The sequence below is a fragment of the Notamacropus eugenii genome, chromosome 1 (genome assembly GCF_028372415.1).
Source record: "Notamacropus eugenii isolate mMacEug1 chromosome 1, mMacEug1.pri_v2, whole genome shotgun sequence".
NCBI classification, from domain to species: Eukaryota; Metazoa; Chordata; class Mammalia; order Diprotodontia; family Macropodidae; genus Notamacropus; species Notamacropus eugenii.
The window spans coordinates 195457383-195601561 of record NC_092872.1 but is presented as its reverse complement, the minus strand read 5'-3'; the positions used below and the strand labels follow the sequence as shown (position 1 = coordinate 195601561).

Here is a 144179-nt window from a genome sequence, read left to right as displayed (position 1 = left end):
AATGCAAGCCAAGAAATTATTAAATGCTTTGCTTTTGGCACAGAGAGAGCTCCAGCTGATGTTGAGATAATTGAAGTGCCTTTTCCCTACTGTGCTGTACCTCCATGCCAGGTCTGTGTCCTATTTCCCAAATTCTTCACCTATTTCCTTTATTCCCCTAGATGGTCTGTAGTGTTGTGAGAGGAGAATATTACTTCTCTTTCTGCCTGTGTTGTCTTTACCTAAGTGCTTCCCCCATCAGATTCCTGAATTTTCTCACATGAGTCTATCACCTTAATATACAACATTCTTCTATCTTCTTTTTTGCCTCTTCTTTTCCATTTTCACACCCTTCCAGAGCATATTCCAGTCATGGGTCCCATCCCATCAAGTCTCAGCAATACCTAGTATCCTAGTCCATAGTGGCAGCTTGAGGACTTCAAGAAGGTCTTAAGTCAGATCACTAATGGGCAAGCCATATGGCCTTATCATGACTCATTTTAAGTCATAAAAAGACAGTCACAGGGTCTAGGGTGAAGCACCTCAAAATCCAGGCATGAATGGGACAAGAGAAGACAGAGTTCAGACCAAAAGATATAACTGGGACACAACAGAGTATCAGCTCCTACAGGCCAAATTGCTGGTCCTTGGGTACAATAATCTTCTGGCCATATGTGGAGGGTAAAGGGAAGTGAAGAGAGATGCTTAGACTTGGCACATCTAAGTTCCCCTGAGCTCTTGTCAGTACTCTAAGTTAATGAATGTGCAGCACCTCCACATTTGAATACAGGGTTCTCTAGACTATGCTACTCCAGATTCAAGGTACTCTGTGGGTTTCATAATAAAAAAAAAATCGTAGTTCATTAGCCCTAACTCAGTAGAATCAAACTGCTCTTTGAGAAAGTTCCTATCACTATTGTCTTGCTTTTTTGTCCATTTTGGGATCTATATCTAATTAATTGTCATTCGTTTCCTCCATGTACTGTGTTATACAACCCCACAATAATAATAATTGTTTTGTTTTTCTTTCTTTTTTACTTACCAAAATACCCATCCTCTTGCATCATTCCTTAGGTTCAAATATTTCCATACACACATATCATCCTTTTGTTTTGTTTATTTGTTTGTTTAAGAGGGGAGGGAGTTATTGAGGCAAATGGGATCAAGTGACTTACCCAAATGACTGAGGCCAAATGTGAAGTCAGGTCCTCCTGACTTCAGCTGCTCTATCAACTGCACCACCTACCTGTCCCACTATATTATCATTTTGAAACACAGTATTAATGCACAATCCCTTCCAATAGATCCATTTGTTTTGAATAAAACACGCTCTTCCATTGTTATATTCAAGTCATAATTTCTATTCCATTCTTATTTGAGCATCTAGGTTGCAAAGTGGATAGAGCACTGGGTCTAGACTCAGGAAGACCTGAATCTCAAATCCGGGCTCAGACACTTACAAGTCATGTAATCCTGGGCAAGTCACTTAACCCTGTTTGCCTGAAGTTCCCTCATCTATAAAATGAGCTGGAGAAGAAAATGGCAAACCACTCCAGTATCTTCGCCAAGAAAACCCTGAATGGGGTCACTTCCTTCAGTGCCAGACATGACTAAATAATAACAAATATGAGATCATGTATACTTCCATGCATTTAAAATATCAAGGTCACTTTGTTTATCACATGATAGAATATAGACTTCTGATGTGATAAATATTCTTCCTAACCTTCTACTACACCTTATGCTTCTTTTGTGTCCCCTATAAAACTTGTCCAGTGGCAGGTACCTAATTGGAATTTAAAAAATACCTGTTTAATTTAAATATATTATTATAAGCACATCTAGTAGTTCTGTGGAAACTGTACATGAGCAAGTTCACTCAAGATTATTAAAGGCTTATTTATGGAGAGGAGTGAGTCAGTCGATGGCTTTCTGCCAATTAAATCAATTCTTTTAGAGATTTGTAGTCTGAAAAGAAACCTTGCATAACATGACATAGCTTTGACATTTCTCCTATACTTTAAAATGGAAATAGGTTAAATAAATTTGAACCCACAAAGTGAGATGTAGGACTTTTAGTTTTGGGTGGATAGAAGTTTTTGCCTCACTTAGAAGGGTCAATGGCTCCTTGAAAGTTTAACATTTTTTAGGGATGTTTCCAAATGAAGTCTTTGCCAAAAGAGGGAAAGTTCAATGACAATATGATCACACAAATTTGAATTTCAAAATATCAGTAGGTAAATTGTGACTTCATCTAACTCCAAGCAGGTGGGTAAGCTGCTGGAACCAACAATAAAAAGGAAAAATAGAGGCAAAGAGACAAGGGGAGAAGGGATGAGCAGATTAGAAAAATACATAAACCAAATATAGAAAGACAACAATAAGAAGAAAAATGCATAATAAGAAAAATGATTGTGAAAGATAAGTAATTTTGATACAAAAAACTGTTCCTGAAGGGCTACATTAACCTCTGTCTGCCCTGAAATTTGACGTTTTTGCAATGAAGCATAACCTGTTTTCATGGCAAGTCAGGTAATTGTTTCACTATAATCATGAATAAACAAAGTCAAATCTCATTAACATGGAAACTATTAAATTCAGAATTTGTAATAATACAATGTGGTCTGGGCAAAGTTTAGAATTCAGTTCAATTCTCAATTCAACAATTTTTCTACTTCTCCAAGCTGCCTTCCTAAGATGGAAATGTCTTCACTTCTGAGGGTTTCAGTGCTACAGTGTTTTCCAAACTTCATGAATTTTTTTTAATGAAAAAAAACCTTGTATCCATATACACTTCATTCTTTTTCATCTGTGAAAAGTTTTTCTTACTATAACATACAAATATGTTAAAAGGAATAAAATGTAATATACATTTATAAAAATTCTTCATATGTTTATTTTAGTAACTCATAAAATAATAACAATAATAAAAGTAACAAGGTGATTTTGGGGCCATAAATACTACTTGGAATGTTTTTTTTGTCAGCTTCATTCCCTTCTAGCTCTACCCTCAACTTCCGGACTTCAAAACCATGGGTCTATGACTTGTTCATCTCGAAACTTCCTTCAGTGCCTAGGATCTCCTGGCCAATTCTTTTCAATGCGTTCTTTCATCATTGACTTTTTGGACCCCTTTTATCATTTGGCCTAGTCTGTTTTTTAAGTTGTTATTTTCTTCAGAATTTTATTGTGTCTCCTTTACCAAGCTATTGACTCTTTTTTCATGATTTTCTTATCTCACTCTCATTTCTCTTCCCAACATTTCCTCTACTTCTCTTACTTAATTTTCAAAATCCTTTTTGAGCCTTTCCATGATCTGAGACCAATTTCATATTTTTCTTGGAGACTTTGGATGTGGGAGCTTTCTTTGCTATCTTCTGCTGAGTGTATGTTTTAATCCTCCTTTCCACCATAGTAACTTTCTATTGTCAGAATTTTTTTCTGTTGTTTCCTCATTTTTTCTATTACTTGGTTTTTAACTCTTTGTTAAAATAGGGCTCTGCTTCCAGGGTGGAGGGCCCACTGTCCCAAGCTTCAGGGTTTTGTGTAGCTATTTTCAGAGATACTTCTAGAGATCTGTTAGTTTTTAGTTCCTCCAAGATGATATGATTTAAGGAGATGTTTTTACCACTCTCTTGGCCTGTGCCCTGGTCTGTAAATCACCACAAGCACTCTTTTCTTCCCTAGAACTATAATGAAAGTTTCTACTCCAGTCTGGCCCAATAAGTCCTAGTGTGCTAGTGTTCCTTCTTGCCCTGGGACTGCCACCCAGGACTGTGACCCAAATCTGAGTATAGGCAAAGCAACAGAGTCCTGCCCTCAGTGCCAGAGATCCATATAATCTCCTTCTGATAAGTTGTTGGACCCCCTTACTCTCAGTGGACTGAGAGCTCTGGAAGCAGCCACTTCCACTGCAGAATCAGTGGCTTCCAAGGCCTACTCCTGTATTGCTGGAGCCCAGTATGTGCTGGGGCAGCCCAGGTCTGTGCTCCATTCTCATCCTGGTGTGATAGACCTTTCCTGCAGACCTTCTGAATGGAAATTGGCTGGAAATTATTTCACCTTGTCCTTTTGTGGGTTCTGTCACTCCAGAAATTGTTTCTTCAAAGGTGGTCAGATGGATTTTGGGAAGAGCTTAGGGGAATCACTGCCTTTTCTCTGACATCTTGGCTCTTCCTCATGAGAATCACTTTAGAAGGCAGGTCAAGTTATTGTTACTTTCTCATAGTTCATTTTCAAAGTAGGTCTTTAAAAGTTGGGGTCAGTATCAAAATTTATTTTGTAAATTTATTAACAAAGCTCTGACTTTTTTATGTATGCAATTACTTTGTCATTCTGGGAAAATGTGAATTTAAGGTCCATACAATGACTTATGTAGAGTAATAATTTTTTCAAATATTCACCAAATACACAAGTTTTAGGGGAAATTTATTAAATATAAAATTAAATTGATTCATCTTTATTATTATCACTAAAGTCAAACATCCTTGAAAATATCTTGGAACAAGTGTGCCATTGTCTCTTACAAAAGTACTCTATGTTTTGAGCCTATATCAACACATATTTTCAAAGAGTTTTTCTTTAAAACAACATAAAACCAGTGAATGGTTCTTGAAAAACTGTAAAAATTGAATATAGACCATTTTTGAAGGTGGAAAATTTTATTTTTAGCATTCACTTTTTAAAAAAAATTTAATTCTAAATTCTATTCATCCCTCCAGACCCTCCCCAACCATTGAACAGGCAAGCAATATGATACTCATTACGCATGTGAACTCATGCAAAACATTTTTATATTAGCCATGTTATAAAAGAAAGAAAAATAAAGAAGAGAAAAATAAAGTTTAAAAAGTATGTTTCAATTTGGACTCAGAGTTTATCAGTTCTCTCTCTGGAAATGGATAGCATTTTTTCATCATGGATCCTTTGGAATTGTCTTGGATCATTTTATTGGTCAGAGTAGTTCAGTCTTTCATGCAGCTACGTGGTACAGTACACAAAATGCCAGACCTGAAGTAAAGAAGACTCATCTTCCAGAGAATCAGATATGGCCTCCTCACTTACTAGCTGTATGGCCCTGGACACGTCACTTAAATCTGCTTGAGTTGCCTCATTTGTAAAATGAGCTAGAGAAAGAAATCATTGCTAAGAAACATGAAATAGAGTTATGAAGAGTCAGACAGAACAGCAACAATTGACTAAAAACAATAAGCTAAGTCATTCATAGGGATGTATGGTGTGTTCAGGGAAGACTAGCATCTCTGGTGTGATGACATGCTGAGCCTTTTTCAAAGCTGCTCATCCACCTTTGGTATCCACTTGGTACTCAATTCTCACCTATGGCTCTAAAAAGCTGTAGCATGTGCAGTGGCCACACCCTGATAAAAAACATTTTGGCAGATAGGTCAAACCAAGCTGAGGATAACCAACAGTTCTCAGACCAACTGGTGAGTTAGGGAAGCATTTACACCAAGCATGTGAAGACTTCCCCAACAGAGTGGGTGGATGAGAATAATATGTTCCAACAGCTATGAAGGTGGCTGAAACAGGCACTGTGAAGCACTTAGAGCTTGGCCAAACATCGAAGACACCAAAGTCATCCACTCCATTCTGAGCCAACACCAATTGTCTTGACTTTTGTCTTGCTATTGGACTTTGATGATTCTGAAAGAGAGAATGAGGATAATGACAATGCAACTCTGCCTCACTTAAATCCAATTCACATGCAAGTCAAGGCATCATCCCATGATGTCATCGGTCCTCTTCAAAAATGAAGGATGAATGAATCATTCAGAGCTGATCATCATACAATATTGCTGTTACTTCATACAATGCTCTCCTGGTTCTGCTCACTTCACTTTGGATCAGTTAGTATGTCTTCCCAGGTTTCTCTGAAGCCATACTGTCCATCATTTCTTATAGCACAATAGTATACTATCACAAAGGGCAGCTAGGTGGTGCAGTGGATAGAGCACCAGTGCAGGAGTCAGGAGGACCTGAGTTCAAATCTCACCACAAACACTTGACACTCACTAGCTGTGTGACCTTGGGCAAGTCACTTAACTCCAATGGCCTCATCCTGGGTCATGTCCAGCTATCCTGATGAATATCTGGTCACTGGATTCAGATGGCTCTGGAGGAGAAGTGAGGCTGGTGACCTACACAGCCCTCGCTCACTCAAAACAAGGTCAAGTGCAAGTCATGTCATTATTTCTCTGATGGCATGGTCTTCTTTGGCAATGAAGGACAAACACACACACACACAATATTATCACAATCATATACCACAACTTGTTCAGCCTTTCCTCATATGATAGGCATCTCCTCAGTTCCCAGTTGTTGTTTTTTTGCTGCAAAACAAGGTGCTTTGGTATTATATATTATAATATTATATATTATATTTTGGTACATATAAATCTTTTTCTTTAATCTATACAGAACTAGTATTGGTATTGCTGGGTCAAAACTTATGCATAAATTTGTAGCCCTTTGGGCATGGTTCCAATTTGTTCTCCAGAATGGTTGGACTAATTCACAACTCCACCAATAGTACATTAGTGTCCCTATTTTTCCACATCCCTTCCATCATTTGTTATTTTCTTTTTATGTGATAACAGACAATCTGATAGGTGTGAAGTGATACCTCAGTGTTGTTTTAATTTGCATTTCTCTAACCAACAGGGATTTAGAGCATTTTTTTTCAGGTGACTATAGATAGTTTTGACTTCTTCTTCTGCAAACTGCCTGTTAATATCCTTTGATCATTTATGAATTGGGCAATGGTTTCCTATATATTTGAGAAATGAGACCTTTATCAGAGAAACTGGTTGTACATTATTTTTCCAGTTTCATGCTTTTCAACCGATCTTGGCTGCATTAGTTTTGTTTGTGTCAAAAGTTTTTAATTTAATGTAATCAAAATTATCTATTTTTTTATGCCATAATACTCTCTGTCTTGTTTGGTCATGAATTCTTCCTTTATCTGTAGATTCTACAGGTCCAGTATTCCATGATTCCATAATATACTTAGGATATTGCCCTTTATTTCTAAATCATGTACCCCTTTTTACTTTTTATCTTGGTATACAATGTGAGATGTTCATCTGTACCTACTTTCTGCCAAAATGCTTTCCAGTTTTCCCAGCAATTTTTGTCAGGTAACTGATTTCTTATTTTCAAAACTTGGACCTTCTTGTTTATCAAACACTGGATTACTAAGGTCTTTTACTAAAATGCATCTTGTATGTAATCTAGTCCACTGACCCACCACTATGTTTCTCAGTCAGTACCAGATTCTTCTGATGATTACTGCTTTGTAAAACAGTTTGAGATCTGATACTAAGTAGGCCACCTTTCTTCACACTTTTTTTTTCATTTATTTTGATATTCTTGACCTTTTGTTCTTCCAGATGAAAAAATTTTAGTTCTATAAAATAATTTTTGATAGTTTGATTGGTATAACATTGAATAAGAAGATTAATTTAGGTAGAATTGTCATTCTTGTTATATTGGTTCAGCCTAACCATGAGCAATTGACATTTTTCCAATTATTTAATCTGACTTTATTTATGTGAAAAATGTTTTGTAGTTGTATTCATATAGTTCCTTAGTTTGTCTTGGTAGATAGACTTTTTATATTTTATATTATCTATAGTTATCTTAAATGGAATTTCTTGTTCTGTCGCTTGCTGCTGGACTTCAGCAGTAACATATAGAAATTCTGGCTTTTTATGTGGTGTTATTTTATATCTTGCAACTTTGCTAAAGTTATTAATTATTTCAATTAGTTTTTAGTTGGTTCTCTAGGGTTCTATCAGTGTACCCCTCCCCTTCTTTTATGCCCTTCTACTTCCCTGTTGGGTAAGACAGATTTCTATGGCCAACTAAGTGTGTACATTATTTCCTCTTTGAGCCAATTCTAATTAAAGTTCAAGCATTGCTCACTACCCCCATCTTGTTCTGTACTCTAAAAACTCTTCATATCTCTTTTATGTGAGATAATTTTCCCCATTCACTCCCCTCTTCTCCCAGTTGGGGCAGCTAGGTGGTGCAGTGGATAGAACACCAATACAGGAGTCAGGAGGACCTGAGTTCAAATCTCACCTCAGACACTTGACACTCACTAGCTATGTGACCTTGGGCAAGTCACTTAACCCCAATTGCCTCATCCTGGGTCATCTCCAGTTATCCTCATGAATATCTGGTCACTGGATTCAGATGGCTCTGGACGAGAAAGTAAGGTTGGCGACCTGCACAGCCCTCCCTCACTCAAAACAAAGTCAAGTGCAAGTCATGTCATTATTTCTCTGATGGCATGGATTTCTTTGGCAATGAAGGATGAACACACACACACACACACACACACACACACACACACACACACCTTCTCCCAGTGCATCCCTCTTTCTTACTCTTTAATTTTTTTAAAAATCACCCTTGCAAACTCAACTTACCTGTCCTCTGTCTATGGATATTCATTCTAACTGCCCTAATAATGACCAGGTTCTCAGGAGTTAGAAATATCTTCCCATATAGGAATGTAAACAGTTTAACTTTATTGAATCTTTCATGATTTCTCTTTCATGTTTACTTTCATATGCTTCTCTTGAATCTTGTATTTGAAAGCCAAATTTTCTACTCAGCTCTGGTTTCTTTCATCAGGAATGTTTGAAAGTCCTCTATTTCATTAAATACCCATTTTTCTTCTGAAGAATTATACTCAGTTTTCCTGGATAATTTATTCTTGGTTGTAATCTTAGCTCTTTTACCTCTGGAATATCATGTTCCAAGCCCTCTGATCTTTTAATGTTGAAGCTGTTAGATCTTGTGGTATCCTGACTGTGGTCCACAAATTTTTGTTTCTATCTGGATGTTTATAATATTTTCTCCTTGATTTGGGAGCTCTGGAATTTGAAGAGGAATTAGGGAGAGTTCAAGTGAGTTCCTGATACTTTACATGTTGGCCACACCTCTCCACCAAAGTGATTTTCCTAATATGAAGGTCTAAATGTTTCACCTCCACCCCCACTCTTCAATTCCAGTGGCTCCCCAACATCTTTAAGACCAAACGTAAAATTCTTTGGTATTCAAAGCTTGTTATAACCTACTCTCCTCTGACCTTTGCAGCCTTCTTATACCTATAACCTCTACATTCTCTTCAATCCAATGACACCACCCTCCTTGGTGCTCTTTGAACAAGACACTCCACCTCTCACCTGTAGCCATTTTCACTGGCTATCTCCTAGGCCTAGAATTCTCTTTTTCCTCATTTCTGCCTTTTGTCTTCCCTGTCTTCCTTCAAGTCCCAGCTAAAATCCCACTTCTACAAGTATCCCTCTTCATTCTACTGCCTTCTCTCCATTATTTCCTATTTATACTGTATGTAAATTATTTGCACATAGTTGTTTGTATATGTTGCCTGCCCCATTAGTCTGTGAGCTCAAGGGCCGAGTCATACTTTTGCTTTTCTTTGTATCCCAAGTGCTTACTTGGTTCAGCGTCTGGAGTACAAAGGCCTCTTAGTAAATCCTACCCTTACATAGTTAAAGGAAATACAGAAGTTTAGCCTGGAAAAGAAAGAAATAGCTATCCTCAAGTATTTGAAGGCCTGTCCCATGAAAGTGGAAGTAGCCATGTTCAGCTTGGCACTAGGAATTAAGAGGAAGAACCACTGGTAAAAGCTGTCACTCCCCACAATGCCCTCTCCCCCCGCAAAAAAAAAGAAGAAAAAAACTCCATGTAAGGAAAAAATGTCCCCAAAACTGTTGTTCAGTCACGTCTGACTCTTTGTGACCTCATTTGGGATTTTCTTGGCAAAGACACTAGAGCAGCTTGCCATTTCCTTCTCCAGCTTTTTACAGAGGAGAAAACTGAGGCAAGCAAGGTTAAGTGATTTGCTCAGGATCACAGTTATTAAATATCTGAAGCCACATTTGAACTCTGATCTTCCTGACTCCAAGTCCAGCATTCTATCCACTTTGCCACCTAGCTGCCCCATTCCAAAAATTACAGCTATCTAAAAGAAGACTGAGTTGCCCTAGAAGTAAGAGAATCTTCTCCCAATCTCCTTAATGGGCATTTTCAAGAAAAATCTAAACTACTATATTACAGAAGAGGTTGTTGATCAAATATCTCAAACAGTGTGGCATAACGGATCAAATCTAGGACTTTAAGTCAAGCAGACCTGGATTCAAATATTACCTTAAATATCAGTTGTATGATCTCCTGTTCCCTCATCTGTAAAATGGGGATGATGATAATAGCATATACTTCACAGGGATGTGAACATTAAATGACATAATACATATAAAACACTGGGCAAAATGTAAATGTGCTACATACATAAATGCCATCTGTTATTATTATTGTGGGTTAAACCAAGGGCTGCCAGGCCTAGAGGCCTGTGTGGGCTACCCGAGTCTTTCTTACCTCACCTCCGAGGTCTTCGGCTGGCCACGCCGGATGCACATATGAGAGAAAGGACGTTCCAGAGTCGAACAAGGGTTGAGCTTTATTTCAGGGTCTAGTTACAAGTGCAGGGGGGCCTAGCCTCCTTAGGGTATTGTTGCTCATAAGCAGTCATTTGCTCTCCGACCGCTCCCCATTTTTCTCTTGATATTCCTGCCTGCTTGAGCCAAGGAGAAACTTTCCAAATCCTTTTACAAAATTCTCGGAGGTCATCTAACTCTATTGTGACCCCCACCTTCCTGCATTCCCTGTGAAGTTTCTCAGCCCAGACCTCCTGTTCCTCTTGCTTTATTACTGGCAATAGATTCCCCATCTCTGCCCTTTTCCCATGGGTGTGGGAAGCTTCTCTCACTCTTTCTCTCCTTCCGAATCTAGGATTTGGGACTCGCTTCTTTCACAGCCCCTTCCGGGTGTTCCCCAAAAACACCCAGGATTATCTGCGCTCCCAGTCCCTGTTGGGGCGCCAACTGCCAGGCCTAGAGGCCTGTGTGGGCTACCCGAGTCTTCTTACCTCACCTCCGAGGTCTTCGGTTGGCCAAAACCGGATGCTCATATGAGAGAAAGGACGTTCCAGAGTCGAACAAGGGTTGAGCTTTATTTCAGGGTCTCGGTTACAAGTGCAGGGGGGTCTTTCTTAGGAGGAAGAGGGGGAGATTTCCTAAGGAGGCTAGGATCTTAAGGGATTGGAAGTAGAAGTACAAGCGGGGAGAGAGGGGGAGGGGAGAGAGGAAAGAAGAAAGCAGAGCCTACTGTCCTCTTGGCTCCTCACGTGCTAAGAGAGCTTTCAGGCTTCCTCAATCCTACTTAACCTTCAGCCACACAGTTTGCATCTCAATACCGTGCTGTTAGATAACAATAGTGTGCCCAGATCCGGGACGACCTCGAGGGCAGGGAGACTCCACCCATCACGTATGTCCCGGGGAGAGGCGGAAATACCCGAGCTAGCCGAGCTAGCTCAGTCTGACCTTCTCGAATCCCCGCTGTTCATGGAGGGCCTCGTAAGACTCTAAAATTTAGAAGTCCCACTTTTACCCGCCCGAGACCGTCCACACGGATTTGAACTTCCAATCCCAACAAAGGGCCTCTAAGGACCTTCCACTTCTGAGGTTTTCTGATTAACTGATGCTTTTGTGAAAAATATCAATTATAGGTTTTTCTTGATTGACAAAAACATTGGCTTATTTTTCCCATGATTCGTATTCGAATAAAAGCTATTACATGCAAATTGTTGTCATTGCCAGAGCTACAGAGAAGTTTTTACAACCTGAACATTCTAGGCAGGAAAACGTCATTGGAAAGAAATTCTTAGGAGATATAGGTTTTGATAAGAAGGGCTCAGTTATATTTCTCTGCAAGAAGCATACTTAAGAGCCAGTTTACTCTGTCCAAATAATTCTGAAATTTTGAAGTTAGCTTTGATTTATATTTGAAGAGTTCTTGATCCTCTACAGCACTTGTCATTTCATTTGAACAAATCAAATAAACTCATTTTGTTGACTGATTGGGGAGGAGGGAAGAAACATCATTTTTTCAAGTTTGGTTTTTTTTTTTGGACTTTATCTAAGTCTGTGAATTCCTTCATCCTATTCCTTGACCATCCATCACTAGGAAGAAAACAGTTTGCCTTTGGTTACTTTTGCTTGAGGTTGCTCACTTTGTCATTACACTCAAAAAATTAAAGAGCACTAAGGTAAATCTGGGAGTTGTCTAGGGCAGTCATCATTTAAAACTTGTGAAAAAGATAGTTTCGAAGCTTTCCCTAACAAAAAAGTCCCTGTGTTACTGCTTTCTTATGCGTAAAAAACTAAACTCAAGAGTGTTTAAGGTAAACACAGTAAAATCCTTATTATTTTATGGCGAATTGGATGAAACCTAGTAGTATCAATAGTAAAGACACAGTATCACAATAAAAGCAAAATTTCACAACAATGTTCCTCAGGCTTTCTGTTTTCTCAATATAGGAGGTTCATACGCATTTCAAGAGTTCCAGATGCAGCTGTATAAAGGCCAATACCCTTTGTTAATGGTTTCCAGCAGATAACCATGATCCCAAGTTGGATGACTTGATTACATCCTTCCATAGTTCTTTAGCTATCTTGCTTAATTTTGCATGAGAGGAGACCAGCAGATGGCACTAAAGCCTTTTTATAAATCCTCTGCTGAAGAATAACAGAATTGCTTGCATTTCGTATTTTGAAAAGCAAGAAGAAATAAATCATTGTCAGAAGCAAGCACCTTTCAATTTTTTTCTATTACAAGGTGGCAAAATGCTTTTAAGGTACTCTGATGCATATTTATGGCTTGTTAGCTTATTATTCTTACTGCCTATTCAAACTGGTTGAAAGTAACCATTCGAAACTATTACCTGCCAATCAGGGCTATGAAAAAAAGAAAATTGTAAATGATCATTAAGTGGCCCCCACTTAGGTGGCACAGTGGATGGAATTCTGGGCCAGGAGTCAGGAAGATCCAAATTTAAATCTGTCTTCAGACACTTACTAACTATGTGACCCTGAGTAAGCCATTTAACCTTGTTTGCCTCAGTTTCCTCATCTGTAAGATGAGCTGCAGAAGAAAATGGCAAAGCACTCTATTATCTCTGCCAAGAAAACCCCAAAAAGGGTCACAAAGAGTTAGACACGACTGAAAACTACTAAACAACAAACTTCTTACAAATATCACATGCTTCTTACATCTGCTGTTTTGATGATTATTTGCCTTTAATTTGTTTTCAAAGTTTTCACTAGAGACTCTGCAGAAGTAGCTTCTGAAATAAGTGTTACTACTATTGATTAGGCTGCTAGGTGGTATAGTATATAGAGTTCTGGACTTGGAATCAGAAGACCTAAGTCTAATTCTGTCCAGGGTACTTACTAGTCAGGGCAAGTCATTTAACCAATACCTGCCTCAGTTTTCTCAACTGTAAAAAAAAAGGATAATATAACCTCCCAGGTTGTTGTGTGCATCAAATGAGATGACAAATGTAAAGAGCTTTGCAACCCTTAAAGTGTTGCATAAATGCCAGCTATTATTCTCATATTTATTGTTATTATTACTAATTCCGCTACCAATTTCATCTTGCAATAAAGTAAGGCAGCATAGCAAAGGGCTAGAGTGAAAAATATCATATCCATTGACTGACATTCACAATTAATATGACATACAAAATATCAACTAACTGACAGAAACCCCTTTTCTGTTTTAAATCTAGATGAAAAACATTCTGTGGTTGATATTCTAGCCTGAGTACAGTGTAGTGAACCAACTGAATCTGTATTTGATGACTTAGGATTTCGAAATGCCTTCATGATGCAGAATATCACAACCATTGGGAAGGACTGACGATAGTCATAAAAGGTAATTAGCCTGAATGAGTAATGACAAAAAAGAAATGAAAAACAATATGTGCTAGAAGTTGGTATTTTTTACTCTTCTTACATGAACTTTTTTTGTGTGATTTGCTTCTTTCTTCTAAACACAGAATAAAATAATATTATCAGTTAATTTAAAACTTTTATTCAGTTGGTTCATGGTCAATCAATATTTTACTATGCTTCAAATTGCTGGGAAAGGTGACTTGTGCATTTTCCTTTTTATTTTATATCTTCAACTGTTTTCTTATAGTGTAAAGATATGTTACAAAGAGACTATCTAAAAGCTGACACAAGTTGTTATTTGTCCTTTGTGTTTTAAGAGGACCAGTGACATCCCTTGGTGATGTCTCCACTCAGGTATGAATTGGATTTAAGTTGGGCAGAGTTGCACAAAATGATCAGCCTTACTCTCTTTTCCAGAGTCATCAAAGTCCAGTGGCAAGAAAAAGTCAGGACTGGCAATGGCCCAGGATGCACTGGATGACCTTGTCATCTTTGATGTCTGACCAAACTCTAAGCACTCCATAGTGCCTTCTTCATATTCCTTCATTGCTCTCATCTGTCCATTCTGCCGGAGGAGGTCTTCACATGCTTGAGGTAGACATCCCCATAACTCTCCAAGAGGTTTGTGGGATGTTGGTTAACTTCAACCTGGTTGAGTCATCTGCCAAGATAACTTACCAAGGTGTGGCAACAGCACATGCTATAGCGTCTTGGAGCCACAGGTGAGAGTTGAGTGCCAGGTAGACACCAAAAGTAGATGAGCAGCTTTGAAAAGGGCCTGGCAAGGCCTAGCAAAGGAGGCACTAGTCTTCCCTGTCCACCTCCATATCCCTGACACATAGTAGGTACTTTATAAATCCTAATGAGTCTTCATTGATTTTTCTCTTACAAGTAGGATGAAGATGATGAACCAAAAACTGGAATGGAAAGCAGGAATCTGATTACTCACCCTGAGATCATGGGCAAGTTATTTTTTAGCAATCATTTTCAGTTAATGAACTGAAACAAACAGGTTTAAGTGACTTGTCCAGGGTCACAAAGCTATTAATTGTATGAGGCTGGATTTGAACTCAGTTGAGTCTTTCTGATTCCAAGCCCAGTGTTCTATCCAGTGTGCCACCCAACTATATGGCACATAGTGTGTATTGAATAAATGTTTATAAATTGATTCAGTGATTGTTTTCTTTTTTGGCTAATTAATTTTTAGTTTTCAACATTCACCTCCACAAAATTTTGAATTTCAAGTTTTCTCCCCATCTCCCCACTCTCCTCACCCCAGTAGAGTATGTATTCTGATTACCCTTTCTTCCAAACTGCCCGCACCCCTTATCTCCTTCCCTTCTATTTTCCTGTAGGGCAAGATAGATTTCTATACCCCACTGTCTATATATCTTATTTCCTACTTGCATGTAAAAACAATTTTTAACTTTCATTTTTAAAGCTTTGAGTTCTACATTCTTTCCCTTCCCTCCTTCCCACCCACCCTCATTTGAAGGCAAGTAATTCAAAATAGGTTATACATGTGTCATCATGCAAAACACTTTCATAACAGTCATGCTGTGGAAGACTAACTCTATTTTCCTCCATCCTGTCCTCCAGCTATTCTATTCTCTCCTTTGACCTATCCTTCTACCAAAATATTTGTTTCTGACTTCCCCTTCCCCCAATCTGCTGTCCATTCTATCATCCCCCTCTCTTATCCCCTTGCCCTCTGCTTTATTGTAAGGTAAGATAAACTTCCAAATCCAATTGAGTGTGTATGTTATTCCCTCCTAAAGCCAAAACCAAAGTAAGGCTTACTTATTCTCTCTCATCTTTCCCCTCTTCTACATTGTAAAAGCTCTTTCTTGCTTCTTTTATGTAAGATGATTTACTACATTCTACCTCTCCCTTTCTCTTTCTCCTAATACATTCCTCTCAATACTTAATTTTATTTTTTAGATATCATCTCTTCATATTCAGCTCACTGTGTCTTCTGTCTCTGTCTCTCTGTGTCTCTCTGTGTGTCTCTCTCTCTCTATGTATATGTATATGTATGAGGTAGACATATGTATATGTATACACACACACACACACACACACACACACACACACATATATATATTTTTACATATTCCCTCCAACTACCCAACTACCCTAATACTGAGAAAGGTCTCATGAGTTACCAATATCATCTTTCCATGTAGGAATGTAAACAATTCAATTTTAAGAAGTCCTTTATAGTTAGTTTCTCTTTCCTGTTTATCTTTTCATGCTTCTCTTGATTCTTATATTTGAAAGTCAAATTTTCTATTTAGCTCTGATCTTTTCAACAAGAATGCATGGAAGTCCTCTATTTCATTGAAATTCCATTTTTTCCCCTGAAGTATTATATTCAGTTTTGCTGGGTAGGTGATTCTTGGTTTTAATCTTAGGTTTTAATACTTGTTTTTAATTCTTGGTTTTAAGCTCCTCTGACCTCTGGAATATCATATTCCTTTGGTCCCTTAGTGTAGAAGCTGCTAAATCTTGTGTTATCCTGATTGAATTTCCACAATATTTGAATTATTTCTTTCTGACTGCTTGCAATATTTTCTCTTTGACCTGGGAACTCTGGAATTAGGTTACAATATTCCTAGGAGTTTTCCTTTTGGAAACCCTCTGGTTCTAGAATATCAGGGCAATTTTCCTTGATAATTTCTTGAGAGATTATGTCTAGGCTCTTTTTTTTAAATCATGGCTTTCAGGTAGCCAAACAGTTTTTAAATTATCTCTCCTAGATGCATTTTCCAGGCCAAATTTTTTTCAGTGAGATATTTCACATTGTGTTCTATCTTTTTTCATTCTTTTGGTTTTGTTTTATAATCTCCTGATTTCACATAAAGTCATTAGCTTCCATTAAATTATGCTTTTCAGTGAGCTTTTGGACCTCCTTTTCTATTTAGTCCATTCTGCTTTTTAAAGCATTCTTCTCTTCACTGGCTTTTTGGACCTCTTTTGCCATTTGGGTTAGTCTAATTTTAAAGGTGTTATCTTCTTCAGCATTCTTTGGGAGGTCTCCTTTAGCAAGCTGTTGATTCGTGTCTTGTGATTTTCTTGCATCACTCTCATTTGTCTTCCAAAGTTTTCCTCTACTTCTCTTATCTGATTTTCAAAATCCTTTTTCACCTCTTCCATGGCCTGAGACCAATTCCTGTTTTTCTTGGAGCCTTTGGATGCAGGAGCTTTGACTTTGTTGTCTTCTTCTGGTTGTATGTTTTGATCTTCCTCATCAGCAATGATGTAATAAAATATTTTTTCACCAAGAAATTAAGAATCTATAGTGGTTTTTTCCCATTTTTTCACTTTCCCAGCCAATTACTTGAATTTTGAGCTCTTTGTTAAGTGGAGGCTTCCAGTGCTACTGCCCTTGGGCTAGGACTGGGACTGAGCCTGGAGCTGGAATTGGACTACTCTTCTCTTTCAGCCAGGTGAGTGACACTTCCCATTGTGAAGGGCAGGAAGCTGTCTTTGGTGTTTGGAAACCGCAGCAACCCCCAGGGATTCAATCTCCTCAGGCCTCCTCTGTCCAGTCTGTGCCAGTGCAGCCCACCAGGAACTACACTGCACTCCCTGCCCATGCAATAGACCCTTCCTGTCGACCTTCCAGATTTTCTTGGGCTGAAAATTTGCTTCAGTCTGTCATTTTGAGGTTTCTGCTGCTCTAGAATTTGTATATAATCACGTTTTACAGGTTTTTTGAAGGGTTTTGGGGAAAAGCTCAAGCAGGTCCTTGCTTGTGCCATCTTGGCTCCACCCAGTGATTGTTTTCTAATTTAGTTCCAAAATTGCTGTATTTCATCACATAATCTTTGCCACTGCATAATTGTTATATCCTGATTTTTCAGTCCAAAAACTGATTCATAACCTTTCATTATGCAATTGTTGCATGGTATAATTTTGCTCGTCACACCACTTAAAAGGTGAATAGAGCAGCAATGTATTCACCAGTGGCATAAGCATACACATATCTCTTGTGCATTGTGAGCTGCAAGCCTAGAATTCTCAGCACATTGGCAGTATTCAATTTTAACGTAGATTTATGAGTATTCCTTGCCTCCTAATTTACACCAAAGATAGTTTGGTAATGAATGATTTTTAAGTCATTAAAGCTTTGCATAATGATCACATCCCACTTTTTTGCAAAAAAAATTGTCATAAAATCTGCAACAATTATGCAGTAAAATACAGTAATATCAAGTAAATTTACATTTGCTAAATGTAGTCAGGATGGTGAAGGGATGGGAGTCTACACTATATGAGTACTAAGTAAAAGACGAAGGGATTTTTAGCCTAGAGAAAATGAGGTTTATGGAAGGCAGCCCTAAGAGTTATTTTCAAGTATCTGAAGGGTTGGATCATGTGGAAAAGATACTAGATTTATTCTTCTTGGTTACAGAAAGCATATTTCTGCTTAGGGTCAATGGGTAGGAATTTCAGGAAATTAATGTTCAGCTTAATATAATGAAAGTGTTCTTAACAATTAGATTTATCAAATGTGATCTGTAAAATTGCAATAATAATAGTACTTCACAGGGCTATCATGAGGATCAAACAAGAAATATATATCTATATATTTCTATATAAAGTCCTTTGCAGTGCTTCACATTTATATAAATTCTAAATAACAACAAAAACAATAACAATACTGGGATCTAGTGAGTTTTTCATTACAGGAAGTGTTCAAGCAGAGAGCAGATGGCCATATTCATAGAGGATATTATAGTACAGGTAATCTATTCAATACATAGGGATTGAAGCAGAGGACTTCTGAGATCTCTTCTATTCTGAAAGTCAATGATTATCTTAATTTGTCAAGACTGCTTATCTAGTCTATAAATTCATGAATGTATCTGAATGCTTCTACTAAGGTATTCCCTCCTATCTCATCAAGCTCCAATAAGTTATTTCTTTTTCTCAAGGCTATGAGAACTGTCTCCAAAAATAAAATACATACCATTTAAGAAGTACTTGAATTTGCAAACATTTTCCCCTAGCAGCTACAAAGCAATATTCTGAGATATTCATTAATAATGATAGTTGTAGCTATTAAACACTGGTTAAGAGAACTTTTGTTTTAACAAGATGTTATTTTTCAATTAAGCAAAAGGAAAATTTATTATAATTGTTAAAACAACAATTAACTCTGAATACATAATATACTAAGGTTTTTTCAATTATAAAAATAATCATCATGTTTCTCTTCCTATATATACATTGATGGTACTACTTATATCCTTCATTCATATTAATTTACCAGTTTTACTTTTCATTTGGATAGACATCTGAATTCTGGTGTTGTGTCCTCCATAAAGGTCTTTCTGAGATAAGTTAGCTATGTATCAAAAGCAGTTGTTTAAATAAGCATTTCATTCTGACAGCTTTGCTCTTGATATCCTTCATAGCAACAGCTGGGGGAAGCTCCTTACCATCAGGCAAGGGTTTCCTTTGTCATGTTTCCTTTTCATTCTCCAATCAAAGTAAGCCTATCCTTCTACTAACCAGGCTTTGCTGTGGGAAATCTATCTACTGCATAATAACAGTTGTGGTTCTGATAACAAGACTGAAAACACTCCTAATTCACCTTATGAAAAGAAAGAAAGTAATAGATTAATTGTTTTTAGCACAAGGGTCAATATAGCCTTATCAAGTGTTATATGACTGGTAGAATAAGTAGTGGAAGTTTCTTAAATGGTACAAGTTGTCAAATAGGAAATCTCATTAGCCGACTAAATCAAAACCCCTTTTACTTGGAAACATAAATGCTAACAAGGCAGAGTTAATAGTAACCACACTTGCCTGCCCCCAAAACTTTCAAAAGTAAATCTATCTATGAATTTTCTTTTTTACTACCTATTTACAATAAGGGGGGGAAATCTACTGTTGACGCAAGATAAAAGGGCCACAGAACTCATGTCAATCTCTGCTTCAGGCTAATAGCAAAAATATTTTTCATATTTCGTTCACCTCTGTTGCAAGATTCCCTTGACAAAAATACTTCAGAACTAAATTTTACAGACGAGAAAAACCTTCTCTTCAGCTTGAGTGTGTGTGTGTGTGTGTGTGTGTGTGTGCGTGCACATATGCTTGCATTTAGGATACAAATTCAAGAAAAAGGATACCTAAGTATAAATTGAACCTAAAATATATTTGCTTCAAGAGTGGTGTTATTTTCAGTATACTGGAACAACTCATATTTTAAATATGTCCTATAAACCAATACATGAATTATATGACACCTTATAACAATGAACCCAATATAAAAATATCTTGAGATTCATTTCTAATGATGCCACTAAAAAGCTACTGTTATTTGGGCTTAAGATAAGTGATTTATTCAAATGATACCTTTCTATGTAAAATTGATTGGAATAAAACAGAAAAGGCCATTGTCCTAGGCTGAAACTTTAATAATAGCTAATAATTATATAGTGTGGAGTTTGTGTGTGTATGTGTGCAATCATCATCATGGAATGTAGTGAGTTCTCCTTTACTGCAAGTGTTCAAGCAAAGGGTGGATGGCCACCTTCATAGAGGATATTGTAGAGGTGATCTATTCATTTGTTAGGGATTGAAGCAGATTCTGAGACTCCTGAGACCTCCTCCATTCTGAAAGTCAATGATTTTCTTAATTTATTATTACCGCTGCTCTAGTCCACAAGTTCATGAACATATTTAGATGTTTCTACTAGAGTATTTCCTCCAATCTCATCCAGTTCCATTAAGCTATTTCTTTTCCCCAAAGCTATAAGAACCATCTCCAAAAATAAAAGCTATACCATTTAAGAAGCAGTTGAATTTGCAAACATTTCCCCAGCAACCACCAAGCAATATGCAGAAATATTCATCAATAATGGTGGCCCTGATAATAACAATATATACATATATATTCTATTATTCAATTTAGATCTCGCAACAACCTCGTGAGTTAGGTGTTATCTCCAATTTGCAGATGAAGAAACTAATGCTAAGAGTTTCAGTGACTTGCCCAGGATCACACAGTAGAGTATCTGAAGCAGGATTCAAACTCAGGTCTTCCTGATTCCAGTTCCACCACCCTATTCATTATGTCAACTGCACCTACCTGTTTTGACCACAATTTATCCATTCTGATAAAATTAAGAAAGAAAGAGGCCTATACCCAAGAAAACAAGGTAATCCAAAAATTTTCTAAATCTTCACTTTCCATCAAGATTTTCTTTCTCTTTTCTTTTTGTTTCTAATCTGATTATAAAACTAAAGAAAAGAAAGAGGAAAATGTTTTTTTTAGTTCAGAAGTCATTGCCTTTCCTATTTCTTCTCTTTTCCATTTTACTTCCATTCTTTCACCTTTAGAAATGAATCCTATTTGTTGTTCTTCTAAGTTCCCATCCAAGTAAGTTTTCCCCTGATGTCTCATCACTGTACAAGTGAAGCTGGGTTCCCAAAGACTATGCCAGCAGAATATAAACTAGCACATTCCTAAAAAGACCTGAAATCCAGTTCTAGTGAAGGACTTAGGTCTATCAGCCAAGAATCAGCCTACCTGATCTCTGAGAGGCTCATTATCAGAGGACTGCACATCAAGGAATGATTTGGTAGGACAGGAGGAGGACAAGAGGGGCAGAAAATTCACAAAAAATATCTATCTTCTGAAGAAGCAGCTAGACACACAGTGGATATGCTGGACTTAGAGTGAGAGGGATATGAGTTCAAAACCTCCATTAGTCAAATTACTAGCTATGACTGAGCAAATCACATAACTTTTCTTTGGTCTCAGTTTCTTCACCTGAAAAATGGATCTGATACTAGCATCTACCTCATAGGATTATTGTGAGAATCAAATGAGTTATCATGCGTAAACTTTAAAGATATATATATATATGTATATATACACATACAGACATATGCACACACACACATATATAGTATGTGTGTATATATACATACAAATGTACGTAGATAGAAAGATAGATAGATAGATAAATGCTATCACCATTATCATCCAAGCGTCTCCTTTCATCAGCTAGGAAAACACATAGTTAGCTACGTATTTATTCCAACATTATTTATCAATTACGAGGAACTTGGAAAGTATAAGGTGCTTCTGAGTAAGAATTTTATTTGTTTATGAGAGACCTTAAGCCCTATTAGGTGGTCAGTACTGGAGCCATCTTTGGCTTAAAATACAGCATTAAATATAATGCAAAGATATTTTTAGTCAAATTAGTTCAAGAACTAGTTGTTACTAATTTTATCTTTTTCTATCACTTAAGACTCATTTCCACTGAAAATAAAATAAACTGAGATGAGTTTTATCGGTAATTTCAGTGACTATTCTCCACTTAAAGTGGGCATTATAAATTCATAAATCTGACAACTGATTTAATCTGTCACTGGTACTTTATATGGAGGCTGCTATATGATTTTAGTACAATATAATTTATATTGATTGTTGTGTTTCTATTTGCTTAGGTGAACTTTTTGCTCACTTGATTACATTGATTCTAAAAGCACAAGCATTCTGATTGGTATGGCTAGTCGTGCTTTATATTCTACCATGAAACTGGTAAAATAATCATTCATTTGATGAACTGTTAGAAAATTAATCTAAACCTCAAGATGTGTAATCAGTCTTGAGCATTTTGAAATAGATTTAAAATAATGAAAATGAAAATACTGACCCTCGGTTCTTTTCTTAGGTTCAATTAGCTTTGCTCATCAGAAACCTCCAATTCAATTACCGTATTTTTAGTCTAGACATGAGAGAGAGGGCATGCACATGGCTTAATTAAAAAGCACCTTTACTGGTATGTTTTATTTATGTGGCCACAAGGTAGTGTAGTGGATAGGGTGCCAGATTTGGAGTCAGGAAGACTTGCTGAGTCCTGCCTCAGACTCTCCCTAGCTAGGTAACCTTGGGCATGTCACAGCAGCCTGGAACATCTAGACATCAAATACAATTCTAGGAAAGGATTTAGGTCTGTCCTCCAAAGGTCAGCCTCTGAGATGCTCATCACCAGGACAAGATCTTGGAGGGATGATCTTGGAGAAGAGGGATTAGGTACAGAAAACCTCAGAAACCTGTCTACTAAATTACAGCTCTTCTCTCAGCCTCAGTTTCCTCATCTGTAAAACAGTGATAATAATATCACCTACCTTATAGAGTTGTTGTAGGGATTAAATGAGGTATTTGTAAAGTGCTCTACAAACCTTAAAGAATTATATAAATCTTATAAATTTGCTGTTGTTATTGTTATGATGACACATTTATATGTTATAGGCAGATTTCCTGTTATGAATATTTAAGATCTAGAACTATCAAACATAAAAAAGAAATCATCTCAGTGAAACAGGCTTTACATACATGCAAACAGCTGGCCTACTATGCACAACAGACTTAATCATGATTAATAATATGGATGAGACGCACAGGAGAAGGAGGACCAATCTTGTAATCAGGAACAACTGGCTGAAATACTATGAAAAGTTACAGATAAGGTACATGTCTGCTTTCATAGAGTTTCTATCCTAGGAACTTCCTGAACTAATAAAAACATGGGCAAGTTCAGACTAAAAGAAAAAGTGGAGATAAATGGATTCATGTAATATGGTGGAACTGGGAATTTTGATTAATAACAATGATCATTTGCTATTATATATTTAAATACTTAGCACTGTTTATTTTTGCCTCAAGTCCAAAAGGATACTGTTAATTTAAATATAGAAATTTACAAGGATTACAATAAAATAAAAATGTCAGTCATCCCTACAGTATATATGTTGTTCATACTTTAAGACAATATAATTAATATCTGGTTCCTATACATCCAACAGCTATTTTGATCAGTGAGTCTCATTTTCCCAACCATATGGGGAAAAACATCAATAAATAAAGGGTTTTTTTCAAATTAAAGTTTCCTATTAAATTAAATTTCCTATTAAATTCCTATTAAATTAAAATTTCCTATTAAATTAAATTAAATTACATTACATTAATTCATGAGATCCTGGATTTGTAAATAGGTTGTGTCTAATGACAATCAAGAAATTCCCCCTTTAATAATGAAGCAAAACATAGCTTGAAAATAGAATCCAGAATATGAACATTTCCAAAAGTAAATTATGTGTTCTTCAAAACTGATTTACTGGCAGGACAACGGATATTTCTATCCATTTTCAGAAATCAGTGAATATCTTTCCTTTATAGAAATGTACTGTCTAACCAAATATAATATTGGAAAAAAACAGATACCAAAATTTCACTGATTGCTAAAAAACATAACCTGAAAACTTACAGGTAATGCTGTTTCTACTCCACTAAATGAAAATTCACTGAGGAAACTATTCCCTTTTAAAATGTTTTCAGTCACCACTATATATGAATTCTTGAGTTTGCACATCTCCCCCAAGTAAATTTTTTCCCTTTCTAGCCAATAAGATTAGAAAGAAAAAATATGCCAGTCAAAAATGGATGGAATACTGCAACAGGCATAAGGCCTTCACTCAGTGTTATAGGAAGGGGAAGAAAATTGGCTTTTGAAGTTCAGCATCCTCAGAGGTACTCTCTCAGTAGATATCTTTATTAGAAGAAGATTGAAATGAAAGTGGGAAACAACAATGGCAAAACTGGGTCAATAACCAAAGCACTTCTTCCTATGTATATTTCTGATGAACTCCAAGATCAACTGTAATAAGGAATGGAAAGCAGAGATTTATATATACTCTAAAATAGAAATGACAGATCAACAGCTAGAGGGGAAGGGTCTAAGGATACCACAAACCAATAATGTCATAAATAACTATAAATAAACGCTTCTTATTTTAAATTGTCAAGAAAACAATTCTTAGTATCACCAGGAACCTGGTTCAATGCTTTTCAAGAAGAATCTGCTATGATGGATATCTTCCATATCAGCATGAAAAATATTTAATTTAGTGATGTGTTGATCAATCCTCCACAAACTATTGTCTTGCTTGAAGACTTTTCTGTGACAATGTCTAAAGGAGAAAAATAAGAGTAATTAGAAGATTTTCAAATTGATCCAGGGGTGGGGAACCTGCAAACTTGAGGCCACATGTGGCCCTCTAGGTCCTCACATGCAGCCCTTTGATTGATCCAAACTTCACAGAACAAATCCCCTTAATAAAGGAATTTGTTGTGTAAAACTTGGACCCAGTCAAAAGACCACACCCAAGGACCTAGAAGGTCACATGTGGCCTTGAAGTCACCAGTTCCCTACCCCTAGGCCTGGACATTAGCTAACTATTTCTGAATTTTTTGTTTGTAGATTTTTACGAACAAATGCAAACCGTGTCTTCTGTGGTTATTGAAATAGTTTTTAAAAGAAAAAATTAGAAAAAACATACCTACAAAGGAAATATAATGAGTCAAATTAAATTTGTTAAAATTAATCAGAGTTAAGTGATATATAAAAATTCTGGGATGGCAAAAACTTCATTCATTTCACATCTGGCAAAAGTCAAAGGTTAAAAGCAATCCAAATATGTTCCCACATAACCTGAAGATAAAGAGTTTTCAAAAATAGAATCTACAACTTTCTGATATAATAAAAAAAAATTGTGCACTGTTTCAAGTTCGGATATCATAAAAGTATAATTTATGCCTATCAAAAACAAAAAGCTTTTAAGCATTATGATAGTTAAATGGTTTCAGCACATTAATCCTCTAATAACAGATCTTCAGTCAAAAAGAAATGTTGTGAGGTGAAACTTGAAGTTTAAAAAAACTAGTTTTTAAAGTGTGCTCTCTTCTCTCGTAATGGTACCTTGATTTACACAGCATCTAAATTCCACAGAGCTCAAAACATTTCACAGATTTACTCTGACCATAATTTTTTTTCCTAGTAGAAGCAGATCCAGATGTTTCAGTTAAATTTGCATCTGATAAAATTCAGGTTCTTTTGGTGAGGTAAAAAAAAAATCTAACATATCGAGATCCCAATTTACTTGTCTATTTACAGGACCTCAAAAGACGTATTTTCATCTCTAATGTAAATCCATTTGGGGAGAAACAATCTAGCTGCAGTGGGCTACATTTGGTAGAATACTGACCTTTCCAATTGCTCTTACCTTCTGAAAAACATCATTAGTTAATCAGAGGAAAAACTTCTGAGAATTTATAAGTGGGGGGAGAGTTGAGAATTAAATCCTCTCCTATCCTGTATGACGGGAGTGACCAGTAGAGAATATTTTCTTTACCAATGCAGCTTTTTAGAGTGTATTCTATACTCCCTTGAATGTCTGAAATTTTACAGAGAAAAAGTACACTTTTTATCCTTTTGACCTTGAATATATTTCATGTACCTTGTAAAGAAAATCTGTAGTAGCCCCAATAATCTGGTTTAGCTTAAAAGAGATTTTATCCACTTAAAAATCTCATGGCAAAAAATCATAGCTGGCATTTACAAAGATTTTAAGGTAGAGTTGTTAAGTCATTTCGGTTGTGTTTGATTCTTTGTGACCCCATTTGGGGTTTTCTTGGAAGAGATATTGGAATGGTTTGCCATTTCCTTCAGCTCATAAAACAAAGTCAAGTACAAGCCACGTCATTATTTCTCTGATGGCATGGCCTTCTTTGGCAACAAAGGACGAACACACATACAGATGAGGAACTGAGGTTAACAGGGGTAAGCGACTTGCCCAAGGACACACAGCTAGTAAGTGTCTGAGGTCAAATTTGAACTCACATCCTCTTGATTCCAGGCCCAGTGCTCTATCTACTGTGGCCACAAACCCCTTCATAAACATTATATTATTTGATCCTCATAATAGCTCTATGAGGCAGGGACTATAAGTATCAATGTTCTTTTAAATAATAATAATTATCATTTGTATAATAGCTACTCTGTGCTAGGCACTGTGTTTAAGTGCTTTTACAATTATTACCTCACTTGACCCTCACAACAACTCTGACAGGTAGGTACTATTATTATCATCCCCATTTTCCAGATGAGGAAACTGAGGCAGGCAGAAGTTAAGTGATGCAACTCAGAAATCTTCAGAGACACCATTCAACCCCAAGTCTCTCCTGGCTCTAAATTTTATATTCTTTCAACTATAACATAAGTCTCCAGGGTATTGCTATTAAATAATGATATGGAGAGAGCAGAGACATTTCTTTATACCCTAGCAAAATTTGTCAACTAACATATAGAAAGGACAATACAATTTACAAGGAAACCCAAGGCATGGATTCTAAAGACAGCATAGTGAGATTCAATTGTAATAATACTCAGTGAGTCATCAAGCATTTTTAAATCACCTACTATGTGCTAGCTAGGTACTGTGCTGAAGTAGAGAACACAAATATTATTGGTCTACATTTTTAAAAGAGGAATCTGAGGCTTAAAGACTGTAGAAAGTCACAAACCTATTAAGGATGGAAGGCAGAATTTGAATCCAGGTCTTTTGAAACCAAGATCTAATGCTCTTTCCATGACACCATGCTAGTTATAAACCTATTTAAATTCTGTTAGTTTCTCATTTCTCCCATGAAAATTTCCCTTGCCTTCCGGATTATTTATTAGCTGTCCCTCAAATTTAATATTCCTTCTCCTGTCTCTATGATATCTCACAAGTCATCCCTGGGTCTACAATCCTCTCCTTCCTGATTTCTGCCTTACAGAATCTTTATTCTTATTCAAGGCTTAACTTAATCACGGCCTCATGAAACCTTTGCCTTTTCTGCCCATTGCTGGTCTCTTCATCCTCCCTATACTGTGCTCTCCACCCCACAGGAGAATGTAAACACCTTGACATTGAACTTGGTTTTATTTTTATTTTTGTACTCTCAGAATCTGGCAAGGTACATATTAACTGTGTAATGAAAGTCTATTAAATGGAAGTGAATCTACAGACCCTACTCTAGGCCAAAATGAGCCCTCCTTTTAAACATGACACTTAGCATCACAGGCATTTGAGCTAGAAGGGACCTAAGATCATCTAGTCAGCTCCCTAATTTTATACTATCCACCTGCTAATTAAGCACATATTACCTTGTGACAACTTTAGTATTATTATTATTGAGCTCTTGTGCTGGTATTTTAACTTTCTGAGTATTAGTTACTTCTAATCTTTTCTAACTAGTTAGAATGTAAGCTCTTTGAGGGAAGGAATCGTGTCTTTATACTAGGCTATTTCTCCTTCCCCCATTACGATGACTGAGGGATCATGGATGACATGAAAGTATATGATCAGTGGCTTTCAGGATTCATGTTTCAGACTGCCCAAAGTTTAAAATTAAGGAGAAATTCTAAGAAATACCATATTTTAAAATATCACAGTGGCATATGGAAAGTAGCATGTACAATATGATGTGCAGAGCTCATAAGAAAAAAAGTTAGATTAACATACATATTTTAAAAATGCTCCTTAAATTTAAAGAAAACCCTATGTAGACACTCAAATAATTAACTCCTGTCTATAATTTCTTTTGTGGCATGATAATAAACCAGATTACCCTAAAGTTATTTTAGCTTGAAAAAGACGTGAGATGTATGTGAGAGGCGGTGTGTATGCGTGCATGTGTGTGTATGTGTGTGTGTGTGCAGTCATACGATTAGATCAAATAACACTAAACACAACTGAAATCACTAGTAAAATGGTTTACCATTTCCAAAAATTCTATTTCTGATCGGAGAGCTTCATAAACGCTTTCCATGTCTTCTTCCTTATAAAGTTCCAATTCTTTTTTAAGTCTGTTATAAAAGAAAAAATAAAACATCAGTATGGCACACGACATTTTTTGTTATATAACTATTTCTTAAACTGAGATAGATAGACTTGTAGTTCCTATAATCACAATTGTGACGTCAAGACTGGATGATCTGGAAAGAATATTAAGTGTTCAAAGGTCTGGGAGAAACATTTGATACTTGAATATAATATCTCTCTCTTAAGAAACCAAAAAGGGAATAAATAATAGATGCTTAATAATCCTAGAGTCATAAAGGAGAAAAGTATTACTAAAACTCAGTACTGAACTGAGTCAAGACACCTGGATTCTGTTACTACTAATAACTAGGGTTTATGCATAGTGCTTTCAGGTTCACAAAGCCCTTCCCTTACAATAACCCTGTGAAGGTGTACATATTCCCATTTTAAGGCTAAGTATACCAAGGCTAAAAGAGATGAACTCTGTTACTGTCATAATGATAAGGCAAGCTGACATTTGTATGATGTTAGAAAACTTTTAATTTCTTTTGGCCTTGGTGTCTTCCTTCATAAGAATGTTATATGGCAAACTCGCCACTGCCTAAAAAAAATTTTTTTAAGGAAAGGTTCCTATCAGTATTCAACTTCTCTAACTCAACTTAAAATTTCTGAAGACACTCCTACACATCTGGAGATATACTTGTCAAATAACACTTTAATTTCAATGAGACCAATTCATCTTAATCACATCTCTTTGCCCTGATTAAGTCTATCTTCCTCTCTGATTCCAATATTATTTTCTTATTTTCTCTATTAAAAAGTATGTGTTGTGTGTAATTTTAGCCCTGAAAAATAGTGACAAAAAACATCACATTTACAACAGGTAAGGGAGAAAATTACCCTCGCGTATCTGAAATGTATTGTGCTCTGAACCTGAAGTACTCTTGAAAAATAAATAGAAATTCTGAAGTAGAGCTCATAAGAAAAAGATATAAGAAGTTATTAATTTTGTGTAGCAGAAAGCTGCAATCAGGACTGTGGGATATATTTTAATGAATGAATGGGAAAACGAAATCAAAGGCAACCGAGCTTTACAAGTATGCTGGCAGATTCAGAAGGAAACACAAAGTAAATGCATTTTTTTACAATTTTGTCACAATGGAAGTTATAATATTTTTCTACTAAATAAAAATGCAAATATCTCTAATTTTAAGGTTTCAGTAAGAGAATTATCCCAAATTAGGTCTAATTATTTATTTATGAGTATTTTGTGTGGTTTAAAAAAAAAAACTCTTTAAAAAAGATCCTAAGAATAAGAATTAGTTTAGGCTGTATAAAGTAAGCGTCAATGTCATGCTGCCATACTTAGAGACTTTCATTGTGTTTCATTTTTATTTATTTTTAAGTAAAATGGAATCAATCCCCCACTTACTGTACCATTCACCACAGATACATTTTTCTGTAAGGTCTTTCTTGTCCCTCATAAAAGCAATGCTGATCAACCTTCCCCCACACTCCCAACTCCTTTCTAAAAGTTGGCTAATAATAACAAAACAAGAGGGCACCAAAATTAAGGAGGAGGATATTTAAAGCAAATTAAAGGAAATATTTTTTATACAGCATACAATCAAGACACAGAATTCATTCTCATGTTGAAAGGCCTGTTGTTAGATTTAAAAGAGGAAGCAATGTTAATGTTATAAATATTAATAACATTTGCAGCAAGAGAAAGCAGTATAATGTTAAGCAAACCTCATGCTTCAGTGCGTGGACTGATTGCCTGCAGTAGTCACCTCCTCCTCTCATTTCACAAAACCTAAATGCAGTTACCTACTGTGTGTAAGGCTCCATGATGGACACTGAGTATAAAGATTTAAAATAAAAAATATTTTTTTAAAAACCTCTCATTTTTGCAAAAAGTTTACAATCTAATAGAGAAGAAATCTAGTCTAACCTTCTAAATCATCAAATAACGGTCAATGCCTTGTTATATACTTGGCTTACGTTCGAAATTAATCTAGTAATTCCATGGTTTATTTTGTTTTGTTTTGTTTTTCCCTAATGACCATTCAAAATAGGATCAGTGACCTTTTCATGTCATAAAAAAGCTTCACTGAAAAGATACCTTTTCTCAAAATAATGTTGAGCAAAATGACTATTCTTAAAATGAAAAGTTTTATCCTACCCAAAGTGCACAAACATTTTAAAAATATTCTTTGAAATACCAAATGTAGTTTTCACAGTTTTCTAAAAGTTGGGCAACATTATTTCAGAGTTTGGAAGACAGGCTGGCAAAATCACTAACATTCATTACAAGCATAACTTTTGCAGTAATCAATTGATTCTCCTATCAGATTTTCCTTTCGTACCTATTTAGAAGCTCAGTAATTACAGTATGTGCCAAGAATATTACACTCCCAAAACAGGGGATGTCTGTTCGCTCAGAGGCTACACAATCAATGCTGTAAAGACGCCTCTGTTAGTGAATAAATGATGAACTTTTACCAGAAGGGATGCAGAGTCAACAGAAACATTCCACAAAATTCTGCAGCAAAGAATGAACCTGGAGTTGGAGAAGGAACTTTACATTTTACATTTGTCAAAACAGGAAGAACTATCTCATTTGGATAAAATCATATGATCAAAAATTTTTGGAAAAAAACTGTTTTGTAGAAAACCGAAGTACTTTCTTGTTAGATATATGTACCTTTTATTCTATTTCCTTTAATGTCAAGATGCAAAGTATAGACAGAATTTCTTAAAAGTAATTTGCTTTAACAATCCCCAGTTGGATAATGAGAAAGGTCCATGTTAAAATACATATCTGAAAGTAAGTAAATACCTACAAGAGGTCCTGGAGAGTTTGAAAGTATTTTGATATTATATAACACAAATTATATCAAATCATATATTATATTCTTTTGTATAAATCTAATGATTATCCAAGTTACTTCTATGACTATTTTAGATATATTTTTCACAAAAAATATGAAAGCAATAATTTACCATATTGTATAAATACATTGTCTATCACTGTGAAGTAGAGAAGGTGTCAGCCTACACTGGTGAAGTCCCCTCATCTTGAAGTAGTTTGCACAAGTGAAATTATAGGGCCTGTCTTTATGTCTATTCCACTGGAAAATACCAGCAAATTAAGTACCTTGCTCACTGAAAACATGGTATTGATCAAAACCCACTCTTTTCAAGGGTACAAAACAATTTTCCTTTTAAATTGCAAAATTTTGCAAAATCTTTCATTTGCCTTTATTAGGGTATCTTATTTATTCTCTCCCTCTTCCTTTCCCTCCTCTTCCTTCTCTCTCTCTCTCTCTCTCTCTCTCTCTCTCTCTCTCTCTCTCTCTCTCTCTCTCTCTCTCTCCTCCTCTCCCTCTTTCTCTCTCATGTTTTCCTTCATCTCTTTTCCCCCTCCCTCTGATCTCTCTCCTCTATTTATCTTCTTTCTCCCTATTTCCCCTCTTTTTTCTCCCTTCTCTCCCTTTCTTCTTCTTTCTCTCACATATTCTAGTCTCCCCCATTCCCATCTCATTAATAGGCAAATAAGTCCCTTTGCTCCTCTAAACCTCCCTTTTCTCAGCTTTATAATGGAGACAATATTGTTTATATTATCTACCTCACAGGCTTGTTATGAGAAAAATAGTCTCTAAGTTTTAAAGTGAATACATGTGAATTATTACTGAATGCTGCCCAAGGGCAGGGACTGTGTTGTTTTCCATCTCTGTATCTTCACTATCCATCACAGGTTGTTAACTAATTTATTGTTAAGTGGCTCAAAATCTGAAATTATCTTCAGAACTTGGGGGAAAGAATGGAAATAGTTAAAGTTGTCTCCCATACTGAGTATCCATTAGTTTCTTTTTTTGCCACAAATAAATGATTTTTCCCCAAAAGACTATAACGCAGAACACTTAGAATAAAAGGACCACCCCAGGAAAAGATAAATAGAATAAAGTTTGTCAAAGAGTTCAGAATTTTTTTAAAAATTGTATTTTTCATGAAAACTCAACCAGACATATCATTTACTTTCACGCTCTTATTTAAAAATCTCCTACTGTCATGGAGATTTAAAGTCTATAAAATGCTGACTATTCAATGAGTATATGTATTCACTATTTTGTGGTCTGAGATAGTCAAAATGCAGATACTTAGCTCCCATAGAAAAAATGGCTCAATCCTGGCTTAGCATCAGGAATGGGAAGTTCCCAAATCCTTGGGAGAAGAAGAAACTCACTTATCTATGAGAACCTGGGTTAGGCAACGTTTTGGAGATCCCATCATTATATGTAGGGCCACTAGGTAGTGTAGTGTATAGCTCCCCAGGACTAAAACCTGGAAGATTCATCTTCCAAAGCTTAATTCTGGCCTCAGACACTTAATGTCAATTAATTCTGGGCAAGTCAATTGATCCTGTGTGCCTCAGTTTCCTCATCTGTAAAATGAACTTTGCCAAGAAAAACCCAAATGGGGTCACAAAGAGATGGATACAACTGAAAACAACTGAACAATAACAATACTTATATTTAACTGACCTGATTTCTAGAGTATGGAATAAATTGACCCACTCAAGTGATAAACAACTACTATCCACCTGGTAAGTCCATTATTCCATAAGGTTTAATATGGGAATCTTTGGAAAAAGAAAAGTTTCAAAATACTATCTTAACATTTCCAAATACAGAACAAAAGAAAACATTCAGAGAGACCATCAAGTCTTCCTCCCTCCTCTTCAGACTTGTGATTTCATCAAGAACTTCTCAGCCCAGTACCTTCCTTGCAACTAAAAGTCTTACAGAGTTGCCTGGGGCATTGAGAAAGTTAAATGATTTGCCCAGGGTCCCACAGTCAAATTAGAGTCACAGGTCTGATTTGAATTCAGGTATTCCTGACTCTCTAGCCAATTTTCTCTCTACAAGGAATCCAATATAAATTACTGGCTATGTAAATGCACAGATGGCACAAAGTTTCAATAATTAACCTGAATAGTGATGAAAAACAAGGAAAAGCTACTAATTATAAGAGAATTTCAGTGATGGAACAAATTATAAATCAGTGTACTCTGATGATTACACACAAAGATAATCAGCCCAAAAGAAGAAATAAGATTGCAAATGTTCTTTGACAATGAAGATTTAAGTTCTTTTTTGCCCAAGTTTTAATAAGAGGATCAGTAATGATAAAAATAATGTATTACAATTTATTTTTAAAATCCTCACTGCCAAAATTTGAATTAAGAATACAACAAAATGCATATATAATACACTAAGATATTTTAACATATCATAAGAAGACATTTCTTCTAAAATGTTTAAGTTAAATTTATTTGGGCCCTCGTGTTTCAGTTTATTAAATACTGTCACATATGCTAGTTTGTCATCATCAGTCTCTAGTTACTACTGCACTAGCCATAAGATTGATGGCTTTCCCCTAAATCTTGATACACAATAGTAACTTGGCTCTTCACACTTGGGGTATCTTTTCTGAAACTGTCAGGGGAACTAAGTAAAGTTATACATAGGGAAGAATGCAAAGTGGGAATAGATAAGTACCAGAGCACTCCATTTGCAGAATGGAGCAGAGTGCATGGACCAATGATTCTTTCCATCCAAATTTCCTATGCTACCATTTGTTAGAAAACAAGTGCTCCCTAACAGACTATGTATGTTTAATTTTCGCCTAGAGCATATTTTTATGACTGAGTTATAAACCTCTGAAACTGGGGTTCATAATGGAAATCCTTACAATACTGACTGTAACGATGCTAGTGGGCACTGTCATAAAAAAAGTCTAAAACAATCAATGAGCAGATTGTCATTACAGAAACTCATTTTGCATCACACAGATCACTCAAGAGATTGATATTTTCTGCTTATAAAACTTAACATAAAATTAAATTGCAAATATTTTCTCAAAACCACCAGAATGATGGCCTAAGGCAATACACTGTTAATACGAAGCATTTGTTCAGCTCTGGTGGACATATTTCCTGTATGATTTATGTGAAAGAGGGCTTCATTTGCTTCTTCATGGTTTTAGTAATGAGGTTTCTTTTTCTCATAATATGAAACCCAAGAAGCAAAGCTGGGTTTTTTTAAATTAATCCAGCAAATAAAAACTGAATTATTAAATAATGCAAGTCAAATTAATACATTCGGGTTTTTTCCTAGAGCATATGACCATAAGAAATTTCAAACACATGCTATTCTTATGTAATAGGATTGGGCAAGAAGTGCATAAAAGTTCTTAACAGCAGAAACACTTTTTAATTCTTCATGCACATAGCAAAAAAGATCAATTTTTAATAAAGTGGTGGATTTGTTTAATTTTTTTCTGATTTTCTCCTGAAATGCAAGAATGGATAAGAAATTTTAGCTGTCTGGGGAATTTTTTTAAACCAAAAGTTAAAAGTAGCAGAAGATAGAATGAGGCAAATTTTATCACCTTTCATCGTTATCTTAAGTAAGAACTTAGAGGTCATCTAGTCTGACCTGACACCCTAATTTTTAGATAAGGAAATTGATGGCCAGATCTGGCAGAACTCAGTCCTTATTCTTAGTCAAACCTCTTCTTACTACTCTAAAGTGCTTCTCAAGTGAATAGCATTGAATACACAATGATTTTAAAGAGGAAAACATTACCTAGAGAAAAAATGTTTTTAAATATTAATAACATATGTTTGAGCAGGTGAAGAACTATGCTTTCACTGGAGTAAGGAACTCCAAGTTTGGAAATTCCTCCCACCGATACAATTTACCTTTTACAACTTTTAGTAGAAACAAAATGAGTTTGAGTGACTTGCCTAGTGTCACAAATAAAGAATGTTCAAAGAAGAAATGAAAATCAGGTCTTTCCATCTGGAAGACTAGCTGTCTCTCTAATATTCCACACAGTCTCTCAACAACAAAATAAACCGTTAAATTTACATGTAATATTTTTCAATTAGTTAAATATTAGAATATTATCCTGCTTGACACTTTTCTATCTGGAATTTAAACTTAGAATTTTGCTGAAATATGGTGGACAAAGTAAATATTTTATTTTAAGATGATGGTAACATTCCATTTGTAAACTGAAAAGGAGAAGATTCAAAAGATGCTATACCGAGAATCCACCAGTTAGTGACATTTTGGAACTAGGACTCCTGGGAATATTTTTATGACTATCTCTGGGAGGAAGATACTGGAAAGAAAAGAGTTGAGTGTTGTAGTTTAAGGTTCATCCTTCATCTTGAGGTCATGTGGACATGTGGGGTCAAGCACTGAGTTTATGCTCCCCTGCTTCTCCCACACACAGAAAGATTGAGACAAGGGCATTACTGTGCTAGAGAGGATGATGAGCGAGATAAGACATCTAGCACCTCAAAGACAGACAACTCCCATAAACTAAGTGCCTCCTCTGAGTTCTTGCCTCCCCAAGAAGGGAAGGGGTCTCAAGCAGTAAAAGTTGAGTCTGCTGCTGTTAAGGCCGTGATAAACCCTAACCCTAAATGTTCCCTTGTTCTCAGTTCCTTCCTCTTTCTACAAAGAAAAACTGGAGCCTTGTTTTCATGTTTAATGTGAATAGAGCTCTGATGTAGGTTTGGGGAAATAATATGAGTTTGTCGAGAAAGCAAGAAATGTCTCCAATTTCAGCTTCTGGTAAAGAGGAATGGAAAAGATAATAGCTTCTCACTGGGGAATCACGAACATATACTTCGGAGGTGCCTTTTGAAAACAGGCCACATACCTTGCTGGGTCTCCTGCAAGGGAAAAACAGGAGAACAGAAATGTAATCCAGTGCTAGACCCTAGAATATCCACATGGTCCCACTGAGGCAGGATAAAATCTCAACTCCAACTCTTTATTCCTTTCTTTCCAGCATCTTTCCCTAGAAATCTTCAGTAAGAATCTCTTAGAAGTCCCAGTTTCAAAGATGGATCAGGAATGGTTCAGCTGATGGGCTCCTGGAATGGGGATTGCCATGGTGCCACATCTCCATGGCAATGCAGAATATACAATTATAATAGGCCTTACCTTATACATTCAGGATCATTCTGAGGTTTTTCGGTGATTCTTATTTTTTCTTCCTCTAAAAATGCAGTGGTACATATGGCTTCATTTACATTCTTTTCAATAACTAAAAGATAAAAATGACATGGTCATGATTGGCTTCTCCTTGTGACTATCAGCTATGTGACCTTGGAAGTTGCTTCTCTGGGTCTGTTTCCTGGACTAGGAGATGAATGGATTGAAATACCCTTACAAGTCTAAGATTCTATGATTCTGTTCAATGTCACCTATATTCTCCTACCCTTAGAATACTCTAGTACTTTTTTATTTGAATTTACAAAATCATACAGTTGAGTTTTTTAAAAGCTCTACTTCAAGCTATTAACAAGATTTAATGCAAAAATAATTGAATTCTTTTTCCTTTCCACCACAGGAAACCCACACAAACCAAGTACACACATGCACACGTGCATGCGTGCACGCACACACACACACACACACACACACCTCTGAAAACCAATAATAATAACATCAAACACCAGATTATAAAACAAACCGTCTCTGGGTATCACAAAAAAACCCCACTATATCCCAGGTGGTTAATATAGCGTCTTCATTGTTCTTCAAAGAGTCTAAAGATTCTCTTTCAATGTGACTTTTCAAAAAAAAAAATCTCTAATGGAAAGGCACTATAATAAAATTGGTTTATATATACTTTTATCTTTCCTTTATAACCATATAGACATATAACCATTCCCATTAGAGTTTATTAGACCTAAAATTATTAAATATTGAGGCAATACCTTTAAGTTTTTTCTGAAGAATAAATAATTCTTGCATCAATTCATTCCTTTGTAGCTGAAGTTCATTTAGCTGGACACTCTTATGTTCCATTGACTTTATTTCTGAGAAAACATTTATTTAATATAGCAATTATCATTACAGTTCTCTGTTACAGTCAATATTAGATTATCAGTGTAGTAAATTTTTAGGCTTAAGCTGGTTTTACCCAGCTGTCCAATAGGCTCCTAGGCCACTTCAATCAGTCAGCCACATGTACATGCTGGCGTGTGCATCACAATTGCTAAAGTGGGAGTTCACATTTTTATAACCATTTTAAGATCTGCAAAATGCTCTACATATATGATCTCATTTGATTTTCTCAACAACCCTCCAAAATAGGTTTTTGAGTTATTATTATCCCATTTTAGAGATATGAAACAAATTGAAAGAAAGCGATTTGCTAATGGTGACTAACCGGAGGAATTTCTGCCTCCATTTCCCCAGGTCTGGCCATTGTTATGTAATAGGTATTAATTCCACCTAGTTCTAGTTAGAACTGGATGCTGAAACTCTTTCACAAGCTTGCTGTTGTGGACCACTTATAATCTGAATTCCCTCCATCTTGAGATTTTCTGTGCTCTATACCCACTGTTGAAGAGTTGGAATAGGCCATCCTGGTTGACAGTTAGAGACCTCTTTTGCTGTTGGTCCATTTTCCCTTATCTTATCACTCCACAAGCTAACAAGTTAAGTCCTTTGTCTAAACATCCAAGTAAATGTGAGCCCTCAGGTGCTGTGGGCCTTTGATCTAAGCACATACCTCACTACCCTTCAAGCCCCCACATGCTGCTCCATGGCTACAAGGGACAAGGGAGGCTTCTCACAACTCCATCCCTAACTAAATCATTGCCCCTTGGTTGTGAGCATCAATAAACCATTCTGATCCATTGTAGTGTGGATGCATGCTAGTCATCCAAATTCCACTCGAAATTTTATCATACCATGTTAGTTTTCCAATTAATTCATATGTACTAAATTTAAAATATTTTAAATGACAATCATGGGAAATATAATTAAAAGAAATCTGCTTTAAAAATCAATCACATGACAAATTTTAAAAGATTTCTGGATTTGGTATACTCCTGCTCTTATCCACTCAGGGAGATAACTTGTCCATTAAATGTAAGTATAATTACATGTTAATATCCAAAGGAGAGGGGCAGCTAAGTGTCACTATGGATAGAGCCAAGAAGACTCATTGAGTTCAAATCTGGCCTAAGGCACTTACTTAGCTGTGTGACCCCAAGCAAGTCACTTAACCCTGTCTGCCTGGGTTTCTCATCTGTAAAGTGAACGGGAAAAGGAAATGGCAAACCACTCCAGTATCTTCGCCAAGAAAATCCTAAATGGGGTCATTAGGAGTCAGACACGACTGAAACTACAATACAACAACGATCCAGAAGCGATACGTTTTCAGTTAACAATCACAGAAAGTTTAGGGCCAGAATAACCTTATAAACTTCAAAAGAAAAAAAAGTAGCAGAATAAATGAGACAGGGTTAACTGATGTAGAATATGTTTACACAAATGATCCATAGAAATTAAACATGACATGGATAGAAAGGCATTTGGACTTAAATTGTTAAACATTTCCAGAACACAGAATATATTTCATTTTTTTATTCCTAGCTATCAAGGATGGAAAGGAACAATTCTATCTCTGAAATGGAAAGTATGAGAATGAAAATGAGAGAGAGAAAGTGCAAAATTATAGCTATTCCTTAGGAAATATTGTGAGAGATCAAAAGATATACAAGAGGTCTTTCCCTCCATGAACTTAGAATCTAGTAATAAACAGACATACAAATAATAACATAAAAATAGCAAAGAGTACTTACTTAGTAGCATATAATAGGAGAAAGTCATTGATTCCAACTTTCTCACATTACAGTTGAGTAGCTTAAGGGGTTAAGAAACTTGACCAAGAGGGAATAACCATTATTTAGCAAGAACTATGTGACAAGCATCGAGCTAAGTGCTTTACAAATATAATCTTGTCTGATTCTCACAACAATCATGGGAGTTATGTGCTGTCATTATCTCCATTTTACAGACGGGGAAACTGAGACAAATTATGGTTAAGTGACTTGCCCAGAGTCACACAGCCAAAAGTATCTGAGGTCACATTTGAGTTCAAAATACAGATCTCTGTGCACTATGGCGCCATCTAACAGCCTTCAAGATTTCAGAGATATTAAGTAGTAGAACTAAGATGTGACCCCTAATCCATCACTCTTTCCATAGCACCATGTTTTTTCCCATTAGAGGTTATGATCTTTACCGGTGGAGGGAGTACCCACATTGATGAAATTATATCCTTCTTTAGATTAAAGTGTCCATATTTCTCAATGTTTTATTTTTGTATTTCAGTTTCTCCAGTTGCCCTCTGTCCTTGAAAATTGTTCACTCAGATCTGGATTTCCGAATTTCTTTTGGTAGTTTGAGGTAGTTTTTCCTTCTGATTGTGGTGTCGGAGTCTACAATTTGTCTAGGTATATTGAAACCTGGGTTCTTTCTTGTTGAAATTGTACAAATTCTTTCTAGTTATATTTTTGCTGCTTATTTTTTTTCCAGTACTGGGAATTTTTCTTTGATGATTTCCTAAAAGATACGGTTTAAAATTCCTCTCCAAACTTTTTTTTCTAGTATATCAGAAACTCTGACTGTTACATCATGATCTATCCTCTAAATTTGACATTTCAATCTGCATAGCTTTTCAGTGTTTGGATAGTACTATGGTTTTGTTATTTTATATTTGTTTACAGCTGTTCTGCAATGTGTGTGATTCAATTTCTGTTAAATAGCTAATTAATTAAATACATATGTAGTACTTTACTGAGATCATACTGAACCCTCAAATTTGGGAGTAAAAGTACCAAAAAGTTTAGAATTAGAATAGATCCTAGAGGTTATGTATTTGTGGTTATATCTATGGATATTTTTATTTTTCTAGATTTTTTTTCCTATTGACTATTTTCTTTATCATTTCTTTCTAATTATTTCCAGCATCTTTTAACTCTTGCATGAGTTCTTCCCAAGATTTCTTGCCATCTTTAAAAGATTTTCTTTTATTTGTTCTTGTAACTTTCCTTCCAATGTTAATTCTTGTTTAATTTCATTATCCATATGAGGATGTCTCTCAGGAGATCTTGCATGGTTTTTCTTTCCACTTGCATTGCTTCTGGTAATTTAGCTGATTCAGTTTCTCTAAAGTATTTTTTAAATTATATCAACCTCTTTTTTTCATTTTGCTCATTTTTACTTTTAATTGATTTAAATTTTTTTTCCTGAGTGATTCTCCAGCTTATTTTGTTCTCTCTAGTGTTTCCATTTATTGTTTTTAAAGTCAAGTTCCCTTAAATCCTCTCATTCTACCATCTTGACTGGAATATTAATAATTTTAGGACAAAAAAAATTGGAGAAAGATAAAACATAACTTTCTGAATAATTACCATAAGTCCTAAAGATGTGCAATGTGTCCCCAAAGTCTTGCTGTAGTTTTAAACTACTATAACTTTAAATTACACTAAGAATTTTAGGATATCTGTGTGTAAATCCCCAGAAGGATTCCAAGACCTCAGCATAAGGACTACTGTAATGGGAGGATCCTTCCCCATCAGATCCTAGGGTTTGGGGGAGTGGAAGTGGGAACCTGCGGAAGAGGCATTCATCAACTTTCAGCTATTTCTCACGATGCTATAAACTAAACTGTACTGCCAACTGGATCACTAGTTTCTCAAGAAAGGTACAAATGGATCTCATCTTTCTTTATATAGACCCTTTCTCTTCAGTCTTTCTCATTTACCAGCCCCCCTTTTCCCTATCACTACGAATATATTTATTTTTACCCAGTTAATCAAAGAGGAGAAAAAAGGGAAAATATTTTCAGTATTAGGTGACTAAAAGTCTCTGAATTATTTTTGGCACAGAAATAATAGCAAATAGGATTACAAAATCCCAGACTTAAATCTGGAATGTACTTTAAGAGGTCATGTGATCATAGGATCGGAAGAGTATAGATCTAGGGCTGTAAAGGATATCAGAAGACATCTACTCCAATTTTCTGCAGTGACAATGTGTGATATTCATAGCACCTACAGCAGCCATGAATATCCCAATGCAATTCTGAATCACAAAATACAACAGACAGAACCAAAACATTCATTCAGACACCAGAAAACCAAATCCATCATAGTAACAAAAATCTATACACAATAACAATGCAGAGGACAACACTAGCCCCAAGCTATCTCCCTGCTAGGCTTCCCACACACCAGCTCCCTTAAACCAATCACAAGCAGGCCTCCCTTAAACAAAATGCCCTTCTCATACTCACAGCCAGCTGCAGGCTTGCCTGTGTCCTTCAGCGATGACTGCTCTCTTGCCAATTTCCCCTCAAGTCTGCTCTAGCTCCACCTCTTCTTGTTCCACCCTTCTGGCAAGCTTCCCCCACCCCAGGCTCCATGTGACTCAGACTTCCATGTAATCTGGGCAGGTCACATGGACCTATTAATGAGTGGGAAAGATCTTCCCATTTAAATTACCATTACATTTCCTCATCCTTGAATGAGAAAACAGAAGACCAGAGAGGTTGTTTCTTGCCCAATTTTACACAGAGGAAGCAATGTATCTGGGATTCAAAACCCAGGTCCTCCAGCACCAAATTCAGCTGTTTCAGATGGTCTGAATAAAGCCAACAAGTCAAAAGATCAATAATAATAATAACAACAACAGTAGTAGTAGTAGTAGCAGTAATTATTATTGGTAATGGTGTTGGTGGTGGTAGTAATAGTAGCAGTAGTAGTAGTTGTAGCAATAGTTATAGTAGTAGCATGAGTAGTGGTAGTGGTAGTAGTAGTAGTAGTTGTAGTTGTAGTAGTAGTAGTAGTAGTAGTAGTAGTAGTAGTAGTAGTAGTAGTAGTAATAGTACTAGAAATAGCTGGCATTTATATAGTGCTTTCAGGTTTGCAAAGCACTTTACAAGTCCAGAAGGTAGAAGCTATTTTTTATCTTCATTTTATAAAGAAACTGAGACAGATGGAGGTTAAATGACCTGTCCAGGGTCACACAGTTAATAAATATCTGAGGCCACATTTGAACTGAGGGCTTCCTGACTGTAGTTTCAACACACTATCTGCTGTACCACCTAACCATCTTCTCTAATAAGAGTAAAGAAAATTTGACGGCAATTCACCTGAGAAAGGGATGTCTTGGTCTTTGATTCGATAACTAATTTTGCCAAAAAAAAACCATATTAAAATGTCTTGGAGGTCATGCAGCTGTACATTCTTTATGAGAAAGAAGTAAATACCTCCAAAGCAAGTTCATATGAAAGATTTTTTTTTTCTCAGAGAAATTAAGTTTCAGAGTGTGGTCCAAGGTCAGAATCTAATCAGGCCTATGTATTCTAACTGAGTATGAGATGATGTTCATAATATGATCCTGAGTCTTTAAGATAAGTTAAAAAAAAATCCTCCAAAGTCAGAGTCTCTTGACATTCAAGTGTTTCTCATAATGCTTCTACTCCAAATCATGCCTGATACAGTCAGTTTATTAAAGTAGAGGAGTATATAATACTTTTATGAAAGACTGATATTAAAAACAAATTACAAGTTGCAGTATGAAACGGTTAAACTTGAAATCTCTAAACATTTCGCTGATCAGAAATACCCAACTTCCTGATGACATCCAGAAAACATAGTATACCTACCACTTTTCAAAATATTTTCCTGGTTCTCTAAATCAGATATTTCAATCTTGACTTTTTCTTCAATCAAAAGTTGTCTTTTATTTATTAATCCATACTCATTATTGAAGTCTGTAATCTCCTTGGTAAATCTTTCTTCCTCTTCTTTTATTTTTTTCTCCATAGTCTCCTGAAATGTAGGAAAAAACCTCATAAATGGAAGCTAATCATTTTTCTTTCTTTAAGAATTTAAAGTACATTACAAATTAAAATAAAAATTTTAAAATAACTTTTCTCTGCCTTAAGTAATTTTTAAAAAGTTTTGCATCTAAATGTCTTTAATTGCATTATTAATAAATGATCTTAAAATTCTCTTGATTGATCATTTTAAATAACATTTTTACACTTAAAATTAAAGAAAATTGTATTTTCCAAAGTTCTGCCACTGAAGGATGACATTTATTTGTGCTTATAAAACCCCAAGCACAGACTTGGCTTCATAAGCTTGGGCAAGACCCTTAACTTCTCTGGGACTAGAAAATATTATCAAGCTTTATTGTTGGGTTGTTTCAGTTGTATTTGACTATTCATATGCTCATTTGGGGTTTTCTTAGCAAAGATACTAGAGTGGTTTGGCATTTCCTTCTCTAGCTCATTTTACAGATGAAGAAACTGAGGCAAACATGCTCACAAAGCTACTAGGTATCTGAAGCCTGATTTGAACTCATGAAGTTGAGTCTTCCTGTCTCCAGGCCTGACCCTCTATCCACTGTGCCACCTAGCTGCACAGGATGTTCCATTACATGATCACTTTTACACGATCTATTGCAAAGTCTCTTCCAGCTCTAAAATTCTGATCTGCCATTTTGTCACTATTCCAAAAGATACATAATAAAGTAGTAAAAACAACTGAAGATGATCAACCAGAAGCACACCTATCATACTGGTTCAATTATAGATTTTCTGAAAATATCACACCATTGAAATAAGATCTCTTTAGAAGGAAAAACATGTACATAGGTATACAAAGAAATATATGCAAAACTACATTACTCAAGATATGGGTATGTGAAAGTTTTCCATGTTTCTTTAAAATTTAATGAAGATTGTTTTATACATCTTCATCATCTTTTCATTCTTTAAGAATATAGTTACTCACTTCACCTAAGTCTGAGGAAAAAGTCAGGCCCTTCACAGAACTTGCTGGAGTTTCTACAAAAATTTAAAAAATTTTTAAAAGTAAAATTAAAAAAGGCTCCTAAATATATAAATAAAGCCATGATAAATTAGGCTTCAGTTTCCTCATCTATAAAACAGGACGTCTGGTTTGACTAGAGGTGATCTCTAATGTCTATACATCCTGGAGAGCTGAGTCTGAAGATGAGAACAGATCCTGTTTGCTCCCCTTGTTACCCATTTCAGCTCTCATAACTTCAGTTTTCTTATCTCACAGTTTTGAGTAACGTTATCTCTCTTGTCATTTCTAGTTCTAAATCCTTTGAAACCAAATACAACTCAATGTAATCGAGCAAACACTCATCCCATGCTCATTCTGTGCAGAGCACTGTGTTAGGTGCTGAGAATGCAAAGACAACAGCAACCCAAAAAAAGGCCCTTTCTCAAGGAGTTTATATTCTTTCATTGCAAATTCTTAGTTTCAAACAACACAGTTTAAATTCTACGAAATATCAACAGCTGATTTGTATTGGAAATTTGAATTTGAATAAAATATTAATCATGCTGGAGCCTAAACATTAATGTATTTCTGAAATGTATTTTAAGGAAAATAAAATATGGCCCGCTTGCAGAAACTTGCACATTCTCCCTATTGATTTAAAGCAAGTAAGGCTGTTGTTGGACCTTGTTTATAAAAGGTAATTCAATTCAACTAACTATTCCTGAAAAATGTGCAAGACAGTGTTTACATAATGGGAAATACAAGGATGAGAAACAACGCTGTTCCTACCCTCAAGAAGGTTATAATTTAATAAGTGATACATATGTATTCAAATAGGCATAATATGAGACAGAATATGATAAATGTAAGGAGAGTTGGAGAAACAGTTCTCTGACTTTTTGATGTATTCAAGTCAATTAATTTGAATGTTCTACCAAGTGCAAAGCACAGAGCTGATTTTAAGAGAAACAAAAAGATGAATAATAACTCTAATTTTCCTACCTCAAGAAGTAGGGAGCTGTGATTTTTACTTATTTTCTTCATTTATTTATTTGCGTAAGTATCCTTTCTACTCAAGTTCAAAATTCTAAAACCCAAAAGGCAGTCATTGAGAAGTTGCAGTGTCAGAAAACTGTAGCATTGGGAGTCCATCCAGCTGATGAATGTCTCCAAACTCAGCTAGACTGGTGCTGAGAAAAAACAACTTTTCACCAGATCCATAATTCCAGCTGAAATTTTAAACTAGTCTTCTTAAGATGCAGGTCTTTCACCCTCTCTCTTCAATAAACTCTACTGGTTTTCTTTTACTTTCAGGATCAAATATAAAGTCTTCTGTTTGACTTTCAAAGCCCTTCATAATCTGGTCCTTTCCCACCTTTCAGTTTTCTCACTTTCATATTGTCTATGATCCAATAACACAAGACTCCTTACTTCTCCTCACACCAGTCTCCATCTCCTGACTGATAATTTTCACTGGTTATTCCCTATGCCTGGAATTCTCTCTCTCCTTATCTCCCACTGCTGGTTTCCCTGACTTCTTTCAAGTCTTACCTATCGCACTGCTTCCTCTAAAGTCTGTCCTAATCTTCCTTAATCTTAATGCTTTTCCTCTGAGACTACCCTCAATATATCTTGTATATATTTCATTGGTGCATAGTTGTTTCCTTGATTAAACTGTGAGCTCCTTGAAAGTCAGGAAAGTTTTTTGCCTTTCTCTGTATCCATAGCCTGGCACATAATTTGTTGTGCAGTTATTTCAGTCATGTCTGACTCTTCATGAACCCATTTGGGGTTTTCTTGGCAAAGATACTGGAGTGGTTTGCCATTTTCTTCTCCAGTTCATTTTACAGATGAGGATACTGAAGTAAATAGGGTTAACTGACTTGCCCAAGGTCACACACAGCTAGTCAGCATCTGAGGCCAGATTTGAAGTCAGGAAGATGAATCTTTCTGATTCTTGGCCTAGCTCTCTATCTATTGTACCACTCAGCTACCCCCTCTAGCACATAATAGATATTTACATTTTTTCACATTTATTTTATTTTAAATTTATGGAATAAAACAGGCATTTCCATAACATAGTATAATAAAAAAAGATAACTGCATATGAAATTGCAAATCTATTATGTACAACTTGCTATTCCTTTTAAATATATAATAGTTATCATATAAATTTTCTTTTTTTTTTCTTTTTTGTCCCTTTTTTCTTTCCTCCTCTCTCCCTGCTCCACTCTAGTGATGGCTACCACTAGACACAAATATATATGTATATGTGCATATACACATATATATGTATATATATATATATATATATATATACATACTTTTTCTATGCTTCTATTTATCAGTACTTTCTCTGGATGCAAGATGCAGATAGCATCTTCCTTTGTAGTTAATTTGGTTATTTATAATCGACAAAATGACTTACACTGAATCTATTTCCAAATATAATAGGCACTTAATAAATGCAAGCTGATTGATTGACTAGTTCTTCCTGGCAGATCTTGTATTCTGTCACGGACATCAAGACTCAAGGATTCCATGCTACAGTGTGGTAAACAAGGACTTAAAAATACTTATTTTGTAGAAAAAGGAGGAAAGAAAGAATAAGGCACTTAGAGATGGTCTGACTGATGATAATGAAACATAGAAAGAGTGAAGGTTTACTCAATTCTGATTTTGCTTTTGCTTTTTCTCCCAGGGAGAATGGTTTTTGGTTTAGAAAAGAAAAAAAAAACAAAAATGTAGTAGGAATTTGATACCCAAGATAAGAAAGAAAGTACTATGAGAGCACATAACTGCACTTTATAAATTTAAATCACCACACCCAGATGAACTATATTGCAGGGCACTAGGATAGTCCCTAAAATAAAAAGCATAGGGCATATAAGACCACTGGAATATCACCATATTCTCTGAAAAATGGCAAATATGGAAAGTGTCATTGTACTAGAGAAGAACAGATATTGTCCAAATTTCCCCCAAAATAGGAGAATGTTATTCTCCAGTGACATTGACCTTAACTCCCAGAAAAATACTTCTTTAATATTTTGATGGATGGCTATTCTATCTAATAATGCAGATGGCAACCTACCTACACATTCTCATCCTAGCAAACCTTTTCCATATCCTCTAGTAAATCCTCCACAGGGAGTCTATCCACCATGCCATGGGCCTTCCCCTAGATCTTTTAACACTGAGTAGATGCCAGTGAAGTATAGGGATAGTCCATTGGTTATCCCTCCTTCTCACTACTTGGTTATGTCCTTTCTTGTTCATTCATATCTTTTTCTCATGCTGATTCTTCATTACTAAATTTATTTTAATCGCCTCATGCTCATAATGAGCGTCTCCTTTGAATGAGCCACACCTTTATTTCTGTGGAGGCAGTGGTATTCCATTACTTGCAAACATGCAGTATAATCATAGAAATGATGGTGTAAGAAAAATCAACCTTTATTTCAAGGAGAAGGCTGGGGGTCATTAAAGGTCCTAAACAATTTACCAAAAGCAGTAAATTCACTCAACTTCTCATATTCCATCCTGCGCTCTGTTCACTGTGCAGGAATGTTGTCTGTCCAACACATAAGTACTGATGAATGAGCTACATAAGTCGTTCATTCAATCATATACTATGGACAGCAGAAAATCTTCATTCCCTTGTTTCTTTCTTTTTTCTATGTGGATAGTTGGTAAAAACTCTTTCAAGTTATTATGGATCTCATTTTGTAAGCTCCTCAGTGTTTAAGAACTAAATATAATTATTACAATGTCATGTACAAACTACCCACCATCCTTGAAATGTTCTCCCTCTTCTCCATCACCTCCTGGCTTCCCTGAAGATTTAACTCAAATCTCACCTCCCAACTCTCTACACAGGGTCTAGAGGTATAGGGTTTCTCTACAATTTAAAAGGTCTTCTCTCTCATTTCTAATACCTGAACCTTTCCAACATTTTTATGTTGGAATTCCTCACACCCACCTTTGCATTCAAGTCACCAAGTATTAAAAGATATTGTGATTTCATCTGAAGATCTCATCAAATTCTTTGTAGAATTAGTTTTTCTACCTCCTTCTTTGCAACAGATGTTGGTACATATACTGAATTATCTTTATGATCTTCTTGCAAATGCTTATCATGAGCACTGTAATACAAAATCACCAACTGTGCCATGGAATTATTATTTTTTGTTGCCTGCGGATGCACACTAAAACTAATTCCACAAACTCCTCTATTTGCCTCTCCAGAGACATAATATGAGTCATCCTCATATTTAGATACACCATTTTTTGTCTTCTGGTTTCATTTATAGTAAAAATGTCAAGATTTATATGATTTTATTGTATTTTAAAGTATATGATTTTAAAATGTATCCACTCACTAGATAAGGTTCTTGCATTTAGATCACCAAAAACTAAGTTAATGTTTATTTATGTGTGCTAATTACAGTGTGTAAGTATTAGTATCCGCTATTTAAGACACACTGTCTTTAAAAGAATAGAAATCCACAAAGGTTCTATTTTTCTTTCTTCCATAGGTTACCATTACCAAGCAGCCAGCCTACTAGTAGCAGGCCTTCCTATACTTAAGCAGGCTGGTCCCTGGAAAGCATAGTCTTTTCTTTCAACCTTTCCAGCATGGTAGAACCTGCAAGTGATTAGACTGAATTTTGTAACATCTAAAAAGGGAAGTCGTGATAACTAGAGAGTCAGTATGGCTCAATCAAGAGCAAGTCATACCAATTTAACCTCATTTCTTTTCTCTCTATTTTTTTTTAAATTTAATCTCTAGACTGGTAAATCAGAAAGAATATTTGTAGACACAAGCTGCCTAAATTTCAACAAAACATTTCATGAAGTTTCTCATATTATCTTTGTAGAGAAAATAGAGTGGTATGAACTAGACAAAAATATAAGGAAGCTGATATAAAACTAGTTGTCTCAAAAAGCAGTCAAGTGGTCAATAACAAGTCCATGACCACGTGGTAAAAGGTTCCTAGGGTAGTGCCACAAGGGTCTTTCCTCAACCTTATACTGTTCATATTTTTCCAAAAACTTAAATGAATATGTAAATAGCATGCTTACTAAATTTGGAAATGACATGCAGAAGAGTTAAGCAAGATAGTTAATAGCTGTATTACACAAAAATATCTCTGAATGTCAGAATAAAGGACTGAACTGAATAAATAAAATCACATAGCAATAAATTCAAAGTCAGACACAAGTTAAAAAATGCACAAAACAATTTAATTTAACAAATATCAGATAAAAATACCTCATCTAGAAAACCCTTCACATTAAAAAAATGGGGATTTTTAATTTATAATACAAAATGAAAACCAAAAAATGCTAAGGCTATCTTAGGATATATCAGGAGAGGCAACGTGTCTAGAATGAAGGAGGTGATAGCTCTACTGTACTCTGTCCTCATCAACCCCAACTGGATTATTACATTAAGTTCTTGGTAACACATTTTCTACATTACATCAATAAACTATGACAGTTTCCAGGGGAGGGAAAGCAGGATATTGAAAGGTCTCAAAATGCCACATGAGGATCAACTGAAGGAACTGGGGATGCTCTGAAGGAAGACAACTTAACATGATAGCTGTCTTAAATACTAAAAGTCTACCCTGTGGAAAAGAAAATATATTTGCTCTGTTTGGTCCCGAGGGTAGAAATCAAAGCAAGTCGCAGAGAGACGGATTTGAGGTGCCTAACATTTTTAACTATTGGCCTGCTTTGGTGGAATGGATTTCTTCCTCAACTTCTTTTATCAAATAGTGGCTTAACTTGTTGGGGATGTCAAAGAAGGAATTCCTATTCAGGTATGGGCTGGACTAAATGGCCTGAGGTACTGCACAGTTCTAAGTACATGCAGGACCTAAAATGTGCCAAGTACTGCTCTAAGAAGCTGAAGACGATAAATAAAGTATTCCCTTTCTCCAAATCACCTACAATCTAGTAGATGAGTGAATAAGCCAGTTTACGAATAAATACAACACAAAAAAAGTGAAAGTGCATTAAGAAGTACAAACAAAGCAATGTGAAAATCCATTGGAAGGAGGCAATCATTTATAGTTTTAGAGGACAGAGAAAAGGGAAGGTCAGAAAAGCCAATTTATGAAAAGACAGAGTGATTCTAAAATAGGATCTAACAAATTTCATTGTGTTAATAAATTATTTTAAACCTCAAAAGATCTCCAGTTTTTACAAATGCAGATATTCACTCCATGTAGATTAAAAGCCTCCAAAAGCTATTCTTAGAAGACACTTTTAGGGAAAAAAAATGATACCACCTAAGTCTTTCACTGATAAACCTCTCTGAATTTGGTTAGGCTTGTCCCTCCAAAGAGGACACACAGTGTCACCTGGTAGTATTCCCACTTGGTATGACCTATCAGAGTACACTTTGTTACCTTTGAAAAATCAGGGTCACCTCCAATTCATGAGAAGGGATCAGAGTCTGATTTTAGTGGCAGTCTTCAATATAACTGCAAGTAATTTCATATTTACATCTATAAAATTCTGTCAAAATATACTGGCATCTCAGTTTATTTTTAATGACTCCTAGTAGTGTTTTCTTGTATTTTAATGGGGCTATCTATCTATAAATGAATCATTTCTGAAAATTTATCCAAGTATACTTTTGCAAAACTGGTAAAATAGAATTCTTAAAGTAGCTAGATACTTACAAAGGTTTGGAGAAGTCTACTCCTTTCATTTTTAATTTCTGCATACTGTTTTTCTAAGCCATTTTCATGTGTCTTCAAAAGCTCAAGGAGGAAGGCTTTTTCAGAAAACTGATGAGACTTCAAAGTGAGAAAAAAATGGAATGAATTAATAAGTACATTTTCAGAATGTCTTAGATGATATTGTAAAGCGATGAATAGTGTCTTTATTTTTCTTTAAAATGCAAATTCCGAAGAACTCTTAAGGCACTTAAAGTATAAAACACACATTTAAGAATTTTATTATATATGAGCTATTTTGTTCCCTAATTGTTTCACGTGCTCAAGTCTTTCTACCCAACAAGGCCATAAGATCCCCAAAGCAACTAGTGTGGTGATGGGCATTAATTTGTACTGAATTAGTCTTTCTTGATATGATATATACATATATTTGTTAGCTATTTGTTTTAAAAGGATGGGGCTTTCGAGAGGATTCATGTTTTTCAGATGGGACCATAAAGTAATGAAACTACTTCCACAAGTCCAGACATTAAAATCAGTCTCATTACTGTCATACTTAACAATTATATGTGTTTGATAACATTCCCCAAATACACTTTGGGCTCACTTTACTACTTTAGTACTAAACAGGGTTCTAAATGGCAAAAGGGCTGATATAGGTATTTTTTTGAAAGTAACAATGAATTTATAATATATTTAAAAGAGCCAACTGTATGTAATTGTCATATTTTCATTTATAATCTTCATAATATGATTTGTTTTATATATGTGAATGCTCATTTTATTTGTATTTGTCCAGAATAAAAAGTTTTTTAAAAGGATATTAAGGAACCATCTCTCAATTACCAGCTAGAAGACATCAAGAGTGGGCTCTGAATCCAAGTGTTTCAGACTACAAGTCTAGCAAGTCTGTATAGTTTGAAAACAACATGACAAAGCAGGAATAAGATTCTGGAACAGATGGGAATTGGAGAGTCTCTATCAGATGGTCACTGAGAAAACTAGCAAAGTTATCTGCTTATAAGGCTGGGCATTGGGTAAAGGTGATACAGGTATTTATGTTAGATATGATACTAATATTTCCCTTTTGGTTCTAAAAATGAGGGTCTTTGCACAGCATTGAATACTAGAGTGAAAGTCTTAAAGCTTTATGAATGAATGAACTTATTAAATAAATATTTCAAAGATCTATAATTTTGTCCTGAATTTTTCCACCACTAATGCTTATGTCAGCTTTTCTATGCTTTCATATAAAAACTCTGTTAATTGCTCTGGTTGAGGACAAAAAAAAAAAACATTTATACTCAATGGACAAATTTCTGGCAATGAATCTCTCCAAATGTTAGCCAGACTACAGATTGCTAGCTTGTCATGCAGTTTATAGCTAGGCCTATATTTAAATCTTTGCCCAGGACCTATCACAGAGTAAGTGCTTTGGAACATCTCTAAAGAACCCCAGGTGACCTACATGCTATAATGAGATGATGAAACAGCATTGTGGTGGAGAAGAAATGATAAGACACTAAAATGATACTAAATTGGAAGTTATCTTTCAATCAGGTCTTTTTTAATGCAGAATACATCAGATACAGTGCATTATTATATACACAGTGGGGAATATGGAATTGTTCCCAAACTCCTCCAAGAAATTAATTTTAAAATGTTTTGATAAATCATAGAGGTTTTCTTAGTTATAAAAGAAATATAAAATATTTTTCTAGGAAATTTTGAAGGAAAATCATAAGCAGAGAAGTGTTTAACCCTAAGAACTAGACAAATTTGGGAGCTAAATTATTTTTTCCAGTTTTCAAAGGCAGAAAAGAAAAAGGCATCTTATCACCAAGTACTGGTTTGCAACATTTGGTTGCAACCAAAGTCACTACAATGAGCTGTCTGCAAAGGGATTCTGAAGAATCTTCTCGAAGATTTAAAAGAAACTTAAGCAAAACTCTCCAGAGCCCTGGGGACTATTCTCACTTTCCTTGGGCACAGTGAAAGAGAAGCCCAAATCCATGATAGCAACCGAGGATCTTAGGATCATCCATCAATTTCTATTCTGGGTAAAACCCAAAAACACGCACATGGGAAGAGCACTCACATATTTTCAGTTAAGATTATATTGATAATATTAGACAGAGTAAGGAAGTTTCTAGAACCATGGTGACCTGGCACTCAGAATTTAAATCTTGACCCTGAGGCAAAGGACTAAAGTGGAAGATCATTTGATATGTTCCAATTTTAAAAACCAATCAGATAACAATAATAGCTAATATTCATATTCCACCTTAAGTGGTTTACATATGCCATTTGATCCTCATAACACCTCTAGGAGGTAAATGCTACCATCTCCTTTTGTCAGCTAAGGAAACTGAGGCTGAGAGAGATTCAGTGACTTTCCAAGGCCATACAGCTAGCAAATGTCTGAGGCAAGACATGAACTCAGGTGTTCCTGACTTCCTGACTTCAAGTCCATTCATTAATAATCAAGAAAAGTATTGCTGAAAATAAAACAGATTTTTTTATCTTATATTTGCACTACAGTAAGATGCATTCAACCCTACCTGAAACACTTCATCTTGCTTAGGTCCCCACACCTCAATAAAAAACAAAAACACCAAATGTCTAGACAGAGAAAGGAGAGACACCCTAAATGACCAAAGGAGTAGAGGAAATTCCAGAGGAAGAAAGTCTAAACATTAGGACCCTTTAGAAAAAAAGGAACTCAGAGGGGATAAGTACAAAATCTATAAAATTCCAGAAAGTATGAATACAGTGAATTTGGTCTTGGTAGCTTTCTTTTGTTTTTCTTTCCTTGAAAGTTTGAAAATTTACCTAGATCAGACATTTGAGGCTGGTACTTGCCCAAAGTTTTCTCTCCAAAATCTGTTCCTTCTGGTTTCCTACATCTGTCAGTAGCACACCACTATTCACTCAGCTAATAAATTAACAAGTACTCATTTAGCATCTTTTTTTTTTTTGATAGAATGCTAAGTGCTAGAGATATAAAGACGGAAGTTCATGCACCCATGGAATTTTCATTCTGTTGGAGGAAATATGCACACATATGAGTAAATACAAAATTTAAATGCCAGAATGAGAGATAGTTGGCCAAAGTCTTCCACTGGTACCTTTGAAATGTCACAGAAAATGAGCAAGACCTCCAGCATACTTGGGGGACTCCCAAGAATGAGTTGCATGGGATAGGCAGTCATAGATGAATTGCAATATATGTCACTGGAGAAAACTCCTGAACTGAGCCCACAGATCCATATGAATGTGCTTACTACATGGTTCCAATAAAATACAAAGTAATTATTTTAGGGGGTAAACTATCTGGGGGAAGAACCATAGAGAGGGTGGTGCTTGAGCTGAACCTTGACTGAACTTAGAAATTTTAAGAGGCAGAGATGAGGAGGTTGCCTGGAGAACAACCTGTTTGTAAAGGCACAGAGATAGGAGACAGAATGAGAAACATTAATTAGGCTAGCTTCATTGAAATACTGAAAGGGTGAATGGGCAATAAGCCTGGAAAAGTAGGCTGGAGTCAGCTTAGGAAAGGATTTAAAGCCAAAAAGAGTGTCTATTTTATGTAAAGGTAACAAGGAGGTATTGGAGATTCTTGAATAATGTGATCAGACTTGCTCTTTAGGAAAAACAACAAGAAAGTCTAGATAATGTGAGTTCTCAAACTATAATCTACTACCTATTACTCTTTTTTTATGATGGATCACCATTGAGAGTGGTCTTTCTCAGCACATAAGTCAGGAGAAGTAGTCTATTCAGAATTCCTGCAGAGGTATATGGTAAGGGAAGATGGAAGGCTTCAAAACTCTTCAAGTTTGGGCAGAGAAATCCTGGATCATGTGAGTTACCGAGGGATGCCTCTCTACCAGCCACAATTGTGAGAGGCCTCGTCCTACCCAGAGAAGGAGGACTTCCTTGGCAAGAAGTTCCTAGGATCCAGCCTTGTATCCAAGACAACATGACGTTTCTTGGAAGCACTGGCTTTTGGGGGTTGCATCACATGTAAGTAATAGAGATGCAGACTTTTAATTAAGGAAAGGAGAATTTTCTGAGCAGCAGGACTCTAGGCTGCCCTGGCAATGGGAGAAGCAGGAGCCAGAAACTAAAAGTCAGGATGTAAAGAAACAAGGGACTTGGAATTTAGCATCACTATTACGGTGAGTTATCTGGAATCCCACAAATAGGTGACTTACCTATCTAACAGACATAAGTATCTTTCTCTTCTGAGGCAGTAAGGGAGTCCAAACCCTCAGAGAACTTCCATAAGGGGAAATATCTAAACACATCTCTGCAGGGTTAAATGGGGATTCCCTAGAATATGGGGCTGTTTTCTATCTAGCAGCTTCCTGTTCAGATGTTGCCCAAGGGAAGTCCAAGTCATGGGGTGGGGTGAGGAGTATGGGGAGCTTTAGGACACTGTGGGAAAATGTGACTTAATGAGAAAGGAGAATTATATTAATTATTTAGGAGTTATTATTAGTCCTTTATAAGCTTTCTATGTTTGTTTGTGGACACACACACACACACACACACACACACACACACGAGTACTTGAAGTTGGAAATTCAGTGACGCAGGGGCTAGCCCCAAAGATTGGATCTCAGCTCAAGTGTCACTTCCTATATAAAGTGTTTCTTAATCTCATACTCCAGCTGCTGTGACCCTCTCCCAAAATATTTACCTTGTATTTATTTGGAATCTATGTATTTCTGTACATGTAGTATCCCTAGATAGAATATAAGCTCCTTGAAGATAAGACTTATTTCATTTTAGATTTTGTATCACCAAGGCCTAGTAAACTGCCTGATTTATAAAGGTGGTTAAAACTGGCTTGTTGATTGATTGATTTCATGCTACTGAAAGAAGTGCTGTAACTATTTTAGCTTTGAGGCAAATGAAGTGAATCCAGTTCCTGAGAAATAGTAAAGGTTAAATTTTAAGTAGGTTCAAGTAGGTTCAAAAAGAGGTATATAGGAATTTTTGGAGAATAGGTCTATCTTGGGTTATTAGGAAAATCTTGGGATCTTTGAAGTTCATTCTTAACCTTTAGAGGCTCATGTCTTGGACAAGAAACGTGTCTTTCTGCAGAACATCTCAGAAATGGAACACTAGGCTAGATAGACTAGCTTTAACCTAATTGGCTGTTTCTTACAGCCACATCATTCCTACGTTCAGATGCTGATTCTGTCCTCAGCTCACCATATGAGCTTTGACACAAAAGCACATTAAGAAAACAGTATTCACTAACCTGAAGAATTTCTAATCAGCAATATCCCAATTTACAGAATTTTTCAAATTCATGAAACCATTAGTATTCAAAGATTCATGACTTGAAGTTTCAAAATTTTATTAAGGACTCTGCATGGAGAGATTTGATTTTTTTCTCTCTATTCTTTGGTATTATTCTAGAACACTGCTCCAAAACTCTGGTTTCTACTACGTATCGAGGGACCCTGAGAGAAGGATACTCCCAGGGATATGATGGTAAATGCTTGGCAACTACATCTCTGAAACTAGGAGACCCACTTTTAAGCTTAACCCACATTATTAAGATTTTCTCGAGGCGGAGCCAAGATGGCGAAGTAGAAAGACGCACATACACACAGCTCCGAGCCCACAAACCACAGAGCGGCTAGAGGGGACCAAGCCAGGGTGAATTCTGCACCCAGAGACCACGGAGTATTGGAGCGAGGGAGATTTCTGCTCCGGAGAGACCTGCAAACCTCTCGCTGGGGGTCCTTCGCGCTGTGGACTGGGCGCCGGGACGGGGAGCAGAGTGCAGTCCCGCCGCGGCCACAACATCGAGGGGAAGAGAACCGAGAGGGCTACAGGGACGGGATCTCCAGCGGCCACGCGGGTCCCCCCACCCACAGAGGGAGCTGCAAACCTCTCACAAAAGGTCCATCGCACTGCAGACGCGGTGCCCAGCCCGGACCTGTGGCGGCGGCGGCAGCCGCGGCTCCGAGAGACACGGATCTGGGAGGGCACCAGAGACGGGATCTTCAGCGGCGGCACAAGCCCCCCCACCAACAGGTGACTGACGGGGGTAGGTGAGAGAGTCTCTTTGGCGGGTTGAGAGGGGAGTGGGGTGCTCCCATGGCTCGGGCCCCCCCAGGAGATGGAAGCTGAGAGGCGGCTGCAGACAGGGGCTCCCCAAACAGGCGGGAGCCTGGATCCATTGTGGAAGGTCTATGCATAAACGCCCTGAGGGAACTGAGCCAGAGAGGCGGCCCTGCCCATGACCTCAGCACCTGAACTTAATTTAACACTGAATAGCAGCCCTGCCCCCGCCAAAAACTCTAAGGCGGGAAGCAGCATTTGAATCTCAGTCCCCAAACGCTGGCTGGGAGGACCAGGAGGCGAGGTGAGTGTGAGGAGAACATTCAGAAGTCAGGCCACTGGTTGGAAAAAATGCCAAGAAAAGGGAAAAGAAATAAAACTATTGAAGGGTATTTTAGCGGAGAAAAGACACTTCCTCCCTTCCTTTCTGATGGGGAGGAACAATGCTTGCCATCAGGCAAAGACACAGAAATCGAGGATTCTGTGTCCCAGCCCACCCAATGGGCTCGGGCCATGAAAGAGCTCAAGAGGAATTTTGAAAATCAAGTTAGAGAGGTGGAGGAAAGACTGGGAAGGGAAATGAGAGGGATGAGGGAGAAGCATGAAAAGCAGATCAGCTCCCTGCTAAAGGAGAATCAAAAAAATCTTGAAGAAATTGGCACCTTGAGAACTAGCCTAACTCAGCTGGCAAGGGAGGTGCAAGGGGCCAATGAGAAGAATGCTTTCAAAAGCAGAATTAACCAAATGGAAAAGGAGATTCAAAAGCTCACTGAAGAAAATAGATCTTTCAAATCTGGAATGGTATGGATGGACGCTAAGGACTTTTCAAGAAAGACAGATATCTCAGAACATACCGCACAGATTCGAAAAATGGAAGATAATGTGAAATATCTTATTGGAAAAACAACTGACCTGGAAAATAGAATCAGGAGAGACAATGAAAAAATTCTGGGACTACCTGAAAACCATGATCAAAAGAAGAGCCTAGACATCATCTTCCATGAAATTATCAAGGAAAACTGCCCTGAAATTCTAGAACCAGAAGGCAAAATAAATATTCAAGGAATCCGCAGAACACCACACGAAAGAGATCCAAAAAGAGAAACTCGTAGGAGCATTGTGGCCAAAATCCAGAATTCCCAGGTGAAAGAGAAAATATTGCAAGCAACTAGAAAGAAACAATTCAAGTATTGTGGAAATACAATCAGGATAGCACAAGATCTGGCACCCTCTACATTGAGGGATAGAAGGGAATGGAATAGGATATTCCAGAAGTCAAAGGAACTAGGACTGAAGCCAAGAATCACCTACCCAGCAAAACTGAGTATAATACTTCAGGAGAAAAAATGGTCTTTCAATGAAATAGAGGACTTTCAAATTTTCCTGATGAAAAGACCAGAGCTGGAAAGAAAATTTGACTTTCTAACACAAGAATGAAGAAGAACCATGAAAAGGTGAACAGCAAAGAGAAGTCATAACGGACTTACTAAAGTTGAACTGTTTACATTCCTACATGGAAAGACAATATTTGTAACTCTTGAAACATTTCAGTATCTGGGTACTGGGTGGGAGTACATACACACACATGCACACACGCACACATACATAGAGACAGAGTATACAGAGTGAATTGAAGAGGATGGGATCATATCTTAAAAAAAAAAATGAAATCAAGCAGTGAGAGAGAAATATTGGGAGGAGAAAGGGAGAAGTTATATGGGGCAAATTATCTCTCATAAAAGAGGCAAGCAAAAAACCTATTAGTGGTGAGATAAAGAGGGGAGGCAAGAGAAAAACATGAGGTCTACTCTCATCACATTCCACTAAAGGAAAGAATATAATGCACACTCATTTTGATAGGAAAACCTATCTCATAATACAGGAGTGTGGGGGACAGGGGCACAAGCAGGGTGGGGAGGAGGATGGAGGGGAGGGCATGGGGAGGAAAATGCAATACGAGGTCGACACTCATGTGGAGGGAAATGCAATATGAGGTCGACACTCTTGGGGAGGGAAAGGACCATAAGAAAATAGAAGTAAAGGGGGACAGGATAGGATGGAGGGAAATATAGTTAGTCCTATACAACTGAACTAGTATGGAAATCATTTGCAAAACTAAACAGATATGGCCTATATTGAATTGCCTGTCTTCCAAGGGGAAGGGGTGGAGAGGGAGGGAGCTAAAGAAGTTGGAACTCAAAGTGTTAGGACCAAATGTAATGTTCTTACCACTGGGTAACAAGAAATACAGGTTAAGGGGTCAAGAAAGCTATCTGGCCCTACAGGACAAAAGAGAAGACGGAGACAAGGGCAGGGAGGGAGGATAGAGGAGAGAGCAGATAGGTCACAGGGGCAATCAGAAAGCTCGGGTTTGGGGGGGGGGGAGGGGATAAAAGGGGAGAAAATTTGTAATCCAAAATTGTGTGAAAATAAATGTTAAACGTTAAATAAAAAAAAAAAGATTTTCTCCTTCACTTTCTTAGTCTAGACAGTCAACAAAACTTGGTGAGTCAAACCTGATTTGTAGTGTTTCTTAATTTCTGAGGTGTGAAGGCTCACACTGATGATTTGCTAATTGGCTTTCTCTAGCTGATTAACTCCTACCATAGGTCCTCTATTTTAAGAGACATTACCAAGCCCTGGGAAAGGTGTCACATATATGTCAGCCTCCCGATTGAAGCTTTTCCCCCCAACATGTGAAAATAAAAATTGAAAAGAAAATGTTAAGAGTTCTGAAGGAAAGCAGGTAGATAAATATCTAAAGTATTTTATGGGAAAACATTTAAATATGTCCTTTTTTGTGTGTGTGTGGCTCTGTAGAACCCAGGATGGGAAAGGTGCCTGGTATTCTTTTTCCCTTTCTAAAAATCCTAGTGTGTTTTTAGCCATTAGGAGCTTCTCTATATTTCTGTCTTTTTTTAAATCATTTTTTTCTTACAGCTTCCTTTCTACTCCCATTTCTTACCTTTTCATTTGTGATTATCCTTTTCTTTCATATTTTGAAAGAGAATTAATAAGGTACTTAGTGACAGGAGAAGCTGTGCTATTCAGAATTTTTTTTTAAATCAGCAAGGATATGGTTCTGATGGGGGTAATAATACAGTATGGGAAATTCACAGCACTATAGGAGAGAGGGTCTAAAGGATCTGTGAGAGTAAGGGAACCCCTGAGTAGCCATAACAAAGCTGAAAGGGGGAAGGTGAGAGGCAGCAAGGACAGGAAAACTCATTTAAAATAGTGTTTGACTTCTGTTGTTAAGCATCTCTACTGCTTCTTCCTTATCCTCATCTTTCCCTCCTCCAAGAAATGAAGATATTAAGACAATGCAAGTGGCCACTGTATAGTCTAGAATCAACTATGTGTATTTTTTGGGGGGAAAAAGAGGTGACACTGGGCAGTATTAATTTACAGGAGCTCCAAATCCCTGATTAATTTTATTCCTTCCATCAATAAAAAGCTTTTCGCCCTCAGCTTTGTTTCTCTCGGGTTGTTTGATTTTTAAAACAAGCTTGTGGTTTCGACAGTAAGCCAACTTAGCTGGTCCACTAGGTCAGCTTGCAGTGCAGCCACCACTTGCAACTTTTCACTATATTTGCTGTCTTGAAGGCTTCTAGTATTTTCCATCAGGAAGGCCCTAGAAATTGAAAATGACTAAGGATTTTTAAAAATTCATATTTTAGTGCATATAACAGCAGTACAAGGCTACTCTTTTCTGGGCTAAAACTAATCTCCATCTTAAAGGGACTGAAGTTTTGTTGATTACCTCTGCATAATAATCAACTTTACATAAGAAAATGTAAAATAACTTGTATATAGGATTTTGCCTTCCTATGTCACATAACAATCAATAGAAAGAAAAATATATTTCTTTATAACTGTAATAAAGAGATTTCAAAAGGTATAACAGATTGATTAATATTGTTATATCTGAGACAGAAATTGATACTTTAGGAGAATAATCAGTATTTTACTTGAAAAATGTTGACACCAATTGCTCAGAGAAACTCCAAGAAGTAGCAAAAAAATGTTTTTCATATCTTCAAAGTGAGTTTCAAATGTTTTCCACAGAAGCTTCTTTATAAATGCCTAAGACCCAACTCCATAAATTCAACTAATTTTGCCATCAATATGTTTAGGAGGATCACAGTATTTTCATGAGACAACTCATTTGCATAGAGCTTTGAGGTCTTGACCCATTTTGTAGATGAGGAAACTGAGGCTTAGAAGGATGGAATATCTTGCTAGGATTCTAAGTCTGGCATTCTCGTCTTCAAGTCTACTGTTATTCCCCTAATGTTACTTTGAGTGGGAAAACTGGTAAGGCTATATAATAAAGATGAAAAAGGAAGAAGAAAATGGAAAAAAAGGGAGAAAAGAATGTCAGAAGACAAGACTGACCTAGTTTTCCCCCAACTGAAGATAAGTGGCACATATAACAGTAAGTGCTAAGGTCTACCTCTTCACTTCCTTCATTTTTTTTCCTTTCTCTTTTCATGTTTTCCTGTTAGGAAGGGTGGAGACTGGACTCCTAGAGAGGAGCTAGATTGGGAAAGGCTGATGTTTCAAACCTTCCAAAGTAGTCCTAATGTCAGCTCAAACACTAGCAAAGTCATGTGAATTCCAAAGGCAACAAGATGATTTTCAATGACCACAGAATCCTAAGTAAAATTACAAAATCAGAAAAGCTTGTTTTAGACCCTTCCTATCTCCTAAGTAAATACCTCTCTTACTTCCTGTCCTCTTTTCCTCTTTCTGCTTTTTCTGACTCTCTCTTTCCACCCTTGGTCCCATTCAATTCAATTCAACAAAAATATATACCATATGTGTACATATATACATATATACACATATGTATGTACGTATGTATACACACATATATATGAAGGGAGATACACATATATACATATACATGTGTATATATGAGTATGTGTATTATATGTGTACATATATATGCATATATGTGTATTATATGCAAGGCACTGGAAATATAAATTTGAACATAAACCTTCTCCTCAAGGAGTCTACAGGCAGATGAAATATACACTCAAATAACTAACAAGATAGACAAAGAAAAAGCACATAGGAGAAGTTTAACATTATTCTGGAACATTAAGAGATTCCTTAAAGCAGTTTCCTTAAAAACCTCCTTCAAATGGCACCTGAAAAGATGGCTAAGCAAAAGGAGAACCCAGCTGTCTTACAAACAGCTTGGCAAAGCCTAGCACCAGATGGGTCAATGATTAAGAAGACCAAAGAGAAATGATGACAAGCCTCTCCATCAAATCCAGGACCACATCAAAAAGCAGACAGAAATCTATGGGTGCTCAAAGAGGAAATATATCAACAGAAGGAGAAAACAGAGAAAGCTCTGGGAACACCAGACCAGAAGAGGGCCCTTCTCCTATTGTAGACCTATTGGGGCCTACAGCAAGATACTGCGCAAGTTCTTGATTGGGAACTGTGTAAGCAGAATGAGACAAAGACATACACAGGACTGAAGACTGAATAAGATCATCAAAAGATAAGAGTCATAAGCCAAGGACTGTGAAAGAGGGTAAGGCCTAGTCTTTGACACCCCCAAACATTAGGGCAATAGGATAGCATCAGGAGGATTTAAACTGCTAAGTTAGAGGGACCAAATTGAGATGGCCCACCCCAGTCAAAACTATGGAGGGATGTCCCAATCCAAGAACTGAGGTTGAATATATAAATGAAAATAAATGTAAAATAAATCAGATGAAAATGATCAAATGGATAAATATGGATAAATAAATAAAAATGAGAAAATAAATGACTAGCAGAATGGATTAGAAGACACAGTCCAACAATATACTCTTTACAACAAAATATACTTACAACATAAGACTCATAGAGAGTTAAAACGAGGAGTTGGAAGAGAATTAAGACCCAGGTGAATTAAAAAAGAAGGATGAAAATCATTACCTGAGACAACAATAAAAGTTGACATGGTAAAAGAGGTGAGCATGGAAATTATAGTGTACTTAAAGTTAATGAAATTATATGGAGAAAGAGATAATAAAACTATAAATGTAGAAGATCTCAGTTGTACCCCCTTCTTTGATCTAGACATCTAATAAAAAGAGAAAAGTTCAGGGTCATAATAGAATTTTAGGAAAAGTAAATATGATAGAGCTATGGTGACTTCTGAATAGAAATATGAAGAAGAGAATATATTTTTCAGGTGTTCGTGGCATCTTTTACAAAATTTGACTCTGGTAGTCAAATAATCCACAGAAAAGGAATAGGACAGATCAATAGTTGGTGTGCAAACAAAAAAAATTAAAGCAACAAACAACTAAGACAACTAAATACAAAAACAGAAAATCTAAGAATCAAAGAAGGGTTAACATAATTGAAGGAAAAATAAACTCCCACTGAACTAACAAATAAAACCAAAAGCTGCTTTTTTAAAACTAAAAGAGAAAAATGGTTATCTGTTTTTGAAAGACTGTTAAACCGGAATGCCAATGCAAAAAAGAAAGGAAAAAGAATTCACAACAATGAAGAAGAAACAAAGGAAATTAATTACACAAAAATTAATTTGCCCCATCATATGCCAACACATCTGATAATGGATAAATATTTACCAAAAATATAAAATACTCAGATTAACAGAACCAGAAATAGAGAATTTGGTATCATGGCATATAGGATAGAGAAATGGTATTAAATTTTTCTCCTGACACATATTGGCTGAGGGATTCTGGATATGTCACTTAACCTAAATGTGTAAGATAATTAAGATAATATGTTGATAGGGAGATGTGTAGCTTGAGGATGTTTTCTTGCCCAGATGTTTCCTATACAAACAAAATCAAAGGTCCAGCCCCGCCCCGGGCTAGTTTAATCTCAGAAAATTAAATTGAATTAACAAGTCGTAAATGAACTCCCAAGGGGGAAAAAACAGATCTATGACCAAATTAATTCTACCAGATTCAAAGAACAATTAACTACAACATTACATAAAGTGTTTGCAAAAATTGGAAAAGAAATATCTTACTAAACTCTTTCTATTAGTTAAATATGATCCTGATACGCATATAAAAGACAGACCAAGAAGAGGGAAAACAAAGACTGGTATCTCTAATGACTATCAATTTATCAAATGTAATTAACTCAGAGTGGTTTACCTTTGGATAGAGCCTATGAAATGGCTAAGATCCAAGAATGAATCCAAAGCCTCTTCATGAGTGATAGCTGCACGAATACAGACACTAATATATCAACAAAGAATTGTCAGTTGCCTGAGACATTTGAGAAAATGGATGATGGAAATTCAGGACCAAGATGTTGTCACCAGAAATTACTGAAAGAGGCCTGGATTTAGTAACTGATGTAGATTATTTTTTTTTTTTTAAAGGAGAAACTGGGTAAAACAACACTTATGGCAGCACCTTCTAAATAACTAGGAAGACATGATTTGGCATCTAGAATTACAAATCAAAAACTATCTTTCATGAACTGACAGTTGATAAATCTCCATTATACAAAATACTGACTTTAAAATATCCTGAAGAACTCAACCATTAAGTCATCACAAACCAAACTATTATCAACAATCACTATAATGTTAATGTAAGGTTAATGGTGGATGGGGGAAATAGTTAAAGATCTTCCTCATCCATTAATTGGCCTCAGACACCTTTCATTAATTTCTAATGAAGCACTGAGTCACAGGGGTCATGCTCTCCAGCTCTCAAAAGTGTATACAAACTCTGAGATGAGGTTCTACTTTGGGGCTAATTTTTTGGAAGAAGGTTGCCATGGCAGATGAGACTCATGGGTAGATGCTAAGGAGCCTTTGAAAACCCAGATGGTGCTTCTCTTTCTGTTTGTAATTTCAGCTTGTAATTTCTGTTTGTATTTCCTCTGAAGTTCAGGGTGCTGACTTTTTCGCCTAAACTAAATGAATGATTTATGAGCTTGATCAAAGTTGATTGTTGATGCCTCAAAAGTTGCTTTCCTTTTAGAAAAGCCGATCTAAGATCTATACAGTAGGCCCACTTGTGTATGCTGGGGTCTTTGCTGTTAACAATCACATAAACATAACATTGACCCATATAAACTTAAGAACATTTTGAATGTATGTACCAAATATTTATAATCTCTAATCTCCATATAGCAAAATGCATTCAAAACAGAAAAATCAACATCATCTGCGAACAGGATCCCTACTGTCCAGTCTGCTACTAAAGTCACATAAAGAATGTTTTCAGTGACTCTACAGAAGATGAACTTACTTTTTATTCAGTTACCAAAAAAAGTAATTCTATCCATCTTTTTAACAGACCATAGAACCATTAAAAATAAATAATACCAGGATACTGATAAAAACCACCAGGATTGTTTTTATATGAAACCCTTCAAAGAGGATGACAGAAACAAGATAACAATAATTGACATTTATAAAGAGCTATATAATTTGCAAAACATTTTACATATATTGTACCATTTCTGCTTGATGCTGTACAAAGTGCTTTGGGAGGATACGAGTGAAGTGGGAAATAAACCCTTCACACAAGGAATTTAATATCTGGTTGCAAAGAAAGAACATGCTCTTTAAAAAAACACTAGAGAATTGTTATAAAGCTCATATGGAGAACTGCCTTTACTATTGTTCAGTGAAGTTATGTCTGACTGTTCCACAAGTATTTCTGCAAGATTGTTATTATTGCTTAAAATATTCTTGGATAGATGAATAGCATTCTCAGCTTAATCTCGCACATGTGGCAAGTTATAAATAGGTAGTTCTATTTAAATGAATACTCTTTGGGGGGAGGAAGGAAATTAAGGTTAACTTTTGCAGCAAGTAGTTAGGCACCTTTTTAATAAAGAAGCATATTTCAATCCAATCCAACAAGTATGTATTAAGACTCTATGTGCTAGATACTGAGAGCAAAAATAAAATAAAGCATTCCCTAGCCTCCAAGAGATTATATTCCACTGGGACAAAACAACATGCACCCACATCAGTAAATAAAATATATAGTCAATACAAAGTATTTTTGAGATGGATCACTAACAATTTAAAATGCTTCTCTTACTTCTTCAAGGCTCAATTCAGAGGCTACTTTCTCCATGTAGCCTTACCTGACCCTTTCCAGCCATCATGCTGTATGTATACTCTCCATCCTTAATTTTTCTTAGAGCACTTTTTTACATGTACCTCTTGCCATATCAATTGATCAAGCCATCAACTATCACATCTTCCTTCTATTATATTTATCCATGTGGCAGTCTTACGTCCCTCCCCAAAAGAATGTAAATTTACTGAGCAGAGAGAGAATCATTTTTGTTTAAACTTATGTGTCTTCATTGCCTATCATAGCGCCTTGCATATAGTAAATTACTTAAACACTAGATGGCCCAGGAGTGTAACTGATGCAAAACTTTGCTTGGTTCATCAAAATATTTTTATTTTCTGGTCGTCATATTAACCAATGCTTGTTGAAGCTAAATAAATCTCTTCTTAGTGGAAAGGAAGGTCTTTTGCTTCAGGGCTGCTTGGTTGCTTCCTCTCATTGACTTGCCCTCCTACCTTTTCCCATCTTGTCTGCTAAAGAGTAGACTTCATTGGTTCAGTCAACACTGCTCTCTCCAAAGTTACTCATGATCTGTTAATTGCCAGATCTAATTGCCTTTTCTCAGTCCTCATCCTTCTCAACTTCTCCACAGTCTTTGACACTAGGGATCACCCTCTTCTCCTGGACGCTTCTCTTTCTAGGTTCTTGTGACGCTGATCTCTCCTCTTGCTTCTCCTTCTCCTCCTACATATTTCACCACTTCTCCTTCTCCTTTGTTGTATCTTCATCCACAGGGTAGCTAGGTGGTGCAGTGGATAAAGCACAAGTGCAGGCGTCAGGAGGACCTGAGTTCAAATCTCACCTCAGACACTTGACACTCACTAGCTGTGTGACCTTGGGCAAGTCACTTAACCCCAACTGCCTCATCCTGAGTCATCTCCAGTCATCTTGATGAATATCTGGTCACTGGATTCAGATGGCTCTGGAGGAGAAGTGAGGCTGGTGACCTTCACAGCCCTCCCTCACTCAAAACAAAGTCAAGGGCAAGTCATGTCATCATTTCTCTTATGGCATGGTCTTCTTTGGCAACGAAGGATGAACACACAACTTCATCCACAGCATGCCTGCTAAGCTTTGGGGCATCTCCTAAGATTCTGTCCTGGGCCATCTTTTCTTTTCCCTCTCTACTCTTTTACTTGGTGATCTTATCTTTGTGCAGATTCTCAGATCTACTGAGTCCTAACCTCTCTCCCAACCTCTAATTCTATATCTCTACTTGCTGATTTAGAACTGTATATTTTATAGATGTCTCAACAAGTCCAAACTGAATTCATACTCTTTTCCCCAAACCCTCCCCTCTTCTTAATTTCTCTATTATATGGAGGGTGGCACCATCCTTCCAGCCACCCTGGCTCACAACCTGGGTATCCTTGTTGACTCCTCAGTCTCTCATCATTCATATCCAATTAGTTGTCAAATCAAATCTTGTCACTTGTCTTTTTGTAACATTTCTTATATGATGCCCCTTTTGTCCTCTGACACTGCTACCACCTTGATGAATCTGGAAACCTTATTCAAAAACCACTTCTACCAATCAAATTTCCCCATCCCCAACTACCCTACATTGATCCTTACTTTTATTTTCTCTCTCAGAGGTCTTTATGAAAGGCAAAGTAAAAGAGCAAACATGTACTAAGTATGTGCCAGGAACTCCTTGCCCTAAGAGTTTATATTCTAATAGGGGAAGAAAAAACCAAAGGGAGGTAAAGCGAAAGGAGGGCAGGAAATAGAAAAGAAATAGTGAGGAGATGGGAGGGATTTTTTAATAGGAAAAGGGTACTGGCATGGCAGATGAATGTTGCAGGGTAAGAAGGCCAGCCCCAGGTATTAAGTGAGGTTCCTGTAGCAGAGGTCTTTATGAATATAGATTGTTATTCTTGTACTTTCTCCACCAAATCATGGGTATAGGGATATCCTAGAGTTTTCAAAGGCACAGACAGCAGAAGATAAGTTCTAATTGCTTCTAACAAACTGGAAAGGCTTCTAACGTAACCTGGCAACAGACTTTGTGTCTGTAATGTGAAGAATAGCTTTAACTAAGTTTGGAGAAATTGATTACCAGGCTGGCCTCGGGGCAATTAATTATTTGGCCATAGCAACTCTTGAACACAGTCTACCAAGTCATAGAGGGGCTGTGATCTGCCTTAATAACCAGAAAACCACACTAATGAAAATGCTCATCATCAAAGTAGTTACATATCTTATACATAATCATATATGCTTTCTAACAGGCTTCTAGTATTTTCACCAACATGTTCCTTTTCTACAACCAGACCTTAAATGGTTTGTGGCAACAGGGTATTTTATATTTCATTTATTCTTCCTCAAATACTTTATACAGGACCAGTAGTGAATGGGCAACAAGGACATTTTTTTTTGGAGGCAATCAGGGTTAAATGACTTTCCCCAGGGTCACACGGCTATAAAACGTATGAGGCTCGATTTGAACTCAGTTCCACCTGACTCCAAGGCCAGTGTTCTGTCTACCTAGCTGTACCTTCAACGAGCATTTATTAAGTGTTGGTGATATGAAAAAATGTGAAAAACAGTTCCTGCTCTCAAGGAACTCATAGTCTAATTGGGGAGAAAATATGTAAAGAAATATGTACAAATAAGAGAGACATGTTTTTGTGTATATATATATGTGTGTGTGTGTGTGTGTGTGTGTGTGTGTGTGTGTATGGATGTATAGATCTGTGTATATGCATATATCCATATAGATGTGTCTCTATATCTCTGTATCTGTGCCTGTCTATATAGGTAGAGATACCCTGCACATACTAGAGGTAATCTCAGAGGAAAGTCATTAAGATTAAAGAGAACTGGAAAGGTTTCTTGCAGAAGGAAGGACTTCAGTTAATACTTGAAGGAAACCAGGGGAACCAAGAGTCAGGGATTAGGAACAAGATAGTTCTAGGGATAATGATGGGATAATAACCAGAAATAATGCACAAATTAGAGATGGAAAGTACAAGATTTAAAGCCTTATATAGATAGATGTCATCTGTTATGATCATCTCGTTCTCATCAGATGTAGAGCTTAAAGGGACCTTGGAGGACATCAGGTATAAGGGGAGTTAAGTGACTTGCTCTAGTTCACAGCTAGTCAGTATTCAGGGCATGATTCTCTGTTCTTCCTGAGTCTAACACCGGCACTCTATTTAGTATGCCACCACAAGTCTTGAGATAAGTTCTTACACTATTATTCTTCTTCTGTATTTAGTATTTTAGGGACTATTAAAAAAGTGGGTAAAATAACTGCTTTTTCTAATCAAATAAGCTTATTTGAATGTAAATCCTCTGCAGACACACTGAAAGTGCTCTCAGTTTAGTAGCAGACAGGACAACAGGGATAATGTGCACCTCATCTTTCTACTCAATTTGGACCTATCTTAGTAAATCTCTATATTGTGAAAGCTTTTCTTTCTGTGGAGTTTGGAGATTATGACATATGTTATATATGCACATATATAATATATACATATATTATATATACACATATATACATGTATATACAATATGTATATATGTATGCCTTTATGGATCAGTATTATATCTGAGTGATTATTGGTGACAATTTCATCTATGAAGAGGCGTGGTTCCAGTACCAACCCATTGGGTTATCCAGGATATTTTAATGGTTCTCCTGATATTTGTAGTATGTGGATCTATCATCTGTTGGTGCATGAAAGATAGAAAGTTTCTCATGTATAATTCTAACTTCTAGGTTCTATCTCCTTCAGATTCAGTAAGTGCTAAATCGTTAGGTCATATAGTTTCTCCTATTTCTTAGCATGATTACAAAATCTGTGGTCCTTAAGGATAAACCTTCTACAATTTCTGTAGCAGTGATCTAGTTCTGAACTGCCATCATAAACTCTACCATTTCCATACACAAATCCATATGAATCAATGATTTCTTTCAAACTAATTCATTGATGTTTTGTTGTTTTATTTTTGTTGTTTATGAGTTTATGTGGGTATTGCCATAAAAGGATTAGACTCCATTCCAAGGTGAAACAAACTCTAAGTTCATTAGATGAATTCAAGGGAATGATCCTGTTGTATCTTTTTTTTTGGTTGCCCAGTGAGGTCTACAAGATAAATATTATTATTACTCAAAATATTTTCTGAATGAAGTAGAATTCCCAGCTTAATCTCTTAAATTTGGCAAGCTGTGAACACATATTCTAATTTAAACAAATTTTCTTAGGAGTAGAGAGTTAAGCTCAATGTTTGTTCTAAGTAACTAATACCTTTTAATAAAAAATAAAAATTAGCGATTTTGATATTTAGATTCCTTAGGCAATGACTATATTATTCTTTTACAACAAGTTAAAAATAATTTAAACATAATTTAAAAACTGCATTTCAACATATCTCAATCAGAATTTGCGAGCTTGCTCTTCTCTAAGGATGTATCTTGCAGCTTTGGGCATGGTCCTAATTTGTTTTTTCCATTCAAAAGACAATCTCAAAAGATTAGGGGTAGAGGTGAATACCTCATTTGAATTATTCTTTCATTGTCAATATAATTTTCAAATTCATAAACTACCTTAAACTTTCCTTTACTTACTCCCTCTTGAAAAAGGAAGCTATTTTCGGTGGTTCATAGAGATCAAAGTTCTATCAGGTTAACTACTAGGTACATGTATCAGACATTGAAAAGATATCGAATAAATTCAATCTGTGATTTCTCCATTTTTTGTGCTACCTTGTAAATACTACAAAATCCTTCTTCCATGAGCAGGATCTTTAGGATCATACTTTGGTAAGTTCTGATGCAAATCAAGTTGTGTTCTTGGGTTTCTGTTTTTGCATTACTAAACCTAACCAGGCATACAGTATCTTTTCAATTCACAAAGTACCCATACTATATAATCTGTGGCTTTTCCAACCACATATTTTAAAGTAGTCATTGAGCCCTGAAAGGCAAATGCTGTCATTCAAGTTCTAATTACATGCTACCTGGGTTTTACAGGACAGGGAAAAAAATGAATACTGTATTTCTAAAATGTATTTTTGACCATAAGCAATCTCTAAAAAGGATGTCCAAAATATTATCAAACTGTATTACTAGTACAATTATTTTTAGAACTCATGTACTTCCCTATTCAAATTATATTTGTTTTTTCTTAGATTGTTTCTTTTTGATAGATTGGTCAATAAATACCAAATCAAGCAGTCAAGTAAATACATTTTCATTGATATTGGCAGGCATATAATTAACTCAGAGGATAAAAGAAAGAAAAATCAATTTGTGATTACTTTTTCAGTTCTTAGCCATTAATCATTTATAATCAGAGTTGTTCTACTATAGGAATACACGCACATGTATGTATGTTTGTGTATACATATGTACATATATTTGTCTGTATGCATTACACAAAGATATGTATATGTTTATATACACCTATACAAATACTTGGGAATGGAGATGCAGAAATGCAGACAAAACTCTTCAGGAGTTAACGGATCCCTTTGCCAGCCATCTAGGACCCCCCACAAACCAGCCTGTACTTTACTTGGTTTAACTCCTCCTGTTACTCCTCATTCAGGCCAACATGGATGTCTTTGTCCCTCAAATATGCTCTGTATTCTCCATTTTCTCTGTAACTGTGCTTTACCTCCTGGTGCTTCTTCTCCCTGGAATGTCCTCCCTCACCTTCTTTCCCACTGAATTTCTGCCAATCCTTTATAGTACATCTAAAATTATAACACCTTCAGAAAACCTTCTCTTATTCCTCTATAAACATTTTCCCCTGGAACTTAACACAATACTTTATTTTATATCTTTCTATGCATGTTTTCTGTATTAGAATTATCTAAGGGCAGCTAGATGGTTTAATGGACAGAGCACTGGACCTGGACTTAAGATCTGAGTTTAAACTTGGCCTAAGATACTTAATAGCTGTATGACCTTGGGCAAGTCTTTAATCTCTGTCGGATTCAGTTTCTTCAACTGGTAAATAAATAGGTATAATAATGGCATTTACCTTCCAGGTTATTGTGTCATCTGTCCTTTGTTCTCCAAGATGACCATGACATCCGGGAGATGATGACTTGACTTTGATTTGTGTGAGGCAGGGCTGTGCAAGGTCACCAGCCTCACTTCTCCTCCAGAGCCATCTGGGTCCAGCGGCTAGGTATATACAGATCAGGACAACTGGAGATGGCCCAGAATGCAAAAGGAAACCCTGGTTTTTTTAAGCTAAGATCTCTTCAAGTTCTCACTTTGAGGGAGACAACGCCCATTCAGTGAATAGGTCTCTTTAAGAAGTGAGTTAAGGGATGGTCCCTTTAATTAAAAAAAAAAAAAAAAGATCAAACTGGGAGGGGAAGATACTCTGGGTTGCTAGCCAAAGGAGAAACAGTAACTGTTTACATTCATTGGGAGTCTGGAGGGCCCCCAAAACAACTATTAAGTGGTGTTTGTGCAGGGCAGGGGACCAATTGTTGTCCAATCAATGAGATCCAGAGTGAATTGGGTTTAAATCTTGGTCTTTGAGAAGAAAATCTGGCAGTAAATTCCCAGTGGTGATGAGGATCAAATGAGATAATGTAAAGTATTTAGCATAGTGCCTGGTACGCAGGAGGCACTTAATAAATGCACATTTCTTTCTTTCCTATGCCTTTATTATTAGAAGTCAGGAATATGCTCTTATCTGAATTTTGTATCTCCCCAAGCTCATAATAACATCACCGGAAAAACTGATTTAGAGCTAGAAGCAGCGTTGGAGATCCTTTGTTCCAAGGACTTCATTTTATAGATAAGGAAACAGTTCTAGAAAGTCTAAGTGCTTGCCCAAAGCCACACAGGTAGTAATTAGCAAAGCTAGCATTCAAACACAGGTTCTCCGAGTGCAAATCTAGAATTCTTTCCATTTTAAGCTATTAAAAATGTTTGCTAAACTGAATTACTATCAAATCTGTGGGGATGTATAATCATTTAAACTTAATCAAAACATAAATTTTACCAGGTTATTTCAATAGCAAATTATCAATATCTAAATATGACTTTGAGACTTGTAAATTAATTTTGCAAGCAAGCTACAACTGTATTTACTTAATAAATAATATTATATGCAACTAATCTGTGTTGATGAAGTAATTCACATTTATAATTTATATTAGTAATTTCAGTATTTCTAAACATCTATAGGAATATTCTCTGATCTCTATCATTTAATATTTTAGATCAGAAACATTTTGTGTGCATATGTGTGTGAATCAGCATTTATTTTATAGTATTTTCACCAAATCATCCCTACCGAGTTAGAATTCAATCAATCAGTAATCATTTTAAATGCTCATTATGTGCTTGATACTGTGCTAGACTGACATTACAAAGGCAAAAATTAACAATCTATGCCCTCAATGAGCTCACAGTTTATTGGGGAGGACTATATATATTCCAAAATATACATACACAGACACACAAACAGACAGACACACAAACACAGACACCGACACATACACACAGACACACACACAGAGACACACACAGACACACACACAGACACACACACACACCCTACAACTAGAGTTTAACCATGATGCCTTAGAGTCACAGCAATAACCTTTGGTTTAGGATGAGACTTGTGCTAAAGCACCTTTCCTCTAATTCTGACAGAGGATCAGCCATGAGGTTATTTGACACTTCCTGGTAGTAAATAACCTACTGCCTCTCTTTCAACAAATTCTAGCTGAACCTAAAGTCCCTCCCCCTCAGTAAGCCGCTCCACATAGCAGTATGGTGATTAATTTTCAATTTAGTCATTTTTACATCCCATTCTCCTGTGGGAATCTTATAATATTGAGTGGATAGGGACAAAGATATAAATACAAATATGAAATCTAGGGACTGGTGTCAAATTGGTTGTCTTACTAGCCTCTTCATAAATAATTGAGGTACTTGAGACTCCTAGGCCATCATCTATTTTACATCTGCAGGCTCTCCCCTGGGGCAGCTAGCTGGTACAGTGGATAGAGTGCTGGGCCTGGAGTCAGGAATACCCATCCTGTTGAGTTCAAATCCTGCTACTACTAGTACTTACACATAGCTATTTACTAGCTGGGTGACTCTAGGCAAGTCACTTAACCCTGTTTGCCTCAATTCCTCATCTGTAAAATAAGTGGAGAAAGAAATAGCAAACCATTCAATTATCTTTGCCAAGAAAACCCTAAATGGGGTCACAAAAAGTTGGACATAACTGAACAACCCCTTCATGCTTGAATTAGTGCCATAGTCTAACTGAATTTCCTAAATCCAACCTGCTTTCTCCTTTCCAATCTATTGAGCATGCCACTGTCCAAATAATCTTTCCAAAATACTTTCTTATACCAACGCTCCTTGCTTTAAAAATGTAAATAGCTTCTCTTTACTTCCCATTCTCCTGCCTAGCAACGTCTTTCTAAACCAAGACTTAGATCAAGTCACTCAGACCTATAGAAATCTCTCTCCTGACATCCCTTAAGATAATTTTACAAAATAAAAACAAAAAAGATGTTCTTTGATTTTCCATCAGTGCCAAAAATGTGGCAGTTTAAGTTTTACTCTACCGATGCTAAAATCTGCTAAGGCTCAGAATTGCTTTCAGATGGAAACATGAGTAAAATATATTCAGAGTTTTAAGAAACTAATACGAATGTTTGAAATATTGAATAGTTGTACAAAAAATCAGCTACCTCTTAAATTGTTATAAATTAGGTGTGTACATTATGCCACTTAAAAAAATAAGTTTTATGGATGCCTTTTTTATATCAGTCATAAATGATACTAATTATTTTTGTGGGTTTTTTTAACTTTTCTCAATCAACAACTATGTATTTTCTCTCCCTTCTACCTCTTCTTCACTGAAAAAAATTCAAACTTATAATTGATCATTATAATAGTTCACAACTTTTCCAGATTTAAAAACATCAGCAAAAAGTAGCATTTGTATTTATTTCTTTTTAAGTCACATCTCCCTTCCATAACTCAGTTTCCTTAACTGTAAGGTGGATAATTTTTAAAACCCCTTCTGGCATTAGAAATTCTATGAATTCTGTTTATATAAACTTTATTTTGTACAAAGATAGTGACATGTAGGGTAACATGTTCTAAATTCAGTCAGGAGAGAACTGAGTTTGAGTCTTACCACTTTTACTTATTAGCTATGTGACCCTGATCAAATCATTTAATCTCTCTGAGTCTCAGTTAAGGGTAATAATACCTGTAGTACCTACCTTACAAAGTTGTCTGGAGGGTCAAAGAGCTTCTGAGTACTATGCAGATTTTAATATCTTTATCATTTCAGCTTTGTAAACTGGTTTTTCTTAATCTTACTGAATCCCCTGTACTTGGGAGCCAAGGTTTTTCTGGAAATGGATCACCAAATATCCCCAAGCAAACTAACACTAAATTGTTCTTTCTATCTAAACAGTATGACTAAGACTTAAAAACCACACATGATACAATCACTGTAAATCAGACTTTCAAAAATGAGAATTGGAAGACTACCTTGGATTCCGACTTCATCTTCTCTTCTTTCAATTCTTCTGTGGCTTTATGAATCTTTTCACGACACTTGCTTATTTCCACTCGCACTGGAATGCAGAGTAAATTTTTAAATACAACAATCCTTTATAAAACGTACATTTCTGTAGCACTGGGTGAGAAACCTGTAGATATTGTAATCCCACTCCCATCGCAATAATTTTGGAGTAAATAAGCTTCCTGAATCAGCCTGACCAGGCCCTCCAAAATTTTAATTCTGGTTTAACTCAAACTCTGAGGGGGAGGGGAAACATAAAACCAAGCATATAAAGTCATATGCAAATGACAGACCTTCATTCCTCAAACGACGACCCTCTTCTGCCCGATGTTCAGTAAATAGGATGTGCTGGAATAAAGAGTCTAAGCTCATTTTGCATGCAGTCTCTGATGAGTTCCTTTTTCTTTTCTGAGACCGAAGACCCTGGAATTTACAACAGAGGTCAATTATGAATCTGTGACTGGCTCCCAATCTGCTCCCTTCTCCTTCCCCTCCCCTATTTTCCCCAGCACCCTAGGCAGGAAGGCAACTCTGGGCCTCAGTTTCCTCATCTGTACAATGTGAGGGCAGATAGACTGGAAGACCTCTGAGTTTCCTTACAGACCTAAATTTATCCAATTTGACACTTGTGAGAACAGGTAAAGACTGTGCTCAAAGGATGTCCCACAAGGGCTTGGGGGCGGCCCTTGCTGGAGCCTCTCTCCTCCCCCATCCCATGAGGTTTAGAAAAGGAAAGAGTTCTTTGATTTTTTTTATCATCCTCCTCTCTCCCTCTTCACCATCCCCCAACCCCTGCCTCATTTCCCCTCAGTCAGCAGCTAGGCCAAGAAGCCTTGAAACTTTCAGTTTTGTGAAATGTTATTCCCTGGGAGGAATTCCTCAAAACCCACCCCTCTACCCTAAGAAAAATGTATTTCCCCTCAAAAATGGCAAGAGCAGGTGGTCTTGGGGAAAGTTTGGGCCCTGAGGTCATAGTGAGATGGAGAGAAGGAGACTGGCCTGCAGGCGTCCCTACCTAGGCCCAAGAGCTTGCAATCAATCCTCCCACCCTCCCTCTGGGACTCTGCTCCTGTAAACCTCGGGTTCTAGAAGGTTCTGTGAGCACTTCCTGCTTCTAAAACACAGCTCCCCATGTCCTCATGAAGGTAAACCCTGGATTTAGTAGGCCCCACCTCGGGGCCCTGCCAGGGGGATTCCAGGGTCCCCACAGCGGGAGTAATTACTGCCCGGGTGCTGTAATTAGGCTGTGGAATATGCAGATAATATAAAAAACAAGGCCTGCTTCTGTGGATCTTAGACTCTTGTGGGGAGGGTGTAAACTTCTCGTTTACCCTTCCGTGAGGCCTCTGGTCTTCCTTCAGCACAGCCCATGAACTGGACTTGACCTCTGAGCCTCCTTCTCACCAAAGGTTATCCGGGGCCTGGTTATGTAAGTGTCTAAGGCAGAAATACCCAGAACACCTTAGAAAAACTGGAGGGCTAAAGGTCAGAGATTCTAAACGTAACTCTGGCAAAGACGGCTTTGTGTACTTTGCATATGGCAAGGCCTGCTATTCATTCACGAGGTCTGACATAGCCTGCCTTAATCATCCCTTGGTAATCAGGCCATACCTTTTCTGTGTGTGCGCTTTAAAATCAATAATTGCCTTTTGTAATCAAGCTTCAGTGATATTCACACCTAAACGTCCCTGCAGTATGTATCAGGGACCAAACTGCTTAGCTAATTACAGTTTAAACATGAAAGGTACCTGTGGCCCAGATGTGCTCCCTCCCCCTTTAATTAAAAAACATTTCTCTGCTTTTATTGCCAGAAAAAAGAATCTCTCTTAAATGTTTGGTTTCATCTCCAACTGTCAAAATGACAAAAGGCATGCTTTTCAAAAAACAGCAGACCATCTCACCACTACCACAAAACAAATGAACAAAAAGAAACCTGGACGAATAAGGCTTTATCTGTCTTAAAGAGGAAAAGGAAAATAAAAATTCCAATTTATCGTGTGTATCACAAGCACATTAGTATTTAACTGAGGACTACTAGAATATAATCAATTTTCAGTTTTAACCTATTCCAAACTAACATTCACTACAGTTTCTATTTAAGCTAGTTGAGTTTGCATATGAATATATGTATATGGAATATTTATTTATATTCTATATCTATATAATTATATAAAGATATATATGCATAAACCATATATACAACTGTACATCTATATTTCATATGCATATGCTTGTAAATTAGTTATCCAGAATTTTTGGATATTAGTAAAATATTACTCTATTAAATAATTATAATACTAACATAATCATTAATTACATATTGTATCGTAATATAATACTAATCATTTTATAATATATTATAATATATAATATAATGCTAATTATAATTAATATAATTATTCATAAAGCAAACGCTAAAATTATAGGATACAGCATAGATTTAGAGCAGAAGTCAGCCTTAGAGGTCATTTCCTTATTTTACAAAAGAGGAAACTGAGGCCAGGAAAGTTAGTGAGTTATCCAAGGTCATACAGGCAGCAAGAGACAGAACTGGGATAGCTGAGTCATTTTCTTTAAGCACTTGCTTGAGGAGCTCAGATCTCTACTACCACTGTTACCTAAAGTTAAATTCCCCTCTAAATTAAGAAAAGATTCAATCTTTTTTTGGTGCGATTTTCCAAGGACATGCAAGGACAGTATTAGATGGCATTGGATAGAGTGTTGGATCTGGAGTCAGGAAGACCTGAGTTCAACTCCAGCCTGGGCTAGTAACATAACCTCTACTGCCTCAGTTTCTTTACCTATAAAATGGATCTGATAATAATAGTACCCACCTCCAAGGATTGTTATTAGCTTTAAAATGAGATGATATTTACAAAGCAAAGAACTATGTAAATGCTATCTATTTTTGTTAGCCTTCTCTAAAGGAAGCAAGTATTCAGAAGTGTGCTCCTATTTAACATTCCTGCCTTATTGATCCAACTCAAAATAGTTGTTAATTATGCTTGTTTCTATGTTGGAACATGGCTGAAAAAAATTCTGGAACCCTTTGGGAATCCCAGACTTCCCACAACCACGTATTACAAGGCAGATCGTGAGAGGAGAGAATGCCACTGGAAACACAGACAGAAAGATGAAGCAGAAATTGTATTCTTCATTTCTCCTCATCTGTAATTTTATGCATTCTTCTTCAGCACCCTTTTGACAACCAGCATCTTTTTGCTTCAAATTGGAGTGCTTTTTCTTAGTGGCACCCACCACCATTTAAACTATAAAATATATGGGTGATTTTCTTCTCCAGGAACAAAGTTTGACATGTGCAGCTACACCAGTGGTTTATGAATTTCATATTATACACCTAAAAAGTAATAGCAAAAAAAGAAAATCTGAAAATGGAGACATAAAAATTTGGAGACAAATTTAAGTGTTTCTGAACAATTTAGACTGTGGAACAATTTTCTGTGGGTTTTCCTATTTAAGGTGGCTCAAGTACTCTAAAGGAATTGTGGAAAGTAGGAATTAAGAATAAAGGGTTCAAGGTGGAGTACAAAAACTTCGCTGTGGCTCTACCTAACCTTTTAGGGTTTTGCCTCCCCTGATCCATCTTGCTTGGCAGGATTCTTGGGATGGTGAGAGAGGGAAAGGACTGACAGAAGGCAAAGTGTCAGACCCACAGAACCCTCCATGACTTTTTACAATTAAGTGACTTCCCTTCCTTTCCCCTCCCCCGACTCCCTTAGGTTTGAGGAAGAATGCATATCAATAATAAAGAAATTTCTAAACATGTAAGAGACTTTCTAACTTTGGGTCAGATAAGAGCCTTGAGACAGGGATTTTGTTCATCTAGGAAGAGAAAATGAGTTCAAAAGACAGGTCTGCAGGTTCTAATTAACTGTCTTGTAGTCCATATTCCAAAAGAGATTAACCTCCGGGGCTAAATTTGGGGGGTTACAGACCTCTCCTTAAGGAAAGAATGCTACACAGAGCTGAGGTGGTTGTTGTTTTTCTTCTAGTCTCATACTTGTGTGTGGATTTTGTAACTAAACAGTAATTGTTTCTCTTTTACCCAGGAACCCTGAGGATCTTCCCCTCCCAGTTTGATTTTTTTTTTTTTAATTAAAGGGGCCATCCCTTGAGTAACTTAAAGAAGCCTATTCATTGAATGGGTGGGTGTATCTCAAAGTGAGAATGTGATAAAACTTCAGCCTGAAAGGGCCAGGGTCTCCCATTGTATCATGGGCCATCTCCAGTAGTCCTGATGAATATCAGGCCAATGGATCCAGATGGCTCAGGAGGACAAAGTGAGGCTGGTGACCTTGCACAGCCCTCCCTCACTCAAATCAAAGTCAACTGCAAGTCCTGTCATCAGCCTTGATTGAAGGCCCTCAATGGGCCCATGCCCTTAACTATAATTTAAGAGCTCTGACTGATGTGTTTTTCCTTTAATAGTCAGCCAAAGGAGATCATTAGTTCAAAGCAAAGTCATTTAATGAAATGGCATAGAAGAAAAAATAGTGACAAAATATTTCATAGCATCTAAACATTTCTCCCCAAAACTTGGAATATATTTTCCCACAAATACATGCGGTAAGACTCAGTGGGAAGAGAAAAGCCTCATTTGAAATACATTTAGAGAAGTATACATACAGGGAACAGCTTTGGTCAAGGAATTTCCATACAGAAGTAAATGTATGGGGAACATATACCTAGAGAATGCATGTGACCAAGGAAGACATGTGGAGGAAGAATTCAATTTCTGATACTCCCGGGCTACTCCTATCTCCTAATGATTTTATTATTTGACTCCTCATGATACTAATCTCCTAGTCTGCTGGATAGGCCTGCTTTCCACTGTTTTTAACTCTACAGGACACTGCTCTGCTGATACTTGAATATAGTCTCTACCACCTTCTAAGCTTTCTTAGCTAACCCTTCCCCCTGTACAAACAGAAGCCTCTTCCATTTTGTTCTCTTAAAATCTAGGTTTCTTCCCAGGTCTTTCATTCCCCTAATAGTAAATTCTCAGCTCAGAGTACCAAAGGGTAGAGTCATCCAAGCTAGCCAATGCACCTAGGCTATCTTTTCTCTTGACTTCTCTTTTTTATGAGGAGCTCTATACAAATTTAATCTTTGAAGGCTAAAGTGTAAGCTGAGTAACAATTATTTTCCAATAACTACCAAAATAATCTGGGAATTTATAGTTTCTTGTTTTTTCAATTCCAGGTCTCTTCGTTTGTCCATGATATATACTCAACACCATTCCTGGTCCCTTTACATGCAAACGTGGCCACTCAAAGTCTTAAACTGACTTTGCTTGACACACGTAAGACATATCTCCAGTCCCAAGCTTTTTGCTTAGCCTTAAATTCTAGACTTACAGTCCAAATTACTCCTGAGATACCTCCTCCTTCACCCTCCACCAGAATCTTAAACTCATTATTTCTAAATCAAAACTGATCACTTTCCCCAAAACCTACTCTTCCCCACTTGCCTATTTTTTTTTTACTATAGTCCTCCCTCCCTCAAAACAAAGGGCAAGTCATGTCATTATTTCTCTGATGTCATGGTCTTCTTCGAAAACAAAGGATGAACACAACAACAACATAATTTTTTAATAATAGTATCACCATCCTCTCATCCAGGCTTGAAAGTTTAGAATCATTTTTTTTTCACTTCTACCTCCCAAAGAAGTAAAAGATTCAAAGATTCATTTAAAAATAATAGCCTCAAAGTCTTTCCCCTTTCTGATCGATCTAGCAACTTAGTCCTTAAGTTCATTTTCCCATGTTTCATTTAAATTTCTCAATAATCAAAGTGCATAGTGCCTAAGTGTTTGAAGCAAAAGATAAAAAAATTAAGATCTTTTTTTTTAGTTCACAATTTAAAAGTCTTACAACTAAACAATTGCCATTATTTCTTTTTTTTTTTAGAAAAATTTAAAACAGCCTTGAAATTAGGCTCAATAATCTTGACAGGACACCTAAATTACTTGTGTTCATGCCCTCAAAAAGAATATAGGTAGTAAAATAAATGAATTTCTTTTCTTCCCCTATTGCTATACATTTGCCCTGGGCTAGTGGTTATTTGCAAGCCTGGTATAGAATTTAGGCAAGTCATCCATCTCAGGAAGGAGAGGAAATGCACTCTAAATCATAAGAGCAATAAAGATTTATGCAGATTTGTGTAAAGCCTTCTAGCAAAGCAGTTATCGATTGCTCAATAACACAGGTGGTAGTGTGATTATGAACCAGAAATCCTAAAGTCTCAGGTTTAGAGACAATGGGTGATCTTAATTTTTGCTTTCTTTAGGTATATAATTCAGTGAAACCCGTACAGATGGAAATCTTAGATTTGAGAATCAAATGTGGGTATCACAATGCAAATAATTGACTTTCTTTCCAAAGAACATCTGTTTGAACATATGAAAACAGTTGTTTATGCTTTTACCAAAATCCCAAAAAGACATAATAATTCTCTGCTGGGGTTAGTAGTGACTAGGTGAAGAAAGATGCCTTGTATATTGTTTTCTTTTCATTATGTTAATCATTGTTCATATTTTCTACTCTATGTAAAAAATGAGATCATATGCTTATTCATAGTAGGCACTCAGTAATATTTGTTGAATGAATGTTGTTTTATTTAGATTTAGCAGATCATCATATTTTAAAATATAAAGTATGTATTTGACTAATGCTTTAATTCCCTAACACCATAGAAATGTGTCATTATTAGGGTTATACCCTTTATACTTCTAATAATGACTTACATTGGTATAACTCTTTGCATTTATAAAGTACTTCCATTTGATTCTCATAACAGAGCTTGAAGATGAAGAGGCAATTAGTTTTATCCCCATTTTAAAGATGAAAAAATTTAAACTAATGGAGATTAGGTAATCTTCCCAAATTTACAATACTGCTGGAGATGAGAAAAGAGAAAAGGGAGAACAAGGGATTCCAGTTAGATGGAAGAAATATTGTTCCTGGGGGATAGGGAGGATGTAATTTAAGAGGGGAAAGTAGAAGCAGAAGTTGGCAAAGAGAAAAAAATGAGGCAAAATCACCTAGGGAAGAAAAAAACACCAAAAAACCACATTCTGTGGAGAAAGAACATTGATCCCCATTTTATCCTACAATACATACCCTACTACCTTGACTGCAAGCCTTAATAGCTTTCCATAAACATGTTCCACTTGGTCCTATAAAATCCTGGGGATTTGAGCCAAGTTGTTCTGAGCACTAGTACCCATAGACAAGGTGACTTCAGATCACCTGTGATTTCTCAAAAGTGGCTCTTTCCCTGGACGTTACAGCAGAAATTTGTAGCTGTCTTATGTTCAAGTTCAATTTGTATTACAGTCATGGTTGGAAGTAATCTAGGATCAATACTTATCCTTGGTTGAGGCTGGGTGGGTGGATTTTGGGGCGATGTAGAGTACATGCTGGAAGATATGACATAAACAGCAAAGTGGAGGCAAGTAAATTTACTATGCATGACAACTTTATATTTTGTATAATCTACTGTACTTATGAAATTTAAATATATAGCTGACATAATTTTCTGAGACAACAAATTATTTGACTTGAGGAGAAAGTAGTAGATTATTACATATTTGTTCAGTCATTTCAGTTATGCCCATGTCTTCATATATTCATTTTGGATTTTCTTGGCAAAGATACTGGACTGCTTTGCCATTTCTTTCTCCAGGTCATTTTATAGATGAGGAAACTGAGACAAAGAGAGTTAAGTGACTTGCCAGGGTCACACAGCTAGTAAGTGTCTGAGGCCAGATTTGAACTCAGGTCATCCTAATTCCAGCATTATACCACCTAGCTTCCTCATTTTACACATACTAGGCAATTAATATATATTAGCTGAATTAAAATTCTTCTGATAGACTCCTTTTCTTCCCCTGAACATCTACAAAAGGGACATTGTAATCACTGGAAATATAGCCCATGCTCACCTCGTATCCCATGGTATATGGGTTTTTGTAATTTACATTTCTGTTTGAACTATCTATTGTACAATGTTATGAACACTAATATCATTACTTATTCTTATATTGGTTGACTCCAAGCCTGGGAGAATTGTGACCTGCATGGGAAAAATATGAATTTAGAAGAAAGGGTTCAAGAGCAACCAAACTGTGCATGCCCTTGGATCAAGCAATACCACTACTAGGTCTGTATCCCAAAGAGACCATGACACATGTACAAAAATATTTATAGCAGCCCTATTCATAGTGGCAAAATATTGGAAAGTGAAGGAATGACTGAACAACCTATGTCATAGAAACATAATGAAATACTATTGTGCAATAAGAAATGATGAACAGGCAGATTTCAGAAAACCCTGGAAAGACTTATACAAACTGAGGCAAAGTGAAATGAGCAGAACCAGGAAAACATTGCACACGGTATCAGCAGCATTTTGTGATGAACAACTCTGAATGGCTCAGCTCTTCTCAGCAACAATGGTCCAAGAGAAGTATGAAAGATTTACAAAGGAAAATGCTATCCACATGCAGATAAAGGAATGATGGACTTTCAGTGCAGATTGATACTTTTTTACTTTATCCTTTCTCATGGTTTTTTACCGTTTGATCCGTTTCTTCTTTCACAACTCTGACTAATATGGATTTTTTTTTTACAAGATTACACATGTATAAGCTATATCAATCTGCCTACCATTTTCAGAAGCAATGAAGAGAGGGAGGGAGAAAAATTTGGAACTTAAAATCTTGTAAAAATGAATGCTAACCATATTCTTGACATGTGAGGGAAAAAATAAAATGCTATTGAAAAAATAAAGGCTGAAAAAATAAAAATTGTCAAAGAAAAAAAGAATAAAGTGTTCAAGGTCTACGGCTGTAGTTTGACAGAGGCTCCATCTAGCCTTTTTGTTATCTTGGCCCCATCTATTCATTTGCATTGCAGGACCCAAACAATCTTGACAACTGAAGGAAGCCATGACAGGCTTCCTTCCCACAAAATCTAGTCCCCTCAAATGGTTAGAAGAGGAATACAGCTTGGAAATTAGAATTGTAACCCTAGTCCCAAAGCTCATTGGTAAGGGACTCTGTCCTTATTGGTGGAGATCAACTTGTGAGGGGTGGAGTGGAGCTAATATATAGCAATGGTGGAAGTCTAATTGCAAAATAAAGGCAGATAGTTACATTCCTTTTTTTTCCAGGTTTTCAACAATAAAAGGATATATAAGAAGAGAGTAATAGGCACAAGTTGTGTTCTAAGTAATATGTAGTATTTTCCATGATAGCATATTTTAAAAGCTTAGATTTAGATTGCTTATGGTAGGAAGCGACAGAGGATCCCAATCCAATCAGCATGATCTCATTTGGGAGCAAGACTGTCAGGAAAATAATCCTGTAATTAGGAAATCCCTCTTCTATCTGGACTCTGCAGAGGATATGTTCCGTGACCCTGGCAAACAAATGAAGTTCCTCCCAGATATTTATGCTCAATGTAATGTCAAAACTCAGCGGACTATAAACAAAACGACTTCTACCAATTCATCTGTCACCACATGTTACATGATATAAACTTGAGTATGGAAGAAACTTTATTGGACAACAGCTTCCAAGGCAAGCTTTTGCTCTGCTCAGGCAAAATATGTCCTTGAAATCAGGAAGCATTCAGTCAACAAACAGTGGATAATATAGAATTCTACGGATGCACACCAAGACACTTAAGAAGTGGGATATGTTGCATTAATATATTTGTTAGAGCCTGCCTTCTGTTGTGCTCATAAAAGATCACCTTAATGCATGCCTATGCCATTCTCATATACATTTTATAGAGGTGAAAAGATAGCCCACTTGGATTGGTAGTTATTATAGCTAACACTTAATTATTTGGTAAAAAAGGGTTTCTTTTGTGATATTTTCCAATCTTTTGGAATCTTCTCTTTGAGACATTGTGAAAATCACTTCCTGAGATGTGATGCAATGAATAGTTCCTATTATTGTGTGAAACAGTAAGGAGTGGGCAGGTTAGTAAATAGTTATAGTTATACCCCCCCCCAAAAAATGGAAACATTTTTAAATGTGCAAAAAAACAAAAGTGTAGAAGGAGATACAGAACAATTTTATTATTAACTTGTTAAAGTTCAAATACGTATACTTCTTCAAAATAACCTGTATGTAATAGCAGTTCAGTCACAGGATGTTTGTGAGGAGGAAATGAGAAAATAATTGTAAATTGCTTAGCACAGTGCCTGGCACCTAGAAAGTGGTATATAAACGTTAAATATTATTAGCTATTATTGGTATCTGTTAATTAGCTATTATTTGGATTGTCCCAAAATTGTTAGTGCAGTTTTAGGCTATTAAAGATTAATTAATATTATCAGAATGAAAACTGCAATAAGAATTTTGGGATACCCTGTAAATGTATTCAAATATTTGTGTTCATTTAAAATTAAGTTCATGATAAGAAATTTAAAAAAAAATCAGTTCGTAAATACCTTTGAAATTGTGTGACAGCCAGCTTTCACTGGGTATAGCTCTTCTCCACTGTACCTTCTTACATTGCTACATTCTCATATGGTCCTGAGGTGGGAGAGTACAGATGTTTTTGTTGCACTATCAGCGCAGATGGAAATCAATATCTATAGGAAGAACATAAATTCTATTCCGTTTCCCATCTACTTATTGTCTTCTTTCCATCTTCATCTATATAAAATCCATGGGCATTTGAAAAGATTGGACTAGTCATCAACAATGAAAAAAAGAAATTGAATGACTTTGCCTCTGTGATGACATGCATCTAAAAGGGTAGCCCACTGAATGAATCTATTGGTCTGTTTATCTGTTTTAAATAGGCAAAACAGACAATGAGCTGGGCCCCTAATTGAATAAAAGGATTGAGCTTCACAACATATAGGAAATTGTGCAGTGATTTCAGTGAACCCAGGCTATCTGATTTCACAGAGCCCATGCTTGGAACACTGCTCTTCTCCAGGTGATTCTACAAGGCTACAGATGGCACACCATAATCTTCAGAAGAATCAAAATTGCAAATGCCTTAAAAGACATCTTGCGTCTTCTTTATACACATTGTGTATCAAGTGTCTATAGCAAACTTGAACTAAGAAGAGATCAAAGTATGATTAGGAAGTAGCAGGGCAGTCATAATAAGACTGAATGCTGCATTATTATTTACAAAAATTGAAAAGAAAGAGAGAAAGACATCCAAAGGATTCAGTTGATCATCAATGGAGGAAGATTCATCAAAACACCTAGACAAGACTTTTAAGTTGGATAAGAATTGGAAGGGATATAATATGCTCCATTGCTGAGTGCCCACATTAATGAAATCATACTGCACTAAACTAAGATTTATATTAAATGTATTAAATGAAAATTTTCTAAAATCAATTTTTGATTGTTTTAAGTCATAACTGTTTTATGTTTTCATTAATAAAGCTATGGCTGAAGCTTTTCTAAATGATTTTTAAATAAAATTTTATTAATATTTTATGTTTCTGCATTTGCCTGGATTTCCTCCTGTATTCTTCCACCTCCTCCTTTCCAGAGAACCATCCTTTATAACAAAGAATTAAAAAAAAAAGATAATGGGGGAAAAGAGAAAAAAAATATTACAAATTCAATCCCTCTAAAGGGAATAGAAAAATGGGGTAGGAAGCAGGGAAGGTGTCTTCTCACATCTCTTCTTTGGAACCAAGATTAATTTTTGAAAGATTGAATTTTGATTGTTTTGTGGTTTGTTTGGGTTTTTTAAAATACATTTTAATTGATATCTTTTGTCTCAACATTACTTAAACTTGCTGTTTGTCTCCCACCTTCCTCCCAAAGAGTCATCCTTTATAACAAAGATTTTTTTTTTTTTAAAGAAAAAGAACAGGGGAAAAAAAAATCTAGCAACATCAATCAATAATTGAAAAACTCTTCCAGTTTATGTAATGTGTCCCAATGATTCCCTACACTTGAATAGGAGAAGTGGAGGGAGTTTAATAAGCACCATTGAAGGGAATACCCACATTAATGAAATCATATATCCACTGAAGTTGCAAAATAAAAGATTTATACTAAAGTGTTAAATATACATGGTGTAAAATTGATTGCTATAAGTTATAATTGTTTTGTGTTTTTCTCTTTCAAATAAAGGCATGTTTGAAGCCCTTCCAAATGACTTGTAACCTAAGAGCAGGTGCATAGTTCATTAAAAATTCATTAAATAATTAGCTTCTTTAACCGGCAATCTGTGTCTGGGTTCTTGTGTCATCCTCAACTTCACTGGTTCTGACAACTAACATTGTCTATCTAGTCTTATTGTAATAATCTTATTCATATACATGTTCTATGAGTGAAACATAAATCCTGGTGTTTCTTTTTGAAATATTTTTGCTAGGTTGCTAATTTATCAAAAAAATACTTTATGCTTTCAATATTTAAAATGACTTGAGTGGCCTTAGAATGCCATTACATTATGAAATCCAGTAGTGGCCATTATTTTTACCTCTAAGATGCCTTGGACAGTTTTGAAATTTTTTATCATAGTTTACATGGCTCATAAACCTTAACTTTTATTTGACATTGAAGGTATGTTGACAATAGGACATAGTAAACTCTACTAGATTGTTAAAAGGAATAGATAAAAGAGATTTAATTTGCAGTTCAATAAAGAGTTTATATTTTGGGGTCTATTTTTGTTAACTTAGCCTATATAACTCAGTTTATATATTTTTCATTTAAGAATGAAATGCTTAATTTATGAACTAAGTGTGAGTAATTCTTCTTCCTCATTGGACAAATAAGGAGAAATTAATTTAAATGATACCCAGAGAGGCAGAAAGAAAAACTTTTTGCCACCAAAAAAATGATAGATATCAGAATGCTGAAGAAATGCTGAAGAAAGTTATAGAATCATCATATTTAGAAATTCTGAAGAATAAAATAGTTCTCTACCCATTTAGAGAAAGTATAACTTCATGAATCAATGCCTGATATGACACACAGGATAGATGGTGGGGCCATCTTCTTGCATTCAAATCTGGCCTCAGATACTTACTGTGTGACTAAGAAAGTCACTTAACTATGTTTGCTTCAGTTTCCTCATGTATAAAATAAGCTGGAGAAGGAAATGGCAAACCATTCCAGTATCCCTGCCAAGAAAACCCTAAATGGGGTCAGGAAATGTCTGACACAACTGAAATACAACAGAAAATTCCACACTGTCCTTGTTAGGGACTGGGGCTGGACCTGGGATTTGACTGGTATCACAAAGTAATTCAAGGAAACTCTACCAAGGCAGGTCAGTCAGCACTTTCTCTGGAGTCTTAGGTGCCTAGAGCTCTGAAAGGTTAATGACTTGCCCAGAGTCACTATGTATTAAAGACAGGTTGAGCACAGGTCTTCCCATTTGCCTTACTGCCTCTCTGTTACTATTACCTATAAAATATAATAATCATGTATGAACATATATTGCCTAAAGAATATAGTCAAGTTATATTCCAAGAACTAAGTGCTAATCTAACTTCACTACATAAATAGCTTGTATATTACACAGAAAAAAAAGTGACTAAAAAGAGCATGCAGTATATACCTTATCTACACATGAAATTAATGTAAATATTATAGATGTAGAATCAGAATACTTCTAAGAAGGATTGATGGTGTTTCTTGCAGGATAAATTAATAAGCCCTAAGAGAAGCTGTCAGAGGAATGTCCTAAAGATGATTTTATTTTAGTAATTATTTGATTTTAAATGCTTTCATTTTCTCGTGCACTATTTATATCTTACTTATAGATGATATTACTTATGAAATATGATGTTTCAGTCCAGAAGACTGTAACTGTAAATGAGACATAATATTCTCATCTAGAGGCAGATAAGGAGAGTCACATCTCATGCTTCACAGTATAAGGTGATTATTACAAGGGTCAGAAAGCTATTTCCCTCTTTCCTTCTCATTGTAGGCTCTGTATTTTGCATAGCAGGCTGGAGGCTATTTTTTTCAGTCATAATATCAGATTGGCAGCCTATCTCAATGGGTCAAAAATTGAATGGAGTTACTGTGCCTTGAGGTAGGGCAGCTAGAGTTTTATATGGAGGTCAGAAGGAATGATATGATTATAATATATAACTGTCATTGTGAAAAGTGACATAACTGTTGAAGAATCATGATGTCATGGAAAGAGCCTAGGGCCAAGAATCTGGACATGGGGTTTGTGTTCCAGTTTTGCTACTAACTAGCTCTGGTGCCACAGGCAAATTATTTAACTGCTTTGCATGTCCATTTCCTGATCTGTGAAAAGGAGAAAATAAGATCTACTCTGTCTGCCTCAAAGAAGTGTTCTAAGTATCACAGGAAATGGCAAGTGCTTGGATGGACACTCTACTAAGGACTCTACCTCCTTCATGTTCCTTGAACAAGGCACTCCATCTCCCTACTCTGGGAATTTACATTGGCTGTCTCATGCCTGGAATACTCTCCCTCCTCATCTCTGCTTTCCGGCTTCTCTGCCTTCCTTCAAGTTCCAGCTCAAATCCCACCTCCATAAGGACCCTTTCCCAACCCCTCTTAGTTCTAGTGTCTCCCTGTTGTTGATTATTTCTTATTTATTTTTTATTGCTTGTTTATACATAGGTGAGCTCTCCCATCAGATTGTGAGCTCCTTAAGAGCACAGACTATCTTTTGTCTTTCTTTGTATCCCCAGTAATTATAGTACAGTACCTGTCATATAGTATGTGTTTCACATTGTCGCCGTTTGTCCTTCGTTCTAGAACAGGATCAATGATTTCTTGACTTGCAAGGGAACTGGATACAAGTGAGGCAGAGCTGTGCAAAGTCACCAGCCTCACTCTCTCCTCCAGAGCCATCTGGATACAGTGGTAAGATCTAAAGCAGGACCCCTAGAGAAGGCGCTTAATAAATGTTTATTGACTGACTTGTAGTGAAGAGGAGAGAAATTGATTGCATGACTTGCTGCCATAACTCATATATGCAAATTAGGATATGAAGATGAAAATGGAGAGGATGTGGATGTGATGTAATGTAGGTAAAAGCTTATATAGCAGCAGTAACAACAGGAAAAGGACAACGATAGCACTGCAAAATGGACGGGGAACTTGGAAGCAAAGGTATAACTGAAAAAAAGCTGATAGGAAAAGGATGAGAAGAAGATGGGGAAAAGAATTCTTATTTGAATGTTTGTTTTCTCACCAACAGAAGCAAAGCACAACAGAAAGATAAGAAAAAATAGTCTATGTAGCCTCTCTAAAGGAAGAACACATGAGAAATCCTTTATAAGGGAAGGTTTGAGGGAGATGATCTCCTATTCCTAAAATGAAAGCAACTGCTCTAAAAGAGGTCATGTTCGGGGAACCTTGATCATCCATTCAACCGACATGGTGTGCTGGAGGAGCCAACTCCCTCCAGATTACAGGCTATAGTAATAATGGCCAACATTTAACTAGCTCCTTTTATCATTACAATAAACCTACAAGGTAGGTGCTATCACTATTTTGCAGTTGCAGTTGCAGTTGAGGTGAACAGAGGTTAAGTGACTCATGCAGGGTCACACAGCTAGTAAGCATCTGAGGTTGGATCTGTACTCAAGTCTTCTTGACTCCAGGTTCAGTAGTCTATCCATGGCGCTACCCATGGATAAAGCTGTGGCAAGGGGGGGATGAGCTTTTAACCACTTGTCATATGCTTTTCCTTTGGGAAAAGAGAGCACAAGGTACACACCTGGACTTTGCTGGTAGCATCTGCCCAGAGGAATCCAGGGAATCAGGCAAGGACTGGATGGACTGCTTGTAGGGTGTACATGGAAGGAATTGTTTTTGGGGTAAGGAGTAGGTGACACAGAAGCCAGAGTCCCTTCCAACACTGTAATTCTGTAATTCTGTGAATCTGCCTGGGGCTTTAAGAAAAGATGAAGTCAGTAAAAAAGGGCTTCAGGAGGAACTGGGGTGAAATAAAGAAGATGGATTTCAAATAGTTGTGTGTGGGGAAAGATGGCAGGGAAGGGGAGCAAAGAAAGTTTAAGTATGGATGAATAAAAGGTAAGACAAGAAACATCAGAGAAAAGATAGCCTCTAATAACGAAAGGAAAGAATATAAAGCTGGTTTACCCAGGAAAAGTCTCTCCTGAGACATACAAACTTCAATTCAATAAACATTTTTTAAACATCAATTGAGTACTGAGCTGGGGGATAGGAAAAAGAAAAAGTTTGGATAAATCAGAGTCCCTGTCTTCAAGGAGACCATAGCTATTTTTAATTCAATTCAACAACAAGTGATAGGAGGATATGATACAAACACAATTTTATATTTATATATAATTTTTATTATAATTATTTATATAATTTTTTTATATTTTTAATTATAATTTTTAAAAAAGACTTGAAGAGTGCACTAAAAAGGAAATGGCAGTGGGGGTGGGGGGGTGGAGAGAGGTGGGAAAGGTCACTAAACAAAGGAATTCTTGCCCTTGGCCAAAATTAGTTGAGTGTTGAAAAATGAAAAGTCCATGGCAATCCAATGAATCACTTAGTCAATAAGCATTTATTAAGCTCCACTGTGTTCCAGGAAGTACCATTACTATCTCTACAAGAAAGATATAATTAGAACCCTATTCTCTGCAACATGATTGATGACTTTTAACCCCAGGCAGAAAACAGAAACAAGGAAAAATAAGTAGGTGAAATAAGGGAAACTGGTTTTGGGAAAAGGATAGGACCCTCAGGATTAATGCCATATGGCACACAGTCAGTAGAGGACTTCCAGGCCAAGGAATGGTGGTTCAGAATTTGTCACAGTGAGGAACCATGCTCCCAAGGGCAGTGCCCTAGGAAAAGCCCCAGGTGTCCAGCCTTAGCTATAGCTGTATTTGTAGAGAGAAAAGGAAACTGGGTAATTAAGGAAAGAAAAGGACAAAGGGTAAAGAGAAGTGCCATGAGTCTAGTATATAAAACTTCCAAAAAGATACCCAAAAACATAGAAATGGAGAAGAGGTTCAGTAAGCTTGGAAACTAAAATAAATGGAAGGAACAGAAAGGAGTCCAGAGGAGGTAGAAAAGGGAATCATGAAGGACCAATTAAACACTAAAGTTATTATTCAAAATAATAATTTGTATTTACACTAAGATTACTTTTTAATATTTAGAAAGCATATTACTCACAATAATCTTATGAGGTGGGTAGTACATATGTTGTAACATAGATGAGCAAACCAAGGGCCAGAGAGGCTATAGAATTTGCCCACACTCCCAGAGCCAATATACGGTAACCTGGTTGTAAATCTGGGTCATCTGAGTCCTAGCCTAGTGTTCTTTCTACTACAATGGGTATAGAATTATGATATAGAAAGACTAAAAATAAAATATCAGACCTATAAGTAAATTTTGCCTTACTAACTTAATTTGAAACAATATAAAATAAATTATACGTATATATGTATGTATGTATGTATGTATGTATAGATATATAAAGTCTTTCCAAACTTAATTCCAGTTCCTACCCTTCATGTGTTGTGTGTTTTAGCCAAGCCAGACTACCAGTAGTCCTCCAGCATTGATATATCATCTGTGGCTTCTGTCTCTGTCTAGACCTACACAATATGTCTGAATACCTTGAATGCACTTTCTTCTCTGCTCTGTCTTCAAGAATTCTTGTCTTACTAACACACTGTTGGTGAAGTTGTGAACTGATTCAATCATTACACAGAGCAATTTGGAACTATGCTCAAAGGCCTATGAAACCATGCATACTCTTTGACCTGGCAATACCACTCCTAGGTCTGTATCTCAAAAGAGATTTTAAAAACATGAAAAGAACTTACAGGTACAAAAATGTTTGTAGCAATTCTTTTCTGGTGACAAAGAATTGGCCATTGAGGGAATGCCCATCAGTTGAGGAATGGCTGTACAATTGTGGTATAGGATTGTGATGGAATACTATTATGGTATGCTAGATGCTATCAGAAAAAACCTAGAAAAACTTACATGAACTGATGCAAAGTGCAAAGAGTAGAACCAGGAGAACATGATATACAGTAACAGCAATACTGTAAGATGATTAACTGTGAATGACTTAGCTATTCTCAGTAATACAATGATCCAAGACGATTCTGAAGGACTTATGATGAAAAAATGCTATCCATCCCCAGAGAAAGAACTGATGGAGCTTAAATACAAATTGAAACATACATTTTTTTTTTTACTGTCGTTATTTTTTGGGGGGTTTTATTTTGGTCTGTGTTTTTTTTTACGACATGACTAATAGTGGAAATGTTTTCCTTGATTACACCTGTATAACCTGCATTACATTGCTTGCCTTCTCTATGAGGGATGTGGAGAGGGAAGGAGAGAATTTGGAACTCAGTTTTGAAAAACAAATTTTGACTATTTTTACATGTAATTGGGGGGGGGGAATAAAATACTAAATAAAAAAGAATTGCATTGCAGAAGAAAAATAAAAGGAAAGAATTCTTGTCTTGAAGGCTTAGCTCAAGGAATGTCTCTTCCATGAAGCCTTCTCTGATCCTACCCATAAAGTTCCACCTCTACCTGAAGTTGTTAGTGGCTTTTCCTTCCTTCACTTTACTTATCTGTGTGCTTATCCCAGTGCCTGGTACATAGTAGGAGTTTAATGAATGTTTGCTGATGGGTTGATATATCACCCAGGAGAATTTTCTGTCCCTTGAGAACAGAAGCTGTTCATGATTTTCATAACAATCGCTTAATAAATGCTTATTGAATTGAATTAAACGCTTTTTAAATGACCTTCAACTCACAAATATCTCTAACACTTTGGCAGTTCCTTCCTCCCCCATGTCTGTTTAATATCTAACTTTAAAGGCTAACTGAAACAGCTTGGCAACATATAAGTGATTAAAAGAATTAGCCAGACTTATAAAGTTAGCTAGAGAACATGATTTGTAATTCAGATTTAATTTGAATTTGTAAAAGATGTGGCCTTTGCTAATAGTTAATCACTAATGGAAAGGGAGAATAAAATGTTTTCATTAGAATCTATTCAAAAGCTTTGTACAGGAAAGTAGAGACGAGCTATCTTATGGCCTAGTATTCCATGTTTTAAGGCTTATTTCTCTGTGAGTGGGTTCCTATGAAGGAATACTGAAATTTAGTCTCTCATAAATCCTGTAGAGCTACCAGGGAACAGTAATCACCAAGGATAAAATCTGGAGGGAAGGTCAGTGAGGCAGGCAAGAGCTGCCGTTACCACATTACCTAAAGCACACTCAATTCTGTGAAGCAGCAAAGGGAGAGCTAATCATCACATACAGTCCTTTTTAGATAACCTTTAAGCAAAAGCTCCTATTTCCGCCTTAACACTACTTTCATTTTGTGTACATGTGCCTGCTTGATTGATAAAATGGACTCTGACATACTGTGTTCCGAGTTAGTTTTCATAATGTTCTGTCAGTGGCTGACGTAATTCTCTATTTGTCTTAGGAAGGGGACAACATTGCTGTTTTCCTTTTATGTCCCCATCTGAAGACACAGTGTGTGATACTCCTCCTCTTCCCCCTCCCCATTAGGCATTTAGATGCTACCTGGCTGTGGGGCCTGAAAAGACCCGATGGAGGAGAAGAGCAAAAATATAGGCAATATTTCCATGGAGACGAGATGCTATCCTAGCTCAATGCAGCTGCCATTTTTTCTTCACTCTGAAGAGTTCTGATTGGAATGAGTGCCCCTAGATCCTAGAGATTTTTCTTTTGGGATACAGAGCTATATTTTCAAATGCTGCATGGATATTCAGTCACAGTAGCCCTTAAGTTACTGACAATCTGGCTCTGCAGAGTAATAGCCTGACTTTCAATTCTGAGTCAAAACTTAATCTTACGGGTTGATATCATCCTTGCCCATAAAATGAGGGCATTGGACTAGATGATCTTTAAAAGATCTTCGAGCTCTGTCCTATGACCAAGACAATGACTATGGCTATCTCCTTCCCCTAACTGTGATGATGGGTTTGGCCAACCCCCAAATGACAGTATCCTCTGTAGTCAGGAAAATTACTCTATATAGTGTCTGCTAGGATCTTCCTGGAATGTGCCGTTAGAGCGGTAAGAGTGACTGTGCATTCCTACATTAGGCATTAAGATAGGCAAAATTCATTTCTCCATCTTTGTACCATCCAATGCATGGCACATAGTAGGTACTCACGAAGTGCTGAATATCAAAACTGAGGAACATGAAAGACAGACATTGCCTTCCTTTTCTCCCTACCTATTTCAGGTTACTTTACTACCCCCAAAACAGTGGCAATTAAGAGGATGCATTCCCTTATAGGAAAAGTGACTTCTAAGCCTCTCTTTGGGAAAATCACTAATCATAACCTACTATGCTAAGGGCCTGCCAGGCCTCAAGACAAGTACAGCTAGAAACAGTACTTTGAATTATTCCATGCCTTGTCAGATCCTCTCTAAACGTCATTTGCCAATATTTGGGGAAATTCAATAAAGTTCTGGGGAAAATACTCAGGATCACTGAATGTAATTGTTTTTTCGAGTATGATTAGGTAGAAGGTATAAAAGACACAAAACCCATTAAGACTCAGAATATATAATAATAGGCTTAAACAATTACTTATGATGAACAAAATATGTCTAACAACATCATGTATTTGGTGTTAACTATAATTGAAGAGTTTTAACACTAAGCCTACCAAATGCACTTGCCAATTTCTTATGGGGATATGAATCCCTGTGAATTATGTCTTTTAATTTTGGACTCAGGTGTTATTTCTTTTCCTGATCTGAACTTTTTCATTAACCTTTGGAATATAACCCTCCTTCACAGATGCTTCCTTATTTTGGTGGGAGGGTCTCAGGTTGCCTGTTTCATCTGCTTAAAGACAAACTGAGATGGCAGGGAAACAATATACAATGTCTTTAGAAAAAAACTGTAAATATTTTATAGTTTCTTACTAAACATACATTATTTACTGTGCCATGTAAATATTTTATGGACCGCAACTGGCAATTTTGGAATTATCTCTGTATGTTTGAAGAAAGGTAGTTTAGCTCCTCGCAACCCCATCATATGGCATACACCATGCGTAGCTAAGTGCAGAAATCTTTGAAAAGCCTTTGATACTAAGAATCAACAGACAGTTGGGGAATATGTACCTTAGCTGGACTCCAAGGACCAAACTCAGATCCTACAACAATAGCACATTGGAGCTAAAGGAGAATTTCCGTTAGTTGTAACAGTTCAGGGCTCTCATCTCCAGAAGAAAAAAAGAGTGATAGTTACGTATACTTTGTGGGTTTGATTCCTTCCATTGGAAGGAAGAGGCAGACCAGCCTAGGAGGCTCTTCATTATAATGCTCTTAATCAGGCTGGAAACTGGATCTGAGAGGAAGCCATTTCACTGATCACATCAAAGGCAGAAATATCTCCCTGGTTTGTGGTGAAGGCATTTGATGCTGTAAATTATGAAAAAAAATTCCCTTCATTAAATAAATGATTACACTTGAGAACATTTAAGCAGGAGTTTAAAACATAAGCCTAAGCTATTTGGAGTTCTTTTAATTCCAATGAGTCTCATATAGGAAGGTCAGAAAAGCAGGCTTCATTCTAAATTACAGCGTATTTCACAGGTTGGCTATAATCCAGGAGGTTGTATTATTCCAAATTGCCCGTCAAAAACTGTCAAAACACTGCCATTACCAAAAACCAGTCATTTGAAATCATTTTCTTACTCTTTCTCTGAAACATCACTGGCATTAAGCCTTAATAACATAGCTTATAGGCACAGTAACTGAAAACCTCTCAAATGAGAAATGGTAAACACACTAAGCCAGAACTAGTAATATACAAATATCTAGGCGGAAAATTGAAGCAGCCTTGTCAGGAGTGTGCCCTCTAGAGCAACTACCCTTATTAGTCAGATGGAAGGGGGCAGCTCTTTAATCAACAAATCTGGAAATTGCAAGGAAAACTTTATTGTCATTTCCCTTAGTAACCTGATTTCTAGAGGCTACAGATTGCACTTTTTCCTTGCCAACCTCCTTAAGGACCGTTATGTGCTTCTTTAAAAAAAAAAAAAAACCAACAACAAAAATGCCAAACCTTGGTTCTGTAATAGTTACTTTTCCAAAAATCTTCTACTTTTTTTTTTCTAGAAATTTAAAATTCACAGCATCAAATGTGCCTCAGTTTGGGCGGAAGAAAACTCAGCCACAACCTCAGATTAAGATGACTGATTTTACAAATAGCAAAGCATTATAAAGAAATTGTTCTTAAAGCCTTGTTACAATACACCAACTAATCAGAAAATTAAACAGAGTATTTCTGTCCCAAAATTTCTGTGATAGTCATATTTGTCACTGACTAGTTTGTGAAAGAGATGAACCAAAAGGAAAGACACAGCCCAAGATATGTAGCTTTCACAGTTAGATAAAGAGATGGATATAAAAACATTTCCTAAATCTAATCAGTAATATATTATGGCGAAAATGTAATGTGTAAGTGAATTTTCTCAACAGAAAAATAATTCTTTGAGACAAATGTAGCATAAAGACATTTCAAAATAGATCTGCAACTCCTGAAGATACCAGCAATATAGGTAATGATGCTTGATCTCATTATCAAGGGACTTAAATTCTTCAGCCACTACCAGATCCAAGTTGGGGTAAGCATATTCTCTTGAAAGCACTGTTTCCACCTGACCTGCAACTTCTTTCCTCACATTAACAACCAAGGCCATCGGAAAGAAAAAAAAATCACTCTAACTTTCATATCTATTGAGTTTTTCAGTGAAGTTTCAGACTTATATTGTGAAATTGTCTATCCCAAGCTCCAGGATTCAGTGAATATCTGTCAGCAATAAGTCTTAATTAACTCTCATTGTCAGCAAAGAAGACCATAGGCCTCCTCCCAGTGGACTAAAAATGTTTCCCACCACAGAAAATGAGCATTTTTTATGATGTCTTTCATTTTATTCATCATTCAATTATTAAAAATGAATGCCTACATTAAATTCAATGAAAAAATCTGCCAAAATATGTACATGGGTCTGTGTGATGAGACTGTTTAAGGAGGATATTGTTGGGGGGGGGAGCAGTGGCAATAACGAGGCATCAGAAGAGACTGCACTTGGGCACAGCCAAACTTCTCTATATTAAATTCCTATTCTGAAATCACTCTAATATGCAACTACAGGCATTCAAGGAAAATAAAATACCCAAGAACTCAAGAAGAATATCAGGTGAGCTCTGCACTAGAACCCTGTAGCATACATGCACAGCAGCTAAAGTCACTGTTTCCATCTTGGATCAGTCTGTTTATTTCCCTTGGTTCAATGGTCACTGGACCGGTATTCAGCTATACAGAAAATGTGAGATATGCATCATAAGAGGGAGAAGGCAAAAGAGTGTGGATGCACCCATTTGAATGCATCACCAATATTGGTCAATCAGTTTATTTTAAAGTACAGGCCCTACAAGTGTTGGCTGGGCATTGTCTTATGTTCATTCTTTACTAATCATTTATTATGAGTTAACTATGCTCTACTGTGAATGGGAAGTATGTATCCATTGACATACATGTTTTAATGCGTCTCTATATATGTTGTTCAGTCATCTCAGTCATGGCTGATTCTTTGTGACACCGTTTGGGGTTTTCTTGAAAAAGATAATTTAGGTGAGGAACTAAGGAAAACAGGGTTAAGTGACTTGCCCAGGCTCACTCAGCTAGTATCTGAAGCCAGATTTTAACTCAGGAAGAGGATCCTTCCTGACTTCAGGCCCATTACTCTATCTACTGCACCACCTAGCTGCATCTCTCTATATACATACATACACACATATATAGTGCCATAGGATCATGGGATCATACATTTAGATTGAAAGGCACCTCAGCTACCACATAGTGAACTCCATTTTACAGATGAAGAAACTGAGATTTTTTTTTTTTTTGCTCACAATAATTCAAACACCTACATCTAAGTTAGGGAGAAATAATGCTGTAGACAACAAGCATTTGTATAGTGCCTACTAGGTGCCAGACAATGTGCTAAGTGCTTTGCAAATAGCTTATTTTATTAGGATAGAACAGGGCTAGGCAGGCAGCTAGGTAACATAGACAGACACTACACTTAGAATCCTACCCCAGCCCATTATCAGCTCTGTGATTTCTCGCAATTTACCCATCCTCTCTCAAGCTTGGTTTCCTCATTTGTAAGATGAAGACAGAAATATCATCTGTCTCTCAAGGTTGCTATGAGGATCTATATATGATGTGTGATATAATGTAATATAATATCACATTATATTATGATATTGCATCATATGATATGTGTTATGATATATCATTTTAAGAAATATGATGTGATATGAAATATCATGGTATCATATAATACAACACATATACCACATCATATGATATCATATTATACAATGTGTTATGATACCACACATGATAAATCATGTGTTATATTATGGTATATAACAATCTTATATACTATATTATATTCCTTAAAGCACTATGTAAAATTCAGCTATTTATTATTATTATATAAATGCTATCTTTTTACAGCCTTCCAAGGCCTTTTTGAATCTCCAGAATAATCCCTAATAGTAGCTACAATGATATGATATCATGTTAGATATGATATGATGTCATATCATATTGTATTATATTATATATGACTGTGCAAGCCATATAGTACTATATGAATGTTTGCTATTGTTATTTCATTGGTGTAGGGAATTTTAAGTGAGGAATTTTCTCTACAAAATCAGGTCAACACCTTTTTGCAACTTATAGTCTTAAAGAGTTGCCAAGGGTACTGATATGTTAAGTCATTTGCTGAGGGTCACAATGGGCAACTGAGAGATTAAGTCATTTATCCAGCCTGTCTGTGTCAAAGACAGCACTTGAACCCAAATCTTTATAGCTCAGAAATCAGATTTCTTTTCATGGCTTCCTACATTGCATCTACCTTTAAATTGTATCTACTTGAATGGTTGGTAAAAAGGAAGGAAGAAGAAGAAGGAAGGAGAAGAAAGAGAAGAAGGAGGAGAAGAAAAAGTCAGTGCCCTTTTGCACATTGGGTGTCACCATAGTCTCTTTCTCTAACAGCTGTTTTAGCTTAATTAGTCCTCTGAAAATTTTCAATTCATTCAAAATTTCCCTCCACTTGTAGGTCATTCAACATGTAGCAACATAATTACTTACTCATAGCAGGAGAAGGATATACAGCAAAGACAGGTACCGTGGGTTGTTCAAAGCTCCCTTTCCTGACCCACCAGCCAAACATCAGAAAACTCTTCTCGTTGCTATTTTTTACTGAAGAACAGGATGTGAAGTCAACAGGAAGTGATACCAACTGCTTCAGCGTTTAGTTCTCTGAACCAACCAAGAATCAAGGATGTTCTCAATACCTTTTAAGGAAAACTAGCCTAACTTGCAGGAGGGGAGGGGTTAGGATGTCTCTTCTACCATACCCATAGCCCCTCTGAAGTTGATTATTTTTCCCCAGCTGTATAACTTTTTGCCATAATATTGGTGTCTTCCTTCCGATGTATACCTCCAATTTATCCTATTTATAGTTTGTGTATGATGTTTATATATTTTCTCTACTATTATTAGACTGTGAACTCCTTGAGTGCATGAATTCTCTTTTGCCTTTCTTTTTATCCTGAACACTTAACACAGTGCCTGGTATATGGCAGGTGGTTCATAAATGCTGGTTGACTGACTATCTCTATTAATTTTTAACTTATTATGGGAAACAGCATAGCCTGGTGAATACAGAACATTGAATTTAGAATTAGAAAAAATTATTGTTTGAATTCTTCAGACAGTTGCTACTTTGTGACTCCAGGCAAGTTACTTAACCTCTCAGCCTCAGCTTTCTCATTCAGAGCTTAGTGCCATGCATTGTAGGAGCTTTAAAAAATGTTTACTGATTGATTGCAAAGTGGAAATAACAATAGTATTTTTATGAGCATACAACTGGATGATATGTAAAAATCTTAAAGCCCTATGGAAAATCTAGCTATTTTATTATTGCTTTATTACTAGGTAAATGATATCTTTATTATAGCCTTTTTTGAATCCTGAAATTAATTCTACAATAGTTAACCTTTTTATAGCACTTTAAGGTTTACAAAGTACTTTTTCTGCAACTGTATTGGCATTAGATAATATTACCATTCCCTACAAGGCATATAACAAATATTATGATCCCCATTTTGCTAGAGGAGACTGAAGATTGGAGAAGCTAATGGTCTGTCTTGGATTACAGACTTAAAATATGAGGACAGATATTTGAAGTTGGGTCCTTTTCTGTTAAACCATGCTTGCTCTGTAATCCAGCCTTATCAGAGTTTCCTTTAGTTTCATGCATGGGAAAACTTGGCATGTGCCAGCCCTACCTACCTTCATCCAAATGACTGATCAAAGCATTGTAAAAGTAGGATCATAAAATAAGCATGAGGGATAGAAATGAAAATGCTAACTCTTCTGTTGGAAAGACTGGGAACTTCTAATACTCCATTCTCATTTTGTTTTATGTTGTTGATTGTGAGCCGGTAGACATTTAATAGAATGCAGCTAATTTTAAGGCATGAAGAGTACTTACAAGTAAGTGATAATAAACTCCGTACTAAAATAGATGTTTCTTGAGGATCGAATTAATGTCTTCTTACCACTGTGTCTCCATCGTTGCCTAGTACAACATAATGTATATAGTTGACTCTTAAAAAAATCTAATAAATGAAAATATTTTTCCCCCAAAGCTAATTTTAAAAGTATGCCCACCTTTTGGAAATAAGACATTATAGCCTATATATTGTGTGACCCTGCTCTACTTTTAATACACTCATAAGAAGGGGTGTGTAAATGTTTAACAACCAATTCTCTGCAGGGATTGGGGGGAATATACCCACAACACACTTTTTAAAAATCTCTTTTTAACTTTTTTGGTTACATTTTAAGTTCTGAACTGTCTCCCTCCCCTCCTATCCTGCTAGAGAAGGCCATTATTTGACACAGATTTATAAATTTATGTAAAACCATACTGTGTATATTTCTATTATTAGTTATTTTTCTGTAGGTGCATAGCATCTTTCTTCATAGGTCCTTTATAACTGAATTTAGTATAATACTTAGAATAACTTGGTCATTTGCAATTATTCTTCTGACAATCCTGTCGCTGTTCTTGTATACAACATTCTCTTGGATCTGGTCATTTCACTTTTCATTATTTCATGCAAGTCTTTACATGTTTTTCTAAAATCAGCCAGCTCATTATTTCCTACAGCGCAGTAGTTTTCCATCACAATCATATACCACAACTTGTTTAGCCATTCCCCAGTTGATGGGCATCCCCTCACTTTTCAGTTCTTTGTCACCACAAAAAGAACTGCTATAAATAGTTTAGAACTATAGGTTCTTTTCCTTTTTCCCTAGTCACTTTGGGAAACTACCTAATAGTGACATTTCAGGGTCAAAGGGTATATGCGCACAGTTGTATAACTCTCTGGGTTATACAACCAAAATTCCAGATTGATCTCCTAAATGGTTGGGTCAGTTCACACTTCCACCAACAGTGTATTAGTGGTCCAATTTTTCTGCATCTCCTCCAGCATTTGTCATGTTTCCTTTCTACCATTTTAGCCAATCTGGTCAGTATGAGATGATATCTCAAAGTTGTTTTAATTTTAATTTTTCTAATCAATAATGATTTAAAACATTTTTTCATATGATTATATAAAGTTTTGATTTCTTCATCAAAAAAAAGTTCTTGTTCATATCCTTTGACCATTTATTAGTTGGAGAATGGCTCATATTCTCTTAAATTTGACAAAGTTCTCTATATATTTGAGATATGAGATTTTTATGTGAGAAAGTGTCTACAAAAAATTTCCCCCAGTTTTCTTCTTTCCTTCTAATCTTGGCTACATTGGTTTTACCCACAATATAATTTTAAGTTTGATTTGCTTTTTCTCTATCACTTTCCTAAGTCTAGACAATCAACAAAACAATAAATCAAGCCCTGACTTGTAGCATTTATTGATTTTTGAGGTGAGAATGCCCACACTAAACACATAATTGACACAGAGCCAGTATAAGCTGACTCCAGCACACCCTATTCATAAACTTGGAATAATAATAACTAACATTTACGGGTTGCTTTGAGGTTTGCACAGTACTGATATATGTTATCTCATTTGATCTTCATAACAACATTACAGAGTAAGTGTTCTTATTATCTCCAATCTGCAGTTGAGGAAATTGAGTAGTTAAATGACTGACACAGTTTACACACCTAAGAAGTGTCTGAGGCAGAATTTGAACTCAGGTCTATATTATTGCAAGTCCAGCATGCTACCCTCTAACCACCTAGCTGCCTCCTACAAGACCTCCCAAATTTATCACTTGATTACCAAATGAAAATACATCAAACCCAGAGGTTCTTAATCTGAGGTAAAAAAAAACCTTGGTTGATATACACACACACACATATACACATATATTTATACATATACATATGTATGCACATACATGTATATACATACACATATATACATCTATGTTTATAATTATTTCTATGTATTTTCCTTTGTAATTTTAGTTTGTGAATTAGAAACCACTATTGTGAGACGGTTCATAGGCTTCAACCAGACTGCAAAAGAGGCCTAAAAACTCCTGATTTAAACCATTCCAGATAGACAACTGCCTAGTTTCTCTTTAAATTCATTGCCTTCACATTTTATGCCTTTGTTGTGGAGCATTATATTCCATAGTCTCCATTTAATGCATGCAGAGGACTCTCACTCAAATTTCAAAACGCTATGAAAATGCTACGCTTTTCAAATTATCTGACAGGTCAGTGTAGACACATGTCAAAGGTCATCATGCCACTTGGAAAAACTGACTTGAGAGTGAAGTAGTGAAAAAGAAAGGAAAACTTCAAATCCATCTGGTTGTACTTACAGTCATGTTTATTTAATTTTGCAGGATCAAACAAAACCTGATAAGATTTTCTTTCTTGAAAGTTTTCCCTAAGTTTCATTATGAATAGAAATCATGGTGACCCAGTTCCTCTTATTTCAACTTAAAATTGGGGTTTTTCCAAGTGAGAGATCCCCTTTCTCTTTAATCACCGTACAGAAGGACGGATGACCATAAAGAACTCAGTTTTGCAATTTTGGGGCTGTTGTTTTAAACCATATATTCAAGGCACATTTGTTTGGTGGCACAGATCTAAATTAATATACATGATAATGATATGGATAAACCAATGGGAAATCATACCCCAAAGTATATAACACTCAAAAGTCCATGTCTAAGGTTTAGTTTCACTTTTATTTCTGAACTTTGTACTTTACATCTTAAAACAAGATAAATTGAAAACATTTTTAAATGGTTATCAATAAAATTGAGGTAAATAGGGGCCTGTTTTTAACCACTGTGAAGACTGAATCATCCCCCCAAATCCTGGCACAACTCTTGTTTTCACATAAACTCTAATTCTAACTTCTTTTTTTTTTTTAATTAAATTTATTTATTTAACTTTTAACATTCATTTTCACAAAATTTTGGGTTACAAATTTTCTCCCCTTTTCTCCCCTCCCCCCCCAAACACCAAGCATTCTAATTGCCCCTATGACCAGTCTGCTCTCTCTTCTATCATCCCTCTCTGCCCTTGTCTCTGTCTTCTCTTTTGTCCTGTAGGGCCAGATAGCTTTCTATACCCCTTTACCTGTATTTTTTATTTCCTAGTGGCAAGAATATTACTCGACAGTTGATCCTAACACTTTGAGTTCCAACTTCTTTACCTCCCTCCCTCTCCACCCCTTCCCTTTGGAAGGCAAGCAACTCAATATAGGCCAAATCTGTGTAGTTTTGCAAATGACTTCCATAATAGTTGTGTTGTATAGGACTAACTATATTTCCCTCCATCCTATCCTGTCCCCCATTACTTCTATTCTCTTTTGATCCTATCCCTCCCCATGAGTGTCAACCTCGAATTGCACTCTCCTCCCCATGCACTCCCTTCTATCATCCCCCCCACCCTGCTTGTCCCCTTATCCCCCACTTTCCTGTATTGTGAGATAGGTTTTCCTACCAAAATGAGTGTGCATTTTATTCTTTCCTTTAGTGGAATGTGATGAGAGTAGACCTCATGATTTTCTCTCGCCTCCCCTCTTTATCCCTCCACTAATGAGTCTTTTACTTGCCTCTTTTATGAGAGATAATTTGCCCCATTCAGTTTCTCCCTTTCTCCTCCCAATATATTTCTCTCTCACTGCTTGATTTCATTTTTTTTTTTTAAGATATGATCCCATCCTTTTCAATTCACTCTGTGTACTCTGTCTCTATGTATGTGTGCATGTGTGCATGTGTATGTGTGTAATCCCACCCAGTACCCAGATACTGAAATGTTTCAAGAGTTACAAATATTGTCTTTCCATGTAGGAATGTAAACAGTTCAACTTTAGTAAGTCCCTTATGACTTCTCTTTGCTGTTCACCTTTTCATGGTTCTCTTCATTCTTGTGTTTGAAAGTCAAATTTTCTTTTCAGCTCTGGTCTTTTCATCAAGAATGCTTGAAAGTCCTCTATTTCATTGAAAGACCAATTTTTCCCCTGAAGTATTATACTCAGTTTTGCTGGGTAGGTGATTCTTGGTTTTAGTCCTAGTTCCTTTGACTTCTGGAATATCCTATTCCATGCCCTTCGATCCCTTAATGTAGAGGCTGCTAGATCTTGTGTTATCCTGATTGTAGTTCCACAATACTTGAATTGTTTCTTTCTAGCTGCTTGCAATATTTTCTCCTTGACCTGGGAACTCTGGAATTTGGCCACAATGTTCCTAGGAGTTTGTCTTTTTGGATCTCTTTCAGGCGGTGATCTGTGGATTCCTTGAATACTTATTTTGCCCTCTGGTTCTAGAATCTCAGGGCAGTTTTCCTTGATAATTTCATGAAAGATGATGTCTAGGCTCTTCTTTTGATCATGGCTTTCAGGTAGTCCCAAAATTTTTAAATTGTCTCTCCTGGATCTATTTTCCAGGTCAGTTGTTTTTCCAATGAGATATTTCACATTATCTTCCATTTTTCCATTCTTCTCGCTTTGTTCTGTGATTTCTTGCTTTCTCATAAAGTCCTTAGCCTCCACCTGTTCCATTCTAATTTTGAAAGAACTATTTTCTTCAGTGAGCTTTTGAATCTCCTTTTCCATTTGGCTAATTCTGCTTTTGAAAGCATTCTTCTCCTCACTGGCTTTTTGAACCTCTTTTGCCAATTGAGTTAGGCTAGTTTTCAAGGTGTTATTTTCTTCAACATTTTTTTGGGTCTCCTTTAGCAGGGAGCTGATCAGCTGTTCATGCTTTGACTTCACGTCTCTCATTTCTCTTCCCAGCTTTTCCTCTACTTCTCTAACTTGATTTTCAAAATTCTTTTTGAGCTCTTCCATGGCCTGAGCCCATTGGGTGGGCTGGGACACAGAAGCCTTGATTTCTGTGTCTTTGCCTGATGGTAAGCATTGTTCTTCCTCATCAGAAAGGAAGGGAGGAAATGCCTGTTCACCAAGAAAGTAACCTTCTATAGTCTTATTTTTTTTTTCCCTTTTCTGGGCATTTTCCCAGCCAGTGACTTGACCTCTGAATATTCTCCTCACACCCACCTTGCCTCCTGATCCTCCCAGCCAGCGTTTGGGGTCTGAGATTTAAATGCTGCTTCCAGCCTCAGGGCTTTGGGCGGGGCCAGGGCTGCTATTCAGTGTGAGATTAAGTTCAGCTGCTTGGGTTGGTGCAGGGCCACCTCATGGGCTCAGTTCCCTCAGGGAGTTTATGCACAGACCTTCCACAATGGATCCAGGCTCCTGCCCCCTTGGGGAGCCCCAGTCTGCAGCCACCTCTCAGCTTCTACCTCCTGGGGGGGCCTGAGTTATGGGGGCACCCCACTCCCCTCTCGACCCACCAAAGAGACTCTCTCACCGACCCCCGTCACCTGTGGGTGGAGGGACTTGTGCGGCCGCTGGAGATCCTGTCCCTGAAGCCTGTTCAGATCTGTACCTCTCGGTGCAGTGGTCGCGGCAGGTCTGGGCTGGGCTACGTGTCTGCAGCGCGATGGACCTTTTGCAAGAGGTTTGCAGGTCCCTCTGTGGGTGGAGGGACCCGCGTGGCTGCTGGAGATCCCGTCCCTGAAGCCCGCTCGGATCTTTTCCTCTTGGTGCCGCGGCCGCGGCAGGGCTGCACTCAGCTCCCAGTCCTGGCTCCCAGTCCGCAGCGCGAAGGACCTTTTGCGAGAGGTTTGCAGGTCTCTCTGGAACAGAAATCTCCCTTGCTCCAATGTTCCGTGGCCTCTGGGTGCAGAATTGGCCGTGAGTTACTTCCTTGTAGCCGTTCTATGGGTTGTGGGTTCGGAGCTATGTGTATGTGCGTCTTTCTACTCTGCCATCTTGGCTCTGCCCCCTAATTCTAACTTCTTGAAAGAAATCAATTTAATGACAAGAGCCCAACAGGCAAATGTGTTCTTAAGATAGGCAATACTGAATGACGTGTATACAGTTTATATGCGACATAAAGGGAATGCTTATACTTATTTTTGAATCATTGACAACTGTACTGTACACACTCAAGTAAAAGGTTATGCTTCACTCCATCCTTTAATGAAAAAATGCAGCTCAAACAAAGAATGAAAAATTACCAGGTCCTACCACTTAATGCTCATAAAGTGACATATGTTTCTTTTTATAGTGTATTGTCAGATAACTTGTGTATGATCCATCAAATGGGTAGAGAAAAAAAACCAATGTGTGAATCTATATAAGCCCCTGGTCTTATCAAGCCACAGAATATGAGTATGGTAGAATAGTGACACAAAGTCCACTACAGGGTTTTGATCAGCTATTTTATCTCTCCGACCAAGTCAGAGTTTTCAAGTATTGTGAGCCACTGTTCAGGTCTCTTCTAGCAATTAGATATTGTTCTGCTAGTAATTTTTGGTGTTGTGTCATTTCGGTTGTGTCTGATTCTCTGTGACCCCATTTGGGATTTTCTTGGCAAAGATATTAGAATGGTTTCCCATTTTCTTCTCCAGCTCATTTTACAGATGAGGAAACTGAGGCAAACAGGGTTAAGTGACTTGGCCAGAGTCAAAAGTAAGTGTCTGAGTCAGGTCTTCCTGGCTCCACCTCATTGCCCACTTAGCTATGTATCTGTGGACAATTCACTTACCTGTTTCCATTTATTTATTTGTAAAATGAGGTTTTCCATAGTATTTTATTTAACTATATACTTTCTGGAGGTGTTGTATAGAAAAACCTTTGTAGGCTGTAAAGTATCCTGGAAATGAGAGATATAGTGATGGTGGCAAAATGAAAAATCATATCACATTTACATCATGATATCTGGCTAATCAGGTGAGACTAATGACATCATGTTAGAAACAGTAGTGATGACACTAACTGGAAATTGCAGAAACCTTTTTTATGCACTTATTATGTATTATTTTCCTTCACTGCAACTTGTATCTGTGTTAGATTGCTTAGGTATTGTGTAAGCTCCATGAGAATAAGGTCTATTTCTTCCATAACACTGAGCTCTGCATACGTGATTGATTAATAAATATGTATTCCCATTTCTCTTAGACCCCAGAAAAAATAATTGACATCTCTTATGCTAACTCACTGCGGGTTAAGACACAGAACATTGTCTCTACAGTGAGAGGACCTCAGTTCAAATCCCATGTCTCACATCCTGTGTGACTTTAGGAAAATTATGATCTTCCTCAGTCTCAGTTTTCTTATCTGTGAAATTAGGGGATTACAACAGAGGGGTATTGGGCCTCTTCTAGCTCTAGATATATGCTTCTGTGCTTTTGGAGCTCATTCTATGGCGATTCACCCTCATTCTGAATCCTTATCAGACTTCCACATATTTTTCCACTGAAATTTTGTTCACATTTTTATTCATCATTAGAAGTTAATTTCATGATATTCAACATTCATAGGAAGCTCTGACAATTGATAAAATTGAAACTTACAGAGAAGAGATGAAGTAGAAACAGCCAGTTGTATTTTTATTATGCTTCGTTTAAGAAATACTTTTAAAAGATGTTTAAATTTATTACTAGTTGCCCTATTACTACTGAGTATTTGTTGAGCTTCTGCAGTATACTGACCATCGTATGAAATATCAATGCACACATAGTTGTGGCTCCTCAGGTTTGGCATCTAGTGATAACTAACCTTAAAAAGGGATGATTGACTAGGGGAAAAAAAGGAAGGAAAAGCTTCTGTTTTTCTTTCTTATATCATCTGGTATCATCCATTTCCATCAAGATCTGCACTTCTTTATCCTTCTGTCTAAAATATAATTTCCCTATCATTACATGTACTCTGGTCTCCAGTTCGGATGGAAATATAGAAGGAATTCAATTTCTGCAGCTGAGAGAAATAAGAAGATAATGTCCATTTCAATATTTGCTTTGATTCTATCCATTCTGCCTGTCATTAAAAACTAGCCAATGAGTAATTAAAAAATAATGACTCTAATTCTTCTCTTCAGATCCAGGAGGGCATTCTGACATCGTCCTAATCAGCTAGAGTTTCACCTAGAAATACTTGACTATTATCTATAGATTTTTTAAAATTTTATTTGACTCAAATGCCAGAACACAAATACAGAATAGAAAAAAGAAACAGAAACATATTCTAAACTTAAATGTTGGAACTTAAATACAAAGTTAAAAAAGAAAAAAAGTGTCATGTGCATAGCAGAACACAAGAGAATTCAAATTATGTAACAACATATTTTCATTTCAAAAAAACCTATATGTTAAATAATACTTGCGTTGAAAATTGTCCATCTTTGCTTTCTTATGAGTTCTTCTGTCCTCCGCTGTGCACTTTTTTACTTTTTCTTTTTTCCCCTCCCGCCATCACCCCAGAAGGCTATAATGAAGTTTTGATGTTTCTCTATAGCTATAGATACATACATACACATATACATATTTATAGATATATTTTCCCAAACCTATTCTACACCTGATCTTTGGTTTTTTATGTTTGTGCATATTTCTTGTTTCCTATCCCTCCTGCCTCTTCTACTTAACTTCCACCACTACCTTGTCCTCCTATTACTTGCCTATCCCCCTCCAAGGATCCCTCCCCTATCCTCCCATTCCCATAAATCTAAATACCCTTCCATACCCCCATTTACCTATTCCCTCACCCTCCCCTTTAAAGATCCTTCCCTTGTCCGTTCCCCCCTCCTTATGCCCTTACCATTTTTATTTCCTCTGAGTTTAGATTTTTATATTCTTCCAAATATATATGTATTGTTCCCTCTTAAATCCATTCCCGATGAAAGTAGGTTACCAGCCCTCCTCCTCCATCTAATTCCTCTATATCAATTCTTGTTGCACCTCATTTGTGTAAAATAATTACTCTTTTTAGCTATTCTTAAATGGTTTCACTTTTAAAATTAATATCATAGTTGGGTTTACCCCAATCTTTGTTATGAGCTATCCAATTATTCATAAGAGTCTTAGACATATATTTTATATTTTACTTATATAAAGGTAAACAATCTGTCTTTATGAATCTGATAATCAGTCTTTGGTATATACCTTATATTTCTCTTGGTTCTTGTATGTTGAATCTTCTATGAAGTTCAGGATTTTTGTTAATGAAGTCTTGAAAATCTGAGTTTATTTATTTTTCATTCTGAATAAATTTAACTTTGCAGGGTATGATATTTTTGGCTGGAGCCCCAGTTCTTTTGCTCTTCGATAAATTGTGTTTCAAGATCTGCGGTCCTTTAATGTCTCTGCTGCTAGGTCTTGTGTAACTCTGATTGTGGTTAAATTTTATTTAAATTGTTTTAATCTTGATGCTTTTAATATTTATCCTTGAACTGGGGATTTCAAATTTTAACTATGATATCTATGAGTTTTCCTCATAGGACCTTTTTTAAGTGGTGATGGATAGATTTTTTTCTATTTCTGTTTACAACCCCCTCCCCTTATTCTAATGCTTCAGGACAATTTTCTTTAATTATTTCTTGCATTATTGTATCACAATTCTTTTTTTGATCATAACTTTTAGTTAGTCTAATTATTTTTATATTTCCCCTTCTTGATCTATTCTCCAAATCTGTAGTTTTTTTTATAAGATGTTTCACTTTCTCTTCTAGTTTTTCATTATTCATATTTTATTTAATTATTTCTTGATCTCTCATAATTTTGCTGCTTTCACTTTGCCCAATTCTAATTTTCAAGATGTCATTTTCTTCCTTAAGATTCTGGATCTCCTTTTCTAATTGGTTGATTTTCCTTTCAAAACCTTCTTGTTTTTCTTGGATTATTATAATTTTTTTTTTAGTTTTTCCTCCATCTCTGTTATTTGATCTTAAAAGATTTTTTTAAGGTCTTCTATAAATTCTTTTTGGGCAGGTGACCATTTGATGTTACCCTTTGGGGATTTCTTTGCTTCCATATCCTCCTCTGAAGATGAACCCCAATCATCTGCGTTCCCATAATAGATTTCTGTGGTTGGATTCTTTCTCCTTTGCTTGTGCATTTTTTTTTTTTGTGGTAATACCTTAATTTTTGTAATCACTTCTAGCCCTGGGGTATAGGAAATTGTGCCTCTTGCCCCACATCTTCAGTTCTCCCCTCTATCTTGTAACCAAAACCAAACCTCCAGCCTCTTGTAAGTGCCCTCAGCCAGAGGCTTTCTACCCCACTGCTTCTGCACTCACTGGGCTTGTGCTGCATCCTTCTAGCCCTTCTGCTTGCCACAGCACATCTGGGTCTGGTGTTCTTTATTAGCAGAGGTTCCCTCAATCTTCTTAGGTTCAAAAGCCCAAATCCCCCCACTATCCCGGGGTGAATGTTCCTGTGACTGGGGCCCAGGCAGCCTCTCAAACCAAGTAACCCCAGGGCATGTGGCTTGTTGTTAAAATGGAACTTAGCCTGGAGGTGATTTCTCTTCATAGGGACCAAACCTGGTGCTGGGATTTTTCTTCCAATATTCTTGAATTGTCCCAGGAAGGCCCCTGTTATGCCCCTATTATTATTTATCTCCATTCACACTATGTTCACCTTTTGTGGGGAAAAATCTTGAGAGTTTAGAATTTCTGACCTATTCCACCTTCCCAGTCCTCTCTATTGATTATTGTTGGCATGAAAGGTAGCATGGAATCAGGAAGATCTGTACTGAAGTCCTGCCATCAACACCTATCAGTGTTGTATACATTGCTTAACATCTCTGTACCTTAATGAATTCTAGGTGAGATGCTAGTCTGCATTGGTGGAGGGAATTTCAGCCCTGGGACATTCCTCTCTCTTTCTATTTCCCATCTCCCCACCAAAAAAAAAAAGTATAGCTACATGCTAGGGAAAGATAGTCAATACACATTTGAAATGAAGAACTCCTTGTACTGTTTATATCTTCTCCAAGTTGTCAATGAATTGTTCTTTCCCAGAATTCCCCTAACTCTTTATGACTGTCTTGTGCTCTTATGTTTTAATTTGTCTATTGTTTATTTGCCTATGAGTCTTATTTTCTTTACTAGATTATAAGGTCTCTGAGGGCAAGAAGTAGAACTTCTCATCGTTGAGTCACTCCAGAACCATGGAACTTAATCATTTTATGTTGAATTATTGAACCACAGTTTGTTTTGGCTGCTGGTGTTCAATCCTTTTCAGTCATCACCAACTCTTGGTGACACCATTTGGGACTTTCTTGGCAAAGATATTGGAGTAGTTTGCCATTTCCTTCTCCAGTTCATTTTACAGATGAGGACACTAAGGCAAACAGGATTTAAATGCCCTGCCCAGGATCACACAGATTGTAAGGGCCTAAGATCTGATTTGAAATCCTGACTCCAGGCTCATCGCTCTAACCACTGTACCACCTAACTGCCTCAGTGTGGGTATATCAAAACAGCCAGATATTTTCCACCAGAGTTGTTGGGATTTTGGCTTCCTTGACACCATCAGTTTCCTCTTTGCTGCCTTGAGCTGTGCCTACAGTTTAGAAGTAGGTGTAAATATGGGCAACATGAAAGAGGAACAGTTAAATACTTAACTCTTAATGCTTTTGCATGGGAGCATATGATCCTAGATTTGAAGTCTGAGGCAACCTCAGCAGACATGGAGTCCAGTCCCCTTTGATTAAAGGAAACTGAGTCCAATAGAGTTAAAGTGACTTGCTCAAGGTCACACAGGTGGTAGGGGGCAGATTCTTCCAACCAAATCTAGTTTTCTTTCCATTGTCTCATATTGCATCTCTCAGGAGTAAGCATTTATTGGTTACTTTAAAGACTAGCTTATTTTCAGACTGAGTTTTCAGCTTAAGTAAAAATAGCTCCAAATACATCTTGCTTTTATGTATTACATTTCACTTGTCTGATAAACAAATAACCCATCCATTTCCAGAATATAGATAAAATACATATCGTCCAGTGATACAAGCCCAGTGACTCTCTAATCCAGAATTTACACCTAGCCATTATAGAAAGACATTCCCACATGATAAATTTCAAAGGAGTAAGTAGGTTGAGAGTATTCTGTACTTCTGACAGAAACTCAGACTTTATTAGAGAACATTTTTCACATTTGCATAAATTAGACACCAAAACAAGGGTGCCCCCTCCCTACCCTATATAAAAGCACTCTAAGTTATCTAAGAGATGGCTTAAGCACTCTAGGATTTCCAATAAGAGATGTCACTGACTATGGATTCTGACCAAATAGGCACTTCTTATATAAGGTGTCTTTAAGATATGCCTGAACATCTTGGTACTTTCCTAAGTATAGAAGAGATATGGCTCTAAAAATGTCAAAGTTCATGAAATTCCTCCTCATTTGTGTTAGTTTTTCCTTAAACTAAAGAAAGCCTTCATAATTTTAAATGGCCATTGACCAGTCAAATAGTCACCACATTTTCAATTTTCCTGTAATACATCATGTCTCCACTGAAGTGAGCTATTACGGCTGCCTGAAAAAGTATTGTTTGATGTCTGTAAGCACAGTCAGCAATCAATAATTTGAAATTTGTACCATTTGTACCTTTAAAGTTCTGGCACATCATTTTTTATTTCATTCAATCTGCTTACTGTTGGAGAAAAAAGGATTTTGAACCACTGCCATGAAGCGCATTTATGTGTGAAACAGGGTTCATTTATATAGTGCAAAGTATATCATTTTGACGTTTATTTGCAATATTAATTGTACCTATTGATTCATTTTTTTCAGAAATTGTAAATTTATTATAAATATCATCACTGATGACCTTATTTTGGTAATGCTACTCAATATGCTTGGCTCAGAGAAAGGCATTTTGGGTCACACCATAGTTTTTAAAAATTCAGAAATGTAACATATGCTGTAATATTACATTAGAATACCATCACTAGATGTTATTTCAAGGGCAGTCAGAAAAAAAACACCCAACCTTTTAAATGTTGTCCTGGCCAGTCAATTAATCAATAAGCAATTATTAAGTACTGACTATGTTTGGGGCATTGTATTGGGGGAGGGCAGGGAACTGAGTCTGTGCCCTCTAAGATCTGGGGAAACAGATAAAAGTGATTTCCTGTCCTCAGGGCTTTCACAATCTAAAAACTCTCTACAAATTCAGCTAATGATGTTTTAACCCTGTCTAACTGAAATGCTCCCTAGGAAACTTTGGTGAGCAGTGTGTGATTCTGGTTAGCCTGAAACATGTTGGTATTTTTTTAAACAGAAAGTAAAAACCATGGTGAGATTCTCCTTGCCAGAACAAAGAGTGTAGGCCAGAGTTTTAGCCCTAAAGAATCTAAAGTGGATTCCTCTGGGAAACTGCAAACTTTTAACAAGAAGTTAGGGTCTCTTATGCCTTCAAAGGGGATTTAGGGTTTAGGCTGGTCAGACAAGCTTAACGCTGAAGGATTGTTGGCAGCTAGAAAGGAGGGCTGTTTAGAGAAGATAACTAGTCAGGTACCAAGCAACCTCAGGGACAGTGAAATTAAAATCGTAGCTCTGTATCAGGATGGGCAATTTATTGAGTCTCTTGGCTTTCATTTTCCTATGTTTTTGGGAAAATGTCTTTGAAAATTTCTACATTACTCTTCCTCATTTGCTCCTTGTCTCCAGATCTTTCATATCTCTCCCCTAGTTATTCAGCGTTACCACCCTAATGCAAGCCCTCACTACTTCAGCTATGGGAATATCCTCTTAATTGATCTCTGCACCTTCAATTTCTCCCTCCCCCCGACAATCTGTCCTTCATATTGTTGACATAATGATCGTTCTTATATTTAGATCTGGTGATATCATTCCTCTGCTTAAAAATCTTCACTGGCTTCCCATGCCCTGCCAAGTAAAGTTTAAACCCCTTTAACAAAAAGTCAATATCCTCCACAATATGACACAGTGGCTTCTGGGGGTGCAGTGGATAGAGTGCCTGGCCTGAAGTCAGGAAGACCAGAGTTCAAATTTGGCCTCAGACACTTATTAACTTTGTTAATGAGATCAAGTCACTTAGCCCTGTTTGCCTCAGTTCCCTCATCTATAAAATGAGCTGGAGAAGAGGGCAGATCACTAGCATCTTTGCTAAGAAAACCTCAGAAAAAGTCATGAAGAGTTAGACACGACTGAAATGACCAAGCAAAAGTATGGCACTATCCAGCCTAGGAAAACCTGTATTCAAATACTACTTCAAACATTTATGAGCTGTCTGACTCTGGACAAGTTACTTAACATAATACATTTTAAAAAAAGATGTGTTTGAAGCTACTTTTACTTAGCTGAAAGCTGGATTTGAAAGGGAGTCTCAGTTTCTCTCATTTTTAAAATCTATTGACCTTGAATGTCCTTTCCAACTCTAAATATGTGATCTTATGATTCCACTTTTCCAACATTATCACATATTACTTTGTTCCTGGGCTCCAAAATTCAACAAAATGGGAGTATTCTCCGGGATACCCTGTAGCATGTCTCGCTGCTGTTTTTTCCTTGCTGAATTCCTCCTCTTCCTTAAATCTTCAAACATATTCCATCTCCTTGGTGAAGCCTTACAGGATAACCCATCAATAACCCATTCTTCCCACTTTAGACTTCATATCGCACACTTTGTTCTGAACCTCTCTAGAAGACTTATTATAAAATATTGCTTATGATAGGTGAGTTTGTTTATCACTCTACTAGGCTGTAAACTCTGACATAGTAGGGATCACATCTTAAGTAAACTTTCTCTTTTCCTCCAGCACCGACTCAGAATACTCTAGAAGAGATACTTAATAATGTCTGTTCAATTAGATAACATGCAAAACTTCTTTATGAGGTTACTTTGGAGAATGAGTATAATGCTGTGCTCTAATAGTTAATCACTAGATAGCTCAAGCTGGAAATGCTGCTGGAGATGCTTTAGACCAGGAGTTCATAACTTGGGGTCAATATATGGATCTCACAGGGTCTGTGAACTTAAATGGGGACATGCAACTTTATTTCATTAACCTCTAATTGAAATTTAGCATTTCCTTCAATTACAAAATTTTAAAAATATATAGTCTGAGGAGTCCATAGGCTTCACCAGTCTGTCAAAGGGGTCCATGATATAAAAAAGGTTAAGAATCTCTCATCCAATTTAGTCTTTTCATTTTGTGAATGAGGAAAATGAAACTTTCTGAATGTGTGACAGCTAACCAATGTTGATATATCAGGCTGGCTATGAACAAAATCTTCAATTTTTTCAAATGTCTTCACTGTCCTCTCAGATTCCCAATTCAGCTTCCCTATCTCCTTCCTGTAACTCCATTCAGGAGCCCCTCTCTACCCACACATACCCAACACCTTCATGATCCCCTCTGACAATGCTGAGGTTCCCCCTATGATACCTAGAATGACAGGTATTAGGACAAATCTGAATCATAAATGGTCATCACTTAGAAATCTACAAAAAAGGATTAACACAGCAGAATTTTCAGAAGCCAGTGGTCACTGAAGGGCACAGTTGCTCAATAGCCATTTGGACATGTTTGTATTCTGGATAGCCATACAGGTCTATCTACTCTGGCCACTCTACTTGGACCAATACCTTGCTTTTAAAGGAATCTCAGTTTGCTCTGGTTATGCCTTGTCTATGTCAAAGGGCACAATAATAATTCTGGAATAAACTGGTAAATACCCAGTCTGAGTAGAGGTAGGCTTACTTATTGGTTTGGCTGGGTTCTAGAGAGACTTTGGAGTGGGAGCTCTTAATCTGGAGTAGCTTGTGACAATTTCCTTTTCCTTTTTCTGAATGCATCATATTGTTGATTCATTAACACTGAATTCAAGGCATTGTCATTCATACCTAAAGGAAGTTTATCTAACACAGGTATTTTCTCCTTAAGGCACATCACAGCTTTCTTGTTCTTAGGAACTTTAGACAGAGTACATCAGCACAAAGCTTGGGGGCCATTCTGAACGGTGAAACCACCAAAACAGAAAGCATAAAAATGGTGGCACTAAATAGATCACGAAAAGGATCCTTGTTTCACATATACAGAATCTGCTAATAATGAAAAATGAGCCTCAACTGTATTGCAAAGAGCTTTCTTCACCCAAACTTCCAGATGTTAGTGGTATAGCATTATCCTGATCTTGCAAGTGAGAAACCCGAGGCATCTAGGAGTGATCTCCCCGTGATTCACACAGGAAATGAGGCAAGATTCAGATCCTAATCTCCTGGCTCCAAGGCCATGTTCCCTACAAGGAATTTATATTCTCACAGAAGGAGGGGACACCAGCACAGGGTACACCATGACATAATTAAGTGAATTTGAGGAATAAAGCTAAGTGCATTGTGAGATCTAAAGGGGGAAGGATAGAGGGATGAGCATTGCTTCTTAAAGGAGGTGGTGTTGGAGATGGGCTTTAGAGGATGAGAAGGGTTTCTACAAGTTAAGGGAGGCAAGATTGGCATTCTGGGAGCAACCTGAGCATGGAGAGGTGAAGATATGAACGCTGTTTGTATCAGAGAATTGTCCAGCTGGACTAAGCCGTGAGCTTGTGGGCATCACTGAATTCCAGGCAGAGAAGTTTGAGCTTTTATTGATAAGCAATGGAGAGCCAGGATATGAGTCAATGTATGGATGGATAAGAAAATAAGAAAGATTATTCTGGCAACAGTATGAAAAATGGATTGCAAGGGGAAAAGAGTAGAGGTGAGGAGATCAATAGAAGACTATTGTAATAATTCTTGGCAGGAGATAAGGAAGACTAGAGCTAGGGTAGTGGTTAGCATTCCATGGTATAATCTAATGCACAATATGTGGTTGATTACTTATAACACCACAGGGCATTAGCCCACCCATAAATATATACATTTTTAAAGGATCAACTCAAGGAAATAGCAAATGAATCCAAAAGACTAAATCTCAAAAGCTTTCATTATGATTCCTTCCTGTTCAGGAGGTAGGGAAGATTTTTTTTGGGGGGGGGGAGGTGTTAATTATGTGGGAGTTATTCTTATTTTTCCTATGTAGGTACTATCCACTCTGTCTCCTACTGACTAAATTCACAAGATCATAGGTATTTTGGCCCAAGATTCTAGTGGACCTGGGACAGCTTGGGTTAACCCTGCTCACTTGGTCCCCACCAACCAGGGCTATTCTTAGCCTAGAAGTTGTTGAATAGACGTGGTACAGTCTGAATTAACTTTGCCCTGGGTGGATTGACATGCCCTGACACCCAGCTGTGAGCCATTTGAGCAAGGAGTATTTATGGTTTGAGCAGGGAGTTTTCTAAGACTTCATCATCCCTCCTCACAGGCTGCTTTTATCTAAGGGTCATTGAATATGTTGTTATTAAATTAATTGCTTCCTCTTAATTCTCAGGCTCCAAGTTGTCCATTGTATCTGATAATGGAAACTACTAAAGAGACAATAGGATTATAGATTTAAAACTGGAAAAGACCATCGGGGTCACCTAATCTGACCCCATCCATTTACAGAAGAGAAAACTCAAAGCCAGAGAAGTTATATTTCTCAAGTTAGCAAAAAGCAGAGCCAGGATTTGACATAAAAACAATGTTCTTCCCACTTCACTACTGTACCTCAGTAGGGATATATAATTAATCAATAGAATCTAATTTATGCAGTTCAAAAGAACTGAAATCTATATGTAATATCAAGCGTCAGCACGTTTGATAATAGACCCTGTCCTTTTAAAATTATTTCTATTTTAAGAATGCTGGAGCTATAGAGGATCTTAGAGATTATTCTGAGGTGGCTGAGTGTCAAAGTAATAGAGCAACCTTGAGTTGAGAAGAAGTAAATTATGACATTTACTGGCTATGTGACCCTCGGCAAGCCACTTAACTCCCGTCTGCCTCTGTTTCCTCATCTGTAAAATGGGCACAATCATGGGACCTACCTCCCAGGGCTGTTGGAAGGATTAAATGAAATATTTATAAAGTGTTTGGCAAACCTTAAAACGCTGCTGCTGCTGTCTTATTTCCATCTGACCAATGAGGCAGAGTTCAGCAATTTGCCTAAATCAGTGGCGGAAGTGGAATGATCTACCTGACTGCTTCTTGTTCCTAGTGCAGAGTACTTTCTACTAAAGCACACGTCCTTAACAGATATCCTTTTAGAAGCTTTAAAAAAAATTAATGCAAATGGTTTGCTTCATGTGCATATATTCCATTCCTGGGAGCTTCTAAATGTAAACAAACAAATACACACACGTGCAAATAAACAAACTCCCAGTCACCCATTTACCTATTACATCAAGCCAGCAAAGGAACCAGAAATGACATTTAAGACACCATCCAACACTGAAGTTGCTTTATTTCCCTCAAAGTTTCATAAGGATACCGCCAGTGCCAGCAAAGCTGAAATTAAGCCTATAAACTCGGTTTTGATTTGTAGATATGTATACTGCGAACTTCCCTTTTGCCCTGGCTCTCTGAGCCATTCCTGTGAGAAGGCACGATTTAAAAATTTATAAGACTTAGACTCTCAGGAAACAATATGGTTTAAGTTTACAGTATGTCAGCCAATGTGACCTTTTCATTTTCGCATTTGGAGGGGAGAGCTTGCAAATGCCTCTTCCCATCTTCTCTCCTTTTGTGCTCTTTGGATGCCTTCCTTCCCCCATATGCTACTACAGATGCTGCCATGTACTTTACAGAGGAAGCTGGCCCCATGAAAGTTTACCAGAAAGTGGGTGTTTTGGTTAAATGCTTTTCAAATTATGGAGATGTTGTCAGGTCACCTAAAAGGACATGTCAGCTCCAGATTCCTCCAAAACACCATGAACAAGGACAAACGTAACTTTAAACACTCATGAAATCCAGTGAACAACACCTGAGACATGAGCAAACTCATAGTTATACTAGGTATGTGTGTTTATGTGTGTGAAACAGGTGCTTCAACAGAAAACATTTTAGTGCAAGGATTTTCTATTGATTCTGTTGTCCTAAGAAGACAAACTCAGACAGAGTTGTGTGTGTATGTTTTTTAATTGTCCTTTCAGAAAAGGAGAGAAAGTATTTGCAAAGACATTCAAATAAAATACTTTGAAGCTTGAAGGGCATCTTGGAATGATGGTTAAAGGCTGGCTACGCAGTCAGAAGACCTGCATCCAAGTCATTCCTCTAATATCTCACCTGTGTGATCATGGACAAAGCTGGTTAATCTCTCAGTGACTCCTGGCAACCCCAAAGATAAGGGTTCCTAACCCTTTTTGCATTATAAACCCCTTTGACAGACTAGTTAAAACTATGAATACCTAGAATAATGTGTTTATATGCAAAAAATAAAATGTGTAGGATTACAAAGGAAACCAATTATAATGAAATGTAGCTTCTAAAATATTCTCTAAAAATAGTGAACAGACCCTAGGGGAGAAAACCCTGCCTAAAACTGTAGTAGACCATCCATGCTGATGGAATTACAGGATTAAATTGCTTGCTACTCCTTCCACCAAACAACAGCAAATTAAAATGGAGGTTTAGCGTTTCTTCCCTATTTGATTTCATTCTTTTTTTCTCTCATGCACTAAGAGGACTGACAACCATTCTTTCAAATGCTAGGTTGTATCGTGTGATCCTTCTTACCCTTCCCTGCCTCAGATTACAACTCCCTAGCTATTCTGTCAGTGACTTTGCCCAGTCTGGCTACAGGCCTCCATCACACAGATTACAAAATGTTTTAGTTTGGGGTGAGTTCATGAAACTGTACCTTGATCCAAAGGTTCATTTCTCCTTAGGCAGCTTTGGATGACATTTCTCCAATTTCAGTGCTTAACTTTTGACGTTGCTGTAAATCTTGCCCTTTCTGGTAGGGGTAAAAATTAGATTCCCTTTTCAGAAAGAAGTCAACCTCCCAAGATGATCAGTTACAAATTACAAACTTTGCACAGCTTATTCCACTCAAAAGAATCAGTGTTTTTTGTAGCATTTAGAATCTTTTTTTAGATTAGAAGGCTAGGGATTTGGAAGACCTGGGTTCTAATTTTGCCTTGAATTTACTTGATGAAAAATCCCAGTTCACTCACAGAAATTTTTTGTTCTTCCCATGACTCCCTATGGATTTAGTTGCTAAATTATTATCAGGTTATTGAACTGTTTTGGTGAAGGGAGTTCCCACAAAGGGAGTACCCTATCTATCCTTTCCCTATGGGTAGACTTTTTTTTTTTTAACAAACCAAAACAAGTCTGACTTTTCAGTATTCCTTCTATAGCCATAGAGTCTTTGTATTTTAAGAGGAACATATCCCAGGAATATAGAATTACTTTCTCCCTTAATCCAGTCCCTGTCCTCCAGGATCTCACCTTCTAGTAGGAGCTATAAGACATGGGCACAGATAACTGAAATACAGGATAGGTGCATTTATTTCCATGAGGATGATAGGTAGAACTTTGGGAGTTCAGCAGTCAGTGGGATCACTTCTGGAAGTCATTCATCCCCTGAATATCTTTGAAAGCTAAAGATTACTCTAAAAACTTGTGAAAATTCTCAGTTTTCTTTGTCTAGTACCAGAAAAATTTCCACATTCTTGCATCAACTAAGTACTTAAATCACAAAATTTTTCTATCTTCTTTTTCTTCCTTCCTTTCTTCCCTTCCTTACTACCTTCCTCCCTCCTTTCCTCCCTCTCTCCTTCCCTCCCTTTTCCTCTCCCCCTCCCTCTCTCCCTTCTTCCCTTTTTTCTTTCCTCCCTCCCCTTTTTCCTTCCTTCCCCCAGAGTGTACCCTGCATTGTGCTAACCACTGGGTATGAAAGAGGAGACTGGAGGAAAGGATACAAATTTACTAGGAAAGGAGAGACAGTTTTTAATTTTTTGTCTCCCCAGAGCTTTATATAATGACTTTGCACATGGTAGGAGTTTAATAAATATCTGCCAAATCAAATTGAATTTACTTGGAACTTGAAAGATTTACAAGGTATATTACAGTCATTATCTTATTTGGTCATCACAACAGTCTTTGTGGAAGCTGCAGTCTCTTGCTTCTCAACTTCTTAGGGTGAAGTCAAACATAATCTCCTCTTAACAGACAGATGCCATCAACAATAGAAGATGGGCTTGTCCCATAGTGAAAGTGATGGACCATTTGGATGTCAGAAGAAAGCAAAAGAAGGCCTCCAATATGTTGATGGGCTCTTGGGAGGACTCAGATAAGAGTTACAGAATATGAGCTGGTATAGATGAGTTGTGTTCAGCATCCTCGCAGAGAATATCCATATTGGTGAAAGGATAGATCCATTTGAATATTTTTCAGAGAAGTAAACGGACACTCCTAGAGTTCAAGGGTCTTGTTCATGATCCCACAACTCACAAGATTCAGAATGTGAACCCAGGTCTTTCCTAACTTCAAGTACAACAATCTTTTCAACTATACCACAGAGGTAAAAGAAGCTAGCCACCTACCTTCCACCAAATTGTAGCTTTGGGGCTCAGAAAATACACTTTAAAAATGCATTTTCTGCAATTGCTCTAAACTTGTTTCTGACAATTCTCAGGTGTTTATTATCACCACTCATCATTATCAGTAAAGATTATGGGTTTATATGTATAAGGCACTGGCAAACAAACCTCTATACTCAATGGAGTAAGACCATACTTTCCCATATTCTTAAAGTTCTTCCCCTCAGACAGAAATGAACACATGCAAAAGGCATACAAACAACTATGTAGAACATTAATATAAGACAGAGCTTTAAGTACTGTGTATTTATAACCAGGTCAGGGAACATCAAATGGGTGAGGGTGGGGTTCCAAGGAGAAAGAATCAGAGCACGTGCTTACTGAGATTGTCTCCAAGGGTGATAGTACTTATTTTCCAAGTTAGTGTTCATGGCTTCTTTTGTATATTTTCATTTGGTTGTTGGCACATTTCTTAGTATATCACCTTCCGATATGGGAATTATGGCTCAGGAGAATAAAATTCCATGTAGCAGCTAGGGGGCTCTAGCAGTCCACTTTTCAGATATAAGTGGATATGGCCACAACCAAAAGATTGGTATAAAAAATAAATAAACCTTTTCATTTTAACCTTGGGTTATGAATGCATTAATATTCTAGAACTAGCAAGTATTTTTTAAAATTAAAATTTCATTTCTGGGTTTATCTTATTTTATTCAATGGAACTGTTGGAAATGCTTATTTGCAATGTGTGTCTTAATATCATTTTAGAATATGTTCTTCAAAAAAATCAAATGGGGAAAAAATTCTACTAATGTATAGAACTTTAAAAATAGCTTTTAATATTTTGAGTTTACATTTCTTAACCTAATCTAGATCTAATAAAAAAAAATCTCATCGGTTTACATAGATAATGTGACAAATTCTTTTTAACTGATAAAATAAATATAATTTGGTAATTTTCATAGCAAAGTAGCTCTTGACTCTAGATCATCTCTTTTGAAATGCTTGACAGAAGGGCATTGAAGTGCCTGTCTAAGGCTTTATATGTTTGCTGTGCCTGTTATTTTTCATGACATTTCTACTAGCAAGATACTTAAAAGTAATCATTTACCCTTAACTCTCAGATTCTTTTTCTTTCTCTTTCCTTTCTATTCTATGACACCTTTTAAAAGCACTCAAAGGCACTTAATGGAGAGATTTAGCAAAATATTAATTTGGCCTCCATGGCCCAGAATGCTACAAAAAAGCTGAATAAACTCTTTTCCTCCTCCCCACCTTTGGCCCCTAAAAATATTGATTGTGGTTATGAGGAGAAGGGAAGGTTAGGAAAGATTTCTTTAGTGTGAATGCTATGTGGAATTTTTTCTTTGGAATTGGTTTCTTTCAGATGCTAAATGCTCACTTCCTCCTTCTTATCAGACCTTTTAGAGGAAATAACAGGACTTAAACATGTATATACACATATTTTTAGTTTCCTGTACATGTCAAACATCACTGTTTTCCAAATATATTGGCTCCAGGAAAATAGAAAATGTATTTTATTCCAAACCCCTCTTTCCATATGCAAACCCAAGGGAGTTTAAGGGAAATGTAATCCACATGTTTCTGAGCCTTTTCTGCTTAAAGTCTTCTAAAGGGTTTTCTTTTTCTCTTTACCATAGCTGTTTGATTTCCAGGAAGCTTTTTAAAAAGAAAACTTTAAGCCCTTTTTCTTAGAAAGAGGAAGTTACATTTGACCAAGGCTAAATGTAGATAAACCCCCACAGTTGGTTTTGGCTCAGAATTCAGAACTCATTAAGGTAAAGGTGAAGCCTAAACTTGCTCCAAGAGGTACGTTAAGGTTTTCTTATTTCATAGTCCTTCATCTCACATAGCCTTTTTAAACTTTTTTTTTTAATGGAATAACTCTAACTCTTCTCTTTCGATCTTTTAGTGTTCCAATCTGTCAATCGTGATCCCAATCATGCATTTTGTGATAAAAAAAGGATCTCTTTAATTAAGTAAATTATAACTTTTCTTATTTGGGCAACTACTAGGCTACAATTTAGTCTACCCTTTTATTTTTAAGTGCTAGGTTAAACAATATCCAGTGATGCCATTGATAAGTCTAGGGCTTGGATGGAATAGCAAAAAAGATGGAAGAATTAAGAACATGGCTCGTGAATCTTTTCTACTCTCTAAACCTTAGTTTCCTCATCTGTACAATAAGTATGGTGGACTGGATGATCTATTAAGTCCCTTTCAGTTCCAAGATTTTGTGATTAACAGAGGCATACAGTTGTAGAACTCCTAAATGATACAAGGACATATAGACCGTATAGACATATTGCGTATCGAAAATGCTAACACCATGGGAACAACTTCCCACACTGTCATATTATGATAGTGATATGTCACAATAAGATGTGTAGCCTATTTACCTCTAAATTCTATGATACTCTCTATTCCATTCTATCTAACAAGCACTTAGTAAATGCCCACTATGTGCTAGGCCCTATGGTTGGTTAGAGGGCTACAAGGCAAAAGCAAAACAGTCTTTGCCTTCAAGGAGCCTATATACTAGCATGGGAAAATCATATTCATATATGTGTGTATATATATTGTATATGTATATGTACATATATTTATGTGCATGTGCATGTGTGTATATGTGTATAACAGTGGAATAAAGATATCAAGTAGTTACATGAAGACAATGATTTATTAGCAATGAATGCCAGTTATATAACAAACTGAGATCAAGGGTCTTGGTAACCAAAGACCTCCACCATTGGTTTCTATCTAGTTAATATACGATTTGGAGGGAGTAAAAAACAGGAAAATAGGATGATGTGATTATGATACCAGGTTTCTTTTTGGTGGAGTATTTTGGTAGACAATCAAGTGAAGTGTAGAGGGGTACTCTAGTGGTCAGATGACAGTAGGAAGTGGGAAGTGGGAAGTGTGATTTAAAGTCCTGTGACTTACAAATGGCTGATACATAGCTTCACTAAATGGTGGATAAAAAACAAAATGGAGTCACATTATTTTAAATTTTATAATATGGCATGTGGGTCTATGCATATAGGTGCATATGTACATGTATGTTTATATCATATTTAAGTTATACAAATAAATAGAAAATTTATGCAAAATAATTTAATAGTTGGGGGCACAACATTTTGGGGTCTCAGGAAAGACTTCTTGAAAGATGTGACAATTGAACAGTGGTTTGAAGGGATTCAAAGAGGCAGAAATGAGGAGGAAAGGTATTCCAGGCATAGGGGATGATCTGTTCAGAGGCATGAAAGCAGGAGATGAAATGTCTTATGTTGGAGAACATTAAGTAAGTCAATTTAACATGGAGTATTTGAAAGGGAATATATTAGGAGTTATGAGAACCCCTTCAAACTTCACATTTCTCACCATCCCTCCCCCCACCAAAAAATTCAATGAATATTCTCTCCCTACATAAAATTTCACTGAAGTATTTGGATTGTAAGGAGTGGGAGGGAGGGAAGACAGTTGACTAAACTAATTTTCATTAAGATAATTATTCCAAGGTATTTGCATTTTAAAAGATTCAAATGGAATCTTAATCCGATTTCAGCTGTGAGAAAGTAAAATGAATTTCAGTTATTGTGAGGGAATATTATGCCTTCCTACTTGCATCTGCAGCAATGCTTTGTGTAGTGGATGGAATCCTGGACCTGGATTTTGGAAGTCATGGACTCAAATACTGCCTTTGACCTCGCTGTGAGACCCTGGGTCAGTCTCTTTATTGATGAGAGCCTCAGGTTCCTTATCTGTAAAAGGAGGGAGAATAATACCTATTATATCTACTTCACAGAGCTGTTGTGAGGATCACATGAGATAGATTCCATAAACACGTTGCAAATAATGCGTTAGTTATAGCATTTATCAGCTACTATTTTATAAGAGTAGAGATGATTAGACCAATTTCATTTTCTACATTATCATACTGTTTATTTCATTAATTTTATTTAGAATATTTCTAAAACATTGATCTTAGTTTTGACAAATTTACAAAGACACAATTAAATGGCAGACTTTTTAGAAGTGAAACTTGGACCCAAGTCCTCCTTTGACTCAGTCAAGGCATTCTTTATAACTCTGATAAATCATCTTCCCTAATGGCTTCCATTTACAGATGTCCAGTATAATATCCATATAATCTTGTAAGGATTTAGATTTCTTCTGGTCAGAATGTCTGCATGTTTTGCTGTTGTAAATGACTCCTTTTGGTATTTCCCTCAAAGATTTCAAATCAGTTTCACGAAGCTTCTGTTTAAGGGGACAATTTGCTCTCAGATAGCAAGTGAAGGAGCCATTTTCTAAAACTGTTCTTCCAAAAATGGATCAGATAAATTTCAATGGTATGGATCTATTTTGTTCCTTAAAATTTATATTCATGTAAGTAAGTGGGATAAATTATGACAATAGCACAATTTAGAGAAAGGGTCCTAAAATACCTCCAGTAGATGTTCTTGTTTTTTAGGGGTTTTTTTTTGTCTTTGCATACTCAGTGACCACCAGCGTCTTGGACATTGTTGGCCCTTAATAAATATTAGCTGAATTGAATGGAATTTGTACATACCTACTTTGTATTTGGCCTTGAGGAATCCAAATAGGTGAGATGGTACTGCATAAATAAAAATCCTCAGGAATGAAGTGGTTCAAACACATCACCTATCATCATCCTGATGATTTAATATTTATTAAGCCAACGGTGTTCTTTATGCTGTAGAATACACATAAGATCCAATTTTTGCCCAAGAGAAGCATCTATCCTAGAGAAAAATGACAGCACTTACACAAACAAAAAACAAAACAAAACTCAACTACCTGCTTAAAGAATGATGCCAATAATCCAGTGCCATTATAGGTAGCCGTTAGTGTCATCATCCACAACACTGATGGCACAATTAAGTTAATTAACATGTAGCTTTATGGTAAGTCTGCTGAAGTAGACTCCTTGAGATATACCCTGTCATTTTAAATTCATGGACCTTCCAAGCAGGAAGGCCTGAATGTTTAATGGGTTTTAGTTAGCAGATGCAAAAAAGAAATTCAGAAAATCCACCTCCCTGTTAAGTGAACATTGCAAAGAAAAGTATTAGAGACACCAAACTTCTTCATGTGTGCTAATCATCATATAATAACCCAATAATCATGGAGCTTATTGTATAGAGCATTACACAATAAAGGGTTATGATCTCTTGAGCAGCTGCACTCCTAAAATATGAGCAGAGGGTGGGGAAAGAGGTCCTATAAAGCCAACATCCCTTTCTTTGAGGTTCTGATGAGGAAATGTTTTTCATTCTCTTCATAGCAGTGAGAAAAAGAGAAAAGGGACATTTAGTCTATATCAAGATGTTGGATAAGCATAACTTCATTCTTACAACACAGTATAGGCAATAGAATGATTTTCTATCTCAGTCCACCCCACCTCAGCCTCTACCTGGAGTTCTGATTATTTCCATAGAATCTTTAGAATTCTAAGGAGGAATTCACTAAGATTGAAAGACATTCTAGTTCCGTTTTAGATTTCATTCAATTATTCTGATTAATAGGAACGTATTCCAGATTGTCAATTGGAGATCTTTTGTCTTGCCAGATTTATTCTATATTTTACTTATTTGTATTGTATGGTATGTAATGCTGTGAGGCAGTTGAGTGTAATGAATAGAAGAAAGCATGCCTTAAAAGTCGAAAGATTTGGGTTCAAGTCCCATCTCTGACATGCCACTTTAATTGTTTAGGCAACCCTCTAAGATTGTAGGTTTCAGGGAAGATGCTAACCTGTGTTAGTAGAGAGAGTTTCCTCGCCTGGGATTTCTGTATACCAATGAAATCACAGGTCTAGTCTACATCTCCAATTTAATAAATACTTATTGAATCCTTTTCTCTTTTTTCCTTTTCTCTGAACAACTCAAGTCTCACTTTCTCCATAAGTATTCCACTAGTACTGTAGCCCATTGCTATTTAAATACTCTAGAAGACTACTTCTAGAAAAAAGTTTCTGTTTGAGCCATTTTGGGGTGAAACTTCCTTCTATAATTTTTTGACATGTTCCATGTTTATATTTTATGGGTGTTTATATGGAAGGCACATGGAATAGTGGAAAGAATTCTGGACCTAGAATCAAAAAGACCTGGGCCCAAATTACAGCTTTGTTTTTTATTAGCTCTCTGGGCAAGCTCTTGGAATAGTTTACTAAATCTCAGTATAGTTGCTGAAATGGCCCAAACTCCAAATTTAAATGTACCACTTTTAATTATACCATGTAGATATCATGATAATTTACTCTGGGAACTCTTTTCATTTGAGTTTGTTCCATCATAATCTCTATATTAGGGTTTATTTTTATCTACAAGTTTTAGAGTGATCCTCAGTTTCCTCATTTGCAAAATGAAGATAATGCCTGTAGTGCCTATCTCCCAGATCTGTGATATGGCTAAAATGAAATGAAAGTAGGGAAAGTGCTTGGCAAAACTCAATATGAGACTCAGCTATATGACTCCACAAAGACATTATAAGGCTCAGGTTACTTTAAAATTAAAAATTTTAAATTTATTTTAAATCCTATTATTTTCACAGTAATCTAGCACAGTAATAAGGACTCAATAAATACTTACCGAACCAAATTTCCTTCTTTCCTCTACTGATGCCAGAATCATCACCATTTAATTTTCTCTTTAAGTGGCTTTCTTTTGGAAATGGCTCAGGAATCTATTTGCTAAAATTTATACATCTAGAAGAATGGTTTTATCTTCACCTTAGAGAAATAAACATGTTGTTAATGATGACCTCCACCAGAACTGATTCAGCCAGAATCTGTAGAAAGAAGCTCCCTCTTCTAGGTCTTGTCTTCAAGCATCTCTTGTAGTCTTAGAAGTGACAAAGCATTAAAGCAACTGATAATGAACTAATTTGAAAATTGTTACTTAGAGATGTGTAGCATGGAAATGTTTCTCAGAAATGTTTCTTTCTTTCAAAAATCTTCTTGAAGTCAACTGATCTCTAATTTGACAAAGAAAAGTCACAGGTGTATAGGATCACTAGGTACAATATAGGTTCATCATAAAGGTTAAAGTACAAATATATATCTACAATAGAAAGACCAGAAGTCCTAATATGGAGAATGTGATGGTACAAACTCGAAAAGAGTTTTCAGAATAAACTATCATTATAAATATGTGTTACAACGAAAGCCATGGTAGAGTTAAACTGGGGACTTGGGCCATTTCAGCAACCACACCAGCTTTGTAGTGTTTAAATTATTAATTTAGAAACAATGAGTTACTCTCAGGTTATAAAGAATAATCTACATTATTAAATAGCCCAAAATGACTATCAAATATGCTACAGCTAGAATTGTTTGAGTCACCTATAGAGAGCTGTGTACTCACTTGGTAAAAAAAAATGACCCTTGATTCATTCATCCAACCTTCCATGTTCCTGGTATAGTAAATTACCAGGTCATTTCTCCTTCTAATATTTGCCGCCTTTCCTGATCCTTAATCCAGAGAAAGGAAGGAAAGAAGAAAGGAAGGATGGAAGGAAGGAAGGGAGGGAGGAAGGGAGTTGGGGAGGGAATTATAGGAAGGGAATAAGGGAGGATTGGAAGGAAGAAGGAGGTAGGGAAGGAGGAAGGAAGGAAACTTTTATTAAATACCTACTATGTGCCAGTCGCTATGCTAAATGCTTTATAAATAGTATCTCATTTGTTCCTCACAAAAACACTGGAGGCCAATGCTATAACAACACCCATTTTACAGTTGAAAAAACTGAAGCAGACAGAGGTTGACTGACTTGCCCCAGGTCACAAAGCTAGCACCTGTCTGAAACTGGACTTGAACTCAGGTTTTCCTAACTTCAGACCCAGCACTCATTATCCATTGAGCCTAAGACAAGGTCTGAGATCCATCATGCTTCCTTCGACTGCAACTGGCTGAATAAGCCTATTGTAGGCGTCATCATCATCATTAACTACATGCTAATTTCTCTAAGTTGAAAATACCATTTTTCTAGATACATAAATTTTAGTAAATAATTTATTTCTAAGGCATTTACAAAAGGGTGTCTGAGAAAAACACTTGCAGAAAGAACTGAATGATGGTGATTCTGCCACTAACATTGGGCTTTTAATTTTTAAGGACTCGGTCCTACAATTCATACTTACACCCAAATCTCTAGCAGCCTGAGGGGCTTTGCCTACTTTACAACAGTTGGTTTAGCCTATAATACTCCCTCCTTCATTCTAGTGCACCTCAACAAAAAATTAAAATGTGATGCCATCTCAAGGCTGCTAAAAGGTTTCTATAGAAATGAATCAGTGTTTTCAATCTTGTTTTGATTCCACATCCGAAAGCTCATCCAGATTGGAATCTGTGTTTTTAGGTTCTGAAGCAAAAGAGGCTAATTACTGGACAAGACTGGAGATTAACCTTTCTTCGATATGGTCCCTCCAGAATAAGGTTTAGGCTTATTAGGAGAGTGGTATAAGAGGAACAGGTGCTTTGCTTAAGGCAACTCTCCTCATTCTTCCTGGATAAAGAAGACTTTAATTTAGAGTGCTTTTAATATGGTACCTTTCACACGCACTAATAAATAAATAAATAAAGTCATGTGGAGATGAGATTTCTTTTACCATATATTTAAACAATAAGACATGACAGGCACTTCATTTCAGTAGAGATGCACACCTTGAATGCATTCCATGGCTTAAGGCCAAAGTACAAATGACTTCAACTCTTCAAGAAACGCAATAATCTTCCATAAATGCATTATAGCACTTGTACCTTCTTATTGGTAATAAGAAATGAAGATTACTTTAAAACTAAAGAGGAAAAGAGATTTCCTAAAAAAAAGGTTCTTCAAGGTCAGGCAACCCTGACAGCCAATAAGAAACTTCCATTTGTAAATAATGTCCAAAATACTTATCTTAATATAGTTATCCTAGAAAAGGATTCTGTAACCTGAGAGTAACTTCTGTATTTGCCAAAGGATAAATGCAAGAGCGTAGCATTATAACACGAAATCTGCTATTTCTAAGTATAGAAACTTAAACCAGGCTTCATGTTAGGGGTTGGGGAGGTTATTAATGTGTGTGTGTATATATGCATGCATGTATATGTATGTATGTACACACATAAATATGTATAAACACATGCATATGTGTACATACATACATGCACATATATGTATTATATATATGTACATATTATGTGTTTCTCTGAGTCTCTGAAAAGGATCTGAATATTTACTAAGCTGTTAGAAATTTATAGACCAATTGTCAATTTTTTGATATGCCTTTAGTGGGGATATTCCTGCAGTGTTCATGATCAGGCCCTTACTTCTGAGTTATAGGCAATTTGCCTTTCATGGCAACAATGGGAGGTACATTTCTAGATGATTAGAGCACGTCAGGTGGCTAATGTTACTCTATTTATTGGCACTATGCCTTAAAGCATGACCTAAGGCAAGGAATCCTTTCCCAGAAAGGAACTACATCACATGCTACTATCAAGGTGCATGGAGAAAGGACTTTCTATTATGATAATGACTTTTGAAAAATATAAAGAATATTTGGTATCCAATGGAATAGTGCCTATCGGAGGCTGCTCCTGCCTCAGCAGTAATAATAATGGTATGATATGTCACTATTTAGTATTGGTCTGGTACAGGAATCTTGGTACAAACCGTTAACCAAACAATGATGTCAAAGAGGGCAATGACTGAGAAGCACCATCACTGGGTAGACAAGGCTTCATTGTTCTGATATTTTAATGAAGTATATTTGAAAAGTTAGACAAACGTGACTAATCTGGGAGGTGGGGCAGTAAAGCTATCGCAAAATGAGGAAAGGGCCTCAGATATGGATTTAGAAGAGGTGAGTTTAATTTTATGTGTGCACACACCTACATATACAGATACACACAGATTACATGTGAAACTTTTTTAAACAATCACTTCTTTAAATTTTGAACTCTAAATTCTCTCCCTCTCTCCTGCCACTCCCCCCTCCTTGAGAGGGCAAGCAATTTGATATTACATAAGAGAAGTCACGCAAAACATATTTCCATATTAACTATGTTGCAAAAGGAAACAGAGCCAAGAAAAATAAAGTTTAAAAAAGTATGCTTCAACCTACATTTAGCGTTCTTCAGTTCTTTGAATAGCATTTTTCATCGTAGGTCTTTTGAAATTCTCTTGGATCACTCACTTGATCAGAGTAGCTAAGTCTTTCATAGTTGGCCATCTTTACAATATCGCTGTTACTGTATACAGTGTTTTCCTGGTATTGCTTATTTTACTTTGCATGTAGGAGATGAGTTTGAATCAAAATTTCCCTCCTATTACCTGAGTGACTGGGCAAATCACTTGGGCTTTGTTGTAGTATTTGTAAAAAGTAGGTTTTGCCTTAGAGTTTTCCTTAAAGTCCTTTTCAGTTTCTGATTCGATATATAATTATTTCAGAAACCCTGAAATTGCATACACATAGATCATGTAATTGTTATCAGAGCTGTTAATTTGGTAATAATGGACAAAATCTACCTTATAGAATGGATTATTTCTAATAAAACACACACATATATCTAAAGATATAAGAAAATTGCTTGATGTAGAAATATAACACATGAGCTGTGGGAATTAAATTTTGAAGCATTAAGACCAATACCCTGTAAAGAAAACAGAAATACTATCTATTTATAATGGCTAATAATATTTTATATTTGTCACCTTTCATCCTTAGTTCAGCTGAATAAACAGAAGAACAGATAAGCACCAAGGAAACCAAGATAATATTAATAATACCTTTCATTTTTATCCCACAGATTCCAAGTGTTTTATAGGTGTTACACTCACTTCATTCCTAGAAGTTGGTGGTTGTGCTTCTGACAAAATGATTTGATAAGCTTATTCAACAAGTCTCAGTCAAGATGAGAATCCAGATCTTTCAGTTCACAGATCTCTTCAGGAGGTCAGCTTTGAATGATTTGTGCATAGGATCCCCAAACCTTAGAGATTATTTAGCTCAATAACCTCATTTTACAAATGAGGAAACTGAGGTACAGACTGGTTAAACTTGAAATAATAGTCATCCACCTATGGATATCTTGATAAACGATTTTTATATCACCAATTAAAAAGTACAAACTGTGCAGGCTGGTTCTTTTTAAAAGGCTATTTACAAAGTTTTGCTTTCATGCTTCACTGTGTTTTGAGGATCTATACTGTAAGAACAGTTCCAGGTCTCTCAAAGAAAAACTGAGATTTTAAGAGAAGGATAAGTTGTATTTTCTACATTTAAGGAGCTTTCACACCCTGTGAGTAGATAAGAGAAAGGAAAAATATAGTTGTTTTATTTTTTTTTTTTAAGACTACATGAGCTCTCATTGGGGCAGAGTGTACTTGGTACGTAAACTCTCTACTCCGTGGCATTTCAGCAAATTGTCTATAATAGTTTTAGGAACCTGGGGGCACTAAGACATTAATGGACTTGCCTATGGTCATATAGGGACTATGTCAGAGGCAGGATTTCAGTTTAGGTCTTTCTGTACTCTGAGGTCAGCCAGTCCTTTTAGCAGTGCATTATAATACTGTTTCTCAGTGGATTGAGATAAAATTCATTCTAAATAGAGAGTTTGATGCTGATGTGTTTAAATGAGACTTTAGGGATACAGTTCCAAATAGTCAAAATTAAGAAAACACTTTTTTTTTTTCTTTCATGACCTGAATCATAGAGTCAAGTTTGGAAGGGACTTTAAAGGCCTTGGAGTACACCCCCTTTCATTTTACAAATGAGGAAACTAAGGAACTGGGAAATTAAGTGACTAAGTATCTGCTTGGGAATTTGAACTCAGGTCTTTCTGACTCCAGGTTCAGTGTTCTAACCTTTCTGACATAAATTGAGAATGAAGAAAGAGGGGTTTTATGATTTTGGAATTTCCCTTTATTGTAAGTTCCTTGAAGGTAGGAAGGTCTTTTAACTCTTTTTGCATGCCCAGTTCTTAGCAGAGCTCCTGGTGCACGGTATATGCTTAATAAACGTTTATTGACTGACTGGTGTCCAGGGAAATAAAAGTTGTTCATCTGGATCATGAATTTAGTTCTTCATAATAGCTCCATCCAGAGAACATTCCTCTGTCCTTTCCAGCCTCTGGCTAATTAAATCCACCTCAAGGATTTCTATGATTCCCCCCACCCCCACCCCCCCAACGTGGAATATTTGAATCCATTTGCCAACCTTGCAAATCATTATTGTTGTAAAAGTTGGAGGAACTGATTGCGCAGCAGAAGTTTTGCACCTAATTATATTTCTCTTTATTCTACAGGGAAACCCAGACACTGTAACAACCGTAGAGAAAAAGGATTTAAGTAGCCCTTGGTTTGGACCATCTGTCAGGAATATGTGACATATGTTTGCTTTGTTTATTCAAGAGCCAAGAGTAAACTGATATACTGAACTAAAAATCTGTCACTGGGTAGAGGAGGGCCAAATCTCTTGCTACCTGTTCTGTAATGAACATGTCCACATACAAATGAGTTGATTGTGTTTACGTGTATCCCTGATTTCCAGCAGGCACTGAAGGTGCTTTCACAAGTCTGAGGAGACAGAGAATGTTGATATCAGTTGATCCAGCCCAGATGACTGAACCTTCTCTTGATTACTGCCGATGTGTAGTTGAATGGAAAGATTTCTACCCACCCCGTCCTCCAGTCCAGTTTTGTCTCCTAGCCATTCCTATTTCTCTCTTGCTCCCTTCCTTTGAACCCCCATTTCAAAATTCATTCAGAGCTTTCTTGCCTTTTTCCAATTAACACCCCTCCTCCCAATCAAAATGACAAGTTTTTCTTCTTTTGGATGGCTCATTGTCTGCTTCGATGGTTTTGCCGGTCCCAACAGATGTGGTCTACTGTGCCTGGATTCATCTTGTTTACCATGGGAGATGAACTAGGACATCAAATGCTGAATGAGAATTCAGTGGAGCCTGGAGTCCTAAAACAGATGCAGACTATTTTTCCCATACCATATCTTTGGGTACATTTTGGATCTCAGTAGAGCATCTGAAGGATAGTGATACCAGGTGTGTGCATGTGTTGAAAGAGGAGATTGGAGATGGATACACTGTAGCCATACACTGGTTTTAAGGAAAAATAAAAAACCACAACTCTTTAAGTGATCATCATGGGCGTGGAGTGTGTTTGTGAGGTCACAACAGCATGGGCAAGGCATATTTGAATGTCAGAAGATTTGTCTGGACTTTAGTCCTAGTCTGTAAAACCCTCGGGAGGGAAAAGGAAGAAGAGAGAAAGTGTGTGTCTGAGTCAGTGTGTTAGCGTGATGACTGTGTACATGGAGACGTTTATAAATGTGTGTGTGTGTATGTCTTTAACTCAAAAAAATCTTGACTCAGAGCCTCAAGTGACGTGGGGGGGGAAAGCACAATAACAACCAACTTTGCGTTCCAAGGAAAAAGCTATGGAGCGATTTACACAATTGGCGGTCATGCACCCTTTGTGATGATGCATGTGCCGGGGAGGAGGAGGAGGGTAGGGACGGTGGAGCACGCCTCTGTGTAGCCCTGCGCTTGCGGTTTGTCTGGGTTGGAGTTCTTAGAAGGGTGTGCACATGAATGTCCGTGTCTATGCGTGTCCGCTACAGTGTGTGTCCTGTCCCTTTTTCAGTGGGTGGGGAAGGACTTGCGGAAACAAGGGAGAGGAGGACGCAGGCAGTTCTGTTTTAACCCAAGAGCAATCCGGTCTTAGAAACTGACAAACCACATGGCTTCCAATAATCCATTAACATCTGTTCACATAAAGGGGGTTCTGATCGGAAATTGTCCAAAGGAAAAAAAAACAACAACTCTCTGTCCGCGGACATTTCAGAGGATTACTGTATCTTCTCTTGGGGCGAATAGCCAGAGCCAGAAAGGGAAAAGAAAGGGTGGGAGGCAGGAACCACTGCCCCTTCCCTCCACCTCCCCCCCCCAAAAAACCGCACATCTGGTCCCTGCTCCCTAAATGCAGCTGTATGTAGTCTGTTGAATTCAGGTTGGTGAAAATTTAGAGTAAGTTCTCCATGGTCTATTGGTCTAAGACCTTTCTTCTCTTTCTGTTGGTTCCCACCCCTTCACTACCCAAACGGGATGGTTTTAAGGACATCGGTACGTGTGTGTTTGTGTGTAGCTGGGAGGAGGGGGGTGGATCTGTCAACTGCCGTCCCAGGGCACCGGTAGGATTTCCTAAAGCAAAGAATATGAGCCCTGCAGGCTTTGCACCTGCTTTTTTGCTAAGCAGCAAACCGTTGTTCCTGCTTGGAGCACTGCACTCTATTGGCGGTGATCAATAGGTCCCTCTGGGCTCTCGCTCCCTTTTCCCTGGGCGGCGGCGTTGATGCAATAGAGAGAGCTCCGGGATTGGGGTGCGTGGAGACCGTTTGAGGGGTACGTTGGACTTCAAGGCCGAAGGACATTCGCGGTCATCTTAGGGGTTTTTCTAGCGGAGTTTTTAAATGAGGCAACTAGTTTCTTCACCCGGATCACTATAGAATTAAAGTCTGGGGTAGGAGTTGGAGGTGGAAGGAGGTAGGTAGGAAGAGGGAACAGAGGGAGAGAAAGAAGAGGAGAGAGGGAGAGAGAGAGAGAGAGAGAGAGAGAGAGAGAGAGAGAGAGAGAGAGAGAGAGAGAGAGAGAGAGAGAGAGAGGAGGCAGGCGAAGTTCCCAGGGAAAGGGGACTCCTTCCACATCAGCAGGCTGCTGCCACTGGCTGCTGCGGCAGATACTAGGACTTGGAAGCTGCTCGGGGCTCCGCTCGCAGCCAGCGGAAAGTAGCATTATTTATTTAATTCCATGCATGCGTTCAGTCCGTAGCAGCCGGAACAAGACACCTCCTCCGACTTTTGGGGAAACCTCCTTGGAGCTCCATCTCCCACTGGCTGCTCCCGTGCAGCTCGGGCGCGTTCCCTGGCTTTTAAAAACGCATCCGGGAAGAGGACCCCTCCCAGCGAGAAAACCGAGGTGGGGGGTGGGCAGAGAACCCCAGCCAAGGAAAGCCTCCTGAGGCGGGGGAGAGGAGGTTGGGGCGGGGGGAGGTGGGGAGAGAGAGAGAGTCAGACAGACAGACAGAAGGGAGGAGGTGGGAGGCTCCAGGCTCTCTCGCCACTGATTTCCAACCGAGCTCTCCCTTCCAGGTCGGGTCGGACCTGAAACCCTAAGAGTGCAGAAATCCTTCACCCCCTGGGTGGCCTTCGGATCCCAAGCAGCGGCGGCTGTACCTGCGGACCGAGTTTTTGCTCCCGAACTCGATGGATCTGAACTTTGGGCTGCAGAATCCTCAGTGCGGCTGCCGGGGGATCGCTACGTGCTGATCTCCGGCAAGGGACGGCTGCTGCTTCTTAGGACTGTATTCTGTGGGGGGTGATCAGGAGCGGGGCGCTGGGCACGATGTTTCTCGCCACCTTGTACTTCGTGCTGCCGCTCGTGGGTAAGTTGTCCCTTTTCGAAGGTGGCAGATCCCAGTGGCCCCAGCACAGGGTGGGATGGGGAAGTGTGTTGGTGTGTGGGGGTGAAGTTGTTTGGGGTTACCTTGTTAATGATTTTATTAAGAAACTCCACAGGTTTATGAAGGGGGCAGTTCTCCCTCCCAACCCCCAAACCCCCTTCGTGATTTATTTTGTATTCTATGACCTTGTCTGGAACCCCCCTGCAGTTTGCACCCAGTGGGGGGTGGGGAGGAAATCACTGTATTTTTTTTTAAGACTCGGAACACCCCAGGTTAATTGTGGAAGCGATTTGATTCAGGTTAGAAAGAGGAGGGCAAAAGAACCACGAACTTAGAAGGAAAAACTTTTCCGAATTCGCTTCCGCGCCCCACGTTTGCTGCTGGAATAACTGGCCGCTTGCGTGCCTCAGTTTACCCAATCTCATCTCCGTAGACTGACTCCCTTCGTCCCCCTTCTCCCCCTTACTTTCCATCTGCTTGATAAATCCAGATCGTCTCCCACCACGCCTGCCTCAACCTCAGCGTTCCAGCGCCTTGGCGTGGGCAGTGGGTGTTTTTTCACTGGTAGCCTTTAGGACTGGGTGGGAGGGCTGGGGAGATGTTTCACATTTGTGCCCAGCCCCAAAGGCCTCGAGCCTGAAAGCAGGGTAGTAACATGGCTTTGGATTAACCCCGGGAAGCGGACTCAAGGGTAGCACTCTCCGTTTGGGGCTCAAAAGCCCAGCCCTCCCACAAGCTGAAGTGGAGCAAGCTGGGCTGACTGCTGTCTGCCCTTCCGTGGCAGCCGCTTCTGGTCTGGGGAGCGAGCCTGAACCCCCTTTCTGGCCCCATGGCCAGCCTGACTACTCACCAAACCAGCTCAGTGGGAGGTGAGGGCATTGATTTAGGGCTAGGAGAGGAGTGACGGTCTCCAAAAGGACAGCAAGAACCCCCCGCCCCTTACCACACACATCCAATTTCTAGACATGTAGAAGTAATTCCCTCCCCAATATGGGCTAACGCAAGCCAGAAAGTGAATGGAAGCCTTGGAAGCCCCTCCCGAAGATGGGCAGGCTGGGGAGCAGGCTGCCAGGCTGAGTCCTTTACCTAAAGGGACCAACATGTATTTCTCACCCTTCCTTCCCCTTTCCCCCTTCCTAGATATTCTTTTGACAGCCGAAGTCAGTGGCGGGGACCATTTGGACTGTGTGAGAGCCAGCGACCAGTGCCTCAAAGAGCAGAGCTGTAGCACCAAGTACAGAACCCTGAGGCAGTGCGTGGCGGGCAAAGAGACCAACTTCAGCCTGGCATCCGGGCTGGAGGCGAAGGATGAGTGCAGGAACGCCATGGAGGCTCTGAAGCAAAAGGCGCTTTACAACTGCCGGTGTAAGAGGGGCATGAAGAAGGAGAAGAATTGCCTGCGCATTTACTGGAGCATGTACCAAAGCTTGCAGGGTAGGACTCCTTCAATGAAGTCCCTCGCCCCTCCCCGCCCCGCCCCCAGCCTCACTTAGCCGTTTCCCTCCAAGCTCAGTCCCCCACTTCCCCACTTAGTCACGGGCAGGCTGGCCACACTGCATGCAGCCAGCCCAGTCAAAGGGAGCTGACCTCATCCTCCACTTGGTAGCTGTTCAGTTTGAGAATGAAGACCTTTCATCAGACACAGGCAACATCAGCAGCTGGTGTTTCCTGCTGCTGAGGCAGTTCTTGGGCAATCCACATAGGGATTATGAGGTTAGGGGGCATCCTCCAGGGGTACCCAGGCGACCTTTCTAAAGAGATTAGGGCAGGAACAGATGCAGAGGGCCATCCCCAGAATCCTGAATTCTTCTTTAGGAGAGATGCCCTCCACAAAGATCGTTGGAGACACTTAGGAGAATGTGCCCTGAGTACATCACTCATAGAATCAGTGGTTATCCATTATGAGAAAAGAGGCAAGTGTTAACTCTGAAAAGGCCAGAATTTTTTTTCTGTATTGACTCCACCCCCCCCCCCAAACACGCAAAAGTCCTGATGAAAGACAGATTGTGAAAAGCCATTTGTCATCTTAGATGAGGATAAGAAGGGTGTCTTGAACCAGCTGGTGTGGTTAAACTTTGGGTAACAGAAATAGCTCACTGGAGAAGATGCCTACTTATCACCAGTGCCTTTTCTGTTCTTGAGCCATAGAGTAGCCCTTTTGTGTTTGTTGATCTAGTACAGACATCCTGTTCATTCAGTTACCCACTGAAACTGTTACTGAAGACCTGACAGTGTATGAATTTGACCTTGGTTTGTCATCACTTCCATTAAAACTTTGGGACTTTCTTGGAATCACGAGTTTGATTTCTTCACATCTGTGATGAAAACTGTCCATCCCAAATTATCCCTTAGCTTCAGTACCTGTTTTCTGGTTACCAAGGTAGAATTTTTACTAGAAGAGATGGTTTGCTTATTCCCAACCTTCCATTGGCTCCAGGAGGCAGGCAGGACTTGTGATGTCACTGGCTTGTTCCTGTGTGATTTCATCCCATTCTGTAGAGTGGGGGAGTTTCTGGCAAGACACACTGGATTGCTCTCCAATATTTTCATGGCACTCTGGGGAGAGAAAAGAACAACAAAGAGGAAAGAATTAAAAGAAATAAACAACCCAAAAGATGAATTTTAAATCTTTGCAAGTCTCAGCATCATTTTTTTTCTGTGTTATAGATAATAGAATAGCAAGTGAAAATAACGTGTATGCAATTCTTTTTTTTAAATAGAGTAAGTAGAATTCAGTTAAAGAATACAGTACGGAGAGCCCCTGATAGCCTCAGATAATCTGCTTGAAAAATAGCCCAATTTTTCTTCTGCTTTTAGGAAATGACTTGCTTGAAGATTCCCCTTATGAACCAGTTAACAGCAGATTATCAGATATATTACGACTAGTCCCACATATGCCAGGTAAGCAGATTTATAGCTCTTCGTTGAAAATGCCAGCTGCCTGTTTTAAATGAACTGCTTTGAATTCTGTTTAACTCTGCATTAGTGTAGGTAACAACAGCAGGATGGCTTTGTGTGTCTAGGAAGTTATAGGTAAGTTGGACAAAGTATAAATCTTTCTAAGAGGATTTTGTGGTTTTTAAAGTCTGAAATGAAATTACTTAGTTGGGAAAAGCAAGTGGTTGTTTTTAGTTGTGTGTAGTCGATTTAAAAAATTCGATTGGTCAACTCTTAGGAAGGAAATGCCAGTTCTACCTGTAGGTGGCAATAAAATTCCCTTTATCGCACAGTAGTAACAGTGCCTAACTCAGGTCATTTGTTATTTACATTACAGAAGATCTGAAGATAATCTTTGTTGGAGGGGGGATGTTTGGATGAACTCAGTGTTGTTTTCTCTGCCTTTTAACTTAAGGGATTAAATCAGATCATTTACAAAAAAAATAATTCCTTCAGATTAAAAATAAGTCAAGTTTGTACTGCTTTAGAGAATATATTCCTGTGCTCTGGTTTCTTCAGAAGTATTGCTTCACATTGTGTAAGTGGGCCTTCAGAGCAGTTTGTTTTGGTTTGAATGAAAGTGATATTATGTAAGGTTTTCCTAAGCATAATGGAGAGGAGTACTTTCTCATAATGATAGGCATGTTTCAGACAGATGTTGTATTTATTTGTTCACTGTTAATATTTCCCATAAGAAGATCAATCCATCAGAAATGATATGTTGTTTCTAAATGGTGAAACACTGATATTGAATTTAATACCACATCATAATATAACGTTACTGGTATAGATGCTGTATGTTCTAAGTACCTTATTTAACTTGTATGCAGAGGGGTGTCCAGGGAGCCATAATAAGAAGTTAGAAAAGAAGGTTACTAAGCTAGGGGGAAAGAGGGCAGATCCAGGGTCAGGAGTATCAACATATTATTGAAAGAAATAGAAATAATTTCCATTCAGATTTTCTGGATTCACTTGAGGCCAGACATGGTCACCAAGAAACTAGAGATCCTGGAATTTTCTTGATGAGAACTGAAGTTCACTGCAGTTAGAGCAAGAAAAGTACATCAGAGGAGCATCTCATTCAAGTCTTTCATTCTGAGGAAGGTGAGGCCCAAGGGGATGGAGTGATTTGGCCGTGATCCTAAGAAAGTGGTGGAACCAGCATTATGAATATGGATCTTTGAATTTCTAGATCCAGGGCTTTTCTCACATGTTGATATTTAGGCCTGTTGTAAAATTCTGTTGGGCCAGCTATGCCCTTGACAAGTTATGGGAAGCAAGAGGAAAGATTATACAATAAAGAAGAAAGAGATTTAGAAAGTTAGGAAGGCTGGGATTTAATTCCATTTCTGCCACTAAATCTGTGACCTTGAGCAAATCACTTCTAGGCCTTGGCTTTTTACATTTTTTAAATGAGAGAAGTCTAGACTAAGTGATCTCTAAGAGTCTTAGCACTGTCATGCCATGTCTGTGATTTTAGGTCTGTTGGAAACTAGAAGTACTTTTCTTATGCTTCCATGACTTATCTCACTTGTTTTCTTGCACATTTTTTTCTAGACCTGTGATTTCGTCATTGTAAGGAGTTTCTTGTGAGAAACTCAGTCTGTCAATGCAGATCTCACCTTTTGGTTAATTTATAATCTTAGGGAGATGCCTGGGCACTGAGAATTTTAAGGGAATCACATAAGGTTGTATAGCCAGTATAGATCAGAGGCAGGATTTCAACCCAAATTTTCATGATCATGAAGTCTGTTCTCTTTCTGCTTTGCCTCTCAGGCAGTTTTTAATGCCTTGTATTTATTTGTGCATCTAAACAAAGTGGTCCTGATTGTCCTTGGAGACAATAAGCTTCTTATTGACAGAAATTCCCTTTCGCTTGCTAGTTTTTCAACATTCTTTTTTCTTTTCAAATGCATCATTTAATCAAGGATATTGCTGTTGGTACAGTCATTTTCCATGTGTCCAACTCATTGTGACCTCTTTTGGGGTTTTCTTGCCAAAGATACTGGAGTGGTTTGCCATTTTCTTCTCTGGCTCATTTTACACATGAGGAACTGAGGCAAATAAGGTTAAGTGATTTGTCCACGATCACCCAGCTAGCGAGTATCTGAGGCTGGATTTGAATTCAAGAAGATAAGTCTTCCTGACTCTAGGCATGGCACTTTTTTCTACTGTACCACCTATTTGCCCCTAATGAAGGATAACAATAATAAAATCTGATGCTTG

The 144179-nt window shown here is 37.1% G+C and overlaps 2 protein-coding genes and 1 long non-coding RNA gene across 12 annotated transcripts in view; 1 reads left to right on the top strand and 2 right to left on the bottom strand.

The window, feature by feature from the left end:
- Positions 1 to 24382: 24382 nt before the first annotated feature.
- Positions 24383 to 77075, bottom strand: CCDC172 (coiled-coil domain containing 172). Its single transcript, XM_072638966.1, has 9 exons — positions 76953 to 77075; positions 75915 to 76044; positions 75588 to 75673; positions 50901 to 51017; positions 43053 to 43218; positions 37303 to 37404; positions 36524 to 36626; positions 28453 to 28540; positions 24383 to 24821 (listed from the first exon to the last, which is right to left on the bottom strand). The coding sequence occupies exons 2-9, from the start codon at positions 75991 to 75993 to the stop codon at positions 24786 to 24788; spliced, it is 777 nt and encodes a 258-aa protein (XP_072495067.1). The 5' UTR covers positions 75994 to 76044; positions 76953 to 77075; the 3' UTR covers positions 24383 to 24785.
- Positions 77076 to 135923: 58848 nt separating this feature from the next.
- Positions 135924 to 136901, bottom strand: LOC140513664 (uncharacterized). The gene is made up of 2 exons (XR_011970273.1): positions 136222 to 136901; positions 135924 to 136118 (listed from the first exon to the last, which is right to left on the bottom strand). It is a non-coding gene; the product is annotated as an uncharacterized lncRNA (long non-coding RNA).
- A 797-nt stretch (positions 136902 to 137698) lies between these two features.
- Positions 137699 to 144179, top strand: part of GFRA1 (GDNF family receptor alpha 1) — a 292085-nt gene continuing 285604 nt past the window's right edge. Inside the window, exons 1-4 of one of the 10 annotated variants that reach the window (XM_072623462.1) lie at positions 137699 to 137959; positions 138706 to 138998; positions 140157 to 140450; positions 141834 to 141917. In XM_072623462.1, coding sequence (XP_072479563.1) covers positions 138959 to 138998; positions 140157 to 140450; positions 141834 to 141917 — 418 coding nt within the window. In that variant the 5' untranslated portion in view covers positions 137699 to 137959; positions 138706 to 138958. Of the gene's footprint in view, positions 138101 to 138233; positions 138533 to 138705; positions 138999 to 139670; positions 139886 to 140156; positions 140451 to 140530; positions 140930 to 141833; positions 141918 to 144179 lie in introns of those variants that run through there. The other 9 variants (XM_072623486.1, XM_072623453.1, XM_072623468.1 and 6 more) reach the window with 9 other exon arrangements.

Coding starts and splice junctions, on each gene's coding strand:
- CCDC172 (XM_072638966.1), bottom strand. CDS start 75,993: ATGAGCTTAGACTCTTTATTCCAGCACATCCTATTTACTGAACATCGG. Junction 51,018..75,587: donor AGATGAAGTCGGAATCCAAG/GTAGTCTTCCAA, acceptor CTCACTTTGAAG/TCTCATCAGTTTTCTGAAAA. Junction 36,627..37,302: donor TCTTCAGAAAAAACTTAAAG/GTATTGCCTCAA, acceptor TTTATCTTTTAG/TTATTGAAAAGAATGTAAAT.